Here is a 144,179-nt window from a genome sequence, read left to right on the forward strand (position 1 = left end):
ATGTCACAGATGTACTGATATTGAATCTTAAGATGCCCTGACTCTTGATTATGCTGTTACCTACACCTGATTAATCAATCATGCAAGCTACAATCATCCTACTTTCCTTTCATGCTGCAACATACTTGGCCTCCGAGTGCAACAAATGTCTGATTCATTCTCATCCATAAGATTGGATCCTAGCCAGAAATATACAAACTCTCTTTGTTTTTTAGCACTCATTTCCAATTTGAATTTTTGTAGTTGTATTTCTCTAACTATGTCATTATGAATTGTACCATGTTGGTACTTCAACACATGTTGAGCTATATTCCTTGGCTCAACTGATCTGCTTCCTTTTCTTGATCCATCATCTTGACTGGGTATTATTTCTTAAATAGATCCTACCATAACAATCCTAATTTTATCCCTTTCAGCATAGGTATTATCAGCTACCTAGTCAAGATCCTTCATTTGAGGTCAACTCCCTCTGAAGCTGAGCAAGGGTTCCTGGAGAGACCTCTTCCTCTAGAGAAAATATTCCAGTCAATGTAACTCCCTCTGACATATGAGTTTTTTTACTTTGTCAACAAATCATGTAGGATCAATCACCAATCTAAGTGCATCAACTCAGAGGAGCCTGTATGAAGCCTTATTTCTACTTACAAGTGTAGGACTTCTTCATGTACCTCACTATCTTGAGGTAGTTCACTTCTTTTAATGGGAAATACGATCCTTGTAGAAGTGTACCTGACAAGATGTCCTTTCATAGGCTTCTTTCCTTTTGTTGAGATAATCCTTAGCCTTGTACTTCTTTCCATCCAATCATATTTTGTCTTGACAGAAATCAAAGGCATCATTAGGGGAATTTTGAGGTCTGAAATGGGCCTCCTAAGAAAAATGTACAACCAAAATAAACTTTATAAGAACTAATAGGATTCAAGATGATGATGTCAACCATAGGGGATGATTCACCATTTTTGGAGTAAAAAGGTAAAAAGATTAAAAAATAATAAAATAATAGAACTAATTTTTCAACTTATATCCCTAAGTTTTTACTCAAAGTTTGAGTGGGAGTACTCGTTGGATGAAAAATTTAATTCCTCATCCAAGGAGTACCCATGTTGCATACTTTGTATGGACCTTGCTACATGAAAACTGAGAAATACATGAAAAAAACGTGATTGTGATTAAAATTTGATGATTTAATCTAATCTTATTTTATTATTTCCACTATTATTTTATAATTTCCTTAGGAGCCCCATTTTAGACCTCAAATTCCCCTAATGTCTGCTCCCCCTGAGTCCAGATCTCATTTACTACAATATCTCTCATCATAGAGAGTCTCTTCATCGCAACTTTGTTTTTTTCTTCCATTTTCTACCAAAAACCTTGGTAGCCTTCAATATGTACCTACATTCCTCATTAGGAGAGCATGGAATAATAATCACAATTAAGCAAAGAATTTAAGGACAAGAGACCTACTACTAGTAAAATCAACAACAATAGTAATAATCAAATGAGAGAGATGTAAAATACTTGTCTTTTATGAGGATATCATCTCCCTCTTGTTCTTTAGTCCCCTTCATTCATCAACAATTTTTTTTTATCGACTTCATCCACATCATTGTCATGATGTCATTCCCTTTTAGGGTTTCTTCTTTTAGCAGAAATGTTTGATCCTAGGATTTTTCCCATAAATGCTAGGCTTACCTCTCCAAGTATTTAGGATTTACAAATGTTTAGCGAGGGTATTTAATTTCAAACCCTAGACTATTAAGATTACATAAATCCAAACCCTTTCTTCTTACTAGGGTTTACTAACCCTAGTCATAAAAAACCTTGGAGTGCCTAATATTTCATACCCTAGATTTTCATAATCACTAGGGTTTACAAACTCATCCTTGCATTCATTTGCAAGTCAATAAGAAAGATGTTCAAGGTTATGGGATCGATCATTTTTCATGATTGAAATGTATCTATCATACAAATTCTTTGAAAGAATTATCTTCTTTCTTCAATCTTGAAGGACTCAGCGCCATTTACCTCCAAAGCTCATAATACTCACAGACTCTCTAGTAGTCATTTAGACAATGAGAGATTATTAAACTTCTGGAGTCATAACAGGTCATCAAAAGTATTTAAAATCATAGGATCAAGTAGCTCATAGTTTTAAGAGCTTGATCAAATATCCATAATGAAAATCACCTTTTTCCAACTTGACAGAGTACTTCCGCAATATGACATGTTCCAGTTCAACGAATTTGACTTACAATATTTTATCTATTCTCTTTGTTGTCCTCTTCAAGGTTTATCTGAAAGACATTGGTGACTAACTTCACACAATCTGACACTATCCTTTACTATAAAAAATTATAAACGGATCCACTAAATTTGGCCTTTGGAGACATCGAACTTTGGGCAGATAAATCACGTCGACTTCTGTAATGCATCTAGGTCTCATAATAGAATAGAGTACCTATAAGAATTTGGCTTATCCTTTGAAGTTGCCCAACATTTTTAATTTAGAAAAAAAATCTTAGTTACAGTAGATATGATCCTTGAGGTCATACTTAGTCATCAGTTTAAACGTTCTTCAAAGGAATTTATTTCATGCCTTGAGACGAGTATCACGGATAAATTTCTTCCTTTCAAGCACTTCAGCTTTGACGAATTATTACAAAGATAAGACTATGATCTTGATGCAAGACTTAATTTTTCTGCCTTAATGTCATTTGAGAAATTGTAACATGTTTTTCAAACCTTGTGAGAACAGTGACCTTGTCGGCTGCCTTCTTGTAGATGAGATTAGTATTTACCATATAGACGATTCAAAGGGGTAGTAATTGTTGCTCTTTATCTGAAGTAGACAAATTTTATGAGGTATGAGACTTCTTTGGTCTTCATAGATTCAGCCTAGAGTCCCTAGATATTCTTACTGTAGAAAAGTCTAAGGATTTCATATCAACTTGTCTTCTGGTGCATATTTTATAAGTTGATCCTTTGATAAGAACCAGAACTATATTTGAGATCTAGAATAGTGCATTCTCTTGAAATGTTAATTGCATCAACATGAAATGTATATAATTGGCTTAACTAATGTGTTTTGGATCCTTACCTGAGCCAAAAACTTTGAACTTGAATTGAGTGTTTCAGTCCCTTTTGAATAGACATATATAAAGGAGCCTTCTCCTTACAAGAAATCATACACATAAGTCTTGGTTTACAAATCAAGTTATAGCATCATGCCATTTGAATTAGTACCATAGGAGAATGCTTAGAGGTTAGTTGCCATTTCACAAAGTAAAGCCACATAGGTTCAATCGTGAGCCATAGAGATTTTTTTCTTATTTCTAAGGCTTGCGATGGAACACAAAAGACATTCTCCTGTAGGACTACATATCTTACCTTAGCTCTGATCCTATGTTGACTTTTACGTGGTCTTTCACACTGATAATTATTTTTTATATTTTCAACTCATTAACATTCATCATTCAATAATTACACGAAAAGACATCAACAATATACATATTAGTACAATATGATCATAAAGAGACAACTACACAAGAACACAAGAAATTTTACCCTGGGACAACCCAGAGAGGGAAAAACCCAACAACATTTTTCAATATAGAATTATTCAACTCAGTGGAGACACATCTAAGTCTAACGAGGTCAAACTTGGTCTAAATCGCATCCTCCTAGTCAATTCAATCAGGCCCATGCTCTTCTTATGCAATATACCATGCCTAAGATAAGCCTTCCTGTCTCGGATAAGATATATTCTCATTTTATATAACAAAGATAGATTGCTTCCTACCACATAGATTATGTATTTGTTGCCTTAGAGAATACACATCTTCATTGCCTCAGAGGAAGACACATCTTTGTTTCCTCAGAGGATCATACAACCTTCCTCAGAGAACCATATGAGTTGGATTTGAAAACCATACAATTGCCTCAAAAAACCATGCAAGATACCTCAGAATTTTCACATGAGCTACCTCATAACTACCTCAGACCATGCAAAAAATCTTACCTCAGACCATCTGAAATTTCCATAAAGAAAGTGAGCTTTGTCTTGGCTAGAAGGAGGAGCGAATAGTTCCTTTATATAGTTTTTGTGGAGGCTAAATAGATGTGTCTTATGGATGAAGCCAACATGAACATTTTTTGAGGGCCAACTTGACTAGGAGGAGGTCGACCTTAATTTTGGAGCCAAAAATCTTAATTTCAAAAATTCAAATTTCTTTCTTTTAAAAATCGAAATAGGACTTTGACTCAAAATTATTTTTTTTTACTCTAAATATTTAAATATGCTTTACAAATACATAACGACTCAATCATACATTATGAATACCGACCAGAGTTACAACAATAAACAAGTGGTAATTGACACTTGATTCGCATGTAGCATTGGCTTGCCAACTTCCCATTTATCTTGTTTACTCCCCATTTATTTGCCATTTGTTTTCACGATTTAGAATTTGCTCCCATTCAATAAAAAATAGATATAAATATATGAATACCTATCATATATACACACATAAAATGTATATGAATCCATTTGATAAATATACAATAAAGTACGTTTAATAATACTTGTTGTAGTTCAATTGCTCGAAGATCACTATCTCCCACTTCATATTGAACAAGGTGGGCTGCAAAGCAGCAAGTCCCTGCTAATGCAAAAAGTTTCAAACACGCTGAGAGACTTGTACAGATAGGTTTGTACATGATATAGACAACCAGTTCCAAGACCAGTAAAACAGGCATTCAGATACAATAACTTCAAGCTGGCAGGGAGATAAGGCCGATAAACAACCCTTTGTCTTCAGCCATAGTGATTGTGCATAGGTATTTTCGAGATTGTCATGGCTATAAAAATCTTCTCCCCCAGCACACAAACAACCTTTGAAGATTTCATTTGCAAAGTGCTTCATGGGTACTTTTCAGTGCATGTCTGACTTCTAGAAGAGACAAGTCAACAACTAATTTCACTTACCATGTAAAATCACTAGAAATCAGATACATGTGAAAGATCTGCCAAGCAACCTATACGAATTGATAACTCCAACTCTGCTGAATATTCTATTTGTCAAGAAGAAGGTGCAATATTCTACCCTATCAACAGTTTTTTGGGAATCATATTTTTGCCATGATGTTGCTGGCTTGGTTTGGACCACCACTGCACAACAAGTTTCGAGCAGTGTTGTGAGACCTGGTTAAGACCCCTGAGACTTTCTATGTGTCTCCAGCTCAATCCTGAAATGGGTAATCAGTATAAGCTTGGCTTGAAACTTGACTGAAAGTGGAAATTGCCAAAACCCATTGAATGCCTAAGCAAATTGAAGTTTCGATACTGTCACTTGTACGAATACTCTGTTAACCTGAATTGTAAGGAGTTAGTGACAACAGAAATCCAACTTACATTCAACAGGAGCAGCTGTGAGCAAAATCAGAAATAGAGAGCGATTTTCAAATGAATATATGGTAAACTGTAAAAAGAACAATAGGTAAAAACCATTCAACTTTGAAAAACAATGTAAGATGATCATATTACAATCTAAATGGATCTCAAATTACAAGAAGTAGATTAAAATAGGAAATTCAAAATAACTGATTGCTCAATATTTTTGAAGTAGCTAAATGCCCCTTGTCTGTAGCCTATGGGGCAAGAACTGATCGCATAGAGAGAGATAACTAAATATTAGCCCTTAAAAATTTCTTACTGCAATGAATCCAATATTGTAGCTGAATCCAATAAGACCGTAAATGAATAGATAAGTTGAAACAAGTTTACAAGATAAATTCTTTACTAAAATTAAGTACTACAAATATGAAGTTGCTGCAGATATCTGTCAGTTCTCTCAAATTCATCTTCCAGTGAGATTTCTTGTTCCTAGTGAAAATAACTTAAGGCTTAGTAGTTAGAACAAACATTAATTATTTTTATTTCTTGGCTTGCAGAGGGATTTAGGCCATTAAGACTGGAGCGTGATTAAATCTGCTCTGAATACTGCATATAGATTTGAGCAATATCAAGCAGCAAATTCTCAAAATGAGGCACTCCATGTTGGATTCGGGAATATTGTTATCCATTTGCAATTTTGCACAATTCATAATTGTTAAGAATATAACCGTCAATTTCAAGCCCATTGATACAAAGGACTGGAAAGGACTGGAAAGTGACAGAATAATAACAATTACACCTTTTTTTATTGCTAGTGCTTCATTGAACAGACTTTCAAGTGTCTCCCATTGACCTAAAATTGACACAGTTTTTGTTCTCTTTTCACTGCTTAGTCAAGCTACTTAGAATAGATAGACTCTAATTCGTCGGTATATAAACCAAGAGTGTTGTGATAGCAGACATCATTGTTTTAGTCTGATTGTACTGTGGATAAATTTTGTTAATGCCCATTTTTGTATGGATTTGACTAGTATTTGCTTCTTACAAGGTCATTCCCATTAAGATCTGGTATGCATGGCAGTAGTTGAAACTTGAAAAGCCTATGTTGATAAGCAATAAGGTTGGTAATTATTGGTTGCTGACTACATATCAAGATTCACGTGCGAAGGGACGAGCGGAAGGCTTCCTAGTAAGCCTTGGTTCCTGGTATAAGAAAGCAAGTATTCGCTTACCTGGGGAAATTAACTATTGAATGCAAGCACTACTTACTTGAAATTTTCTCGTCCGATGAATCAGAAATGCAATCCCTATGGTCTCGACCACCACCCATATTTGTAATTGGGTTTCTCTTCACCTAATGGACTACAAAGAATCAGAATTTTGATATAAAAGAGGACTAAACATAACAAGTAATCCTGCATGGAACAATCTGACCAAATTCTCAACCAGCGCAGTAATCATTTTTCTGAAATTGCATCATAACCCAACAAATTCCTTCAGAGATTCAACCCTCTATATTCAAAATTCTGAATTGGGTTCTTCCAAATTCACTACAGAATGCTTTAATTGACATAAAAGCAGTACTCACAAGTGGAGAAATGAGATGAAATTTCATGAAAATGGGCTAAAATTCAATGAAACGGGCAAACACAAATCGATTAGTTTCACAAAAATACCTGATTAGATGCAAAAAAACGTCAAGGTTTCGAATCCCACAAGCTGCACATAATTAAAATATTAAAGAGTACCTTGCTTTTACCTGAAACGGGCAAACACAAATCGATTAGTTTCACAAAAATACCTGATTAGATGCAAAAAAACGTCAAGGTTTCGAATCCCACAAGCTGCACATAATTAAAATATTAAAGAGTACCTTGCTTTTACCTCAAACGAAGAAAATTTGAGTTGCTCGAGCAACAAGTAGCACATGTTGCAGTTCATCCCTAACCTTCATAGGCAGATGGTTGGACTGCGTCAGAGGATACGGGTGAATGATTGAAAAGGCGTATCCTCGTCACTTTGGATACCAAAACCCTACTTCCTTTTAGTTCAAGACCCGGGGTGCTATACGCAGAATTCTCAGGGCAAGACACACCTCCCACAAGCTGCACATAATTAAAATATTAAAGAGTACCTTGCTTTTACCTCAAACGAAGAAAATTTGAGTTGCTCGAGCAACAAGTAGCGCATGTTGCAGTTCATCCCTAACCTTCATAGGCAGATGGTTGGACTGCGTCAGAGGATACGGGTGAATGATCGAAAAGGCGTATCCTCGTCACTTTGGATACCAAAGCCCTACTTCCTTTCAGTTCAAGACCCGGGGTGCTATACGCAGAATTCTCACGGCAAAACACACCAGACAGGAAACTGTGGCATATGAAATGACAGTGCACCCTGAAATTTCAAATTTAAAATAAAGATAAGAAATCAATCGATTTCAATAAGAATAAAAATGAAAATTGTAACATTTATCCACCTTGTGGGCCCTACATGAGGGCCTTGTGCCTAACACATATCTCTCCATAACATTACATGCAAGCTTACACCTATCTCCTTAACATAGGATGCAAGCTCTAAAGCAGGCCACCTAAAGTTGCAAAAGCTAACATCTATGAGTAGGCAGATTGAAACCCGAGAAGGGTTAAAATGGCGATATAGCGTGATTCAAGATATGCTTGTATACAGTTACAGAGCCCCCACTATCGTCAGAAAACATGAAAATCGGAGAAGGATGCTCTCGGGGAAGGCGGACTATCGCTCTTCAACGCTTAGAAATTTATCTGTCGTTGGGTGGATTTGATCTGCTTGCAGTCTGCCTTTGATAATGCGTCAGTGCGTTCAATGCTGAAAATGAAAGTGCTGCGGATCCAACAAGTCTGAATTCTGTTGCTACAGATCCTGTAGATTTGACTTCTGTTGCTACAGATTCCTCCTCTACCACTTCAGATGATGCTACAGATGATGATTAAGAGGAAGACGCTACAGATGTCGCTACAAATCTGATAGTGAGACCACTTTGGGCATGTCAGACGCTACAGGCAGCAGGCAATCTGGTTGGCGATCCAGCAGACACCGGGTGGACATGTTCTCAGTTTCAGGGTGCTCCACGGGCATGGTCCTGGGCAAGCAATTTCCAGGCCTCCGGCATAAGGCTAGTTCCCAGTAGATGAACCTGGTCCTCGGTGGGATCTTCACCGGTGGTGCTGCAAAGCGTCGTTCTAGGCCGAGGCGGAAAGGGCTCTGCAACCTGCCCTGACCTTGTTCGGGTAAGTATAAGTGTATGTGCCTGCCCTTTGTTTCAATATCAATATGAGTATAATGGTAGCAGTTGTTTGGTCTGCAAGTATTGGGGTGGTTAAGCAGCCGCTGAAGAAGCATCCCGCTCCTGCTCAGTCGGCTGATGCCGCTTGCATTCTCCCCTTCTTTTGCATATCCAGCCTTTCTGTGTATCCAGCCTATTGATTCTTTGGCTTTATGCTTATCGACGCAGATGACACCACAACGGCATGCACAACAGACATTGTTGCTGGCAACTTCAAAGAAAGCCATCAGTCCCGCATAAACAACATAAACAATATCCCGGCGCATAAACAATATCCGGGAGCTAGCGTTTTACACTGCTAGATTAATGTTAGTATTAATCAACAGGTCCGAAGCAGCTCTAAAAAATGAACGAGACAAATGCAAGATAATATATACTTTTAACGCCTCTGCCTCGGGAAGAGGCCAAATAAGACCATAAATCATTATGTACTAAAAAACTTTGGTTATACTCGTGAAATAGGCACGAGCAAACAGCTGAACTAATGTTAACTACCTCTTTTTCGATTACTATAGTCCCTGGCCATTGCCAGATGGCAGGGACTAATAAATACAACGAAATAATAATTATTGGCTCTTGCGTCAACGCGGAAGGAAACATTCATCCCTGAATATTGGCAAGGTACCCTACATAACGTAACATAACAATAAGGAAGACATTTGAAAGTCGAGTGAAAATAAATGGACCAAATCAATGGCTCAAACTTTATGATGAGTGATTTGACCAAATCAATGCCTGCAAATTGATGAGTGGTTTCAGTAGATGAACATTGTTGGAATTATATAGCTATGGTTCCAATCTTCTAGAAGTTTGCATCTTTACAAGGAGTTGCAATGTTGTCAAAGGGAACATTGTTGAGATAAAAGTGTGTTTAGCCACTTCCATAAACTTTATCTTCCAAACATATATATTTAATTACATTACCACAATTACAGGTTTTCAATTATTAAGCTTTAAATCAGCCATATTTGAGAAGAATACTAAAAGAAAAACTATGGGTTGGAGTTTAAAAATGTTAATTTAATTTAATTTAATTTGGTTTTGTTTTGATTCAATGAAATTGTTAAACATTACAACATCTCCCCCATACGAGGTTGTAGAGCACATATATAATTTAGAATTTAAATACTGCACATTGATTGTTTGTTCAATTTTAATTTATTTACTTCATTTTTGCATTAATTTTTAATTTTTATTTTTTTTATGTGAAGAATAATAAGTGGAAAACAACAAAATTTAATGAATACCAAATTCAAAATATTTGAAAAACTATTTGCACACCAAAACTACATTATATTAAACATCACATATAAATACAACAAGTATTGGTTCAAGATAGAAATTATATCTTAACCATACAATTAACTAGTTGAGAAAATATCTTAACCAAACATCAAAGTAGGAGATATTTTAGTTGGACTAAATCTCTCAAATCCAACTAATTAAAAATTAACCAACTCACATAAAAATTACATTTATGATGATGAATCTCATTCAATGTGCACGGGACAAGTAGGAGTTAAATCTCCAAGTCTCTCCCTTAACAAGTACTTGTCCTTGAGTTAAATCTCCAAGTCTTCCCCTTAACAAGTACTTGTCCTTGATCTCCTTATATGCAAATTCTTCTTTAGCTTCTTTAAATATATTTGAAATCCCATAGAACAAACTTCATCAAGTTGTCTCATAACCCTTGTAATGGTGTAGTCGACAAGTTGGATACCTGAGTTCCACTCTCGAATTCCTAAATCACGGATCTTCCAAAGTCAATTACTGAACAATGTCCCAAGCTGTCACATAACTTCATAAGAAAAACACCCCCACATCTTCAATAAATGAGGGATCTTTCCCTAGATCCACAAGTGCCCAACTAACTTGACAACCATCCATATTGAGCATTACTTCTACTTGATCTCTTAAATAGTAGCATCAAACACAACCAATTACCTTTTTGCAATAAAAACTGAACAACTAATCATTCTATAAAGGAACTCCCATCTACTGACATACATAGGTGCCAACCATTGTATATATAGAATACTCATGTAAATACATAATGTATCTCGAATCTGTTATAATTACATCATGACCTTTTTATCTGATTTTTAAAGTTAATCATCACTTAATTTACAAATACATTATAATACTAATAATTTATCTACTACCCAGCCAGATGCACATTATCTATGCTGCCATTTTAAATAGTCCTTGCATTGGACGTCGCAAAAATATCATGGGACTGTAATATTTTCCAACATTCACTTTTGGTGCATCAACGTACAAGTTCTGGTCATAAGCTCGAATAAGGATTTTTCATTGTCATTGAAATGCATTACCACCAATCTGTTTTGAAAGCAATATCAAATGAATGACAACCTACCAACAAGAAGACTCAGCCGAAATTCAATGCTGTAGAGAATAAGCTTAAGTCAGGTCCTGAAATTTCGATGAAGTCACACAAACTTGAAGCCTGTACTAAAGAAGAAACCAAGGCCACTGAAAAATTTGAATAACTGATTTTGGATTCGAATCCCCAAGTTGTTTCAATTCCCAAAGGTGAGGCTTCCATTTTTACATATATCAACAATTATTAGTATAAGAGATATTTAATTGCAAGGAATGTGTGACTTATAGTCTTCGCTTCAATTTTGTCTGTTGAGTAGCCCAAAGAGAGAGATCCAACTTGAATCGAAACAGCTTCGTAAGCTCCTCGAGCTTCAACGTCGATTGAGGTAAGATTGAACCTCGGCTCCAGAATTACAAGTCTAACTTCTGGGCGTTTGTCCACGTAGATGTCAATAAAATACTGTACACAATTTCGCACGCCCAGTCCCATAGAGTCCTAAACTATGGAGGAGAGAAATATCCTAAGGAATGCAGTCTCTGTGAGGAGTTTCCATGATATACATGAAATCGCGATGGCGAGCGAGCTCCCAGGGTGGCCTTGTATCTGGGGGCAGGTCTGTCTGAACCATCTAACTAACTGATCATGGTCCCGAGAATTGACTATATTAATCGCAGTAGATCTAACTTGACGCGACTCTCGTCCACTAGTTGATGCGGATCATGGTCCCGAGAATTGACTATATCAATCACAACAGATCTCACTTGGCGTGACTCTCGTCTGTTGGTTGAGGCGGATCTATAGATCTTCATCAAAAACAACCTTCAATCCACAGGATGCTTGAATCTCGGCTCAAAACTAACACCGCATATAAAATCCCCACATCAATGGCATTCCCCTGGTGTAATCGCAATATCGATAGCATTCACGATCCTGCAATAAACCCTCTAGTTTCTCTACAGATCTTAATAACAAACAATTAAAAATGGAAGAGAACAAAATGTGGAGCAAGGACTGGTTCGGTTTAGTATTACAAATCACTTAAATAAGATTATATTGGGAACATCACTAATAAATGACTCGAGTTAAACTCAAACTTGACAAACTCACACTGAATTGGAACACTTGGAGGGATGGTTTTGACACCTAACATGTGGTTGGGATTTGATTTTCTAACACTCCCCCTTAATACAACCACATAAAAAATCAATTAAGATCCCTGTTGGTCTGTCTCAGCTATGTTTACAATTTAAAATTTGACTTCAACTTTTCTTCTTCTCTTTTTCCAAATCCTATAGCCTCCAAATTGTTTTAACTTTTTCTCTTGGTTGTATCCTTCAAACCTCAGTTTTTTCATTTGCTGGTGCAGGTCTTCCATTTTTCCAGGCTGTCTAAGCATATCATGGACTTGTATGTGGGTTGCTGCCACATATTATCTTCTGTAATGTTATTTTCATCATCACTTTGCTGCAACATAAAATTATAATAAAATAATATTTCTTCAGGACTCTAATACCTGAAAATTTCATTAATTTGTTCTTCATCGATGTTGTCTTCAACATTCATTTCTGCAACTTCTATGCAGACTTCATCAAGGCATGGTGTTGCAAGCCATGCTTCAAGAAAATTTAACTCTTCTTCATAGTCATTCTATGTACCTGCACACTGGAAATCAACATTAGAATTAAAAATATTTGGAGAACCACATTGGTTCTGTTCCTTCTGCTCTGCAATGAGAGCTTTTTTTTGTTGCGCTTCTTTCTCAGCTGTTGCTTCTACATCTGTCTTTGTTTTCTCTTTCTGAGCTTCCTTCTTTGCCTCTTCCTCTGTTTTGTACTAACTTGTGCTACTACAAATCGGTTAACTTCAACTATCTCACCAAATAACATCATGTCAATATGATGTTTTTGTTGCATTACCTACAACCATTCATCATTACCCAACAATTCTTCATCAAAAGTTACATCATAAATATTATTTGCTTGATTCACCTTAGCATAGACTGCTCCAATGGCAGTTTTATTGGATTCACCAAACTTTCATCAGCAAGCTCTGTTGCTGGATTCATCAAATTTTTGTCCACTTGTAGCTGTGCACAGTGGGGTTTGTGAGCATTTACGTGCTCCTTCTCTCTTGCTTTTGTGACTTCTTCATAGACATCATCCACGTGTGATTGAGCACAATGGGTTTCAACAATTCATTCATCTGGATGTAGATATGCTGCTATAGATCCACCTTCATCTTCAACTTCAATACTCCCCCTTGGACCAAAACACCTTTCAAGGGTATCTCAAGCCTCATTAGTTGTCTTGGCTTATGAAATCAGGGGTAGAATGCTGTCATCGACAAATTCTTTTATGCATTTCAATGCAAAAGTGCCCTTTTGTCTTTTCACTTTCAGATATAAAAAGATCTCAAACATCTCCTGGTGTCGTTTTTAACTTTCTCAATGTTTTCACTTTTCCTATTTTTTATTAATTTTTAACCTCATATATATATAATTTTTAACCCCATATATATATATATATATAACCTCTTCTACTATCCCCTTTTAAAAACATTAAACTATTTCCCTTGTCCAAATCGCGTGCAGTCTATATAAAAGATTACATGGAAAAAAACCTATTTTAAATAATTTCGTAAGCCTTTTTAAAATATCACATGAGCACTTCTTTTTTTAAATCACAAGGCTTTTCAAATCATACGAAAGACAAATTACGTGATCTCTCCTAAAACCTTTTAAAAAAAAATATTGACTTTTCACCTTATGCCTTCGATTTCTTATCAGGATAAATGAAACATGGACGAGAATGATTGTCCTTGGTGTTCGGGACGAACTTTCGGCGACTAAGTCGCTTGTTGGTTGGAATGCCGTTAGTGCTCTTCTGAATAGAGGTCGATTTTTCTTTCGATCCAATGGAAGGAACTGAACATTGCCGCTGCGGTATTTTACAAAAATTTTCAAACTTACATCTTGACTTTTCGATGAAATCGTTCCCTCTTAAAGTCACATAGAATGTAAACAGTGAAGGAAGATTATAAACATGGAATATATTATTATTGACATGATATGCATTTATAGTAAATTTGTGTGACCCTTGGGTTCCACATTCCAAGGTCTCTTGGACTTTCATGGCTATTCAAATTTTACACCAATCCATAGAGGATTAGGTGTCCAACATTCCCCCCTTAATCCGAAGGGGTATGTATGAGTCCAAGAAAAGTGCTTGTAATACAAAATGTACAAAAATGCATAGAAGCATTAGGCTTAATGTGCTCTCTGAAATGTTGGTGTAAGGGCAGTGGTTTAAGGATGATGGCCAACACTGGAACGCTTAGTGCAGTTCCTAGAACTCTTCCAAGTCTGGCATGAAGCTCAGGTCTTCTGCTAGAGGAAGTGCTCCTGATGTTTTGAAGAGGGAAACCTTCAACCATAAAAGAGAGATCTCACCTCGCATAAAAAGGAGAACCTCAACTTGAAAAGGGAGGTCTCAACCTGTGATGGTTTAAGGATGACCAACAATTTTCGAATGCTTAATGCAATTCCTGGAACTCTTCTAAAATTTGCAAGACGCTAAAGTCTTCTGCTAGAGGAAGTGTCCCCAATTCTTTGAGGAGGTATCACTGACTGAAGGCATGCTCAATGGCATCTTTTTCTCTGGATATAACTCTGAATCTGGTATGATAGGTTGTGGATCAGGCTCGCTTGATGTGGCTTTGAAGCTTGTAGATGACCATCATTTCCCCCCTGTCAAATACAAGGTGAGATGATGGAGAAAAATCAACTGCAAAACTGTTCAATACTCTAGAACAAGTTCAGACATATGACTAAAATATCTTCTTGGTTGTTGATGCCCATTGCCAAGAAGCAATCCATCCAAGATGAATCTTTGTTCTTGCAGGAGGCTTGTTTTTGAAGTATCTGTTTGAAGAATCACTGGTTTTATGACAGTGCTTACATGGATAAACATCAAAACAGTGATCTTTCACATGGCCAACTTGGTCACAATGTTGGCATTTAACATTTTGTTGTTGTTGTTGTGGAAAATGAAGAATCAGAATCTGTGAACAATTGCTGAAAGTCTCTGGTGGTAATGGTGTGGCTTGGGCTGTGCAGAACGCTCTGCTAAGGGCACTTAATACACTGGATAAGAATCAAGTCTATTTTATTTTCTTGTTTTTTCTCAATCTTATGAACAATCTTCTGAACAGAAACAAGACAGAATGAATGAGACTCTCTGCTCTTGTTGTAGCTTTGAATCGAGTTGAAGAAACTCAATTTTCTCCTGTGCATCTTCTAAACAGATTTGAATATTAAGGAGAGAGGCTTTATCAATTTTCACTATATCATGGTCAATGGAATGTATCAAAGTTTTTAGGAAATATAAAACTTCACCAATTCGAGCCATTTTTCAATGCAGTGTGTTGATGATACTTTGAGTCCCTCAAAAATCTAACTAGATCAGTTTACTTGTATAAAACAAGCTTCTTGGAAAAATCTGTCAAATTTCTTGAAGAAATCTGTTAACCACTCCTTAGAAAACTAATCCAAATCCCTTTTGTGAAATGGTTTTCTTGTCCAACAAATATCTTTGCCCAAATCTGCTCCTTGTAGAGAAAGAGATTAATCCTGGGATAACTACTTGGATATTTTTTGTGGTGGTGTATGCTGCTACCAGAGGTACCCTGCTTCAGCTAGCTCGTGGCTCAATACAGGAAGAACCTACGACCCTTTATCAACAGTTCCCTTGACTGATTTTACACCAGATGTAAGTCGCACTTCCCACAACTCACAAATGGATTTAGAAACTCGACCCAATAAAAGGAGTATACAACCATACACTTAGCAACTGTAGTGGCATATAGACTGAGAAAAACTCATCCTAGTATGGTAGAAGTAGACTCAGATTACCAACAAACCAAACAACAACCATGTATCAGATAACTCGTACTATTTCCCTTCCGAATAACTAGTCCATATAGTGAAAAAACTCGTGCAACAAGGATCGAGTGCTTCTTCTCTTTTGTTTTTCAGAGAAAGAGTAGTGAGAGAAATAAACACCATGCCCAACAAGTACACTGTGCTGGTGGGTTGCGATTATCCCAATACCGCATATGAACTTCACGGATGCGTTCAAGACGCACTGAGGATGCGAGACATGTTGATTGATCATTATGGATTTCCCCAAGATAACATTCATCTCCTCATCGATTCGGGCGAGTTGCGTAATATGAGGCCCACTGGCGAAAACATTCGCAAGGCTCTCATCGTGATTCTGTTCAACTTCTGAAGGACCTGAATCAAATGGGAGAGTGAGGTTGCTAAGCTTATTTCCCTGGCCACGTCTGCTGTGGGACTAGGACTAATTGAGCTCAGGCGTATCGAGGTTGCCAAGGAGATTGCTTCCACCCTTTCTTGGGGCCTTAATGTGGTCTACTTTCCCTCTGGCAACAACATGCTCTTGGGCTTGAACCTTTCGCATTGAACACGAGGCTGCCAGGGAAAATTTTAAGAACCCCCCCTAAATTTATAAATATAATAAATGGGCGAATCTCCATGGTATATAGGAAAAATGGAAAGCGATTTTATCAATAATATAATATGTATATATAATTTTTTGGCGAATCTCTCACCGGACATGGCGAATATTTTACTCAATTATAAAATCTTGTAAGATCTTGGCGAGTCTTTCACTAAATAATAAAACTTTGTAAAGTCCTAGTGAATCTTAACATAGGCTACATGCTGGTTTAATTCCCCCATTTAAATAGGCTACATTCCAGGTGAATACCATGGGTGAATACCATGTGCCATTTTGGTGAATACCATGGGTCAATACCATGTGCCATTTTTATTTTTATTAATTCTAATATTAGGGTTAATAATTATTTTTTGCATGGTATTAATAACAATCTAGTCCATGGTATTTGTCCCATAGTATTTTGGCCATAGGTTTCACCTAAATATAACCCATTTTTTGAGTGTTCGTAAATATAAGGTGACTTATGGAGTAAATATAAAAAAATGTTTTATTTGTTTACCATACCTCTCGTTTATTTATATTTTTATTAATTTACCATACCTCTTTTACAAATATGGTATTTGGCCCATAGGATTCACTTAAATAAAACCTCTTTCTTGAGCCTTCATAAATAGAACGAGGGTTATGAACTAAATATAAAAGGAGGTTTTATTTATTTACGATACTTTTGAGTAAGTATAAAAAGACGTTTTATTTATTTACCATACCTCCACTTTACTTATATTTTTAATTGTTTACACCCTTACATGTATATAAGGTGACTTATGGAGTAAATATAAAAAATGTTTTATTTATTTACCATACCTCTCATTTATTTATATTTTTATTAATTTACCATACCTCTTTTATAAATATGGTATTTGGCCCATAGGATTCACTTAAATAAAACCTATTCTTGAAAATGGGCGAATGGATTTACTTAAATAAAACCTATTCTTGAAAATTGGCGAATGGAAGGTTGTAAGTCCTAATTTCAAGGGCTAAATTTACCTTTTTTACCTTCTCCCTTAAAATAAGGTGGGCTATTTGAAGTGATTTGTAAAAATGTACTATGATACAAAATATTCGCCCACTAAAAATTTAAAACCCCTTAATTTCGCCAAAGGGCAAACATTCGCCCCTAAAATTATCCTTGACCCACATCTGGGAGTGGAAGAGACGCTCCTCCTCCTCTGGATCTTCGGGTTCATTTTTCTGGATCTTGGCGGTAGCAACTGTGGCCTTGGGATCCACATCAATGATCTGCTTCCCTTTGTCATTCCCCTTATCGGATTCTGACTCAGAGTCGAAACATGCATATGATTCTGAAACCTTTAGCTCATCCACCAGTCACTGCTTGGCCCAACACTCACTTGTGTTGTGAGTGGAGCTCTTATGGAACTCACACCATTTTCCCGTGTCCTTTTTCGGCTTCGCGGCGTTGTTCTTTGCTTACAACTTCGGCGGGTTGTCTTGGGCTGTCCCGCCTTGGCTTTGTCCTTTGTTCTGTGGTTTAGGGGCACCTTTCCTCTGCTTTGGATTCGCAGATCCAAAGTCTCGCTTCTTTTGTTTAAACTTCTGCTCGACCTTGACGACATATCGGTATGCTGCGCCAAGCGAGGAGATGTTCAGGAATTGTATTTCTTCCTGGATGTACTTGTGCAGGCAGCCACGGTATTTGAGTATCAAATGTTGCTCTGAATCCTTGATACTCAACTTTGTGCGAAGGGTATGGAAAAGATTGGTGAACTCCGGCACGTCTTGGTCCCTTCCCTGCCGTAGTGTGGTCCACTTTATGTATTCATCCTCATAGCTTCCGACAGGGTAGTACTGCTCCTTGATGGCATCCCGAAATGAATTCCAGGTGGGTGCGGCTGAGTCAGAACTTTCATCCTTCTGCTCGCAATAGGTTTCCCACCAGTCCTTGACGTGGGGGGCTGCTTTGACGAAAATTCATGAACATAAAAATAACCCTCTAGCAGATTTAACCATTTATCTACGGCATTTGCGTCTATCTGACCCTCGAATATGGGGATTTCAAAATTAACTTGTACCTTAAAGGGCATGGTGTTTCCAGAGTAGCTGCTGGAAGCCGATGCGTCGCTTCTGGGTAGCCGCTGAAGGATCTGGGCAAAGTTGTCCATCATCGCTTTCCGTTGTCGCTCGAGGGCTTCTTCGAGCAAGATTTTGATGGGATCTCCTGCCCCCTCGTCTTTCTTCTCATCCACCATGGGAGGCCGTCGGGATTGTGCGGCTGGTCTTGCAAAGGTTCAACCAGTTCAAGCCCTAACTCCTTATATCCCGACCTTGTTGGGGACATGCAAAGAAAAACAGAGAAAAAGCAGACCGCTCTGATACCAATGATCCGGATTTAAACAGGAATGCAACAAATTACAGAGATAACCATATACACAAAGATGCAGCGGAAATAATACTTCATTTCATTAATGGAAAATACTGAAATATGCTTACAACCAGAAATGGAAATAAACCAGCTAGGGCGATGGTAGCTTATCTATGAGAAGAGATGTGGTGGCTACATGCCTCTGAACTGTGTTACAATGAGGCTCGAAGGCCTATTTATTGTTGAGAAACAATGGAAAACCCTTAACATTCCAAAACCTAACCCTAGAAGATGAAACGCCAAATTGTGGGCCCTGTTTGGGTAAATTGGTACACCAACTTCCCAGGGTCGTAACTTCGGCATACGATCTCCGTTTGACGCGTACAATAGCTCATTAGAAAGATCTATCCGAGCACTGCCACTTTGGGAGGCAACATCGGTCCATGGACATCGGTCCATGGACCTATGTTGCACCAGATTTCCCAAAAAACGTCGTTTAAGGCCTCAAAATGGCTCCGGAAGTTCAGGACCCGAAAAACTGCTAAAAATAGTAAGTTGTGCTACAATTAAGGAAACTGAAAATGCTGAGAGACACAATGGTGGGGGTCCAGGTGGACTTGGCAGGTGGCCACCAATATCCACCTGGATCAAACGAACCAATAGATTATGATCACAACACATATTTATCGTTATTGATTGAATTACAATTCAATAGATGCTTAACCTTAAGGAAGACTCATTTGACACTAGGACACTGTGGTGAAGGATTATGTACACCTTTTAGGAAAAAGAGACCAATTGAATTACAGAGTGGAGGCAACAACAAATCAAGGGAGTGTTTGGTGAAAAGGCAAGTAGATGGTCAAATAAGGAGAGGTTTTGTTCATGAAAATACTTTTTGGAGGTGACTCAAGCCTAGATTTGCAATCCCTTCTACACACAACCGAGAGAGGACAAAGTGAATTTGGGGTTTTCTATTTGCTTGGGTTCTCTAGCATGGACAAAACATGCCATTATATTTTCACTCCCAACATGTGGACTTCCTAAGAAGTTTGATCGGTAAACTAACATGTATTGCACTAGACAGTTTGTCACAACAAACCTAATATAATATATTGAAATCCAAAATCTATACTATGAGGGTTAACTTTCCTTATATTTATGGATTTATTAATGCATACGATATATAAATGATAAAAATAGAAAAAAAGATAAAAACAATGACTCAGAAACCGCAATAACACCAAGATATGACCTGGTAAACCCTTTCACGAGAAAACCAAGCTGGAAGGTAGGGCTACTATGCTCTTTCTTTCTCTAAATAATAATGCAAATAAAAAGTAGCTATGCCTATGTCCAATGAACAACTACAGAAAACAATCCATCTCCCTATCCACTCTCAACTACTCTTCTTTACTATGGAACAAAATGCACTAGAATAGAATCAAACCCCTTTTCCTCCTAGCACCCAATTTATAACACAACTCGATGACCAACTAGGCGTTAAATTTGGCACATTCAATCTTTGAAATACGTTAAAACTCAACTCTCCTAGAGTCTTATTAATAGGTCCCACATGGCTAACCCCTTTTCCATAAGTAAAGGGGGATGATGTGGGATCCTCTCAAATTATGTTGGTCAAACATGCTAAGTCAAATTCTGTGAGGCATAACTTTTGCATCTAAAATCTAATTGACATTATTCTTGCACACTTGGAAAGATATTTGAGTGTATAATAGTGCCAAGGGGTGTGGTATATATATATATATATATATGGCGCCACTAAGGCTTGACTTTCAAGACTACTTTGCCTTGGGAAGTGTGAACTACCATGGAAAGTGTGAAAATGTGGTTGATTGTGAGAATGCTATATATGAGAGATACATCACCATCTTTTTGTCAACTTTCCTTTGAGGACTAAGAGTAATGAGAAGTTGGAATTGAAACTATCCTATTCAAACCAATCTAGAATAATAGGTGATAAATCCAATTCCACTAGGAGGATCTACTCTTTCGAGATGGCCCAATTGCTACAGCAATAGTGCCACCAATATCCCACAAATCTTGTTAAAGATTTCCCCTAGACGGCTTGTCCAACACTTAGATTTATGTCCTCTTAATGGTAGTTAAGGTTGAGATGAGAATCTCCCCTTTCACATGATCGTTTGTAGTTTAAGCGATAATTGTAAGAACTATGTAATAACCAAACTGTAGCTACAAGTTAGTCTATTAAGCATAAACTATAAGCTAAAGCTATAAAAAAAGCATAGAAGAATCAATCCAATACACATGTATTTTGCTTAAGGGTTTCCCCTCCTATCGTGTTAGGGGTTGATTATGTCTCTTCACTCCCAGATATTAGAGTGAAACACGCCTATATATATATATATATATATATATATATATATATATATATAGCCACTAAGGCTTGACCCCTAGCGGAGAGCACCTATTGCATATTATAAAATAATCTCATAGTCAACAACCGCTAATGGGAGGAGGAGCTAGCAATTTTATAAGTTTCATTGCTAATGGCTAGTTCTCTCCCCCATTAAAATACTAATATTTGACTTTTAATCCACAAAAAATTTGGAGACTAAGTCAACTTATGAGACTAATAATATTTTATTACATTAAAGAGCTTTAAGTTTGCCCACCAAGTGGGTTGAATTACCTTCCACAATCCCAAGGAGTCCAACATTCCACACGAAAATGTCTGGAAGTCAACATGAAAAAGAATAGTCATAGTTGCTCCAACATTCACCTTCAAATTCAACTTGTCTTCGGAATGAAGTTAATCACTCTGGAGATTCCTACCACTTATAGAAGACCAATTATTTGACTTATAATAACTATTTTTTATCCTTATCCTCATCATCTTCGGAATAGTAACTTCCACCACTACCTATATTGACCTTTCCAACAACAACTTTTTAATTGACTACTTTTTTATACATTTCTAAGAAACATTTGCACCTCATTGTGATCTATAATGCCCTATCCCACTTGGCCAAGCGTTCCACACTATTTTGTTGCTCATTTCTCCCCTAGTGCCACATCATATGTTGAATCACCCCAAAGGTCCAAGGCATTGGCATATAGGCTTGGTCAAACCTTTGAAAACTTCGTCAAATCTCGGATCCCCAACACCCTTGATTATGGCCCAAATAAAACATGTGAAAGAAGGTGCAAGCATCATCGTAAGCTGGACCATCTAGAAGAGATATTCAATGTGAAGAGTGCCAATACATGGGCCATCCACTAGTGACATATCATAGCACAACTATCCATAAGTGTAACCATAAAGAACAAAACAGGAGCCAAGACATATAATCCACTAAATCAATATGCATCAACATCATGGTGAAGTAAGAGGATCTACAATCATCACTATGGCCGACCAAAATGTACTATCTCCAAGCAGAAATAGAAGGTCCATCAGCATCCCAACATGTCACCTATGTCATTTGACGAAAATCACAAGTTTACCACTCACGTAATATGAGGGGTAACAAGGGTTACTCCAAATCCAATTGTTTAAGCTAACGGTGTATTTGTCCGACTCACCTTTAAAGGTGTATTATAGCATGCATTCGAAGCAACACCCTTAATTTTTGTCTTGTCTTAAGATTACTTCTAGTTTGGGTAGCACAATAACTATTTCATATTCTCCACTACGAACTTTTGAAGGGTTATTCTTTCTGAGTTTGCTATTTTGGATCAAATTCCACAGAAACGAATTGTAAACAAGCAAATTCTCAGACATTATCCACTTCTTGGCTATGAGATGTCAACATTATGAACTTCTGCCAAAATCTCTAAATAGCATAGCTTTATTTTACCGGAGAATTTGAGTTTGTAAAAGATTTTAAATTTTATGAAAAAAGAGTATTTCTGGGTCAAGAGTTTCTCTTGAGTCTCTATATTCAGCCTTGCTTGAGCACTATCCATTAAAGCTATCCATGTGACTTGCATTTCAATCTCAAAGTGGGAGGAATATCTATCAACTATTACATGGGAGTACCCTCACACTAGCAGTTTAGAATCCCTCTTACATCCATGTCTTTTGAATCGCATATCGTCATGTATCCTTAGCCTCATTCTTTCTTGACCTTCTCTCTCTTCTTAATAATTACCTTTTCCTCTCCTTACAGTGTTCTAAGTTTTAGTTTCTGATTGTGAAAACAGCTAACGATTAAAACCTGGAATTTTCCCATCAACTCTCAAATTTTAATCCTCTTACAACCATCTAACACTACAATTTAAAAGGAATCGCTTATACTCATCATGACCTTGGCCTCTTCAATAGTAGCAACCTTGAATATTGTGTGCTAGAATAAACCTTTTATTTCAACTTTTGTTACATATGGCTTCTGACCTGTTTTATGTTTTTCTCTTGGTGCCTGATCCCACAGACTTGTCTAGACCTCTGCAGAATTAGTTCAAGATGGGAAAATAAACTTCTCCCTCTCTGATGCAAAGACTAAAGTTGAATCTCCTTGCCTTCATGACACAGATGAACTGGCCGCTACTGTATGCTCTTTGCTGAGACTGATGGAAGATTTTTCACAAGAATTGATCATCCTCCTTCCAACTTGAGCATTGGATGAAGAGCAGCCCATTGTACATGGACTAAAATTTTACATTGCTCTTTTAAATGAAAATAAATACATCATAAGCATCCATTTGATGATAAATTCTCAACGATGAACAAGGTGTCTTGTGAATATAATAATGCTCCTTATATCTAGATGACTTGCATACAATTATCAGTAACAAGAATGAATCCCCACATTGATTTGTTCCATTAAGGCCAAATAAGTACAGCAGATCTCCATGCACTTCAAACATTACACTGCGTTAGAAAGTCAAAACAAACCAAGTCCTTTGCTCCGATGGAATGATAACAACATGCCACAAATTGCTATAAGCCAAACCTGGAGCAATAATCCCTTGCTTCATCTTGCATCACCTATAATCCCCACAAGAGCGCTGTCCTCTGAAATCGCAGAAATGGTTGACATCATTCACAACGATCTCTCATGCAACAATCTTGGAAATGAACTTGGTTGCCTAGCGGTAAACAATCAAAGGTTCTTGATAAATTGAATCACTGTTCCCAAGGGGATGTGTTTGCTAGACTAAATGTAATTGCTATTTTTTCACTATGGTAACAAAGAATTTTGTTTTTCTTGTTCTCCCTGGTATCATTCAATACAAACCTTTTATCTGGAACATACACCGCTTCTTTCATCTCCCAAGTTAGTCTCCCCAACTCTATAGATTTTCTGCATTTGTTGGTGTGATGTGTCTCCTTCAAGGAAAGCATGCACTTGTTTATTGACCTCAATCCAACTGCAACCAGGTGTCTTGTTTATGCCTCTGTTTCTCATCAATTTTTGTACCTTTTCAATGTCACCCCACCTGCCAAGTGTAGCATACATATTTGACAGAAGGACATAAGGTGCTGTGTTTTCAGGGTCCAATTCAAAAATATGTTCTGCCACTCTTTTAGCTAGATGTAAGTTGTTATGTATTCTACAAGCACTCAGCAAACAAATCCACACAACAGCATCTGGTTTTATTGGCATCCCAATGATTAAGTCTTCTGCTTCATCAAGACGCCCAGCACGGCCGAGAAGGTCAACCATGCATACATAGTGTTCAATTGTAGGTGCGATGTGATAATGTTCTGTCATGCAATTGAAGTGAAAATAGCCCTCATCCACCAGACCTGCATGGCTGCACGCAGACAAAACACTAACTAAGGTGATGTGATCTGGGATCATCTCAGATTGTTTCATTTGCTCAAAGAGTTCAAGGGCCTCCTTCCCACGGCCATTCATGGCATATCCTCCAATCATTGCATTCCATGAGACGACAGCTCGAGGATGCAATTTGTCAAATAGTTCCCTTGCCTTTTCTATGCTCCCACATTGTGCATACACGTCTACAAGGGCAGTCATCACAAAGACATCAGACTGACATTCACTTCTAATTGTTTTTTCATGGATCTTCGTTCCTTGCTCCAAAGCAGCCAATTTGGCACAAGCCGGAAGAATACTTGCATACGTTTTTGAGTTTGGCGTTGCACCTGCTAATTCCATTTGTCGAAAAAGCTTCAGGGCCTTCTCACTATCACCATTCTGTGTGAATCCCGCAATTATCGCATTCCATGAAACCAAATTTGGTTGAGGCATTTCCTGAAAGAGTTCCAGAGCCTCATTGACAAACCCATTTTGTGCATAACCTGCAATCATTGCATTCCATGAAATCACATCCTTTTGAGGCATTTCATTAAAAAGTCTCGGGGCCTCATCAACAAACCCCTTCTGTGCAAATCCAGTAATCATGGCATTCCATGAAGCCACATTCGGTTCAGGCATTTCCTTGAAGAGCTCGAAGGCCTCGCCAACAAAACCATTCCGCGCAAGTCCTGCAATCATTGCATTCCACGAGATGGCATCTCGTTGAGGCATTTCCCTGAAAAGATCCAAAGCCTCATCAACGAGCCCGGCCTGTGTGCATCCCGCAATTATCGCAGTCCAAGAGACAATATCTCGTTGATGCATTTTGTCAAACAATTCGCGTGCCTTCTCTATTTGTCCACATTTTCCATACATGTCTACAAGGGCATTAGCAACGGAAAGATCGGACTCAAATCCACTTCTTATAATTTCTTGATGGATTTTTATGCCCTGTTCCAGTGATACCAAGTTCGAACACGCTGAAAGAACGCCTGAAAAAACAAAGGGATCGGGTTGGCAGCCTGTTCGTCGCATTCTGCGAAACAATGCCAATGCCTCTTCAGCAGGACCATGCCTTGCATAAGCTGCAATCATGATTGTCCATGAACACACATCTCTTTCAGTCATTTGGTCAAAAACTCTGCGAGCGTCCACAAGACTTGCACACTTGACATACACGTTCAATAATGTATTGTGAGAAAGTATGTCTCCCGTGAATCCAATCTCTTCCATGTGACAGTGGACTCGTTTGGCATCTGATAAGGATTTCCTTCGAATGCAGCCCTTCAAGAGACATACATATGCAGAAGACTGTAGGGTTATACCCTTATTGTGCAAAATATCGAGCGTCTCCTTCAAACGGCCATGTTTAGAGAGTGTTTTGACATCGATAGCAGAGGTGTGGATTACATTGTGATTACTTTGTATAGTATGCGTAAATCGCTTAAGGATCGTGTTAATACTCTTCGTTTTTTGGGGATTCGCGTATTCAATTTCCTTTATTCGGAGTAGGGTTCTGCTGATTCTACTCATTTAATTGCAAAAACCACGAAGTTGCTCCTTGCTGCCTGCTGCTAATCATGGAATGCAGTCTGCTAATCATGGAATGCAGTCTAGGAGTCGTAGTGCACCCGTCCAAAAAAAAGAAAAAAATTGGTACAGAATTCTTGTATGGTTCGAGGATTTGAAGACAAAGTTCTGCTCAAATATGTTTGAGAGAAGAGCGCCTGTAGAAGGGTTATTGTTTCGGAAGGGAACAGCCTGAACTGGTTAGTAGTTTCGAATCAGAATGTTTGATTCGATCGGATTGTTTGTGATTAATGGAATCAACGATTGGTGTTAAACAAGGTTGTATAATGTTCCCTACCTTGTTTGGGATTTATAGTGATGAGTGGGAGGCATTCCTATACGAGCGTATTTATGATATCAATGATTGCCTTTTTCATGAGGGGTTGATATCTATTTTACTTTTCGCTGACGACGTGATTTTCCTCTCTTCATCCTCGGAAGGATTACAGAAGCAGTTGGATGCTTTAGTTCTATTTTGTGATCTTCGACAGTTGACTGTCAACCTAGGTAAAACCAAGGTAATGATCTTCAATGGGGTGAAGAAAACTTCAGACCTTTACTTCATATTTAGAGGGAGGAGGTTGAGATCACCAACCAGTATACTTATTTGGGGGTGCAATTCTCAGGTCCTCGCTTCAGTTTGCGACTAGCACTTCAGCCTCATATCAACAAAAGATATGGATCCTTAGCCCTTCTTAGGAGAGGTTGAGATCACCAACCAGTATACTTATTTGGGGGTGCAATTCAGGTCCTCGCTTCAGTTTGCGACTAGTGCTTCAGCCTCATATCAACAAAAGATATGGATCCTTAGCCCTTCTTAGGAGACGGTGCTTTCAACATCACTTCCAGGACATCTCATCTAGGTTGAGCCTCATGGACACCTTGATCTGTCCCACTGTTCTGTATGGCTCAGAGATTTGGGGACCGTCTTTACATTAGTCAAATTGGGCTTCAGCTGAGAGAGTCTAGATTCTTCTTCTCCGCCGCATCATTAAATGAAAATAGACATTACCTCAACACATCATCCTTGCAAAGTTTGGAGCTCATCCTTTTCGGCTTGAGACGGTCTTCAAATTGGTTTCATTTTTGCATCGTGTCCGAAGCTTTGCAGACTCGATAAAGAGTAAGGACCAATATCCTTACTTGGCATATTGCTCTTTTGAGACTATTGTTCATTCTACTCCCTCGGGCCGAACCAGATGTTGGTTTACAGGAGTTTCAGATCTCTTAGAGTCAGTGGGCATTCAATTGGATCGTCTCCCTCCTTTCTGATATTCCTTAGATGCACCTAGTCACCTTTTACCTACTACACAGGAGTTGAACAAGATCATCAGGGAGGACATCTATAGGCAGTTTGTCCAGGTCACCTCGGTCAATCCTCTGGGAGGGTTGCACCCAAAGATGACCTTCTACACTAAGCACTTCTTGGAGTTGAGAGATGGGCTCATTGTTCAACCCCAATGTACACTTCGTCGCTCGATGCATGCTCTTCGCATTCCTCTAGGCCAGTTCAGAGTAGGTTCTCATAGACTTCGGGTAGAGATGGACCACCAGATTGATAGACCAAACAAAATCTGTCAGGCATGTCATTTTCAAGAAGTGGAGATCGAGGTGCACTTCATTTTTGGATGCCCTGTCTACTACAAGATCAAAGGAAGGCTCCATTGCTTGTTCAGAGATTCTTAGACCCTCACCGAATTTTTCAGGTATGTCGATCAGAGATGTTTGGCCCTATATATGAAAGAGGCTTTCAGGGTCCGAGTGCATATTCTTCAGCCTCCCATTAGACCGGACCCCACACAGAGGATCGAGACATTTTTCAGGGTACTACCTTTAGACAAGGGCACCAAGAGATCGATGGATACTAGTACACATCCAGATTCTAGATGAGTGAATATTTGTTGGACCTCACCCAACCACACGAGATCTCAGCAGCATATACGTCTTAGATCCATTCCTGGGAGATGGACTAGTTCCTCCAGACCTTGACAACGAGTGAACTCCCCAAGACAACGATTTAGTGGACAGGCCGCACTTTCCACCAGTGCTTCATCGGGCCAACAAACTTTGTCAAGTTTCTTTAGTGTTCTTCATTCAGCCTTGGATGTTAGGAAAGATGGGTTTGATCCTTAGACTTATTAGCCCTTAGATCTTCTTTGCGAGAGCCAGATATTAGTTACTTCATGCATTGTATCTATAGTTTTGGTTCTCTAGTTTTGTATAGACATCATTGTACTCAACAATCCTTTTGACCTAATTTATGGTCAATAATTAGACATAAATATAATTATTTTATTTTATCTTTATGACAATCCCTTCAATCTTGAATCGGAGAGGGATTGAACATTTTATATTGACAATCCTTTCAATCTCAAATCGAAGAGGGATTGAACATTTTGTATTTCATTGAACGCAATGAACTCCCCATGGACCATACCAGAAGGAAAGAAGAGTACGTGTATCCAAAGAAACCGTTCAGCGCATCAAAACTTGGACAAATACACTCTCACCCAATTGTGGATCACTGTATGTTTGAATTTAATTTTATACCCAATTCTTTGTGAAATTCCATAGGGAATAAATAATAATGTAAATTACTCCTTCTGTGTGCATTTACGAACTAGCTAAGCAACCCTCGCCTTGTTAGGAACGCTATAAAGATTACCCAATCGCAATTTCTTTACAATTTGATTACGAATAGTTATATTCCTTTAAAAGTCAATGTTTATAGGTGGAGATTGATAAAGATTATTGAATACTATCCAACAATAAGTAAATTAGTGGTGTGGTGATATGTCTAGGCGAAGGTCAACGATGGAGGTGTTGGTGGCTTACTCGAAGAGGGAGGAGGTATTTCTCAAATATACCTTATGTTCTAGGGACAAACTTATCAACAAATGGAATATGGTTTGAGTCCTCGATTCAAATTAAGAAGTCAAGATTAGCGAGAGGAAACGTAAAGAATCAAGTCATCTTACTATATCTAAACCATAGGAGACAAGGTGATTCCAAGAGAGGAAAAGCTTATAAACCAAACATTAGAAGATCTAGATAAACACTCAACAGAGGTTCCAACAGAGGAGGATGCGACAAATAATTAATTTGATCAAGCTAACAAGGTATGGTATGAAGGCATCAATGATTTCAAGGTGGTACCTAATATTAAAATTTTAAAGGAAGTCAGACGTTGTCAGGGAGAAAGTTATTATCACATGTTCGATCACAAATTATCCATGTAGAGGTGGAGGGCAGAAATTTCTAGAGATAGATGTATAAAATGAGGTTTTGAGCTCAGGTTTTGAGGAAGGTTGTGGTACAGGATTGTGTTGGGGATTAAGAGCTTTGTCATAAGAAGCACAACCTAGAGGTGTACATGAAATGTGGGGGTGGGTCAGGAGGTGAGGGGGGGAACCTTGAAAAATAAGTGGTTCTAAGAAGTAAACATAAAATAAAGTGCATTAGAGCAAAAAAAGAGAAGGTAAGGTAGGTCATCGGTGAGCATGTGGGTATGAAGAAGCTCTAGAAAGACATGTATAGAATGAGGTTTTGAGCTCAGGTTTTGAGGAAGGTTGTGGTACATGATTATGTTGGGGATTAAGAGCTTTTTCATAAGAAGCACAACCTAGAGGTGTACATGAAATGTGGGGGTGGGAGCGGGTGGGGCGGGAGCAGGGTGAGGAGGGGAACCTTGAAAAATAAGGGGTTCTAAGAAGCAAACATAAAAGGAAGTGCATTAGAGCAAAAAAAGAGAAGGTAAGGTAGGTCATGGGTGAGCATGTGGGTATGGAGAAGACTACCTCTATAATGGAGAAAGTCCTAACAGGGAACTTTATTAAGAAATCGTTGTTGTTAGATTCTCCACATTCATGGATGAAGAAGGTATGGTTAGGATTTTATGGTGTACCTTGAATTTTCATATCCTAATTTATGGTTGGTTTGCCTTGGAGTTTCAATCTGAGGGTAATGTCAAAAAAGTATTAGCAATAAAATGGTGTTGGTGTACACCATTACTACATTTGGAGAAGTGAATGCCAGGTTTTAATTCCAGAAGGAAAAAAGGTTTGCTCAACTAATATGGGTGAAACTTCCAGGTGTTTCCATGGAACTTTGGAACAAAGAAGCTTTAAAGGCAATGAGAGATGGTCTAAGGCAAGTTCATAGATACAACAGTGAATTTATAGTCCAAAGTTGATAAGAAAGTTGTTAATATTGGTGGAATTGGACCTTCGAGAGGGTCTTCTAGAGGAAATCAAGATAGGATGAGGTAAATGGAAGTTTATGCAATCATTGGACTATTGGAAATTTTCATTTATATGCCTGAATTGTCATGTCACTGGACATGTTTGGAAATATTATCCAAGATCAATTAGAATGTGGGTTTAGAGGAAAGTAGAAAGAGCTCCAATAGATATTTTGAAAGGTGAAGGGCCCATTCTTAGATAAGTTGAAGCCAAAGGTGGTATGCAATTCATCTAAGAGGTAGGTAGCATAGAAAATGATAAAGCAAAGGGAGAAGTTGTAGCTAAAGAATGATTTTTGGAGGATGAAAGAAAGGTTCCATTGTCAAAGAACAGTGAGGTGACACTGATGTCTAATAAAGTAGGTCCAATGTTTGATTCTACCAAAGAGGCAAAGGAAAATAATAAGTATAATATTCTTCCTTCCATCCTTGAGAAACTTGGGTTACATGAGAAAAAAATCAATGCTTCACCCAGAAGATTTCTTATTGCGGTAGCTATCTCATCATCTAAAATTAAGGTTTAATTTGTCTTTTTCTTAAACATTATTAGTGACAAATAATCTTTAAAAACCCTTCTCATATGGCACACACTTCCATAATTTCACATATGTAACCAATGAACCAATAGATTATGATCACAACACATATTTATCGTTATTGATTGAATTACAATTCAGTAGATGCTTAACCTCAAGGAAGAGTCATCTGACACTAGGAAACTGTGGTGAAGGATTGTGTACACATTTTAGGAAAAAGAGACCAAGTGAACTACAGAGTGGAGGCAACAACAAATCAAGGGAGTGTTTGGTGAAAAGGCAAGTAGATGGTCAAATAAGGAGAGGTTTTGTTCATGAAAATACTTTTTGGAGGTGACTCAAGCCTAGATTTGCAATCCGTTCTACACACAACCGAGAGAGGACAAAGTGAATTTGGGGTTTTCTATTTGCTTGGGTTCTCTAGCATGGACTGAACATGCCATTATACTTTCACTCCCAACATGTGGACTTCCTAAGAAGTTTGATCAGTAAACTACCATGTATTCCACTAGATAGTTTGTCACAACAAACCTAATATAATATATTGAAATCCAAAATCTATACTATGAGGGTTAACTTTCCTTATATTTATGGATTTATTAATGCATATGATATATAAATGATAAAAATAGAAAAAAGATAAAACAATCACTCACAAACCGCAATAACACCAAGATATGACCTGGTAAACCCTTTCACGAGAAAACCAAGTTGGAAGGTGAGGCTACTATGTTCTCTCTTTCTCTAAATAATAATGCAAATAAAAATTAGCCATACCTATGTCCAATGAACTACTACAAAAAACAATCCATCTCCCTATCCACTCTCAACTACTCTTCTTTACTATGGAACAAAATGCACTAGAATAGAATCGAACCCCCTTTCCTCCTAGTACCCAATTTATAACACAACTCAATGACCAACTAGGGGTTAAATTTGGCACATTCAATCCTTGAAATACGTTAAAACTCAACTCTCATAGAGTCTTATTAATAGGTCCCACGTGGCTAACCTCTTTTCCATAAGTAAATGGGGATGATGTGGGATCCTCTCAAGTCATGTTGGTCAAACATGATAAGTCAACTTCTGTGAGATAACTTTTGCATCTAAAATCTAATTGACATTATTCTTGCACACATGGAAAGATATTTGAGTGTATAATAGTGCCACTAAGGCTTGACTTTCGAGACTACTTTGCCTTGGGACGTGTGAACTACCATGGAAAGTGTGAAAATGTGGTCGATTGTGAGAAAGATATATATGATAAATATATGAGAGATACATCACCATCTTTTTGTCAACTTTCCTTTGAGGACTAAGAGTGATGAGAAGTTGGAGTTGAAACTATCCTATTCAAACCAATCTAGAATAATAGGTGATAAATCCAATTCCACTAGGAAGATCTACTCTTTCGAGATGGCCCAATTGCTACAGCAATAGTGCCACCAATATCCCACAAATCTTTTTGAAGATTTCCCCTAGAGGGCTTGTCCAACACTTAGATTTATGTCCTCTTAATGGTAGTTAAGGTTGAGATGAGAATCTCCCCTTTCACATGATCGTTTGTAGTTCAAGCGATAATTGTAAGAACTATGTAATAACCAAACTGTAGCTACAAGTTAGTCTATTAAGCATAAACCATAAGCTAAAGCTATAAAAAGAGAATAGAAGAATCAATCCAATACACAGGTATTTTGCTTAAGGGTTTCCCCTCCTATCGTGTTAGGGATTGATTATGTCTCTTCACTCCCATATATTAGAGTGAAACATGCCCTATATATATATATATATATATATATATATATATATATATATATATATATATATATGGTGCCACTAAGGCTTGACCCCTAGCGGAGAGCACCTATTGCATATTATTAAATAATCTCACAGTCAACAACCACTAATGGGAGGAGGAGCTAGCAATTTTATAAGTTTCATTGCTAATGGCTAGTCCTCTCCTCCATTAAAATACTAATATTTGACTTTTCATCCACAAAAAATTTGGAGACTAAGTCGACTTATGAGACTAATAATATTTTATTACATTAAAGAGCTTTAAGTTTGCCCACCAAGTAGGTTGAATTGCCTTCCACAATCCCAAGGAGTCCAACATTCCACACGAAAATGTCTGGAAGTCAACATGAAAAAGAATAGTCATAGTTGCTCCAACGTTCACCTTCAAATTCAACTTGTCTTCGAAATGAATTTAATCACTTTGGAGATTCCTACCACTTATAGAAGACCAATTACTTGACTTATAATAACTATTTTTTATCCTTATCTTCATCATCTTGGGAATAATAACTTCCACCACTAGCTATATTGACCTTTCCAACAACGACTTTTTAATTGACTACTTTTTTATACATTTCTAAGAAACATTTGCACCTCATCGCGATATATAATGCCCTATCCCACTTGGCCAAGCATTCCACACTATTTTGTTGCTCTTTGCTCCCCTAGTGCCACATCATATGTTGAATCACCCCAAAGGTCCAAGGCATTGGCATATAGGCTTGGTCAAACCCTTGAAAACTTCGTCAAATATTGGATCCCCAACGCCCTTGATTATGGACCAAATAAAACATGTGAAAGAAGGTGCAAGCATCATCGTAAGCTGGACCATCTAGAAGAGATATTCAATGTGAAGAGTGCCAATACATGGGCCATCCACTAGTGACATATCATAGCACAACTATCCATAAGTGTAACCATAAAGAACAAAACAGGAGCCAAGACATATAATCCACTAAATCAATATGCATCAACATCATGGTGAAGTAAGAGGATCTACAATCATCACTATGGCCGACCAAAATGTACTATCTCCAAGCAGAAATAGAAGGTCCATCAGCATCCCAACATGTCACCTATGTCATTTGACGAAAATCACAAGTTTACCACTCACGTAATATGAGGGGTAACAAGGGTTACTCCAAATCCAATTGTTTAAGCTAACGGTGTATTTGTCCGGCTCACCTTTAAAGGTGTATTATAGCATGCATCCGAAGCAACACCCTTAATTTTTGTCTTGTCTTAAGATTACTTCTAGTTTGGGTAGCACAATAACTATTTCATATTCTCCACTACGAACTTTTGAAGGGTTATTCTTTCTGAGTTTGCTATTTTGGATCAAATTCCACAGAAACGAATTGTAAACAAGCAAATTCTCAGACATTATCCACTTCTTGGCTATGAAATGTCAACATTATGAACTTCTGCCAAAATCTCTAAATAGCATAGCTTTATTTTACCGGAGAATTTGAGTTTGTAAAAGATTTTAAATTTTATGAAAAAAGAGTATTTCTGGGTCAAGAGTTTCTCTTGAGTCTCTATATTCAGCCTTGCTTGAGCACTATCCATTAAAGCTATCCATGTGACTTGCATTTCAATCTCAAAGTGGGAGGAATATCTATCAACTATTACATGGGAGTACCCTCACACTAGCAGTTTAGAATCCCTCTTGCATCCATGTCTTTTGAATCGCATATCGTCATGTATCCTTAGCCTCATTCTTTCTTGACCTTATCTCTCTTCTTAATAATTACCTTTTCCTCTCCTTACAGTGTTCTAAGTTTTAGTTTCTGATTGTGAAAACAGCTAACCATTAAAACCTGGAATTTTCCCATCAACTCTCAAATTTTAATCCTCTTACAACCATCTAACACTACAATTTAAAAGGAATCGCTTATACTCATCATGACCTTGGCCTCTTCAATAGTAGCAACCTTGAATATTGTGTGCTAGAATAAACCTTTTATTTCAACTTTTGTTACATATGGCTTCTGACCTGTTTTATGTTTTTCTCTTGGTGGCTGATCCCACAGACTTGTCTAGACCTCTGCAGAATTAGTTCAAGATGGGAAAATAAACTTCTCCCTCTCTGATGCAAAGACTAAAGTTGAATCTCCTTGCCTTCATGACACGGATGAACTGGCCGCTATTGTATGCTCTTTGCTGAGACTGATGGAAGATTTTTCACAAGAATTGATCATCCTCCTTCCAACTTGAGCATTGGATGAAGAGCAGCCCATTGTACATGGACTAAAATTTTACATTGCTCTTTTAAATGAAAATAAATACATCATAAGCATCCATTTGATGATAAATTCTCAACGATGAACAAGGTGTCTTGTGAATATAATAATGCTCCTTATATCTAGATGACTTGCATACAATTATCAGTAACAAGAATGAATCCCCACATTGATTTGTTCCATTAAGGCCAAATAAGTACAGCAGATCTCCATGCACTTCAAACATTACACTGCGTTAGAAAGTCAAAACAAACCGAGTCCTTTGCTCCGATGGAATGATAACAACATGCCACAAATTGCTATAAGCCAAACCTGGAGCAATAATCCCTTGCTTCATCTTGCATCACCTATAATCCCCACAAGAGCGTTGTCCTCTGAAATCGCACAAATGGTTGACATCATTCACAACGATCTCTCATGCAACAATCTTGGAAATGAACTTGGTTGCCTAGCGGTAAACAATCAAAGGTTCTTGATAACTTGAATCACTGTTCCCAAGGGGATGTGTTTGCTAGACTAAATCTAATTGCTAGTTTTTCACTATGGTAACAAAGAATTTTGTTTTTCTTGTTCTCCCTGGTATCATTCAATACAAACCTTTTATCTGGAACATACACCACTTCTTTCATCTCCCAAGTTAGTCTCCCCAACTCTATAGATTTTCTGCATTTGTTGGTGTGATGTGTCTCCTTCAAGGAAAGCATGCACTTGTTTATTGACCTCAATCCAACTGCAACCAGGTGTCTTGTTTATGCCTCTGTTTCTCATCAATTTTCGTACCTTTTCAATGTCACCCCACCTGCCAAGTGTAGCATACATATTTGACAGAAGGACATAAGGTGCTGTGTTTTCAGGGTCCAATTCAAAAATATGTTCTGCCACTCTTTTAGCTAGATGTAAGTTGTTATGTATTCTACAAGCACTCAGCAAACAAATCCACACAACAGCATCTGGTTTTATTGGCATCCCAATGATTAAGTCTTCTGCTTCATCAAGACGCCCAGCACGGCCGAGAAGGTCAACCATGCATACATAGTGTTCAATTGTAGGTGCGATGTGATAATGTTCTGTCATGCAATTGAAGTGAAAATAGCCCTCATCCACCAGACCTGCATGGCTGCACGCAGACAAAACACTAACTAAGGTGATGTGATCTGGGATCATCTCAGATTGTTTCATTTGCTCAAAGAGTTCAAGGGCCTCCTTCCCACGGCCATTCATGGCATATCCTCCAATCATTGCATTCCATGAGACGACAGCTCGAGGATGCAATTTGTCAAATAGTTCCCTTGCCTTTTCTATGCTCCCACATTGTGCATACATGTCTACAAGGGCAGTCATCACAAAGACATCAGACTGACATCCACTTCTAATTGTTTTTTCATGGATCTCCGTTCCCTGCTCCAAAGCAGCCAATTTGGCACAAGCCGGAAGAATACTTGCATACGTTTTTGAGTTTGGCGTTGCACCTGCTAATTCCATTTGTCGAAAAAGCTTCAGGGCCTTCTCACTATGACCATTCTGTGTGAATCCCGCAATTATCGCATTCCATGAAACCAAATTTGGTTGAGGCATTTCCTGAAAGAGTTCCAGAGCCTCATTGACAAACCCATTTTGTGCATAACCTGCAATCATTGCATTCCATGAAATCACATCCCTTTGAGGCATTTCATTAAAAAGTCTCAGGGCCTCATCAACAAACCCCTTCTGTGCAAATCCAGTAATCATGGCATTCCATGAAGCCACATTCGGTTCAGGCATTTTCTTGAAGAGCTCGAAGGCCTCGCCAACAAAACCATTCCGTGCAAGTCCTGCAATCATTGCATTCCACGAGATGGCATCTCGTTGAGGCATTTCCTTGAAAAGATCCAAAGCCTCATCAACAAGCCCGGCCTGTGTGCATCCCGCAATTATCGCAGTCCAAGAGACAATATCTCGTTGATGCATTTTGTCAAACAATTCGCGTGCCTTCTCCATTTGTCCACATTTTCCATACATGTCTACAAGGGCATTAGCAACGGAAAGATCGGACTCAAATCCACTTCTTATAATTTCTTGATGGATTTTTATGCCCTGTTCCAGTGATACCAAGTTCGAACACGCTGAAAGAACGCCTGAAAAAACAAAGGGATCGGGTTGGCAGCCTGTTCGTCGCATTCTGCGAAACAATGCCAATGCCTCTTCAGCAGGACCATGCCTTGCATAAGCTGCAATCATGATTGTCCATGAGCACACATCTCTTTCAGTCATTTGGTCAAAAACTCTGCGAGCGTCCACAAGACTTGCACACTTGACATACACGTTCAATAATGTATTGTGAGAAAGTATGTCTCCCGTGAATCCACTCTCTTCCATGTGACAGTGGACTCGTTTGGCATCTGATAAGGATTTCTTTCGAATGCAGCCCTTCAAGAGACAGACATATGCAGAAGACTGTAGGGTTATACCCTTATTGTGCAAAATATCGAGCGTCTCCTTCAAACGGCCATGTTTAGAGAGTGTTTTGACATCGATAGCAGAGGTGTGGATTACATTGTGATTACTTTGTATAGTATGTGCAAATCGCTTAAGGATCGTGTTAATACTCTTCGTTTTTCGGGGATTCGCGTATTCAATTTCCTTTATTCGGAGTTGGGTTCTGCTGATTCTACTCATTTAATTGCAGAAACCACGAAGTTGCTCCTTGCTGCCTGCTGCTAATCATGGAATGCAGTCTGCTAATCATGGAATTACCACTCACGTAATATGAGGGGTAACAAGGGTTATTCAAATCCAATTGTTTAAGCTAACGGTGTATTTGTCCGGCTCACCTTTAAAGGTGTATTATAGCATGCATCCGAAGCAACACCCTTAATTTTTGTCTTGTCTTAAGATTACTTCTAGTTTGGGTAGCACAATAACTATTTCATATTCTCCACTACGAACTTTTGAAGGGTTATTCTTTCTGAGTTTGCTATTTTGGATCAAATTCCACAGAAACGAATTGTAAACAAGCAAATTCTCAGACATTATCCACTTCTTGGCTATGAAATGTCAACATTATGAACTTCTGCCAAAATCTCTAAATAGCATAGCTTTATTTTACCGGAGAATTTGAGTTTGTAAAAGATTTTAAATTTTATAAAAAAAGAGTATTTCTGGGTCAAGAGTTTCTCTTGAGTCTCTATATTCAGCCTTGCTTGAGCACTATCCATTAAAGCTATCCATGTGACTTGCATTTCAATCTCAAAGTGGGAGGAATATCTATCAACTATTACATGGGAGTACCCTCACACTAGCAGTTTAGAATCCCTCTTGCATCCATGTCTTTTGAATCGCATATCGTCATGTATCCTTAGCCTCATTCTTTCTTGACCTTCTCTCTCTTCTTAATAATTACCTTTTACTCTCCTTACAGTGTTCTAAGTTTTAGTTTCTGATTGTGAAAACAGCTAACGATTAAAACCTGGAATTTTCCCATCAACTCTCAAATTTTAATCCTCTTACAACCATCTAACACTACAATTTAAAAGGAATCGCTTATACTCATCATGACCTTGGCCTCTTCAATAGTAGCAACCTTGAATATTGTGTGCTAGAATAAACCTTTTATTTCAACTTTTGTTACATATGGCTTCTGACCTGTTTTATGTTTTTCTCTTGGTGGCTGATCCCACAGACTTGTCTAGACCTCTGCAGAATTAGTTCAAGATGGGAAAATAAACTTCTCCCTCTCTGATGCAAAGACTAAAGTTGAATCTCCTTGCCTTCATGACACAGATGAACTGGCCGCTACTGTATGCTCTTTGCTGAGACTGATGGAATATTTTTCACAAGAATTGATCATCCTCCTTCCAACTTGAGCATTGGATGAAGAGCAGCCCATTGTACATGGACTAAAATTTTACATTGCTCTTTTAAATGAAAATAAATACATCATAAGCATCCATTTGATGATAAATTCTCAACGATGAACAAGGTGTCTTGTGAATATAATAATGCTCCTTATATCTAGATGACTTGCATACAATTATCAGTAACAAGAATGAATCCCCACATTGATTTGTTCCATTAAGGCCAAATAAGTACAGCAGATCTCCATGCAATTCAAACATTACACTGCGTTAGAAAGTCAAAACAAACCGAGTCCTTTGCTCCGATGGAATGATAACAACATGCCACAAATTGCTATAGGCCAAACCTGGAGCAATAATCCCTTGCTTCATCTTGCATCACCTATAATCCCCACAAGAGCGCTGCCCTCTGAAATCACAGAAATGGTTGACATCATTCACAACGATCTCTCATGCAACAATCTTGGAAATGAACTTGGTTGCCTAGCGGTAAACAATCAAAGGTTCTTGATAACTTGAATCACTGTTCCCAAGGGGATGTGTTTGCTAGACTAAATGTAATTGCTAGTTTTTCACTATGGTAACAAAGAATTTTGTTTTTCTTGTTCTCCCTGGTATCATTCAATACAAACCTTTTATCTGGAACATACACCGCTTCTTTCATCCCCCAAGTTAGTCTCCCCAACTCTATAGATTTTCTGCATTTGTTGGTGTGATGTGTCTCCTTCAAGGAAAGCATGCACTTGTTTATTGACCTCAATCCAACTGCAACCAGGTGTCTTGTTTATGCCTCTGTTTCTCATCAATTTTCGTACCTTTTCAATGTCACCCCACCTGCCAAGTGTAGCATACATATTTGACAGAATGACATAAGGTGCTGTGTTTTCAGGGTCCAATTCAAAAATATGTTCTGCCACTCTTTTAGCTAGATGTAAGTTGTTATGTATTCTACAAGCACTCAGCAAACAAATCCACACAACAGCATCTGGTTTTATTGGCATCCCAATGATTAAGTCTTCTGCTTCATCAAGACGCCCAGCACGGCCGAGAAGGTCAACCATGCATACATAGTGTTCAATTGTAGGTGCGATGTGATAATGTTCTGTCATGCAATTGAAATGAAAATAGCCCTCATCCACCAGACCTGCATGGCCGCACGCAGACAAAACACTAACTAAGGTGATGTGATCTGGGATCATCTCAGATTGTTTCATTTGCTCAAAGAGTTCAAGGGCCTCCTTCCCACGGCCATTCATGGCATATCCTCCAATCATTGCATTCCATGAGACGACAGCTCGAGGATGCAATTTGTCAAATAGTTCCCTTGCCTTTTCTATGCTCCCACATTGTGCATACATGTCTACAAGGGCAGTCATCACAAAGACATCAGACTGACATCCACTTCTAATTGTTTTTTCATGGATCTCCGTTCCCTGCTCCAAAGCAGCCAATTTGGCACAAGCCGGAAGAATACTTGCATACGTTTTTGAGTTTGGCGTTGCACCTGCTAATTCCATTTGTCGAAAAAGCTTCAGGGCCTTCTCACTATGACCATTCTGTGTGAATCCCGCAATTATCGCATTCCATGAAACCAAATTTGGTTGAGGCATTTCCTGAAAGAGTTCCAGAGCCTCATTGACAAACCCATTTTGTGCATAACCTGCAATCATTGCATTCCATGAAATCACATCCCTCTGAGGCATTTCATTAAAAAGTCTCAGGGCCTCATCAACAAACCCCTTCTGTGCAAATCCAGTAATCATGGCATTCCATGAAGCCACATTCGGTTCAGGCATTTCCTTGAAGAGCTCGAAGGCCTCGCCAACAAAACCATTCCGTGCAAGTCCTGCAATCATTGCATTCCACGAGATGGCATCTCGTTGAGGCATTTCCCTGAAAAGATCCAAAGCCTCATCAACAAGCCCGGCCTGTGTGCATCCCGCAATTATCGCAGTCCAAGAGACAATATCTCGTTGATGCATTTTGTCAAACAATTCGCGTGCCTTCTCCATTTGTCCACATTTTCCATACATGTCTACAAGGGCATTAGCAACGGAAAGATCGGACTCAAATCCACTTCTTATAATTTCTTGATGGATTTTTATGCCCTGTTCCAGTGATACCAAGTTCGAACACGCTGAAAGAACGCCTGAAAAAACAAAGGGATCGGGTTGGCAGCCTGTTCGTCGCATTCTGCGAAACAATGCCAATGCCTCTTCAGCAGGACCATGCCTTGCATAAGCTGCAATCATGATTGTCCATGAGCACACATCTCTTTCAGTCATTTGGTCAAAAACTCTGCGAGCGTCCACAAGACTTGCACACTTGACATACACGTTCAATAATGTGTTGTGAGAAAGTATGTCTCCCGTGAATCCACTCTCTTCCATGTGACAGTGGACTCGTTTGGCATCTGATAAGGATTTCTTTCGAATGCAGCCCTGCAAGAGACAGACATATGCAGAAGACTGTAGGGTTATACCCTTATTGTGCAAAATATCGAGCGTCTCCTTCAAACGGCCATGTTTAGAGAGTGTTTTGACATCGATAGCAGAGGTGTGGATTACATTGTGATTACTTTGTATAGTATGTGCAAATCGCTTAAGGATCGTGTTAATACTCTTCGTTTTTCGGGGATTCGCGTATTCAATTTCCTTTATTCGGAGTTGGGTTCTGCTGATTCTACTCATTTAATTGCAGAAACCACGAAGTTGCTCCTTGCTGCCTGCTGCTAATCATGGAATGCAGTCTAGGAGTCGTAGTGCACCCGTCCAAAAAAAAAAGAAAAAAATTGGTAGAGAATTCTTGTAGGGTTCGAGGATTTGAAGACAAAGTTCTGCTCAAATATGTTTGAGAGAAGAGCGCCTGTAAAAGGGTTATTGTTTCGGAAGGGAACAGCCTGAACTTGTTAGTAGTTTCGAATCAGAATGTTTGATTCGATCGGATTGTTTGTGATTAATGGAATCAACGATTGGTGTTAAACAAGGTTGTATAATGTTCCCTACCTTGTTTGGGATTTATAGTGATGAGTGGGAGGCATTCCTATACGAGCGTATTTACGATATCGATGCTGACGACATGATTTTCCTCTCTTCATCCTCGGAAGGATTACAGAAGCAGTTGGATGCTTTAGTTCTATTTTGTGATCTTCGACAGTTGACTGTCAACCTAGGTAAAACCAAGGTAATGATCTCCAATGGGGTGAAGAAAACTTCAGACCTTTACTTCATATTCAGAGGGAGGAGGTTGAGATCACCAACCAGTATACTTATTTGGGGGTGCAATTCTCAGGTCCTCGCTTCAGTTTGCGACTAGCGCTTCAGCCTCATATCAACAAAAGATATGGATCCTTAGCCCTTCTTAGGAGAGGTTGAGATCACCAACCAGTATACTTATTTGGGGGTGCAATTCTCAGTTCCTCGCTTCAGTTTGCGACTAGCGCTTCAGCCTCATATCAACAAAAGATATGGATCCTTAGCCCTTCTTAGGAGACGGTGCTTTCAACATCGCTTCCAGGACATCTCATCTAGGTTGAGCCTCATGGACACCTTGATCTGTCCCACTGTTCTGTATGGCTCAGAGATTTGGGGACCGTCTTTACATTAGTCAAATTGGGCTTCAGCTGAGAGAGTCTAGATTCTTCTTCTCCGCCGCATCATTAAATGAAAATAGACATTACCTCAACACATCATCCTTGCAAAGTTTGGAGCTCATCCTTTTCGACTTGAGACGGTCTTCAAATTGGTTTCATTTTTGCATCGTGTCCGAAGCTTTGCAGACTCGATAAAGAGTAAGGACCAATATCCTTACTTGGCATATTGCTCTTCTGAGACTATTGTTCATTCTACTCCCTCGGGCCGAACCAGATGTTGGTTTACAGGAGTTTCAGATCTCTTAGAGTCAGTGGGCATTCAATTGGATCGTCTCCCTCCTTTCTGATATTCCTTAGATGCACCTAGTCACCTTTTACCTACTACACAGGAGTTGAACAAGATCATCAGGGAGGACATCTATAGGCAGTTTGTCCAGGTCACCTCGGTCAATCCTCTGGGAGGGTTGCACCCAAAGATGACCTTCTACACTATGCACTTCTTGGAGTTGAGAGATGGGCTCATTGTTCAACCCCAATGTACACTTCGCCGCTCGATGCATGCTCTTCGCATTCCTCTAGGCCAGTTCAGAGTAGGTTCTCATAGACTTCGGGTAGAGATGGACCACCAGATTGATAGACCAAACAAAATCTGTCAGGCATGTCATTTTCAAGAAGTGGAGATCGAGGTGCACTTCATTTTTGGATGCCCTGTCTACTACAAGATCAAAGGAAGGCTCCATTGCTTGTTCAGAGATTCTTAGACCCTCACCGAATTTTTCAGGTATGTCGATCAGAGATGTTTGGCCCTATATATGAAAGAGGCTTTCAGGGTCCGAGTGCATATTCTTCAGCCTCCCATTAGACCGGACCCCACACAGAGGATCGAGACATTTTTCAGGGTACTACCTTTAGACAAGGGCACCAAGAGATCGATGGATACTAGTACACATCCAGATTCTAGATGAGTGAATATTTGTTGGACCTCACCCAACCACACGAGATCTCAGCAGCATATACGTCTTAGATCCATTCCTGGGAGATGGACTAGTTCCTCCAGACCTCGACAACGAGTGAACTCCCCAAGACAACGATTTAGTGGACAGGCCGCACTTTCCACCAGTGCTTCATCGGGCCAACAAACTTTGTCAAGTTTCTTTAGTGTTCTTCATTCAGCCTTGGATGTTAGGAAAGATGGGTTTGATCCTTAGACTTATTAGCCCTTAGATCTTCTTTGCGAGAGCCAGATATTAGTTACTTCATGCATTGTATCTATAGTTTTGGTTCTCTAGTTTTGTATAGACATCATTGTACTCAACAATCCTTTTGACCTAATTTATGGTCAATAATTAGACATAAATATAATTATTTTATTTTATCTTTATGACAATCCCTTCAATCTTGAATCGGAGAGGGATTGAACATTTTATATTGACAATCCTTTCAATCTCAAATCGAAGAGGGATTGAACATTTTGTATTTCATTGAACGCAATGAACTCCCCATGGACCATACCAGAAGGAAAGAAGAGTACGTGTATCCAAAGAAATCGTTCAGCGCATCAAAACTTGGACAAATACACTCTCACCCAATTGTGGATCACTGTATGTTTGAATTTAATTTTATACCCAATTCTTTGTGAAATTCCATAGGGAATAAATAATAATGTAAATTACTCCTTCTGTGTGCATTTACGAACTAGCTAAGCAACCCTCGCCTTGTTAGGAACGCTATAAAGATTACCCAATCGCAATTTCTTTACAATTTGATTACGAATGGTTATATTCCTTTAAAAGTCAATGTTTATAGGTGGAGATTGATAAAGATTATTGAATACTATCCAACAATAAGTAAATTAGTGGTGTGGTGATATGTCTAGGCGAAGGTCAACGATGGAGGTGTTGGTGGCTTACTCGAAGAGGGAGGAGGTATTTCTCAAATATACCTTATGTTCTAGGGACAAACTTATCAACAAATGGAATATGATTTGAGTCCTCGATTCAAATTAAGAAGTCAAGATTAGCGAGAGGAAACGTAAAGAATCAAGTCATCTTACTATATCTAAACCATAGGAGACAAGGTGATTCCAAGAGAGGAAAAGCTTATAAACCAAACATTAGAAGATCTAGATAAACACTCAACAGAGGTTCCAATAGAGGAGGATGCGACAAATAATTAATTTGATCAAGCTAACAAGGTATGGTATGATGGCATCAATGATTTCAAGGTGGTACCTAATATTAAAATTTTAAAGGAAGTCAGACGTTGTCAGGGAGAAAGTTATTATCACATGTTCGATCACAAATTATCCATGTAGAGGTGGAGGGTAGAAATTTCTAGAGATAGATGTATAAAATGAGGTTTTGAGCTCAGGTTTTGAGGAAGGTTGTGGTACAGGATTGTGTTGGGGATTAAGAGCTTTGTCATAAGAAGCACAACCTAGAGGTGTACATGAAATGTGGGGGTGGGTCAGGAGGTGAGGGGGGGAACCTTGAAAAATAAGTGGTTCTAAGAAGTAAACATAAAATAAAGTGCATTAGAGCAAAAAAAGAGAAGGTAAGGTAGGTCATCGGTGAGCATGTGGGTATGAAGAAGCTCTAGAAAGACATGTATAGAATGAGGTTTTGAGCTCAGGTTTTGAGGAAGGTTGTGGTACATGATTATGTTGGGGATTAAGAGCTTTTTCATAAGAAGCACAACCTAGAGGTGTACATGAAATGTGGGGGTGGGAGCGGGTGGGGCGGGAGCAGGGTGAGGAGGGGAACCTTGAAAAATAAGGGGTTCTAAGAAGCAAACATAAAAGGAAGTGCATTAGAGCAAAAAAGAGAAGGTCAGGTAGGTCATGGGTGAGCATGTGGGTATGGAGAAGACTACCTCTATAATGGAGAAAGTCCTAACAGGGAACTTTATTAAGAAATCGTTGTTGTTAGATTCTCCACATTCATGGATGAAGAAGGTATGGTTAGGATTTTATGGTGTACCTTGAATTTTCATATCCTAATTTATGGTTGGTTTGCCTTGGAGTTTCAATCTGAGGGTAATGTCAAAAAAGTATTAGCAATAAAATGGTGTTGGTGTACACCATTACTACATTTGGAGAAGTGAATGCCAGGTTTTAATTCTAGAAGGAAAAAAGGTTTGCTCAACTAATATGGGTGAAACTTCCAGGTGTTTCCATGGAACTTTGGAACAAAGAAGCTTTAAAGGCAATGAGAGATGGCCTAAGGCAAGTTCATAGATACAACAGTGAATTTATAGTCCAAAGTTGATAAGAAAGTTGTTAATATTGGTGGAACTTGGACCTTTGAGAAGGGTCTTCTAGAGGAAATCAAGATAGCTGAGGTAAATGAAAATAAATGCAATCATAAGCATCCATTTGATGATAAATTCTCAACGATGAACAAGGTGTCTTGTGAATATAATAATGCTCCTTATATCTAGATGACTTGCATACAATTATCAGTAACAAGAATGAATCCCCACATTGATTTGTTCCATTAAGGCCAAATAAGTACAGCAGATCTCCATGCACTTCAAACATTACACTGCGTTAGAAAGTCAAAACAAACCGAGTCCTTTGCTCCGATGGAATGATAACAACATGCCACAAATTGCTATAAGCCAAACCTGGAGCAATAATCCCTTGCTTCATCTTGCATCACCTATAATCCCCACAAGAGAGTTGTCCTCTGAAATCGCACAAATGGTTGACATCATTCACAACGATCTCTCATGCAACAATCTTGGAAATGAACTTGGTTGCCTAGCGGTAAACAATCAAAGGTTCTTGATAACTTGAATCACTGTTCCCAAGGGGATGTGTTTGCTAGACTAAATTTAATTGCTAGTTTTTCACTATGGTAACAAAGAATTTTGTTTTTCTTGTTCTCCCTGGTATCATTCAATACAAACCTTTTATCTGGAACATACACCGCTTCTTTCATCTCCCAAGTTAGTCTCCCCAACTCTATAGATTTTCTGCATTTGTTGGTGTGATGTGTCTCCTTCAAGGAAAGCATGCACTTGTTTATTGACCTCAATCCAACTGCAACCAGGTGTCTTGTTTATGCCTCTGTTTCTCATCAATTTTCGTACCTTTTCAATGTCACCCCACCTGCCAAGTGTAGCATACATATTTGACAGAAGGACATAAGGTGCTGTGTTTTCAGGGTCCAATTCAAAAATATGTTCTGCCACTCTTTTAGCTAGATGTAAGTTGTTATGTATTCTACAAGCACTCAGCAAACAAATCCACACAACAGCATCTGGTTTTATTGGCATCCCAATGATTAAGTCTTCTGCTTCATCAAGACGCCCAGCACGGCCGAGAAGGTCAACCATGCATACATAGTGTTCAATTGTAGGTGCGATGTGATAATGTTCTGTCATGCAATTGAAGTGAAAATAGCCGTCATCCACCAGACCTGCATGGCTGCACGCAGACAAAACACTAACTAAGGTGATGTGATCTGGGATCATCTCAGATTGTTTCATTTGCTCAAAGAGTTCAAGGGCCTCCTTCCCACGGCCATTCATGGCATATCCTCCAATCATTGCATTCCATGAGACGACAGCTCGAGGATGCAATTTGTCAAATAGTTCCCTTGCCTTTTCTATGCTCCCACATTGTGCATACATGTCTACAAGGGCAGTCATCACAAAGACATCAGACTGACATCCACTTTTAATTGTTTTTTCATGGATCTCCGTTCCCTGCTCCAAAGCAGCCAGTTTGGCACAAGCCGGAAGAATACTTGCATACGTTTTTGAGTTTGGCGTTGCACCTGCTAATTCCATTTGTCGAAAAAGCTTCAGGGCCTTCTCACTATGACCATTCTGTGTGAATCCCGCAATTATCGCATTCCATGAAACCAAATTTGGTTGAGGCATTTCCTGAAAGAGTTCCAGAGCCTCATTGACAAACCCATTTTGTGCATAACCTGCAATCATTGCATTCCATGAAATCACATCCCTCTGAGGCATTTCATTAAAAAGTCTCAGGGCCTCATCAACAAACCCCTTCTGTGCAAATCCAGTAATCATGGCATTCCATGAAGCCACATTCGGTTCAGGCATTTTCTTGAAGAGCTCGAAGGCCTCGCCAACAAAACCATTCCGTGCAAGTCCTGCAATCATTGCATTCCACGAGATGGCATCTCGTTGAGGCATTTCCCTGAAAAGATCCAAAGCCTCATCAACAAGCCCGGCCTGTGTGCATCCCGCAATTACCGCAGTCCAAGAGACAATATCTCGTTGATGCATTTTGTCAAACAATTCGCGTGCCTTCTCCATTTGTCCACATTTTCCATACATGTCTACAAGGGCATTAGCAACGGAAAGATCGGACTCAAATCCACTTCTTATAATTTCTTGATGGATTTTTATGCCCTGTTCCAGTGATACCAAGTTCGAACACGCTGAAAGAACGCCTGAAAAAACAAAGGGATCGGGTTGGCAGCCTGTTCGTCGCATTCTGCGAAACAATGCCAATGCCTCTTCAGCAGGACCATGCCTTGCATAAGCTGCAATCATGATTGTCCATGAACACACATCTCTTTCAGTCATTTGGTCAAAAACTCTGCGAGCGTCCACAAGACTTGCACACTTGACATACACGTTCAATAATGTATTGTGAGAAAGTATGTCTCCCGTGAATCCACTCTCTTCCATGTGACAGTGGACTCGTTTGGCATCTGATAAGGATTTCTTTCGAATGCAGCCCTTCAAGAGACAGACATATGCAGAAGACTGTAGGGTTATACCCTTATTGTGCAAAATATCGAGCGTCTCCTTCAAACGGCCATGTTTAGAGAGTGTTTTGACATCGATAGCAGAGGTGTGGATTACATTGTGATTACTTTGTATAGTATGTGCAAATCGCTTAAGGATCGTGTTAATACTCTTCGTTTTTCGGGGATTCGCGTATTCAATTTCCTTTATTCGGAGTTGGGTTCTGCTGATTCTACTCATTTAATTGCAGAAACCACGAAGTTGCTCCTTGCTGCCTGCTGCTAATCATGGAATGCAGTCTGCTAATCATGGAATTACCACTCACGTAATATGAGGGGTAACAAGGGTTATTCCAAATCCAATTGTTTAAGCTAACGGTGTATTTGTCCGGCTCACCTTTAAAGGTGTATTATAGCATGCATCCGAAGCAACACCCTTAATTTTTGTCTTGTCTTAAGATTACTTCTAGTTTGGGTAGCACAATAACTATTTCATATTCTCCACTACGAACTTTTGAAGGGTTATTCTTTCTGAGTTTGCTATTTTGGATCAAATTCCACAGAAACGAATTGTAAACAAGCAAATTCTCAGACATTATCCACTTCTTGGCTATGAAATGTCAACATTATGAACTTCTGCCAAAATCTCTAAATAGCATAGCTTTATTTTACCGGAGAATTTGAGTTTGTAAAAGATTTTAAATTTTATAAAAAAAGAGTATTTCTGGGTCAAGAGTTTCTCTTGAGTCTCTATATTCAGCCTTGCTTGAGCACTATCCATTAAAGCTATCCATGTGACTTGCATTTCAATCTCAAAGTGGGAGGAATATCTATCAACTATTACATGGGAGTACCCTCACACTAGCAGTTTAGAATCCCTCTTGCATCCATGTCTTTTGAATCGCATATCGTCATGTATCCTTAGCCTCATTCTTTCTTGACCTTCTCTCTCTTCTTAATAATTACCTTTTACTCTCCTTACAGTGTTCTAAGTTTTAGTTTCTGATTGTGAAAACAGCTAACGATTAAAACCTGGAATTTTCCCATCAACTCTCAAATTTTAATCCTCTTACAACCATCTAACACTACAATTTAAAAGGAATCGCTTATACTCATCATGACCTTGGCCTCTTCAATAGTAGCAACCTTGAATATTGTGTGCTAGAATAAACCTTTTATTTCAACTTTTGTTACATATGGCTTCTGACCTGTTTTATGTTTTTCTCTTGGTGGCTGATCCCACAGACTTGTCTAGACCTCTGCAGAATTAGTTCAAGATGGGAAAATAAACTTCTCCCTCTCTGATGCAAAGACTAAAGTTGAATCTCCTTGCCTTCATGACACAGATGAACTGGCCGCTACTGTATGCTCTTTGCTGAGACTGATGGAATATTTTTCACAAGAATTGATCATCCTCCTTCCAACTTGAGCATTGGATGAAGAGCAGCCCATTGTACATGGACTAAAATTTTACATTGCTCTTTTAAATGAAAATAAATACATCATAAGCATCCATTTGATGATAAATTCTCAACGATGAACAAGGTGTCTTGTGAATATAATAATGCTCCTTATATCTAGATGACTTGCATACAATTATCAGTAACAAGAATGAATCCCCACATTGATTTGTTCCATTAAGGCCAAATAAGTACAGCAGATCTCCATGCAATTCAAACATTACACTGCGTTAGAAAGTCAAAACAAACCGAGTCCTTTGCTCCGATGGAATGATAACAACATGCCACAAATTGCTATAGGCCAAACCTGGAGCAATAATCCCTTGCTTCATCTTGCATCACCTATAATCCCCACAAGAGCGCTGCCCTCTGAAATCACAGAAATGGTTGACATCATTCACAACGATCTCTCATGCAACAATCTTGGAAATGAACTTGGTTGCCTAGCGGTAAACAATCAAAGGTTCTTGATAACTTGAATCACTGTTCCCAAGGGGATGTGTTTGCTAGACTAAATGTAATTGCTAGTTTTTCACTATGGTAACAAAGAATTTTGTTTTTCTTGTTCTCCCTGGTATCATTCAATACAAACCTTTTATCTGGAACATACACCGCTTCTTTCATCCCCAAGTTAGTCTCCCCAACTCTATAGATTTTCTGCATTTGTTGGTGTGATGTGTCTCCTTCAAGGAAAGCATGCACTTGTTTATTGACCTCAATCCAACTGCAACCAGGTGTCTTGTTTATGCCTCTGTTTCTCATCAATTTTCGTACCTTTTCAATGTCACCCCACCTGCCAAGTGTAGCATACATATTTGACAGAATGACATAAGGTGCTGTGTTTTCAGGGTCCAATTCAAAAATATGTTCTGCCACTCTTTTAGCTAGATGTAAGTTGTTATGTATTCTACAAGCACTCAGCAAACAAATCCACACAACAGCATCTGGTTTTATTGGCATCCCAATGATTAAGTCTTCTGCTTCATCAAGACGCCCAGCACGGCCGAGAAGGTCAACCATGCATACATAGTGTTCAATTGTAGGTGCGATGTGATAATGTTCTGTCATGCAATTGAAATGAAAATAGCCCTCATCCACCAGACCTGCATGGCCGCACGCAGACAAAACACTAACTAAGGTGATGTGATCTGGGATCATCTCAGATTGTTTCATTTGCTCAAAGAGTTCAAGGGCCTCCTTCCCACGGCCATTCATGGCATATCCTCCAATCATTGCATTCCATGAGACGACAGCTCGAGGATGCAATTTGTCAAATAGTTCCCTTGCCTTTTCTATGCTCCCACATTGTGCATACATGTCTACAAGGGCAGTCATCACAAAGACATCAGACTGACATCCACTTCTAATTGTTTTTTCATGGATCTCCGTTCCCTGCTCCAAAGCAGCCAATTTGGCACAAGCCGGAAGAATACTTGCATACGTTTTTGAGTTTGGCGTTGCACCTGCTAATTCCATTTGTCGAAAAAGCTTCAGGGCCTTCTCACTATGACCATTCTGTGTGAATCCCGCAATTATCGCATTCCATGAAACCAAATTTGGTTGAGGCATTTCCTGAAAGAGTTCCAGAGCCTCATTGACAAACCCATTTTGTGCATAACCTGCAATCATTGCATTCCATGAAATCACATCCCTCTGAGGCATTTCATTAAAAAGTCTCAGGGCCTCATCAACAAACCCCTTCTGTGCAAATCCAGTAATCATGGCATTCCATGAAGCCACATTCGGTTCAGGCATTTCCTTGAAGAGCTCGAAGGCCTCGCCAACAAAACCATTCCGTGCAAGTCCTGCAATCATTGCATTCCACGAGATGGCATCTCGTTGAGGCATTTCCCTGAAAAGATCCAAAGCCTCATCAACAAGCCCGGCCTGTGTGCATCCCGCAATTATCGCAGTCCAAGAGACAATATCTCGTTGATGCATTTTGTCAAACAATTCGCGTGCCTTCTCCATTTGTCCACATTTTCCATACATGTCTACAAGGGCATTAGCAACGGAAAGATCGGACTCAAATCCACTTCTTATAATTTCTTGATGGATTTTTATGCCCTGTTCCAGTGATACCAAGTTCGAACACGCTGAAAGAACGCCTGAAAAAACAAAGGGATCGGGTTGGCAGCCTGTTCGTCGCATTCTGCGAAACAATGCCAATGCCTCTTCAGCAGGACCATGCCTTGCATAAGCTGCAATCATGATTGTCCATGAACACACATCTCTTTCAGTCATTTGGTCAAAAACTCTGCGAGCGTCCACAAGACTTGCACACTTGACATACACGTTCAATAATGTATTGTGAGAAAGTATGTCTCCCGTGAATCCACTCTCTTCCATGTGACAGTGGACTCGTTTGGCATCTGATAAGGATTTCTTTCGAATGCAGCCCTTCAAGAGACAGACATATGCAGAAGACTGTAGGGTTATACCCTTATTGTGCAAAATATCGAGCGTCTCCTTCAAACGGCCATGTTTAGAGAGTGTTTTGACATCGATAGCAGAGGTGTGGATTACATTGTGATTACTTTGTATAGTATGTGCAAATCGCTTAAGGATCGTGTTAATACTCTTCGTTTTTCGGGGATTCGCGTATTCAATTTCCTTTATTCGGAGTTGGGTTCTGCTGATTCTACTCATTTAATTGCAGAAACCACGAAGTTGCTCCTTGCTGCCTGCTGCTAATCATGGAATGCAGTCTGCTAATCATGGAATGCAGTCTAGGAGTCGTAGTGCACCCGTCCAAAAAGAAGAAAAAAATTGGTACAGAATTCTTGTATGGTTCGAGGATTTGAAGACAAAGTTCTGCTCAAATATGTTTGAGAGAAGAGCGCCTGTAGAAGGGTTATTGTTTCGGAAGGGAACAGCCTGAACTAGTTAGTAGTTTCGAATCAGAATGTTTGATTCGATCGGATTGTTTGTGATTAATGGAATCAACGATTGGTGTTAAACAAGGTTGTATAATGTTCCCTAACTTGTTTGGGATTTATAGTGATGAGTGGGAGGCATTCCTATACGAGCGTATTTACGATATCGATGATTGCCTTTTTCATGAGGGGTTGATATCTATTTTACTTTTCGCTGACGACATGATTTTCCTCTCTTCATCCTCGGAAGGATTACAGAAGCAGTTGGATGCTTTAGTTCTATTTTGTGATCTTCGACAGTTGACTGTCAACCTAGGTAAAACCAAGGTAATGATCTTCAATGGGGTGAAGAAAACTTCAGACCTTTACTTCATATTTAGAGGGAGGAGGTTGAGATCATCAACCAGTATACTTATTTGGGGGTGCAATTCTCAGGTCCTCGCTTCAGTTTGCGACTAGCGCTTCAGCCTCATATCAACAAAAGATATGGATCCTTAGCCCTTCTTAGGAGAGGTTGAGATCACCAACCAGTATACTTATTTGGGGGTGCAATTCTCAGGTCCTCGCTTCAGTTTGCGACTAGCGCTTCAGCCTCATATCAACAAAAGATATGGATCCTTAGCCCTTCTTAGGAGACGGTGCTTTCAACATCACTTCCAGGACATCTCATCTAGGTTGAGCCTCATGGACACCTTGATCCGTCCCACTGTTCTGTATGGCTCAGAGATTTGGGGACCGTCTTTACATTAGTCAAATTGGGCTTCAGCTGAGAGAGTCTAGATTCTTCTTCTCCGCCGCATCATTAAATGAAAATAGACATTACCTCAACACATCATCCTTGCAAAGTTTGGAGCTCATCCTTTTCGGCTTGAGACGGTCTTCAAATTGGTTTCATTTTTGCATCGTGTCCGAAGCTTTGCAGACTCGATAAAGAGTAAGGACCAATATCCTTACTTGGCATATTGCTCTTCTGAGACTATTGTTCATTCTACTCCCTCGGGCCGAGCCAGATGTTGGTTTACAGGAGTTTCAGATCTCTTAGAGTCAGTGGGCATTCAATTGGATCGTCTCCCTCCTTTCTGATATTCCTTAGATGCACCTAGTCACCTTTTACCTACTACACAGGAGTTGAACAAGATCATCAGGGAGGACATCTATAGGCAGTTTGTCCAGGTCACCTCGGTCAATCCTCTGGGAGGGTTGCACCCAAAGATGACCTTCTACACTAAGCACTTCTTGGAGTTGAGAGATGGGCTCATTGTTCAACCCCAATGTACACTTCGCCGCTCGATGCATGCTCTTCGCATTCCTCTAGGCCAGTTCAGAGTAGGTTCTCATAGACTTCGGGTAGAGATGGACCACCAGATTGATAGACCAAACAAAATCTGTCAGGCATGTCATTTTCAAGAAGTGGAGATCGAGGTGCACTTCATTTTTGGATGCCCTGTCTACTACAAGATCAAAGGAAGGCTCCATTGCTTGTTCAGAGATTCTTAGACCCTCACCGACTTTTTCAGGTATCTCGATCAGAGATGTTTGGCCCTATATATGCAAGAGGCTTTCAGGGTCCGAGTGCATATTCTTCAGCCTCCCATTAGACCGGACCCCACACAGAGGATCGAGACATTTTTCAGGGTACTACCTTTAGACAAGGGCACCAAGAGATCGATGGATACTAGTACACATCCAGATTCTAGATGAGTGAATATTTGTTGGACCTCACCCAACCACACGAGATCTCAGCAGCATATACGTCTTAGATCCATTCCTGGGAGATGGACTAGTTCCTCCAGACCTCGACAACGAGTGAACTCCCCAAGACAACGATTTAGTGGACAGGCCGCACTTTCCACCAGTGCTTCATCGGGCCAACAAACTTTGTCAAGTTTCTTTAGTGTTCTTCATTCAGCCTTGGATGTTAGGAAAGATGGGTTTGATCCTTAGACTTATTAGCCCTTAGATCTTCTTTGCGAGAGCCAGATATTAGTTACTTCATGCATTGTATCTATAGTTTTGGTTCTCTAGTTTTGTATAGACATCATTGTACTCAACAATCCTTTTGACCTAATTTATGGTCAATAATTAGACATAAATATAATTATTTTATTTTATCTTTATGACAATCCCTTCAATCTTGAATCGGAGAGGGATTGAACATTTTATATTGACAATCCTTTCAATCTCAAATCGAAGAGGGATTGAACATTTTGTATTTCATTGAACGCAATGAACTCCCCATGGACCATACCAGAAGGAAAGAAGAGTACGTGTATCCAAAGAAATCGTTCAGCGCATCAAAACTTGGACAAATACACTCTCACCCAATTGTGGATCACTGTATGTTTGAATTTAATTTTATACCCAATTCTTTGTGAAATTCCATAGGGAATAAATAATAATGTAAATTACTCCTTCTGTGTGCATTTACGAACTAGCTAAGCAACCCTCGCCTTGTTAGGAACGCTATAAAGATTACCCAATCGCAATTTCTTTACAATTTGATTACGAATGGTTATATTCCTTTAAAAGTCAATGTTTATAGGTGGAGATTGATAAAGATTATTGAATACTATCCAACAATAAGTAAATTAGTGGTGTGGTGATATGTCTAGGCGAAGGTCAACGATGGAGGTGTTGGTGGCTTACTCGAAGAGGGAGGAGGTATTTCTCAAATATACCTTATGTTCTAGGGACAAACTTATCAACAAATGGAATATGATTTGAGTCCTCGATTCAAATTAAGAAGTCAAGATTAGCGAGAGGAAACGTAAAGAATCAAGTCATCTTACTATATCTAAACCATAGGAGACAAGGTGATTCCAAGAGAGGAAAAGCTTATAAACCAAACATTAGAAGATCTAGATAAACACTCAACAGAGGTTCCAATAGAGGAGGATGCGACAAATAATTAATTTGATCAAGCTAACAAGGTATGGTATGATGGCATCAATGATTTCAAGGTGGTACCTAATATTAAAATTTTAAAGGAAGTCAGACGTTGTCAGGGAGAAAGTTATTATCACATGTTCGATCACAAATTATCCATGTAGAGGTGGAGGGTAGAAATTTCTAGAGATAGATGTATAAAATGAGGTTTTGAGCTCAGGTTTTGAGGAAGGTTGTGGTACAGGATTGTGTTGGGGATTAAGAGCTTTGTCATAAGAAGCACAACCTAGAGGTGTACATGAAATGTGGGGGTGGGTCAGGAGGTGAGGGGGGGAACCTTGAAAAATAAGTGGTTCTAAGAAGTAAACATAAAATAAAGTGCATTAGAGCAAAAAAAGAGAAGGTAAGGTAGGTCATCGGTGAGCATGTGGGTATGAAGAAGCTCTAGAAAGACATGTATAGAATGAGGTTTTGAGCTCAGGTTTTGAGGAAGGTTGTGGTACATGATTATGTTGGGGATTAAGAGCTTTTTCATAAGAAGCACAACCTAGAGGTGTACATGAAATGTGGGGGTGGGAGCGGGGTGGGGCGGGAGCAGGGTGAGGAGGGGAACCTTGAAAAATAAGGGGTTCTAAGAAGCAAACATAAAAGGAAGTGCATTAGAGCAAAAAAAGAGAAGGTCAGGTAGGTCATGGGTGAGCATGTGGGTATGGAGAAGACTACCTCTATAATGGAGAAAGTCCTAACAGGGAACTTTATTAAGAAATCGTTGTTGTTAGATTCTCCACATTCATGGATGAAGAAGGTATGGTTAGGATTTTATGGTGTACCTTGAATTTTCATATCCTAATTTATGGTTGGTTTGCCTTGGAGTTTCAATCTGAGGGTAATGTCAAAAAAGTATTAGCAATAAAATGGTGTTGGTGTACACCATTACTACATTTGGAGAAGTGAATGCCAGGTTTTAATTCTAGAAGGAAAAAAGGTTTGCTCAACTAATATGGGTGAAACTTCCAGGTGTTTCCATGGAACTTTGGAACAAAGAAGCTTTAAAGGCAATGAGAGATGGCCTAAGGCAAGTTCATAGATACAACAGTGAATTTATAGTCCAAAGTTGATAAGAAAGTTGTTAATATTGGTGGAATTGGACCTTTGAGAGGGTCTTCTAGAGGAAATCAAGATAGGATGAGGTAAATGGAAGTTTATGCAATCATTGGACTATTGGAAATTTTCATTTATATGCCTGAATTGTCATGTCACTGGACATGTTTGGAAATATTATCCAAGATCAATTAGAATGTGGGTTTAGAGGAAAGTCGAAAGAGCTCCAATAGATATTTTGAAAAGTGAAGGGCCCATTCTTAGATAAGTTGAAGCCAAAGGTGGTATGCAATTCATCTAAGAGGTAGGTAGCATAGAAAATGATAAAGCAAAGGGAGAAGTTGTAGCTAAAGAATGATTTTTGGAGGATGAAAGAAAGGTTCCATTGTCAAAGAACAGTGAGGTGACATTGATGTCTAATAAAGTAGGTCCAATGTTTGATTCTACCAAAGAGGCAAAGGAAAATAATAAGTATAATATTCTTCCTTCCATCCTTGAGAAACTTGGGTTACATGAGAAAAAAATCAATGCTTCACCCAGAAGATTTCTTATTGCGGTAGCTATCTCATCATCTAAAATTAAGGTTTAATTTGTCTTTTTCTTAAACATTATTAGTGACAAATAATCTTTAAAAACCCTTCTCATATGGCACACACTTCCATAATTTCACATATGTAACCAATGAACCAATAGATTATGATCACAACACATATTTATCGTTATTGATTGAATTACAATTCAGTAGATGCTTAACCTCAAGGAAGAGTCATCTGACACTAGGAAACTGTGGTGAAGGATTGTGTACACATTTTAGGAAAAAGAGACCAAGTGAACTACAGAGTGGAGGCAACAACAAATCAAGGGAGTGTTTGGTGAAAAGGCAAGTAGATGGTCAAATAAGGAGAGGTTTTGTTCATGAAAATACTTTTTGGAGGTGACTCAAGCCTAGATTTGCAATCCGTTCTACACACAACCGAGAGAGGACAAAGTGAATTTGGGGTTTTCTATTTGCTTGGGTTCTCTAGCATGGACTGAACATGCCATTATACTTTCACTCCCAACATGTGGACTTCCTAAGAAGTTTGATCGGTAAACTACCATGTATTCCACTAGATAGTTTGTCACAACAAACCTAATATAATATATTGAAATCCAAAATCTATACTATGAGGGTTAACTTTCCTTATATTTATGGATTTATTAATGCATATGATATATAAATGATAAAAATAGAAAAAAGATAAAACAATCACTCACAAACCGCAATAACACCAAGATATGACCTGGTAAACCCTTTCACGAGAAAACCAAGTTGGAAGGTGAGGCTACTATGTTCTCTCTTTCTCTAAATAATAATGCAAATAAAAATTAGCCATACCTATGTCCAATGAACTACTACAGAAAACAATCCATCTCCCTATCCACTCTCAACTACTCTTCTTTACTATGGAACAAAATGCACTAGAATAGAATCGAACCCCTTTTCCTCCTAGTACCCAATTTATAACACAACTCAATGACCAACTAGGGGTTAAATTTGGCACATTCAATCCTTGAAATACGTTAAAACTCAACTCTCCTAGAGTCTTATTAATAGGTCCCACGTGGCTAACCTCTTTTCCATAAGTAAAGGGGGATGATGTGGGATCCTCTCAAGTCATGTTGGTCAAACATGATAAGTCAACTTCTGTGAGATAACTTTTGCATCTAAAATCTAATTGACATTATTCTTGCACACATGGAAAGATATTTGAGTGTATAATAGTGCCACTAAGGCTTGACTTTCGAGACTACTTTGCCTTGGGACGTGTGAACTACCATGGAAAGTGTGAAAATGTGGTCGATTGTGAGAAAGATATATATGATAAATATATGAGAGATACATCACCATCTTTTTGTCAACTTTCCTTTGAGGACTAAGAGTGATGAGAAGTTGGAGTTGAAACTATCCTATTCAAACCAATCTAGAATAATAGGTGATAAATCCAATTCCACTAGGAAGATCTACTCTTTCGAGATGGCCCAATTGCTACAACAATAGTGCCACCAATATCCCACAAATCTTTTTGAAGATTTCCCCTAGAGGGCTTGTCCAACACTTAGATTTATGTCCTCTTAATGGTAGTTAAGGTTGAGATGAGAATCTCCCCTTTCACATGATCGTTTGTAGTTCAAGCGATAATTGTAAGAACTATGTAATAACCAAACTGTAGCTACAAGTTAGTCTATTAAGCATAAACCATAAGCTAAAGCTATAAAAAGAGAATAGAAGAATCAATCCAATACACAGGTATTTTGCTTAAGGGTTTCCCCTCCTATCGTGTTAGGGATTGATTATGTCTCTTCACTCCCATATATTAGAGTGAAACATGCCATATATATATATATATATATATATGGTGCCACTAAGGCTTGACCCCTAGCGGAGAGCACCTATTGCATATTATTAAATAATCTCACAGTCAACAACCACTAATGGGAGGAGGAGCTAGCAATTTTATAAGTTTCATTGCTAATGGCTAGTCCTCTCCTCCATTAAAATACTAATATTTGACTTTTCATCCACAAAAAATTTGGAGACTAAGTCGACTTATGAGACTAATAATATTTTATTACATTAAAGAGCTTTAAGTTTGCCCACCAAGTAGGTTGAATTGCCTTCCACAATCCCAAGGAGTCCAACATTCCACACGAAAATGTCTGGAAGTCAACATGAAAAAGAATAGTCATAGTTGCTCCAACGTTCACCTTCAAATTCAACTTGTCTTCGAAATGAATTTAATCACTTTGGAGATTCCTACCACTTATAGAAGACCAATTACTTGACTTACAATAACTATTTTTTATCCTTATCTTCATCATCTTGGGAATAATAACTTCCACCACTAGCTATATTGACCTTTCCAACAACGACTTTTTAATTGACTACTTTTTTATACATTTCTAAGAAACATTTGCACCTCATCGCGATATATAATGCCCTATCCCACTTGGCCAAGCATTCCACACTATTTTGTTGCTCTTTGCTCCCCTAGTGCCACATCATATGTTGAATCACCCCAAAGGTCCAAGGCATTGGCATATAGGCTTGGTCAAACCCTTGAAAACTTCGTCAAATATTGGATCCCCAACGCCCTTGATTATGGACCAAATAAAACATGTGAAAGAAGGTGTGTAAAGTTTTGTAGATGTTCTATGCTAAGAGCAATTTCACTTTTCTCACAGCAATCATACAAGTAGATAAGCAAAATGCAGATAGAACATATAAGCAGATCTTACAGAAGACAAATCAGAAACAAGAAAAATGTATGTGTTTGTTTCGGCGGTCAACAGGATGCTTCAACCAGCAAAGTCTCCTTTGGTCAGCCAGCCCAGCATGTGTCACAACAACCCTCCAACCAGTAGATGAGTCAACCCAAGTCAGTTCTACAAAAGTCAACGCTGTCCTGAAAAGTCAACGCAGGGGCAGCAAGCTAAAAGTCAACGCAGCAGCAAAACGGTCAACCCTTTGACCTCGATTTTTGTGCCAGGTAGTATGGCCTTCAAAAATCGAACCTCCCACAAGTTTTCAGCTTGTTTGGACCAAGCGTTGACCAAATTCAACGTTGGTCAAACTTCTGCGAAACCCTAGCAGCAGAAACCCTAGCAGCAGAAAAATCCTCTTCGTCCTTCCCACGTGTGGCTGAAATTCGTCCTCCAGGTAGCTCGTACTTTTTAGGATGAGAGAGGAAGATGTGAGTTGTGTTGTGATCAAATTCTCTCCAACTTTTCCTGTATATATATATCCATCAATGAGGGTGTGTGACACATCTGTTGGGCATGTGAGCCTACATTACAAAACTGGCTGACCTTTGCACATATAATTTATTAAGAATAATAAATTCAAAATATAAGTTCTACTCATCGGATTAAGACTATTTTTATATGGATTTTACACCTCTCAGAAAGAGGAATCCAACAAAAATATTAGCCTCTTAATCTGAGCATCAGAACATGGAGTTTGGACCTAGTTGTCCAAATTTAACACTCCCTCTCAACTAGGGAGAACTCCATCTATTAGTGCAATTAACATCGTGAGTCATCCCGCCGAAACTTGCTTTGCTGGCTTCTTTATTTCAGAACAGAAGTGGGTCAGTCACAAAGACATCATTCCCCGACTGACATAATCAGTCCAGAGGTCCCAGACCTCACAAATCTTGATCCCAGATCAAGTGGTTGGACCATGCCATCCTAGATAGAGAGTACGGCAATGTCTGATGCGTCCATCAGTCTTTGCTAATAGTCTCTAGCTTTTCCACACCTCATTGGCCAAATGAGAGGTACTTCCCATGAGCCCTGAACTCAATGGGTAGGATGCATACGGGGCACAGATTAAATGAGTGGCGAACCAGCTCAATAATCACAAGGGTGGGGCAGAAGCATTTTGAGTGCTTATAGCTCCGAGAAGCTATCCCCAAAGCCCCCCAGAGCTCCCAGAGCTCATCGTCCAACAGGACCCACATCATAGGGTCTTTCCACGACACCAAGACTCTCACGGAAGGTTAGGAACTCTACCTTCCCCAGGGGCTTAGTGAGAATATCCGCGACCTGCTCATCAGTTCCTATATGATCGAGCCTTACGGCGCCTCGCTATACCATATCCCGGATAAAGTGGTACCTGATATCAATATGCTTGGATCGGTCGTGGAACACAGGATTCTCAGTCATACGAATCCCACTCTGATTATCACAAAGTATTACAGTGGTATCTAGCACATGTTGGAACAGCTCACTAAAGAGCTTCCTCAACCAAACTGCTTCACAACAGGCCATACTAGCAGCAATGTATTCGGCCTCCGCGGTGCTCAAAGCCACCGACTTCTGCTTCCTGCTCATCCATGAGATCGAAGCAGAACCAAGATTGAAACAACATCCAGATGTGCTCTTACGATCCACCACACTGCCAGCCCAATCGGCATCAGTATATCCCCGGAGTATTACACTCCTGGCAATGTATCTCAGCCCATGGTTTATCGTGCCCCGAAGATATCTCAAAAGATTCTTGGCACCAACCCAGTGAAAATGATGAGGCTCAACCATCTGTTGACTCAAAGTATTCACTGCAAAACATATGTCCGGACGGGTGTTCACTAAGAACATCAAAGCTCCTATGAGTTGACGATACTCAGTAGGATTGGCCAAGATAGGCCCTGCAGCGCTGCCACTCAACTTCTTAAAGTTGAGTTCCATTGGTGTCGACACGGACTTACAGTCCACCATCCCAAATCTTTCCAGAAGCTTCACAATATACTTTCCTTGAGAAAGGAAAATCTCTCCAGGTCTCTGCCAGACCTCTAGGCCTAGGAAATAGTGCATCATTCCTAGGTCTTTCATCTCGAACTCAGCAGCAAGCTCCCTCTTACATTGATGAATGAGAGGGTCATCACCTGTCAGGAAGAGGTCGTCCACATACAGCACTAGAATGAGAGGCTTTCCTTCCTCAACCTTAAAGTAAAGGTTTGGATCAGCATTGCTTCGAGTGAAGCCCAACTTCATCAAGTAACTATCCATCCTCTCATACCAAGCTCTGGGTGCTTGGTTTAACCCATAGAGGGCTTTCTTCAACCTGCAGACATAAGTGTCTCGATCTTGAACTTCAAATCCCAGAGGTTGTTCTACATACACCTCTTCCTTTATTGCACCATGCAGAAAAGCGGTCTTGACATCCATCTGATGAAGACTCCATCCTTGCGTAGCAGCAAGGGCTATGATGGATCGGATGGTGGTATATCGAGCCACAGGTGCAAATATATCGTCATAGTCAATTCCTTCCTTTTGAGAGAAGCCACGGGCAACAAATCTTGCCTTAAACTTTTCAGCACTCCCATCAGATCCATGTTTAATCTTGTAGAGCCATTTAGCGGTGACAACAGATTTGTCCTTCGGTCTCGGGACCACATCCCAGACATCATTCTTCATAATAGCCTCATATTCTTCATGCATAGCATCCTTCCAGACTTGATGCTTGATGGCTTCTTCAAAAGATCCAGGTTCAGATTGTATAATAGTACTCATGGCAGCTAGATACCCTTGGTATCTACACGGCTTCTTGCTTTCTCGGAATGTTCCCCTTGGGGCAGCATGACCCTCAGCATCTTCGAGGGTATCCCTAAGCCATGATGGCCTCTTTCCTAGAGAAGGGGAAGGATCAATAGGGTCCATTGGCCCTTCAACATCAGGCATAGTCTCATCCTGGGGTTCTTCCAGATTTCCAGGTCTTTCTTCATGGTTTTTTTCAGATCTAGGAAGATCTACTACTTTCTTCAGGGAAGCATCTTCGTCAAAAGTGACATCATGGCTTATCTCTACTTCCCTTTGACCAGGTACATAGACTCTATATGCCTTAGAAGTCTCACTGTAGCCCACAAACATTCCTTTCTTCCCAGTAGCATCCAGCTTACTTCTCTTTTCTTTCGGCACATGAAAATAGACAGGATATCCAAAAATTCTAAAATGTGAGACATCAGGTTTCTTACCAGAGAAAACCTCTTCGGGAGTTTTGGAGTCCAAAGCGGAATGAGGGCATCGGTTTTGAATGTACACAGCAGTATTTGCAGCTTCTCCCCACAGAAACTTTGGAAGACCCTGGTCACATAGCATGGCACGGGCAGCTTCCACAATAGTCCTATTCTTGCGTTCAGCAACACCATTCTGCTCAGGAGTATATGCAGTGGTAGTCTCCCTCTTAATGCCAGCTTCTCTACAAAAGTCTTTGAACTCATTTGACTCATATTCAGTGCCATTGTCAGTCCTCAAAATCTTGATCTTCTTTCCGGTCATATTTTCCACCAAGGCTTTGAAGGTACGGAACCACATGAAAGCCTCATCCTTCTTCTTCAAGAAGTATATCCAGGTTTTGCGAGAGAAGTCATCAGTAAATGTCATATAGTAAGAACATCCCCCCAGGGATGTTACAGGCAACATACTGGAAAGATCAGAATGGACCAGTTGCAATATCTCAGATGTCTTTGTGACACTTGAGGGGAAAGGCCCCCTTGTATGTTTTCCTTCAGCACAGCCCTTACATACACCTTTATGATTATTTCCAAAATCAGGCATCCTTGTCACCACCTTCCTTGCTTCGGGAAGAGCCTTGTAATGAAGGTGTCCAAATCTTCGGTGCCATAGTTCGGTTTGACGGATAGTATCACAAGTCATAGCTCCCAACGGACTCCCTCCAACCTGGTAGAGTGTACCAACTCTAAAACCAATTGAGATAGCTTCCTTGAAGCTCTTCTTCCACATGAGTACCTTTCCATCAGAGAAAGTTACATTGAATCCTTTGTCTTCCATGGCAGATACAGACACAAGGTTCTTCTTCAATTTGGGTACATAGAGTACATCTTGTAGATGGAGGACTTGTCCTTGAGACAAGTGGAGGGTCACAGTCCCGGTCCCTTTCACAGGATAAGTGGCATTATCCCCAAGGATAATTTCTAGATTAGTATCCCTTTCAACCATGTCAGAAAGTGCTTCCTTGAATCCGGTGATGTGTCTTGAGGCACCACTATCGATTAGCCAGACATCCATAGTGTCGGGCGGAGATGCAGCTGAGAGAGCAGATATTAGAATATACTAATTTCTTTTATCAACAACATTAGACTCCTCATACCTGGTATTTCTGGTCCTTTTAGAAGGTGGATGGTTTCCTTCAAAGTGAGCCTTCCTCTTTCCTTTGGATTTGTCATTTCTTTGATTCCCATTCCTTCGGTTGTTGTTGTTGTCGTCACTATCGGGAGAATTCTTTTGGAAGGGGCATTCTCTAGCATAGTGTCCAGTCCTATGGCAGGTGAAACATTTACCCTTCTTCTTTTGAGTCTTAGTCCTTCCTTTGTCCTTGGAACCACCAGAGTTCTTCTTTCGGGATTGAGCAACATAGGCAGCATTTCTTTCATTATCAAATTCCTTCATCCTTGTTTCTTCTTGCATACATCTAGACAGAAGCTCATCAAAGTTAGGGATGGTATTATTGTTGAGAATGGTAGTTGTGAATACTTTCCATTCATATGGAAGTCCTCCAAGTGCGGTGAGAACCATCTCACGATCAACTATTGTCTCCCCAATAGCTAGCAGATTGTTCCTGGTTTCGGTCAACTTCATAAAGAAAGTTTGAATAGACTCGTCTCGGCCCTTCTTCATATTCTTCAACTTGTTCTTGAGGAATAGCACTTGGTTCACATTGTTTACTCGGAACATAAGTATCAGTTTGTCATACATCTCCTTGGATGTGCCTAGTTCAGATATGTAGGCAACCAGACTCTTATTTATGGATTCCCTGATCAGCAGTTTTGCTCTGATTTCTCCCTTCTTATACTTGTGTTTAACAGCAGCAGAGGCATTTGATGGAGGTTCTTGAATCTTCCCTGTCACATGATCTAGGAGATCATGATCTTCTAATTTGAGATCTAATAACATCTTCCAGGCATGGAAGTCATCACTTCCAGTCAGCTTGTCATTCTCCCTGAATTCAAGCTTAGAGGAATCCATTTCCTTCGATGATGATTGCTATAGATAGAGTTTGTCTTCACCTCAGCTCTGATACCATGTAAAGTTTTGTAGATGTTCTATGCTAAGAGCAATTTCACTTTTCTCACAGCAATCATACAAGTAGATAAGCAAAATGCAGATAGAACATATAAGCAGATCTTACAGAAGACAAATCAGAAACAAGAAAAATGTATGTGTTTGTTTCGGCGGTCAACAGGATGCTTCAACCAGCAAAGTCTCCTTTGGTCAGCCAGCCCAGCATGTGTCACAACAACCCTCCAACCAGTAGATGAGTCAACCCAAGTCAGTTCTACAAAAGTCAACGCTGTCCTGAAAAGTCAACGCAGGGGCAGCAAGCTAAAAGTCAACGCAGCAGCAAAACGGTCAACCCTTTGACCTCGATTTTTGTGCCAGGTAGTATGGCCTTCAAAAATCGAACCTCCCACAAGTTTTCAGCTTGTTTGGACCAAGCGTTGACCAAAGTCAACGCTGGTCAAACTTCTGCGAAACCCTAGCAGCAGAAACCCTAGCAGCAGAAAAATCCTCTTCGTCCTTCCCACGTGTGGCTGAAATTCGTCCTCCAGGTAGCTCGTACTTTTTAGGATGAGAGAGGAAGATGTGAGTTGTGTTGTGATCAAATTCTCTCCAACTTTTCCTGTATATATATATCCATCAATGAGGGTGTGTGACACATATGTTGGGCATGTGAGCCTACATTACAAAACTGGCTGACCTTTGCACATATAATTTATTAAGAATAATAAATTCAAAATATAAGTTCTGCTCATCGGATTAAGACTATTTTTATATGGATTTTACACCTCTCAGAAAGAGGAATCCAACAAAAATATTAGCCTCTTAATCTGAGCATCAGAACATGGAGTTTGGACCTAGTTGTCCAAATTTAACAAGGTGCAAGCATCATCGTAAGCTGGACCATCTAGAAGAGATATTCAATGTGAAGAGTGCCAATACATGGGCCATCCACTAGTGACATATCATAGCACAACTATCCATAAATGTAACCATAAAGAACAAAACAGGAGCCAAGACATATAATCCACTAAATCAATATGCATCAACATCATGGTGAAGTAAGAGGATCTACAATCATCACTATGGCCGACCAAAATGTACTATCTCCAAGCAGAAATAGAAGGTCCATCAGCATCCCAACATGTCACCTATGTCATTTGACGAAAATCACAAGTTTACCACTCACGTAATATGAGGGGTAACAAGGGTTACTCCAAATCCAATTGTTTAAGCTAACGGTGTATTTGTCCGGCTCACCTTTAAAGGTGTATTATAGCATGCATCCGAAGCAACACCCTTAATTTTTGTCTTGTCTTAAGATTACTTCTAGTTTGGGTAGCACAATAACTATTTCATATTCTCCACTACGAACTTTTGAAGGGTTATTCTTTCTGAGTTTGCTATTTTGGATCAAATTCCACAGAAACGAATTGTAAACAAGCAAATTCTCAGACATTATCCACTTCTTGGCTATGAAATGTCAACATTATGAACTTCTGCCAAAATCTCTAAATAGCATAGCTTTATTTTACCGGAGAATTTGAGTTTGTAAAAGATTTTAAATTTTATGAAAAAAGACTATTTCTGGGTCAAGAGTTTCTCTTGAGTCTCTATATTCAGCCTTGCTTGAGCACTATCCATTAAAGCTATCCATGTGACTTGCATTTCAATCTCAAAGTGGGAGGAATATCTATCAACTATTACATGGGAGTACCCTCACACTAGCAGTTTAGAATCCCTCTTGCATCCATGTCTTTTGAATCGCATATCGTCATGTATCCTTAGCCTCATTCTTTCTTGACCTTCTCTCTCTTCTTAATAATTACCTTTTCCTCTCCTTACAGTGTTCTAAGTTTTAGTTTCTGATTGTGAAAACAGCTAACGATTAAAACCTGGAATTTTCCCATCAACTCTCAAATTTTAATCCTCTTACAACCATCTAACACTACAATTTAAAAGGAATCGCTTATACTCATCATGACCTTGGCCTCTTCAATAGTAGCAACCTTGAATATTGTGTGCTAGAATAAACCTTTTATTTCAACTTTTGTTACATATGGCTTCTGACCTGTTTTATGTTTTTCTCTTGGTGCCTGATCCCACAGACTTGTCTAGACCTCTGCAGAATTAGTTCAAGATGGGAAAATAAACTTCTCCCTCTCTGATGCAAAGACTAAAGTTAAATCTCCTTGCCTTCATGACACAGATGAACTGGCCGCTACTGTATGCTCTTTGCTGAGACTGATGGAAGATTTTTCACAAGAATTGATCATCCTCCTTCCAACTTGAGCATTGGATGAAGAGCAGCCCATTGTACATGGACTAAAATTTTACATTGCTCTTTTAAATGAAAATAAATACATCATAAGCATCCATTTGATGATAAATTCTCAACGATGAACAAGGTGTCTTGTGAATATAATAATGCTCCTTATATCTAGATGACTTGCATACAATTATCAGTAACAAGAATGAATCCCCACATTGATTTGTTCCATTAAGGCCAAATAAGTACAGCAGATCTCCATGCACTTCAAACATTACACTGCGTTAGAAAGTCAAAACAAACCGAGTCCTTTGCTCCGATGGAATGATAACAACATGCCACAAATTGCTATAGGCCAAACCTGGAGCAATAATCCCTTGCTTCATCTTGCATCACCTATAATCCATCCCCACAAGAGCGCTGTCCTCTGAAATCACAGAAATGGTTGACATCATTCACAACGATCTCTCATGCAACAATCTTGGAAATGAACTTGGTTGCCTAGCGGTAAACAATCAAAGGTTCTTGATAACTTGAATCACTGTTCCCAAGGGGATGTGTTTGCTAGACTAAATGTAATTGCTAGTTTTTCACTATGGTAACAAAGAATTTTGTTTTTCTTGTTCTCCCTGGTATCATTCAATACAAACCTTTTATCTGGAACATACACCGCTTCTTTCATCTCCCAAGTTAGTCTCCCCAACTCTATAGATTTTCTGCATTTGTTGGTGTGATGTGTCTCCTTCAAGGAAAGCATGCACTTGTTTATTGACCTCAATCCAACTGCAACCAGGTGTCTTGTTTATGCCTCTGTTTCTCATCAATTTTCGTACCTTTTCAATGTCACCCCACCTGCCAAGTGTAGCATACATATTTGACAGAAGGACATAAGGTGCTGTGTTTTCAGGGTCCAATTCAAAAATATGTTCTGCCACTCTTTTAGCTAGATGTAAGTTGTTATGTATTCTACAAGCACTCAGCAAACAAATCCACACAACAGCATCTGGTTTTATTGGCATCCCAATGATTAAGTCTTCTGCTTCATCAAGACGCCCAGCACGGCCGAGAAGGTCAACCATGCATACATAGTGTTCAATTGTAGGTGCGATGTGATAATGTTCTGTCATGCAATTGAAGTGAAAATAGCCCTCATCCACCAGACCTGCATGGCTGCACGCAGACAAAACACTAACTAAGGTGATGTGATCTGGGATCATGTCAGATTGTTTCATTTGCTCAAAGAGTTCAAGGGCCTCCTTCCCACGGCCATTCATGGCATATCCTCCAATCATTGCATTCCATGAGACGACAGCTCGAGGATGCAATTTGTCAAATAGTTCCCTTGCCTTTTCTATGCTCCCACATTGTGCATACATGTCTACAAGGGCAGTCATCACAAAGACATCAGACTGACATCCACTTCTAATTGTTTTTTCATGGATCTCCGTTCCCTGCTCCAAAGCAGCCAATTTGGCACAAGCCGGAAGAATACTTGCATACGTTTTTGAGTTTGGCGTTGCACCTGCTAATTCCATTTGTCGAAAAAGCTTCAGGGCCTTCTCACCATGACCATTCTGTGTGAATCCCGCAATTATCGCATTCCATGAAACCAAGTTTGGTTGAGGCATTTCCTGAAAGAGTTCCAGAGCCTCATTGACAAACCCATTTTGTGCATATCCCGCAATCATTGCATTCCATGAAACCACATCCCTTTGAGGCATTTCATTAAAAAGTCTCAGGGCCTCATCAACAAACCCCTTCTGTGCAAATCCAGTAATCATCGCATTCCATGAAGCCACATTCGGTTCAGGCATTTCCTTGAAGAGCTCGAAGGCCTTGCCAACAAAACCGTTCCGTGCAAGTCCTGCAATCATTGCATTCCACGAGATGGCATCTCGTTGAGGCATTTCCCTGAAAAGATCCAAAGCCTCATCAACAAGCCCGGCCTGTGTGCATCCCGCAATTATCGCAGTCCAAGAGACAATATCTCGTTGATGCATTTTGTCAAACAATTCGCGTGCCTTCTCCATTTGTCCACATTTTCCATACATGTCTACAAGGGCATTAGCAACGGAAAGATCGGACTCAAATCCACTTCTTATAATTTCTTGATGGATTTTTATGCCCTGTTCCAGTGATACCAAGTTCGAACACGCTGAAAGAACGCCTGAAAAAACAAAGGGATCGGGTTGGCAGCCTGTTCGTCGCATTCTGCGAAACAATGCCAATGCCTCTTCAGCAGGACCATGCCTTGCATAAGCTGCAATCATGATTGTCCATGAACACACATCTCTTTCAGTCATTTGGTCAAAAACTCTGCGAGCGTCCACAAGACTTGCACACTTGACATACACGTTCAATAATGTATTGTGAGAAAGTATGTCTCCCGTGAATCCACTCTCTTCCATGTGACAGTGGACTCGTTTGGCATCTGATAAGGATTTCTTTCGAATGCAGCCCTTCAAGAGACAGACATATGCAGAAGACTGTAGGGTTATACCCTTATTGTGCAAAATATCGAGCGTCTCCTTCAAACGGCCATGTTTAGAGAGTGTTTTGACATCGATAGCAGAGGTGTGGATTACATTGTGATTACTTTGTATAGTATGTGCAAATCGCTTAAGGATCGTGTTAATACTCTTCGTTTTTCGGGGATTCGCGTATTCACTTTCCTTTATTCGGAGTTGGGTTCTGCTGATTCTACTCATTTAATTGCAGAAACCACGAAGTTGCTCCTTGCTGCCTGCTGCTAATCATGGAATGCAGTCTGCTAATCATGGAATGCAGTCTAGGAGTCGTAGTGCACCCGTCCAAAAAAAAGAAAAAAATTGGTACAGAATTCTTGTATGGTTCGAGGTGAAGACATCATGGTGAAGTAAGAGGATCTACAATCATCACTATGGCCGACCAAAATGTACTATCTCCATCAAACCCTTGAAAACTTCGTCAAATATTGGATCCCCAACGCCCTTGATTATGGACCAAATAAAACATGTGAAAGAACGTGCAAGCATCATCGTAAGCTGGACCATCTAGAAGAGATATTCAATGTGAAGAGTGCCAATACATGGGCCATCCACTAGTGACATATCATAGCACAACTATCCATAAGTGTAACCATAAAGAACAAAACAGGAGCCAAGACATATAATCCACTAAATCAATATGCATCAACATCATGGTGAAGTAAGAGGATCTACAATCATCACTATGGCCGACCAAAATGTACTATCTCCAAGCAGAAATAGAAGTTCCATCAGCATCCCAACTTGTCACCTATGTCATTTGACAAAAATCACAAGTTTACCACTCACGTAATATGAGGGGTAACAAGGGTTACTCCAAATCCAATTATTTAAGCTAATAGTGTATTTGTCCGGCTCACCTTTAAAGGTGTATTATAGCAAGAAACACCCTTAATTTTGTCTTGTCTTAAGATTACATCTAGTTTGGGTAGCACATTAACTATTTCATATTCTCCACTACGAACTTTTGAAGGGTTATTCTTTTTGAGTTTGCTATTTTGGATCAAATTCCACAGAAAAAAATTGTAAACAAGCAAATTCTCAAACATTATCCACTTCTTGGCTATAGAATGTCAACATTATGAACTTCTGCCAAAATCTCTAAATAGTATAGCTTTTTTTTACCAGAGAATTTGAGTTTGTAAAAGATTTTAAATTTTATGAAGAAAGAGTATTTCTGGGTCAAGAGTCTCTCTTGAGTCTTTATATTAAGCCTTTCTTGAGCACTCACCTATTAAAGCTATCCATGTGACTTGCATTTCAATCTCAAAGTGGGAGGAATATCTAATAACTATTACATGGGAGTACCCTCAGACTAGCAGTTTAGAATCCCTCTTGCATCCATGTCTTTTGAATCGCATATCGTCATGTATCCTTAGCCTCATTCATTCTTGACCTTATCTCTCTTCTTAATAATTACCTTTTCCTCTCCTTACAGTGTTCTAAGTTTTAGTTTCTGATTGTGAAAACAACTAACCATTAAAACCTGGAATTTTCCCATCAACTCTCAAATTTTAATCCTCTTACAACCATCTAACACTACAATTTAAAAGGAATCGCTTATACTCGTCATGACCTTGGCCTCTTTAATAGTAGCAACCTTGAATATCGTGTACTAGAATAAAACTTTTATTTCAACTTATGTTACATATGGCTTCTGACCTATTTTATGTTTTTCTCTTGGTGGTTGATCCCACAGACTTGTCTAGACCTCTGCAGAATTAGTTCAAGATGGGAAAATAAACTTCTCCCTCTCTGATGCAAATACTAAAGTTGAATCTCCTTGCCTTCATGACACAGATGAACTGGCCGCTATTGTATGCTCTTTGTTGAGATTGATGGAAGATTTTTCACAAGAATTGATCATCCTCCCTCCAACTCAAGCACTGGATGAAGAGAAGCCTATTATACATGGACTAAATTTTTACAATGCTCTTTTAAATGAAAATAAATACATCATAAGCATCCATTTGATGATAAATTCTCAACGATGAACAAGGTGTCTTGTGAATATAATAATGCTCCTTATATCTAGATGACTTGCATACAATTATCAGTAACAAGAATGAATCCCCACATTGATTTGTTCCATTAAGGCCAAATAAGTACAACAGATCTCCATGCACTTCAAACATTACAGTGCTTTAAAAAGTCAAAATAAACCGAGTCCTTTGCTCCGATGGAATGATAACAACATGCCACAAATTGCTATAAGCCATACCTGGAGAAATAATCCCTTGCTTCATTTTGCATCACCTATAATCGCCATAAGAGCACTATCCTCTGAAATCGCAGAAATGGTTGACATCGTTCACAACAATCTCTCATGCAACAATCTTGGAAATGAACTTGGTTGCCTAGCGGTGAACAATCAAAGATTCTTGATAACTTGAATCACTGTTCCCAAGGGGATGTATTTGCTAGACTAAATGTAATTTCTAGTTATTCAATATGGTTACAAAGAATTTTGTTTTTCTTGTCCTCCCTGATATCATTCAATACAAACCTTTTATCTGGAACATACACCGCTTCTTTCATCTCCCAAGTTAGTCTCCCCAACTCTATATATTTTCTGCATTTGTTGGTGTGACGTGTCTCCTTCAAGGAAAGCATGCACTTGTTTATTGACCTCAATCCAACTACAACCAGGTGTCTTGTATATGCCTCTATTTCTCATCATTTTTCATACCTTTTCAATGTCACCCCACCTGCCAAGTATAGCATACATATTTGACAGAAGGACATAAGGTGTTGTGTTTTCAAGGTCCAATTCAAAAATATGTTCTGCCACTCTTTTAGCTAGATGTAAGTTGTTATGTATTCTACAAGCACTCAGCAAACAAATCCACACAACAACATCTGGTTTTATTGGAATCCCAATGATTAAGTCTTATGCTTCATCAAGACGCCCATCATGGCCAAGAAGGTCAACCATGCATACATAGTGTTCAATTGCAGGTGCGATGTGATAATGTTCTGTCATGCAATTGAAGTGAAAATAGCCCTCATCCACCAGACCTGCATGGCTACACGGAGAAAAAACACTAACTAAGGTGATGTGATTTGGGGTCATGTCAGATTGTTTCATTTGCTCGAAGAGTTTTAAGGCCTCCTTCCCACAGCCATTGATGGCATATCCTCCAATCATTGCATTCCATGAGACGACAACTCGAGGATGCAATTTTTCAGATAGTTCCCTTGCCTTTTCTATGCTCCCACATTGTGCATACATGTATACAAGGGCAGTCATCACAAAGACATTAGACTGGCATCCACTTCTAATTGTTTTTTCATGGATCTCCATTCCTTCCTCCAAAGCAGCCAATTTGGCACAAGCTGGAAGAATACTTGCATATGTTTTTGAGTTTGGTGTTGCACCTGCTAATTCCATTTGTCGAAAAAGTTTCAAGGCTTTCTCACCATGACCATTCTGTGTGAATCCCGCAATTATCGCATTCCATGAAACAAAGTTTGGTTGAGGCATTTCCCGAAAGAGTTCCAGAGCCTTATTGACAAACCCAATTTGTGCATATCCCTCAATCATTGCATTCCATGAAACCACATCCCTTTGAGGCATTTCATTAAAAAGTCTCAGGGCCTCATCAACAAAACCCTTCTGTGCAAATCCAATAATCATGGCATTCCATGAAGCCACAATCGGTTCAGGCATTTCCTTGAAGAGCTCAAAGGCCTTGCCAACAAAACCGTTCCGTGCAAGTCCTGTAATCATTGCATTCCATGAGATGGCATCTCGTTGAGGAATTTCCCTTAAAAGATCCAAAGCCTCATCAACAGTCTTGCACTGTGTGCATCCCGCAATTATCGCAGTCCAAGAGACAATATCTCATTGACGCATTTTGTCAAACAATTCGCGTGCCTTCTCCATTTGTCCACATTTTCCATACATGTCTACAAGGGCATTAGCAACTTAAAGATCGAACTCAAATCCGCTTCTTATTATTTCTTGATGGATTTTTACGCCTTGTTCCAGTGATACCAAGTTCGAACAGGCTGAAAGAATGGCTGAAAAAACAAAGGGATCGGGTTGGTAGCCTGTTCGTCGCATTCTGCAAAACAATGCCAATGCCTCTTCAGCAGGACCGTGCCTTGCATAAGCTGCAATCATGATTGTCCATGTGTTTAAAATGGAAACAAGAAATGCTAAAAATAAAAGTGCTAAAAATAGCATTGCTATAAATAGTAGTTTGGGTACCAGTGCTGGATTGAGCAACAGGGAATGAAAAATGGAAGTGCTAAAAATAGCATTCTATTTTTAGTAGTTCAAGATGGATTCCTATTTTTAGTCAGTCCTTGGACTAAAATAGGAAGTAAAATTCGAATTTTAACTTAACAGCTTTTTGAAAATAAATTAATTAATTCACCATGAGTTAATTAGTTGTGAAAAATCAAACATGAAGTCTATGCGAGGACATGCAACAATTTCTCTATTAATTGAGGAATTTATCCATGAGTTAAAGAGATAAGGATGAGTTCTAATTTGAGTTATAATTAGTTGGCTCAGTTAACTGAGTCAAGTCCAGTTAGATTGATTTAAAGAGTTTGTTTAAATTAATGTGAGTTTAGTTAGTTAATGCATGCTTGCATATAACTGTTGCACTTCAGGTAGCTCAATATTCTCTCATGAATAACTCATGCATGTCAGTTCAGATAGGGACCCAGTTGAGATTAGAGGAGGGACAATGTACTATCAGTTGGATGGATTTTTACTATAAAGGAAACTCATCCATGGAGAAGGATTTATCTCCTTTAGGATTGCGCAGTTAGATTAGAGGTTAGTGAGTGTGTGAAGAGGCCAATTCACACAAATGGCTGCACTGGACCCCAAGGAAAATTGTGCAAAGAAATAGGAGGCTTGGAGGGCAGAGGAGAAGGTTTGAGAGAGGCCTTTAACTGTCTATGAGCAGTAGAGGGATTGCAGAGAGAACATGATAGCTTGTGAGCTGATTCTTTTTGTAATCTGGACTATATTTCCACTTGTATGATAATACAGAGTTCGGGTTTTAGGCTAAGGCTTTCCCTGGGTTATTTCTTCTGAGTTATGTGTGATTGCTTCTCATTCTCAGTTGTATGTGATCTCATTGATCGTGCTAAAATTGATTAAGCTTCCGCAAAGTGTTGTAGAAGTAGATCTTGTCTTGTGTTTTAGTATATTGCATAATCTGTTGATCTATAGTGGGAATTTCTACATGGTATTAGAGCTAGCTGATTTGTAGAAAAAATCTACATGGTATCAGAGCAAAGGTGATCAAGGAAGAACAATATACGAGAAGGGAGAAGTTCGAAGTTTGTTATTCCTGAATATAGAAATCGAGTTCTTATCACATCTCAATTTCACCAATGGCATTCAACGGTTTGAGGCTTGAGTATGCACTTGATGGCAGCTCAAACTATATAGCCTGGAAGGATCACATGGAAGCAGTATTAGAGGATAACGGGTTAAAGGACTTCATTGATCAAGAAGTCCCCAAGCCTGCAGCATCTAGTGCCCAAGAATTGGCGGAATGGAAGAAATGTGTGGCTAGAGCAAGGAGAATCCTTCTAGAGGGAGTTCGAGACCACATAGTCTCGAGTCTCCATGGGAAGGAGACACCGTTTTCAATGTGGAAAACATTGAAAGATCTATATCAGAATAGCAATGATCAGAGGAAGCTGGCACTGAAAGACAAGCTTCGTAAGATCAAGTGTGAAAAGGGCGACACGATCTCTACGTATCTGAACAAGCTCACCACCTGCAGGGATGAGCTTGGAAGTGTAGGGATCGCAACAGCTGATGATGACATGGTGAGTCTTGCACTTCTCGGTCTTCCTAAGAGCTGGCATAGCTACCTGGACTCGGTTAATGGAAGAGAGAAATTGCCAGATTGGGAACGTCTTTGGTTGGATCTGATGCAGGAGGAGATAAGAAGAAGCACCAAAGATGGTTCTTCATCCATGGAGGATGAAGAAAACTACGCCTTAGCGAGTAAGGCAAAGAAGGGGAAGGAGAAGGATTCTCTTTCCCAATCCATTTCTTCCCAAGGTGGGAAGAAGTTTGACAAATCGAAAGTGCGATGCTTTCGTTGTCATGAGGTGGGCCATTTTGCTACAAATTGTCCACTGAGGAAATCCAAGAAGGAATCTGTGGAAGGATCAGAAGGTGAGGCACTAGCCTCACAGTTCGAGTTGGATTTCACACTGTTTACATGCATGGTTTCATCCATGGTGGGAAGTGGTTGGTTTCTTGACAGTGGAGCTTCTTTCCACATGACTGGCAACAAGAGTTTGTTCAGTACTTTGGAGGAGAAAGATCTCCAGATACTCATAGTGATGGGTAACGATGAAAAGTATAGTGTCTCGGGTGTAGGCACAGTTGTTTTTCAGAGGGAGCATGGAGCTTGCATTACCTTGACCGATGTCAAGTATGTACCAGGACTAAAGAGAAATTTGGTGTCGATCGCGATGCTGGAAGACAGAGGCTATGATGTAGTCTTCAGTAAGGGAAAGGCTTTCCTTAGACACATCATCACTAGACAGGTGAAGCAGATCGGTTCACGGGTCAAGAACCTGTATGCTCTTGAGGTTCAAGATGCATGCAAAGCCTTGAGGAGCAAGGCAACTAATGGAGACTCGGTGGTTGAGAGGGAGAGTACATTACCTCTCAACATGCAGTGCCAGTAGAAGTCTCAGATGATTATGGAGGAGCCACGATTGGTAAAGCAACTTCAGGAGGTTGTGGAGCAGCCACAACTAGAGAAATTGAGAGGAGATCGAGTAAAGACATTTACTCATGCAGAGACCTCCAATAGGGGGAAATTTCGAGCCAGGTGGGCAGAGGGATCACATGCATCCATACCTCCAGGTAGGAGGTGGGGCGATGTGGAGTGACAGTCCCAAGAAGGCTGGAATAGGGGCAGGATCCTTGAGGTACCCAACCTCTTTGATTCGAATTTGCTACAGGAGCCCCAACGAGGAGTAGCAGGATTGGCTGAGTGGGTAGAGACAGATGTGGATGGAGCGGCAGAGAGAGCTACAGTGCAGGAGTCCTAGGACTGTGTAGAGCTAGCAGGCTGCAACAATGCGAGAGGCACAGGAGTGTTGCACCACTGTAGGATGGCATAGAGAGGTGTGCAACGGTGCGAGATGCATGGAGTGTTGCAGCAGCTCAGAGGTCAGAGAGGGAGCACTTGTCAGCAACAAGTAGAGCTTCAGCATCAGAGTATGTTTCTAGCCCAATAGAGAGGTTAGTGGGGAGTTTTTTTTGTTTCTAGAGTTGTTGGAGCAACCACACTTGGTAGAAGTGTTGCATGCAAAAAATTCCAAAGGTACAGGATTAGGTTCGAGTTGAAGCCTTTCTTGTTGAGAGGGAGTGTTGAAAATGGCAACAAGAAATGCTAAAAATAGCACTGCTATAAATAATAGTTTGGGTACCAGTGCTGGATTGAGCAACAGGGAATGAAAAATGGAAGTGCTAAAAATAACATTCTATTTTTAGCAGTTCGGGATGGATTCCTATTTTTAGTCAGTCCCTAGACTAAAATAGGAAGTAAAATTCGAATTTGAACTTAACAGTTATTTGAAAATAAATTAACTAGTTCACCATGAGTTAATTAGTTGTGAAAAAACAAACATGAACTCTATGTGAGGACATGCAAGAGTTTCTCTATTAATTGAGGAATTTATCCATCAGTTAAAGAGATAAGGATGAGTTCTAATTTGAGTTGTAATTAGTTGGCTTAGTTAACTGAGTCAAGTCCAGTTAGATTGATTTAAATAGTTTGTTTAAATTAACGTGAGTTCAGTTAGTTAATACATGCTTGCATATAACTGTTGCACTTCAGATAACTGAATATTCTCTCATGAATAACTCATGCATGCTAGTTCAAACAGAGACCCAGTTGAGATTAGAGGAGGGACAGTGTACTATCAGTTGGATGGATTTTTCCTATAAAGGAAACTCATCCATGGAGAAGGATTTATCTCCTTCAGGATTGTGCAGTTAGATCATAGGTTAGTGAGTGTGTGAAGAGGCCAATTCACACAAGTGGCTGCACTGGACCCCAAGGAAAATTGTGCAAAGAAATAGGAGGCTTGGAGGGCAGAGGAGAAGGTTTGAGAGAGGCCTTTGACTGTCTATGAGCAGCAGAGGGATTGCAGAGAGAACAAGATAGCTTGTGAGCTGATTCTTTTTGTAATCCAGACTATATTTCCACTTGTATGATAATATAGAGTTGGGGTTTTAGGCTGAGGCTTTCCCCGGGTTATTTCTTTTGTGTTATGTGTGATTGCTTCTCATTCTCAGTTATATGTGTTCTCATTGCTCGTGCTCAAATTGATTAAGCTTCCACAAAGTGTTGTAGAAGTAGATCTTGTATTTTGTTTTAGTATATTGCATAATCTATTGATCTAAAGTGGGAATTTCTACACCATGAGCACACATCTCTTTCAGTCATTTGGTCAAAAAGTCTGCGAGCGTCCACAAGACTTCCACACTTGACATACACATTCAATAATGTCTTGTGAGAAAGTATGTCTCCCGTGAATCCACTCTCTTCCATGTGACAATGGACTCATTTGGCATCTGATAAGGATTTCTTTCGAATGCAACCCTGCAAGAGACAAACATATGCAGAAGACTGTAGGGTTATACCCTTATTGTGAAAAATATCGAGTGTCTCCTTCAAACGGCCATGTTTAGAGGGTGTTTTGACATCGACAACAGAGGTGTGGATTACATTGTGATTACATTGTATAGTATGTGAAAATTGCTTAAGGATCGTGTTAATACTCTTTGTTTTTCAGGGGATTCGCATATTCAATTTCCTTTATTCGGAGTTGGGTTCTATTGATTCTACTCATTTAATTGTAGAAACCATGAAGTTACTCCCTGCTGCCTGCTGCTAACCATGGAATGCAGTCAGGGAGTCGTAGTGCACCAATCCAAAAAAAAAAAGAAAAAATTGGTACAGAATTCTAGTAGGGTTCGCAGATTTGAAGACAAAGTTCTGCTCAAATATGTTTGAGAGAAGAGTGTCTGTAAAAGGGTAATTGTTTCGGAATGGAACAGGCTGAACTAGTTAGTAATTTCGAATCTGAATGTTTGATTCAATCAGATTGTTTGTGATTGATGGAATCAACCATTGGTGTTAAACAAGGTTGTACAATGTTCCCTACCTTGTTTGGGATTTATATTAATGAGTGGGAGGCATTCCTATACGAGTATATTTACGATATCGATGACTCCGTTTTTCATCAGGGGTTGATATCTATTCTACTTTTCGCTAACGACATGATCCTCCTCTCCTCATCCTCGGAAGGATTACAGAAGCAGTTGGATGCCTTAGTTCTATCTTGTGATCTTCGATAGTTGACGGTCAACCTAGGTAAAACCAAGGCAATGATATTCAATGGGGTGAAGAAAAATTCATACATTTACTTCATATTTAGAGGGAGGAGGTTGAGATCACCAACCATTATACTTACTTGGGGGTGTAATTCTCAGGTCCTCGCTTCAGTTTGCGACCAACGCTTCAGCCTCAGATCAATAAAGGATATGGATCCTTAGCCCTTCTTAGGAGACGATCCTTTCAACATCACTTCCAGGACATCTCATCTAGGTTGAGCCTCATGGACACCTTGATCCGTCCCACTGTTCAATATGGCTCAGAGATCTGGGGACCGTCTTTACATTAGTCAAATTGGGTTTCAGCTGAGAGAGTCTTGATTCTTCTTCTTCTCCGCATCATTAGATGCAAACAGACAGTACCTCAACACATCATCCTTGCAAAGTTTGGAGCTCATCCTTTTCGGCTTGAGACGGTCTTCAAATTGGTTTCATTTTTGCATCGTGTCCAAAGCTTTGCAGACTCGATAAAGAGTAAGGACCAATATCCTTACTTGGCATATTTCTCTTCTGAGACTATTATTCATTCTACTCCCTCGGGCCGAGCCAGATGTTGGTTTACAGGAGTTCCAGATCTCTTAGAGTTAGTGGGAATTCAATTGGATCGTCTCCCTCCTTTCTGATAATCCTTAGATGCACCTAGTCACCTTTTACCTACTACACAGGCATTGAACAAGATCATCAAGGAGGAAATCTATAGGCAGTTTGTTCAGGTCACCTCGGTCAATCCTCTGGGAGGGTTGCACCCAAAGATGACCTTCTATGCTAAGCACTTCTTGGAGTTGAGATACGGGCTCATTGTTCAACCCCAATGTACGCTTTGCCGCTCGATGCATGCTCTTCGCATTCCTCTAGGCTAGTTCAGAGTAAGTTCTCATAGACTTCGGGTAGAGATGGACCACCAGATTGATAGACCAAACAAAATCTGCCAGGTATGTCATTTGCATGAAGTGGAGATCGAGGTGCACTTCATTTTTGGTTGCTCTATCTACTACGAGATCAAAGGAAGGCTCCATTGCTTATTCAAAGATTCTTAGACCCACACCGACATTTTCAAGTATCTCGACCAGAGATGTTTGGCCCTATATATGCAAGAGGCATTTAGGGTCATAGTGCATATTATTTAGCCTCCCATTAGACCGGACCCCACATAGAGGATCACCACATTTTTTAGGGTACTACCTTCAGACAAGGGAACAAAGAGATCGATGCATATTAGTACACATCTAGATTCTAGATCAATGAATATTCATTGGACCTCACCCCACGACATGAGATCTCAACAGCATATACATCCTAGATCTGTTCCTGGGAGATAGACTAGGTCCTCGAGACCTCGACAATGAGCGAACTCCCCAAGACAATGATTTAGTGGACTGGCCGCACTTTCCACCAGTGCTTCATCGGGCCAACAAACATTGTCGAGTTTCTTTAGTGTTCTTCATTCAACCTTGGATGTTAGGAAAGATGGGTTTGATCCTCAGACTTATTAGCCCTTGGATCTTCATTGCGAGAGCTACATATTAGTTACTTCATGCATTGTATCTATAGTTTTGTTTCTCTAGTTTTGTATAGACATAATTGTACTCAACAATCCTTTTGGCCTACTTTATGGTCAATAATTAGACATAAATATAATTATTTTATTTTATCTTTATGACAATCCCTTCAATCTTGAATCGAAGAGGGATTGAACATTTTATATTGACAATCCTTTCAATCTCAGATCAAAGAGGGATTGAACATTTTGTATTTCATTGAACGCAATGAACTCCCCATGGACCATACCAGAAGGAAAGAAGAGTACGTGTATCCAAAGAAACCATTCAGCCCATCAAAACTTGGACAAATACACTCTCACCCAATTGTGGATGACTGTATTTTCGAATTTAATTTTATACCCAACTGGTTGTGAAAGTCCATAGGGAATAAACAATAATGTACATTACTCCTTCTATGTGCATTTACGAACTAGCTAAGCTACCCTTGCCTTGTTAGGAACACTATAAATATTACCCAATCACAATTTCTTTACAATTTGACTACGAATAGTTATATTTTTTTAAAAGTCAATGTTTATAGGTGGAGATTGATAAATATTATTGAATACTATCCAACAATAAGTAAATTAGTGGTGTGGTGATATGTCTAGGCGAAGGTCAATGATGGAGGCATTGGTGGCTTACTCGAAGAGGGAGGAGGTATTTCTCAAATATATCTTATGTTCTGGGGACAAACTTATCAACAAATGGAATATGGTTCAAGTCCTCAATTAAAATTAAGAAGTCAAGATTAGCTAGAGGAAATGTAAAGAATCAGGTCATCTTACTATATCTAAACCATTGGAGACGAGGTGATTCCAAGAGAGGAAATGCTTATAAACCAAACATTAAAAGATCTAGATAAACACTCAACTGAGGTTCCAACAGAGGAGGATGCGACAAATAATTAATTTGATCAAGTTGACAAGGTATGGTATAAAGGCATCAATGATTTCAAGGTGGTACCTAATATTAAAATTTTAAAGGAAGTCAGACGTTGTCAGGGAGAAAGTTATTATCACATGTTCGATCACAAATTATCCATGTAGAGGTGGAGGGTAGAAGTTTCTAGAGATAGATGTATAAAATGAGGTTTCGAGCTTAGGTTTTGAGGAAGGTTGTGGTACATGATTGTGTTGGGGATTAAGAGCTTTGTCATAAGAAGCACAACCTAAAGGTGTACATGAAATGTGGGGGTGGGAGTGGGTTGGGTGGGCAGGTGAGGGGGGGAACCTTGAAAAATAAGTGGTTCTAAGAAGTAAATATAAAAGAAAGTGAATTAGAGCATAAAAAGAGAAGGTAAGGTAGGTCATGGGTGAGCATGTGGGTATGAATAAGTTCTAGAAAGACATGTATAGAATGAGGTTTTGAGCTCAAGTTTTGAGGAAGGTTGTGGTACAGGATTGTGTTGGGGATTAAGAGCTTTGTCATAAGAAGCACAACCTAGAGGTGTACATGAAATGTGGGGGTGGGAGCAGGGTGAGGGCAGGAGCGGGGTGAGGAGGGGAACCTTGAAGAATAAGGGGTTCTAAGAAGTAAACATAAAAGGAAGTGCGTTAGATCAAAAAAGAGAAGGTAAGGTAGGTCATGGGTGAGCATGTGGGTCTGGAGAAGACTACCTCTATAATGGAGAAAGTCCTAACATGGAACTTTATTAAGAAATCACTGTTTTTAGATTCTCTACATTCATGGATGGAGAAGGTATGGTTAGGGTTTATGGTGTACCTTGAAGTTTCATATCCTAATTTATGGTCGGTTTGCCTTGGAGTTTCAATCTGAGGCTAATGTCAAAAAAGTATTAGCAAGAAAATGGTTTTGGTGTACACCATTACTACATTTGGAGAAGTGAATGCCAGGTTTTAATTCCAGAAGGAAAAAAGGTTTGCTCAACTAATATGGGTGAAACTTCCAAGTGTTTCCATGGAACTTTGGAACAAAGAAGCTTTAAAGGCAATGACAGATGGTCTAAGGCAAGTTCACAGATACAATAGTGAATTTATAGTCCAAAGTTGATAAGAAATTTGTTAATATTGGTGGAATTTGACCTTCGAGAGGGTCTTCTAGAGGAAATCAAGATAGGATGAGGTAAATGGAAGTTTATGCAATCATTGGACTATTGGAAATTTTCATTTATATGCGTGAATTGTCATGTCACTGGACATGTTTGGAAATATTATCCAAGATCAATTAGAATGTGGGTTTAAAGGAAAGTAGAAAGAGCTCCAATAGATATTTTGAAAGGTGAAGGGCCCATTGTTAGATAAGTTGAAGCCAAAGGGGGTATGCAATCCATCTAAGAGGTAGGTAGCATAGAAAAGGATAAAGCAAAGGGAGAAGTTGTAGCTAAAGAATGATTTTTGGAGGATGAAAGAAAGGTCCCATTGTCAAAGAATAGTGAGGTGACACTGATGTCTAATAAAGTAGGTCCAATGTTTGATTCTACCAAAGAGGCAAAGGAAAATAATAAGTATAATATTCTTCCTTCCATCCTTGAGAAACTTGGGTTACATAAGAAAAAAACCAATGCTTCACCCAGAAGATTTCTTATTACGGTAGCTATCTCGTCATCTAAAATTAAGGTTTAATTTGTGTTTTTCTTAAACATTATTAGTGACAAATAATCTTTAAAAACGCTCCTCATATGGCAGACGCTTCCATAATTTCACATAGGCAACCAACGAACCAATAGATTATGATCACAACACATATTTATCGTTATTGATTGAATTACAATTTAGTTGATGCTTAACCTTAAGGAAGACTCATTTGACACTAGGACACTGTGGTGAAGGATTGTGTACACATTTTAGGAAAAAGAGACCAAGTGAACTACAGAGTGGAGGCAACAACAAATCAAGGGAGTGTTTGGTGAAAAGGCAAGTAGATGGTCAAATAAGGAGAGGTTTTGTTCATGAAAATAATTTTTGGAGGTGACTCAAGCCTAGATTTGCAATCCCTTCTACACACAACCGAGAGAGGACAAAGTGAATTTGAGGTTTTATATTTGCTTGGGTTCTCTAGCATGGAAAAACATGCCATATACTTTCACTCCCAACATGTGGACTTCCTAAGAAATTTGATTGGTAAACTACCATGTATTCCACTAGACAGTTTGTCACAACAAACCTAATATAATATATTGAAATCCAAAATCTATACTATAAGGGTTAACTTTCATTATATTTATGGGTTTATTAATGCATACGATATATAAATGATAAAAATAGAGAAAATATAAAACAATCACTCACAAACCACAATAACACCAATATATGACCTGGTAAACCCTTTCGCGAGAAAACCAAGCTAGAAGGTGAGGCTACTATGCTCTCTCTTTCTCTAAATAATAATGCAAATAAAAAGTAGCTATACCTATGTCGAATGAACTACTACAGAAAATAATCCATCTCCCTATCCACTCTCAACTACTCTTCTTTACTATGGAATAAAATGCACTAGAATAGAATCGAACCCCTTTTCCTCCTAGTACCCAATTTATAACACAATTCGAGGACAAACTAGGGGTTAAAGTTGGCACATTCAATCCTTGAAATACGTTAAAACTTGACTCTCCTATAGTCTTATTAATAGGTCCCACGTGGCTAACCCCTTTTCCATAAGTAAAGGGGGATGATGTGGGATCCTCTCAAATTATGTTGGTCAAACATGATAGATCAACTTCTGTGAGGCATAACTTTTGCATCTAAAATCTAATTGACATTATTCTTGAACACTTGGAAAGATATTTGAGTGTATAAATAGTGCCAAGGGGTGTGGTAGATATATATATAGATGGCGCCACTGAGGCTTGACTTTCGAGACTACTTTGCCTTGGGAAGTGTGAACTACCTTGGAAAGTGTGAAAATGTGGTTGATTGTGAGAATGATATATATGAGAGATACATCATCGCATTTTTTTCAACTTTCCTTTGAGGACTAAGAGTGATGAGAAGTTGGAGTTGAAACTATCCTATTCAAACCAATCTATAATAATAGGTGATAAATCCAATTTTACTAGGAAGATCTACTCTTTCGAGATGGCCCAATTGCTACAGCAATAGTGCCACCAATATCCCACAAATCTTGTTGAAGATTTCCCCTAGAGGGCTTGTCCAACACTTAGATTTATTTCCTCTTAATGGTAGTTAAGGTTGAGATGAGAATCTCCCCTTTCACATGATCGTTTGTAGTTCAAGCGATAATTGTAAGAACTATGTAATAACAAAACTGTAGCTATAAGTTAGTCTATTAAGAATAAACTATAAGCTAAAGCTATAAAAAAAAGCATAGAAGAATCAATCCAATAGACAGGTATTTTCCTTAAGGGTATGTATGCTTCGTCGCTCGATGCATGCTCTTCGCATTCCTCTAGGCCAGTTCAGGGTAGGTTCTCATAGACTTCGAGTAGAGATGGACCACCAGATTGATAGACCAAACAAAATCTGCCAGGCATGTCATTTTGAGGAAGTGGAGATCGAGGTGCACTTCATTTTTGGATGCCCTGTATACTACGAGATCAAAGGAAGGCTCCATTTCTTGTTCAGAGATTGTTAGACCATCACTGACTTTTTCAGGTATCTCGATAAGAGATGTTTGGCCCTATATATGCAAGAGGCTTTCAGGATCCAAGTGCATATTCTTCAGCCTCGTATTAGACCAAACCCCACACAGAGGATCACAACATTTTTTAGGGTACTACCTTCAGACAAGGGCACCAAGAGATCGATGGATACTAGTACACATCCAGACTCTAGATCAATGAATATTCATTGGACCTCACCCCGCCACACGAGATCTTAGCAACATATACGTCTTAGATCTGTTCCTGGGAGATGGACTAGGTCCTCCAGACCTCGACAACGAGTGAACTTCCCAAGACAATGATTTAGTGGACAAGCCACACTTTCCACCAATGCTTCATCGGGCCAACAAACATTGTCGAGTTTCTTCAGTGTTCTTCATTTAGCCTTGGATGTTAGGAAAGATGGGTTTGATCCTCAGACTTGTTAGCCCTTGGATCTTCTTTGCAAGAGCTAGATATTAGTTACTTCATGCATTGTATTATAGTTTTGGTTCTCTAGTTTTGCATAGACATCATTGTACTCAACAATCCTTTTGACCTACTTTATGGTCAATAATTAGACATAAATATAATTATTTTATTTTATCTTTATGACAATCCCTTCAATCTTGAATCGAAGAGGGATTGAACATTTTATATTGACAATCCTTTCAATCTCAGATCGAAGAGGGATTGAACATCTTGTATTTCATTGAACGCAATGAACTCCCCATGGACCATACTAGAAGGAAAGAAGAATACGTGTATCCAAAGAAACCATTCAGCCCATCAAAACTTGGACAAATACACTCTCACCCAATTGTGGATGACTGTATGTTTGAATTTAATTTTATACCCAATTGGTTGTGAAAGTCCATAGGGAATAAAAAATAATGTAAATTACTCCTTCTATGTGCATTTACGAAATAACTAGGCTACCCTCACCTTGTTAGGAATGCTATAAATATTACCCAATCACAATTTATTTACAATTTGACTACGGATAGTTATATTTTTTTAAAAGTCAATGTTTATAGGTGGAGATTGATAAAGATTATTGAATACTATCCAACAATAAGTAAATTAGTGGTGTGGTGATATGTCTAGGCGTAGGTCAAGGATGGAGGCATTGGTGGCTTACTCGAAGAGGGAGGAGGTATTTCTCAAATATATCTTATGTTCTAGGGACAAACTTATCGACAAATGGAATATGGTTCAAGTCCTTGATTTGGTATATACAATTACTCAAAAATATACAAATATACTTATATAACCTGGGTATTCTATAAATAATGCGATTTTTGATTATTCCTAACAGATAAATAATCATATAGATGGCTTACTTGTCAATAGAAATATGCACTCATATATAATGATTACTTTGTTTAAGAAATTAAACAAAGTAATTATAAAAACATATCGCATTCATAACAATGTATATCGCTGACATATATCTTTGAAATATAACAATTCTAAATCTTCATAAATGATATAATGAAGAACTGTTGGAAAAGCATACGTATATCAACAATAGCAGCTTTTTAAAAGGAATGCTTCATCACATAAGAAAATAAGACAAAAGAACAATGATAGAAATACCGCATGCATTTGAGCCTTGCCATGTAAATAACACTTTGATTCCACTTTATTATTTGAGAAAACCTCTAGGAGATGCAAAAGTGCAGGTCTTGAAAAAGTTTCTTCACAAAAATGTGAAACCTTGATCCACTACTGATAAAATATATTCAGAAGTACAAAAGTGCAACTTTTCAAGTCAAATTTTATACAAATTGAGGACCCTTTCTTAAAAGACATGAAAGGGTTTAAATAATAAAATAAAAACTAATTGTCAATAAAAATCGCTTTGAGTTGTGGAAACTGAAAAAATGAAAATCTGGGATTTGATTTATGAAAATAAAAGTGCGATAGCCTTTGAACTGATTCATTATATCTACTTCTTCTCTTGCTCTTGTAGCTGGCAAATTGAGAGCGTTTCTGAATTTCCGGAGGATGACTCAGCCTGGAATGTAGTTGACCTGTGTATGTGGCATCTGAAAGCTCAGGAACCATGCGATTGAAAATGTCGGCAAGGCGTTTTGTGGCAATCTGCTAGCTGTGCGACTTGACTAGGAAAAACCAAAATGAATCCGAGGTCAAGTTTTGCACTTTGCTGATTTCTTCCTCTCTGCTGGCCAGATCCTATCTCCATTGATTTTCTAGCGCTTTCACCTTCAGGAGCTTTCCTGGGGAGAAATTAGAGATCAAGTTAGCTCCATATAAGTTGTCATTTACCAACTCGATCACACTGTTCATTGTAGCCCTAGCTCTGGAAGTAGCTCTTTCGGCCTTTATTAATTGTGATTCCCACTCCAACAACAAGATTTCTTTGTGCGATTTTTGGATTTTTAGTAGATCAGCAGCCATGGCTTCTTCTGTACTTTGCCAAGAGAGAAATCTTGCGACCTTATCATTTGCCTCTTCAAATTCTAATCTAGTGTTAACTACCTGTTCAATGAGTGATACAATGAAGATGCACAATGGGTCAACCAATGATATTTTGTGGCAAAGGATATTTATTTGCCGAGAATCAATCTTCGGATAACCTTTGCATTTCTCTACCTATAATTGCAGTTGTGCGATTTGTTCTTCTTTGGCCTTCTTTTCCTACTGAAGTGCCACTTGAATCTTGCTGAGTTCTTGAGACAACTTTTGTTGTTTCTGGAGAGCCTGCTGATCAATCTTTTATTTTTCCAGATTTAACTGTTCTTTTAGTTGCTCATTCAGTTGTTTTCGCTCCACTAGCTGTTGCTCAAGCTGACCGATCTTATGCTGTTCCACTACCATTTGCTCTTCAAGTTGGGTGATCCTTAGATCCTTTTCTTTGATCAATTGGCTAACTACGGAGGACTTGTCCATTGTAGTGGCTGTATAGGCACCTGCATATTGAGATAACTTAGTTAAATCCTCAGAAGGATTGACTTTTGAGTCTTTCCATACCACATTCATCAGTTCAACTTGAGGAGTTGAGAATGGTCCCTGGTCAATTTTCCTCTTTTTTCTTTGTCTTTTGACCACAACCCTATGCTTTGGACTGTAAAATACATCCAGGGGTGGTATCTCCTCAACCTTCAATACAATCTCCTCGGAAGGATTCTCTGGAATTATTTCAATATCGTGCTAAGTGTTAACTGTGTTGACTGCCCCTTCAATTGTAATACTAGTAACAATAGGCTATTGTGTTGCAGGCGATTATGGTATAATGATGTTTTGGGAGTCATTTTGGTTCTTAATCTGCTGATCAAATTGCTCCCATTCCTTGATTAAGTTGGAATCAATATGCACATCAGTATCTAGGAGCTCGCTGGTCTTTTCATTTGTCTGCTCCTTCTCGGGAATCTTTTCAATAGTGTGTTCTTCACTGTAGCGTTCTTGTTGCACCATAGGGGTAGTGTTCAATAAATCCAGAGGTAGTGTTTGTAACCTCTGTGTCCTGAACTACATAAACTTATCTATCTCCCCTGCTCCCAATTTGATTCTTGCTAGACGTTTTACCCATGAAAACAACTCAGCGGAAGTGAACAAGTCATCATAGTCATCTTCCTCATGTTCAAATTTGGCAACTTTTAGCTAAGTGGTAAAGTTGTAAGCCACTTTGTTTGGATCATATTGTCTCTTAGGAATGACTACTAACTTCAGAATTTTTATCTTCTTTGCTTCTTTCTCGGCATGTTTGAAATCATGCAGTGAGTAAGTACCATGGCAGAGAGGAAATGTAGGCCACATTTGTTTCTTGGACTCTTTGAGGTTCCTGGACATTCCTTTTTCCATTATCTAGTAAGCTATTTCTCGGGCCAATAGCTTATCAGGAATGTACAATGGGAGAACATGTGGATCTGAGATGTTGCCAAAAAGTCTGACATAGGTGAACTTTTCTTCACCGAACCAACCACCGATTAATGTTAGGTCAATGTTGGCCTCGTCAGATAACTGAGGAGCAGGTCTGTTGAATATGGCCTGATGGACGGGTAAAATAAAACCATGGAAAATTCTATATATATGATCTTTATAATAGGCCTTCCACAAATACTTATGATAAATGTGAATGGGATTTGGGTATTGAGGAGTCCATTTCCAACCTAGAATGGGGAAATCAGAATTGAAACAGATGGTATCCATGATGTAGGCGCTCATATAGAATGCGGGTATTATCCGGGTAGTTACATACCTATTTCTTCTATAATCAAGGATTTGGTTGGCCATTTTATTTGATAAAATGGTTGCCCAATCCATGATATAAGAGTTAATTATTGCTTCCATTAAAGGCACCAGCTCTATGGAAAATCTAGCTGAATCAGAGGCTCCAAAGAGTCTACATATCATAACACCACCATAGCAATAGGGAGATGCTAAAGAGTCAATAGAGTACATACCAGAGGATTCATGCTTATGCTTGTTTGGGAAATGTCTCCATTACTTGATAGGGTCCAACTCTACCTCATTCTCCTTGGTGAAAGATTCTAAAAATGCCTTGTTGTAATGTTTCTGGGGGTTCGACAAATGATACATCTTCTGGAAATCTTCTATCTTGAATGTCCCAAACATCCTTCCATCGGCTGTAAAGAATGCTTTGTCGGTTATGTTGATACTCTCTATTACCCATCTCACCAGGTCATTGTCTGGTAACACTTTCGCACGGGCTGCTATTCTGTGGAGGAAGGAGCTGGCCAATCCTTAAGAGTACTTTCTGATTTAGCAATTGAACCAGCAGTTCCTCCTTCTTCTTCAATTTGGGTTGGATCCTCGGCTTCGAGTAGATTATATATGCCCTCCCATGAAGTCTTGCCAAGGCCTAGACACTATCAGCACAAACTTTGCTGGTTCATCTTTCGCTATGACTGGGACCTTTGCTTTCCGAGATTTCTTAGACATTTTTGCTGGACTGGTGATTTCAGATTAGCTCTGCAAAATGAAACAGAAGGATGTAACAATGGAAAAACTTGTTAAGAGCTAATACACAATGCACATGACTAATAGCAATTAAGCATAATAGATGCTACAGATCTATTATATATTAAGTCACCATGGATGAAATCCTTTAAGGTTTCAACCATAACTGCATCTTAATGATTTCCCCGTAACTTCCAATGTGAAACTTTAATGCCGTGATGGTATGTCACATCGAAAATTTATAACGGTCCTTTTTATAATGGGTATCATGACTTCTTGATCAACGATTAGTGATAATCGCATATCGCAGATCAGGAGTTACAAGTGCCATGCTTAAATGGTTCCTCTGCATGGTTGTGATTGCGATCAGTGGTGAATTGGCATGGGGAGTGGCGGGTTTTAAACTTTGACGAATCGTTTAAATTTCCTTTTATAATTAACTTATCATTTATACACATGCCTTTGTAATACTTCGTAATTTACTTTTATTGAAAGTGCTATATACGACAATAAAATTGCATTGGAAGATTTCAATGGAACTCTTTTGGGGATATGTTTTATGATTTTAGCGATGCGTGATAGCGATCGTCTTATCACATCGGAGGTTTTCCATGGAACACTTGGGATGACTTCTTAACAAGTAGCGATATGTGATTTCCGATAAAGTTATCACATCGGCGGATCTTAATGGAACACTTGAAGTCCACCATTGAAATAAAGGATGTGCGCGATGCGACATATTCCCTTTATAATTTTTCCTTTGATAAAACTTTATGATAGGGTTTTATTATGATTCTGATTGGATCAGAATTCCTTAAAAGGACTTTCATGGGTTCAAAGGATTTGCGAATTGCGATGAGTGATCTTTAAATACCCTAAAATAAAATTTTTATATGAACTTTTATAAGGATTTATTTTCTTAAAATCTTTATTGATTCTATTTATATCCTAAAGGGGACCCATTTCTTATTAAAGATTTATATGAAATTTTTTGAAATGGGGAGGGTTTTTGTAATAGCACAACAGGTGGGTGGGGAGGTGAGGGGGGGAACCTTGAAAAATAAGTGGTTCTAAGAAGTAAACATAAAAGAAAGTGCATTAGAGAAAAAAAAGAGAAGGTGAGGTAGGTCATGGGTGAGCATGTGGGTATGAAGAAGTTCTAGAAAGACATGAATAGAATGAGGTTTTGAGCTCAGGTTTTGAGGAAGGTTGTGGTACAGGATTGTGTTGGGGATTAAGAGATTTGTCATAAGAAGCACAACCTAGAGGTGTACATGAAATGTGGGGGTGGGAGCGGGGTGAGGAGGGGAACCTTGAAAAATAAGGGGTTCTAAGAAGTAAACATAAAAGGAAAATAGACTTGTCAAGACCTCTACAGAATTAGTTCAAGATGGGAAAATAAAGTTCTCCCTCTTTGATGCAAAGACTAAAGTTGAATCTCCTTGCCTTCATGACACGGATGAACTGGCCGCTATTGTATGCTCTTTGCTGAGACTGATGGAAGATTTTTCACAAGAATTGATCATCCTCCTTCCAACTTGAGCACTAGATGAAGAGCAACCCATTGTACATGGACTAAATTTTTACATCACTCTTTGATGATAAATTCTCAATGATGAACAAGGTTTCTTGTGAATATAATAATGCTCCTTATATATAGATGACTTGCATACAATTATCAGTAACAAGAATGAATCACCACATTGATTTGTTCCATTAAGGCCAAATAAGTACAATAGATCTCCATGCACTTCAAACATTACACTGCTTTAAAAAGTCAAAATAAACCGAGTCCTTTGCTCCGATGGAATGATAAAGACATGCCACAAATTGCTATAAGCCAAACCTAGAGCAATAATCCCTTGCTTCATCTTGCGTCACCTATAATCCCCACAAGAGCACTGTCCTTTGAAATCGCAGAAGTGGTTGACATCATTCATAATGATCTCTCATGCAACAATATTGGAAGAACTTGGTTGGCTAGCAGTAAACAATCAAAGATTCTTGATAACTTGAATCACTGTTCCCAAGGGGATGTGTTTGCTAGACTAAATGTAATTGCAAGTTTTTCACTATGGTAACAAAGAATTTTGTTTTTCTTTTCCTCTTGTTGATGCCTCTAAAATCCTAGCACCAACATTGGGGATAACCACCTGGTCTGGATCTTATTACAACTCTTTTTCCGTTTGGTGTGGTGGCTCCGACTGGATATTATGGGACCAGTTTCCCTTAATGAATGGTTTATTGGATGGTTGTTTTGTAATGTATAATGTAGAGGGTAAATATTTTATCGTATAACTCAAAATATACAAATATATTTATATAACCCTGGTATTCTATCAACAATGCGATTTCTGATTATTTCTAATAGATCAATAATCATATAGATGAATTACTAATCAATAGAAAGTTTCATTCATAGATAATGATTACTTTGTTTAAGAAATTAGACAAAGTAATTATTAATAAAACATATCGCATTCATAACAATATGTATATTGCTAACATATATCTTAAAAGGATAACAATTCTAAATCTTCAGAAATGGTATGATAAAGAATTATTTGAAAAACCATACATATATATATCAACAATAACAACTTTTTAAAAGAAATGCTTCATCACATAAGGAATTAAGACAAAAAAAGTGATAGGAATACCACATGCATTTGAATCATTCCGATGTAAATAACACTCTGATTCCACTTTCTTATTTGAGAAAACTTCCAAGGAAATAGAGAAGTGCAGGTCTTGAAAAAGATTCTTTCACAAAAATGTAGAACCTTGATCCACTATTGATAAAAAAATACTTAGAACTACAAAAGTGCAACTTCTCCAGTCAAATCTTATACAAATTGAGGACCCCTTCTTAAAAGACATGAAGGGGTTTAAATAATCAAAATAAAACTAACTGTCAATAAAAATCGCTATGAGCTGTTAAAGATTTAGACATGAAAATCTGGATTTGATTCATGAAAATAACAATGCGATAGCCTTTGAACTGATCCGTCGTATCTACTTGTTCTCTTGCGCTTGCAACTGACAAATTGAGAGCATTGGTTGAATTTCCAGAGGGTGACTCATCCTAATGTAGTTTGGGAACCATGAGATTGACTGCGTCGGAAAGGCATTTCATGGCCATCTGCTGGCTATGCGGCTTGACTAGGAAAAACCAGAATTCATCCCATGTCAAGTTTTGCATCTTGCGGATTTGTTCTTCTCTGCTTGCTATCTCCTGTTTGCATTGATCTTCTAGTGCTTTTGCTTTCGGGAGTTTTCTTGGAGAGCAGTCGGAGATCAAGTTAGCCATATACAAGTTGTCATTTACTAACCTGATTACACCATTCATTGTAGCCTTGGCTCTAGAAGTCGCTCTTTCAGCTTTTATTAACTGTGATTCCCACTCCAAAAACAAGATTTCCTTGTGCGATTCTTGTATTTTTGGTAAATTGGCAGCCATGCCTTCTTCTGAACTTTGCCAAGAGAGAAAATTTGTTATCTTATCATTTGCTTTTTCAAACTCCAGTATGGTGTCAACTACTTGTTCAATAAGTGATGCAGAGATAGTGCACAATGGGTCAACCAATGATATTTTAGGGCAGAGAATGTTTAGCTGCCGAGATAAGGCTTTGGTTACTTCCAGAGCTTCCTTCTTGAATTCACTAACCTTCGGATAACCCTTGAATTTCTCTATCTGTGATTGCAACTGTGCAATTTGATCTTCTTTAGCCTTCTTTTCCTACTAAATTGCTGTTTAAAGTTTGCTGAGTTCTTGAGACAACTTCTGTTGTTTTTGGAGAGCCTGTTGATCAATCTTTTGCTTCTCCAGATTCAACTATTCTTTTAGTTGCTCACTCTACTGTCTTTGCTTTGATAACTGTTGCTCAAGCTGACTAATCCTTTGCTGTTCTTCTGCCGATTGCCCTTCAAGTTGGGCGATCCTTAGATCCTTTTCCCTGATTAGTTGGTTGACTTCAGAGGCTTTGTCCATTGTTGCGGCTGTATAAGCACCTGCATACTGAGATAACTTAGTTAAATCCTCAGAAGGATTGACTTCTGAGTCTTTCCATACCACATTTATTAGTTCGGCATGAGGATTTGAAAGAGGTCCTTGGTCAATTTTCCTCCTTTTTCTTTGCCTTTTGACCAGAGCCCTATTCTTTGGACTGTAGAATTCATCTAGGGGTGGTATTTCTTCTACCTTTAATACAATATCTTCTGTAGGATTCTCAGGAATTATTTCAATATCCTTCTGAATGTTGGGTATGCTGTCTGCCCCTTTAATTGGAATATTAGTAACAACAGGCTCTTGTGTTGTGGGTGATTTTGGTGTAGTGGGGTTTTGGGAGTCATTCTAGTTCTTGATCATTTGATCGAACTGCTCCCATTCCTTGATTAAGGTGGCATCAATGTTTACATCAGTATCTAGGAGCTCAGTGGTCCCTTCATTTGTCTGCTCCTTCTCGGGACTCTTCTCCCTTTCAGGTCTCTTCTCCTTTTCAGGAGTCTTTTCCTTTTCAGGAGTATTCTCCTTTTCAGTGGTTTGCTCCTCATTGTGGCCTTCTTGCTGCACCATAGGGGTAGTGGCCAATAAATCTAGAGGCAGTGTCTGTAACCTCTGTGCCCTGAACTGCATAAATTTATCTCTTCCTCCTGCTCCTAATTTGATCTTTGCTAGATGTTTCACCCGTGATAATACTTCAACCGAAGTGAACAAGTCATCATATTCATCTGTCTCATGTTCAAATTTGGAAATCTTCACATGACTAGTGAAGTTGTAAGCCACTGCTATTGGATCATACTGTCTCTTTGGAATGACTGCTAACTTGAGAATTTTTATCTTCTCTGTTTCTTTCTCTGCATGTTTGAAATCATGCAGTGTGTAAGTACCACAGCGGAGGGGAAATTGAGGCCACATTTGTTTCTTGGACTCTTTGAGATTCCTTGACATTCCTGTTTCTGTTATTTGGTAAGCTATTTCTCTGGCCAATAGGTTATCAACAATGTACAAGGGGAGAACATGTGGATCTATGGTGCTGCCAAAAAGTCTGACATAGGTGAACATTTCTTCATCGAACCAACTGCCGATTAATGTTAGGTCAATGCTGGCCTCATCGGATAACTGTGGAGCAGTTTTGTTGAATATGGCCTCATGGATGGGTAAAATAAAACCATGACAAATTCTATATATATGATTTTTATAATGGGCCTTCCAAAAATAATTATGATAAATGTGAATCGGAGTTGGGTCTTGAGGAGTCCATTTCCAACCTAGGATGGGGTAGTCAGAATTGAAACAGATGGTATCCATGATGTAGGTGCTCATATAGAATGGAGGTATTGTACGTGTAGTTACAAACCTATTTCTTCTATAATCAAGTATTTGGTTGGCCATTTTATATGATAAAATGGTTGCCCAATCCATGATATAAGAGTGGATTGCTGCTTCCATTAAAGGCACTATTTCTATAGTAAACCTAGCTGAATCAGAGACTCCAAAGCGTCTACATAACATAGCACCTATATAGCAATAAGGAGATTCCAAGGAGTCTACAGAGTACATACCAGAAGATTCATGCTTATGTTTTTTCGAGAAATGTCTCCATTACTTGATAGGGCCTGACTCTATATCGTTCTCTTTGGTGAAGGGTTCTAAAAATGCTTTATTGTAGTGTTTCTGGGGGTCCAGTAATTGATACATCTTCTTGATATCTTCTACCCTAAATTTCCCGAACATCCTTCCATCGGCTGTATAGAAGGCCCTGTCAGTTATGTTGATACTTTCTATAACCCATCTCACCATGTCATTGTATGGTAATACTTTCACTCGGGCTGCTATTCTGTGGAGGAAGGAGTTGGCTAAATCATAAAGAGTATTTTCTGATTTATCAGTTGAACCAACCATTGCTCTTTCTTCTTCAACTTCACTTGGATCCTCGACCTCGAGTAAACTATATATACCCTCCCATGAAGTCTTGCCAAGGCTTACACAGGTAGTATCAGCTATCAGTACCAGCTTTGCTGGTTCATCTTTCGCCACGACGGGGACCTTTTCTTTCTGAGCTCTCTTAGACATTTTTGTTGGACAGATGTTTTCGGATTCACTTTGAAAATGAAACAGAAGGACGTAATAGTGGAAAAAACTTGTTCAAAGCTAATACACAACACATAAGACTAACAATTGTTAAGCGCAAATGGGTGATACAGATTTTTAATATATTAAGTTACCACGGATAAAATCCTTGAAGGACTCAACCATAACTGCTTTCTTAGTGATTTCCCATAACTTCCAACGTGACACTTCAATGCTGTAATGACATGTCACATCGCAAATTTATAACAGTCCTTTTTAAAATGAGTATCGTGACTTCCCGATCAGCGATTAGCGATAATTGCATATCGCAGATCGGGAGGTACGAGTGTTATGCTTATTTGTTTCCTTTGTATATTTGCGATTGCGACTAATAGTGAGCTGTCATGAGGAGGCGGGATGACTTTTAAAATTAATAAATCATTTGTCTTCTTTGTAATTGATTTATAGCTTTAACCCTTAAATGTTCGTAATAGCTCATATTTCACCTTTATCGAAAAGTGTGCTTTCAATAATGAAATCGCATCGGGAGATTTCAAAGGGGCTATTGGTATGTGTTTTATGATTTCAGCGATACGTGATTGCGATCGGTTTATTGCATCGGAGGATTAATATGAAAACTTTGAATGACTTCTTGATAGGTAGCGATATGCATTTTCTGATAGAGTTATCGCATCGGAGGATCTCAATGGAACACATTAAGTCCATTATTGAAACAAAGTATGTGTGCGATGTGATATTTTCCCTTTATAATTGCTTTCGTTCAATAAAGCTTTATGATAAGGTTTATTTTATTTGAAATCGGATCGGACCTTATCAAGAGGACTGTCATGGATTTGATAGATTGCCAATAGCGATTGCGATTTAACCTATCCTAAAAAGAAAATTTTATTTAACCTATTATAAAATTTATTTTCAAACTTTTTATTGATTTTATTTATATTCTAAAGGGGACCCATTTCTTATTAAAGTTTTTTTATGAAAAATTTGAAATGGGGAGGGTTGTTGTATAGCACAACAATTGGCGATTCACTGGGAGAAACAATTATCTCTGAAATATAATGCAATATCTAAACTTTCTTAGTTTTGAAACAATTGAGGATAAAGAAAACCATCTAAGAATAGATAAACAAAAATTAACTCTGAATAAAATGACAATATTTTGCAATTTTTTTTACAATCTCTTAAAAATAAAAACATTTCAAGTTTTTGTTTTTTGATTGGTTGATAAAAATAAAGCAGGGGGCTCTTTCAACTTAGCTTTTAAATTTACTCTTTTGTCACAGGTAGTGCCTCTGCTGCCAGTAAACATCTATAGTCTCAACAGGGTTACCTTTTAACTATAAATCATTCATTGTCCCATCCATCTAAGAGCATAACTTTTGAAAGATAAATTCAAAAAGATATGTTTACATATTCTTTTTGATTTTTTGTTCTTTCAAATTTTTAAAGATAAAAAAGCCATTGTCCTGGTTTGGGAGCCAGCTGATGACAATGCCATTCACTAGTTGTAATTGAATTGAACAAGCAAACTCGTAATGAGACCCCTTGTCTTATGATTATAAGCCATTACCCTGTTTTGATATGCAGTGTTGGTAATGTCAGTTTAATTAGTTCCCTATGATCATGGTAAGCAGGCTCATGATGAGACCTCTTATCATTTATATTAGACATATTTTAGAATTACACTCTGAAAAATCATAAACTTAGAGGATGGCGTAAATGACTTTCTCCTTAAGAGTTTATGGATGCTAAGCTTGGAAATTTTTTTACTTTTTATGAATAACCTCTCTTAACTTTAATAAAACTTAGAATGATTTACAATATTTTCAAGTTTTTTGGAAGATTTTGCAAATTTTAAAGAGGTCTTCAGAGTTTAATGTTTTATTCAACTTCCCAAAACTGTAATCATTTCCTTAAAAGTTTCTAGCATTTGAAAGCAAGTATTCACAATATTCACTCAAAGAGCTTTTCAATAGTAAAAGGCTAATGGAAGACTATTTACAACATTATTTTCTAAAAAATAAACAAACTTGCATAAAGAATATTTACAGGTAAGAAGGGGTTACCTCCTTAAGAAAATAATTTCTTTAAGATAAGCCCATTCACAGGAAGAGAATCTCTCTTTCCTGATAAATATTGCAGTATGAACGTTGATGAGCCTATCTTCTCAATGATTTGAAATGGTCTAAGCCACATCTTTCTAAATTTGGTATGTTTACCTTTGTCTTCATTTGCTTTATCCCATTTCAACACGAGATCACCAATTTGTAATGTTTTTGTGCCAGTAGAACTTGCATCAAAAGAAGATTTAATGACTTGTTGATGTTAAGCATGAGTGATTTTGGCCTTCTCTCTTTCTTCCTCCAATTGGAGGATTTGATCAAATCTTAATTGAATAGAGGAAGAAGAATTTTCTTCAATAAATTGTACTAAGGCTAGCGTTGGGAGTGCTAAGTTTGAAGGTATTACAACTTCTTTCCCATACACTAAGTTAAAAGGAGAAGTACCTATTGAGGCCTACTGAGTTATGCGATCTGTCCATAATGCAAATATTAAAGATTTATGCCAATTCTTTTGATTTTGATTAACAATTCTTTTAATAATCTTAATGAGATTCTTATTAGTTGATTCTGCCAAACCATTACCTTGAAGATAATAATTTGCAAAATATTTTAATTTAAAACATCTCTTAAGAGCAAATTCAACTATACTACTCCTAGAAGAATAAGATGCATTATAAAAAATAAGGGCATTAGTTACACCAAACCTGGTAATGATGAATTGATCAATGAACTCTATGATTGCATTAGAATTGGCTACCTTTAATGGAATTTCTTCTACCCACTTTGTGAAGTAATCCGTGGCTGTAAGGATATATCTGTGTTGCTTGGAAGAATGTGGAACAATCTCTCCTATGATATCAAGCCCCCACTGTTCAAATGGTTGCTCAATGTTTACTGGTTGTAAACGAAAGGTTGGTTTCCTTTGTCTCCCACTAGCAGTTTGGCATATCTTGCATTTCCTAACATAAAATGGGAATCTTTAAACAAAGTGGGCCAATAATATCCAACATGTATGATTTTGTGAACTGTAGTATCTCCTCTAAAATTTCCACCTGCTGGACCATCATGTAATTCCTGCAAAACCTTTTGTGCTTCAGTTTTTTCTAGGCATTTTAATAAAATTGAAACACAATTTCTTCTGAATAACACATCATCAATGATTTCGAAGTGTTTTTCTTTTAATCTTAAGGTACGTTTGTTTTTGTAATTGAAATTAGGGGGACCATATCCATTTTTCAAGTAAAAGATCAGATCGACATACTGAGATGCAGAATTTATGATACTTATCTCATTCACTTGAAAAGTCTGATATGAATCTTCATGTTCTGGAATATTAGAAGCTCCTGCTAATAACATGCAAAAACCTTGCCCTCTCACAATTTTCGCTGGTTTAATATCAATATCATACTCCTGTAAAGCTGTTACCCAATTAGCTCTCTTTTCCCCTACTTCCCTTTGCACCAACAATTGTCTCACTGCAGAGAATGGGACTATTACTTTTGTGTGTGTTTTTAGGAGAAATGGTCTAAAGTGTTTGATAGATTTAAACACAACAAAAGCTTGTTTTTATACTTCCGAATAGTTGAGTTCAACACCCTGGAAATTGGAACTAAATAAAGATATAGGTGCTTCTATTTGTTGATCATTGATTTGTGTTAAAACAACAGCATAAGATGTTTGAGTGGCCAAAGTATACAAAATAAAATGATTAGAAAAATTGGGAGTATTCAGTGTAGGAGCATTAATAATTGTCTGTTTGATTGAGTCAAAAGCTTGCTTTTCATTATGTCCCCATTTGAAAACTGAATTTTTCTTAATCAAATTTTGTAAAAGTAAGAACTATATGAGAAAAATCAGGAACAAATATTTTTACAAAATTTGTTTGTCCTAAAAATGTTTGCATGGATTTCTTGTTATGTGGCAAAGGAATATCATAAATCTCTTTTAATCTATCAGGATCAATATAGATGCCATCTTTGGATACAATAAACCCTAAGAGTTTGCCTTCATTTAGAGCAAATAATGATTTCTTGGTATTTAGAGAAATCCCATACCTTTTACATCGCTCAAAGATCTGTTTTAAATCATGGAGATGATTGGTCCTTTTCTTGGAAAAAATAGTTATGTCGTCTAAGTAGACAACAACTGACCTATTGATCAAACCTTTGAAGGCTATATCCATGGCTCGTTGGAAAGTATCTCTAGCATTTATCATACCAAAAGGAATTTTCTGATAAGCATATGATCCTCATTTAGTCTTGAATGTAGTTTTTAGTCTATCATCTGGATGCACCAGTATTTGATTGTATCCTGAAAAACCATCAAGAAAGGACATTAACTTTGAACCAGCTACTGATTGAAGTATCTGCTCCATTGTTGGTAATGGGAAATTATCTTTTTGACATGCCTTATTGAGATTTCTAAAATCAATGCAAATCCTAATATGACCATTCTTTTTCCTTACAGGTACCAAGTTTGAAACCCATTTATAATGTCTGACCGGGAAAAGTATCTTAGCTTTCAAAATTTTATTCAACTTTGCTTTGATTTGGCTTTCTAGATTTGGATGAATTTTCCTTAACTTTTGTTGTACATGTTTCTCATAAGAAATCATTGGAATCATGTGTTGAATGATAGAAGTATCATAAGTTCTCAAATCTCCGTAATTCCAAGAAAAAACATTTTTGTATTTGTTCAATAATCTGATGAAAGCAAATCTTTCTTCTGATGTGAGTTCAAGTCCCAGATTGACATTTTGTGGTTTAACCTCAGTGCGAAGGTTTACTAATTCAAACTTTAAAGTAGAACTTTGGAGTTTTGCATTAATGACCTTTTTGAATCTATCTTTGATGTCATAGAGATCTTCTAGCTTGACCACAGATTTAGGAATATAATTCTCATTTGGTCTTTGTTTTAACTGAAGATCATGATCGCTTTCATCAATAATCTGATCATCATAAGATTTTTTAGAGGTTAAGAAATTTAAAATGTCTTCATCATGATTAAATACTCGCCAATTGGTGACATTGTTTGGGATAGATGGCTGAAAAATTAATTCAATTGAAAACCTATCTGGACTATAATCCTCGGATGGGAGTAGTTTAGAAGCAACATTAGCCAATAAATCAGCTGCTGCATTCTGAGATCTAGGAATTGGAGAAATATTAAATGCTAGAAAATGAGTTATGAGATCTTGAATAAGGGATTGATAATGTTTGAGATGACCTGAGAGACAATGAATAGTGTTCCTTACTTGTTTAATGACAATCTCAGAATCACCAAACACTTTCAGATATTGAATATTGAGGCCTATTGCTTTATAGAGCCCTAGGATCAATGCCTCATATTCTGCAGTGTTATTGGTACACTCAAACTCTAGCCTGCATGATAGCATAGTTTTATCCCCTTCTGGACTAACTAAAATACACCTTGCTCCTGCACCATCATTGGATTTTGATCCATCAAAATATAAAGACCAAAATAAAGGTTTATCCATAGATTTATTTACAAGTTCATCAGTAATACTAACACATCTTGAGGTATAAGTATGAGAGAAGTTTTCAATTTGTGATGTGATATTGTTAATAAGAAAAGGCGATGGTTGAGCATTAAAATTTCCAAAGAAATACTCAGCTGAGTAATTTCCAAGAATGTTGTTATTGAAAGCTACAGGTTGGTTTTCTTGTTCAAACTTTGTTACTGTATGAGTCATGTGTTTTTCCTGATCTATTTTGATTTGATTTGGTTTCCCTTTATAAGGAAGCCACATGTGAGACCAATCTGTGGAAATGTAACCATGGAGTTTCTCAGACCAATCCCTGCTTAGAATTAAACCATAGAACTCAGGGATGTCAGCAATCAATATATCAATTCTTTGAACTACTTTGGGATCAACCGATAGCCTAATGGTAACTGAATTAATCTCTCCTAAAACTTGCACTTTGGTCCGATCTAATTGAAAAATATGAAATGTTGATTTCTGGGGTTCAATGCTTAATTTAGAGAAAATCGAGGCTGGCATTATATTCGATGAAGCCCCTGAATCTATCAGGCAGTTATGCAGATTTCTATTATAGATCTCATAAGTCAAGAGAAAAGGAGGAGTATGAGAATTAGACCCATCTCCGATCAAAATAGCATCAGTAGCATCTACTTTATCCGATGGTGGTTTACCTGATCCTTTGGCTGCTTTGGACAATACACTGGTTGGAAGAGGAGAAGAAGGTACATCATTTAACTCTTTAAGTAACAATTTCTATTGGTTTTTTAGCTTGCTAAGTTCGTGTAAGGATATTTGCTTGAGTCTTCTTCATGTCCTCCACAATGTTGTAATCCATAGAGTTAGAGACTACTAATGTTTTAGATGATGAGGGTGGATTGGAAGATGATGGTTGATTTTGGGTAAGCACAATTGGAGTTTTCTTCATGGGAGCTTTGTCTTTAGTGACAGGGCTTGACTTTTTCTTCTTTGAATTTATTTGAACAGGCTTCACTGCATTTTTACTTCTGGTAGAGCTTCCTGTTCACTTTCGTTGTCAGAGTTGGGCAAGATAAAGTCCCACATCCCATGACATTCCACTATTTCCTCTTCTTCAGCTTCCTCTGATGATAAAACTGTGTCTCCATCCTCATCATTATCTTGGTCTAATTCAGCATTAGATTTAGCATTAGGTGGTTTTGGTTCATTTGACTGATTTCTTCTAAAGTTTCTAAATGGTTTTTTTGTAGAAGTTTCAGCCACTTGTTTTTTTATTTCCACCATTTCATTAGACATAGTTTTCAGAACCTTTTGTAAACCTTCCATGTCATATGGGTCTTTAATTTCTTTCTTCTTTGAAACATCTTTGAAAGTAACCTTTTCTGTTTTTCTTTCTTCAAGGGCATTTTTCTTTTCGAAAGCAATGATACATTTTTCAACAACGATCGCTTCCTTCATATTTTCTGCTAATGTAGGCTTGGTAGCCCTATCAACGAAAATGGCTACGTTTGAAGGTAAATCACAGATATACCATTCACTTCGGAATTCTTCACTAGGCATGGATGTTGCAGGAATTTTATTCAGCAGTTTATTAAATCGAGAGTTGAAGTCTTTGGTGTGTTCCTTTGATTTAGATTTCAAATTGGAGAGGTCATTAATCAAAGTCGCCGTAGACCTATCATCTCCAAACTTGGTTAAAAATTGTTCCTAAAAAGCATCCCAGCTATTGATGGATCCTGGTGGTAATGAAAAATACCACGATCCAGCTGCCCCTTGTAGAGTATATGGGAAAAGCCTAACAACAACATCTTCTTCTGTTACCCCATTCAGGTTTATGGACAACATAAAATTGTTTATATGTTCTTCTGCTAATATGCCAATGTCTGGATTAAATTTTGGTAACCATTTTTCAGGATGAGCTGGTAATTGACTCAAAGGTGCAGGCATAACGACAACTCCTGGATTTTTCCATGGCCTTGGTTGAGGTTGATTATGTGCCATTGTCGAACTGATAGTAGAGGAGGGTGAAGAGACAGTTGAAAGTGATTGGGTAGAGGATGATGGAGTACCTGTACCCTTATGGATTATGATATTGAGTTGGGGAGTGGATGGATGAACTTGCACTGGTTTAGATGGAATGGATGATGATGAAGAAAGAGTCTCACTCTCAGACTCTAAAGGTGTCTTCCTAGCTCTTTTTCTACTTGGCAGAGGAAATTCGGTTGGTGGAATACCAAGCTTTTCACTCTGGGATCTTGTAAGAGGCTGGGATGGAATATATTGCAAAGTCACACTGCCTTGGGATAACTCAGATTGTTCTTGGGATATTGAAAACCCTTGGAATTTATGAATCAATGTCTAAATTTCAGGGGGTTCAAGAGAAGAATTGTCAGGTGTGTTTAAGTTTTCAGCAGTGGGTGTTGTGTTTTCCTTTTCAACTTCTCGCTTAAAGATAGGAGATTTAGAATGCGAAGGAGAAGTTGGAGGAGATGGTGAGGGGGTTTTACTCTTAGAATGGCCTATGGATTTGGATTTACTCGCCATTCACAGCTCTTTCTCTCCTTCTAGCATAAAAAATGTTGATGCCCCTAAAATCCTAGCACCAACATTGGGGATAACCACCTGGTCCGGACCTTAGTACAACTCCTTTTCCGTTTGGTGTGGTGGCTCTGACTGGATATTATGGGACCAGTTTCCCTTAATGAATTGTTTATTGGATGGTTGTTTGGTAATGTATAATGTAGAGGGTAAATGTTTTATCCTATAACTCAAAATATACAAATATATTTATATAACATGGGTATTCTGTCAACAATGCAATTTCTGATTATTTCTAATAGATAAATAATCATATGGATGAATTACTAATCAATAGAAAGATGCATTCATAGATAATGATTAATTTGTTTAAGAAATTAAACAAAGTAATTGTTAATAAAACATATCACATTCATAATAATATATATATTGCTGACATATATCTTCAAAGGATAACAATTCTAAATCTTCAGAAATGATATGATAAAGAATTATTTGAAAAAGCATACATATATATATCAACAATAACAACTTTTAAAAAGAAATGCTTCATCACATAAGGAAATAAGACAAAAATAGTGATAGGAATACCGCATGCATTTGAATCCTTCCGATGTAAATAACACTCCGATTCCAATTTCTTATTTGAGAAAACTTCCAAGGAAATATAGAAGTGTAGGTCTTGAAAAAACTTCTTTCACAAAAATGTAGAACCTTGATCCACTATTGATAAAAAAATACTTAGAACTACAAAAGTGCAACTTCTCTAGTCAAATATTATACAAATTGAAGACCCCTTATTAAAAGACATGAAAGGGTTTAAATAATCAAAATAAAAACTAATTGTCAATAAAAATCGTTATGAGCTGTTAAAATTGTAAACATGAAAATCTGGGATTTGATTCATGAAAATAACAATGCGATAGCCTTTGAACTGATTTGTTGCATCTACTTGTTCTCTTGTGCTTGCAACTGACAAATTGAGAGCATTAGTTGAATTTCCGGAGGGTGACTCATCCTGGAATGTAGTTGGGCTGTGTATATAGTGTTGGAGAGTTTGGGAACCATGAGATTGACTGCGTCGGAAAGGAATTTCATGGCCATCTGCTGGCTATGCGGCTTGACTAGGAAAAACCAGAATTCATCCCATGTCAAGTTTTGCATCTTGCCGATTTGTTCTTCTCTGCTTGCCAGCTCTTGTCTCCATTGATCTTCTAGTGCTTTTGCTTTCAGGAGTTTTCCTAGAGAGCAATCGGAGATCAAGTTAGCCATATACAAGTTGTCATTTACTAACCTGATTACACCATTCATTGTAGCCTTGGCTCTAGAACTCACTCTTTCATCTTTTATTAATTGTGATTCCCACTCCGAAAACAAGATTTCCTTGTGCGAGTCTTGTATTTTTGGTAAATTGGCAGCCATGCCTTCTTCTGAACTTTGCCAAGAAAAAAAATTTGTTATCTTATCATCTTTTTTTTCAAACTCCAGTCTAGTGTCGACTGCCTGTTCAATAAGTGATGTAGAGATAGCGCAAAATGGGTCAACCAATGATATTTTATGGCAAAGGATGTTTAGCTGCCGAGATAAGGCTTTGGTTACTTCCAGGGCTTCTTTCTTGAATTCACTAACCTTCGGATAACCCTTGAATTTCTCTATCTGTGATTGCAACTGTGCAATTTGATCTTCTTTAGCCTTCTTTTCTTGCTGAATTGCTGTTTGAAGCTTGCTGAGTTCTTGAGACAACTTCTGTTGTTTCTGGAGAGCCTGCTGATCAATCTTTTGCTTCTCCAAATTCAACTGTTCTTTTAGTTGCTCATTCTGTTGTCTTTGCTCTGATAGCTATTGTTCAAGCTGACTAATCATTTGTTGTTCTTCTGCCTATTGCCCTTCAAGTTGGGCGATCCTTAGATCCTTTTCCCTGATTAGTTGGCTAACTTCAAAGGCTTTGTCCATTGTTGCGGTTGTATAAGCACCTGCATACTGAGATAACTTGGTTAAATCCTCATAAGGATTGACTTCTGAGTCTTTCCATACCATATTCATCAATTCGGCATGAGGAGTTGAAAGAGGTCCTTGGTCAATTTTCCTCATTTTTCTTTGCCTTTTGACCACAACCCTATGATTTGGATTGTAGAATACATCTAGGGGTGGTATTTCTTCTACCTTTAATACAATCTCTTTTGTAGGATTCTCAGGAATTATTTCAATATCTTGCTGAATGTTGGGTATGCCGACTGCCCTTTTAATTGGAATATTAGTAACAACAAGCTCTGGTTCTTGATAATTTGATCGAACTACTCCCATTCCTTGATTAAGCTGGCATCAATGTTTACATCAATATCTAGGAGCTCAGTGGTCCCTTAATTTGTCTACTCCTTCTCGGGACTCTTCTCCCTTTTGGGGCTCTTCTCCTTTTCAATAGTTTTCTCTTCATTGTGGCCTTCTTGCTGCACCATAGGGGTAGTGGCCAATAAATCTAAAGGCAGTGTTTGTAACCTCTGTGCCCTGAACTCCATAAATTTATCTCTTCCTCCTACTCCTAATTTGATCTTTGCTAGATGTTTCACCCATGAGAATACTTCAACTGAAGTGAACGAGTCATCATATTCATCTGTCTCATGTTCAAATTTGGAAATATTCACCTGACTGGTGAAGTTGTAAGCCACTGCTCTTGGATCATACTGTCTCTTCGGAATGATTGCTAACTTGAGAATTTTTATCTTCTCTGTTTCTTTCTCTGCATGTTTGGAATCATGAAGTGTGTAAGTACCACAACGGAGGGGAAATGGAGGCCACATTTGTTTCTTGGACTCTTTGAGATTCCTTGAGATTCCTGTTTCTATTATCTAGTAAGCTATTTCTCTGGCTAACATCTTATCAGGAATGTACAAGGGGAGAACATGTGGATTTGTGGTGCTGCCAAAAAGTCTAACATAGGTGAACATTTCTTCACCAAACCAATTTCCGATTGATGTTAGGTCAATGCTACCCTCATCGGATAACTGAGGAGTAGGTTTGTTGAATATGGCCTCATGGATGGGTAAAATAAAACCATGACAAATTCTATATATATGATTTTTATAATGGGCCTTCCACAAATACTTATGATAAATGCGAATCGGAGTTGGGTCTTGAGGAGTCCATTTCCAACCTAGGATGGGGTAGTCAGAATTGAAATAGATGGTATCCATCATGTAGGTGCTCATATAAAATTGAGGTATTGTATGTGTAGTTACAAACCTATTTCTTCTATAATCAAGGATTTGGTTGGCCATTTTATCTAATAAAATGGTTGCCCAATCCATGATATAAGAGTGGATTGCTGCTTCCATTAAAGGCGCCATTTCTATAGTAAAGCTAGCTGAATCAGAGACTCCAAAGAGGCTACATAACATAGCGCCAGCATAGCAATTAGGAGATGCTAAGGAGTCTACAGAGTACATATCAGAAGATTCATGCTTATGTTTGTTCGGGAAATGTCTCCTTTTCCTAAAAGGGTCTGACTCTATCGTTCTCTTTGGCGAAAGCTTCTAAAAATGATTTATTGTAGTGTTTCTGGGGGTCCGACAATTGATACATTTTCTTGATATCTTCTGCCCTAAATTTCCTGAACATCCTTCCATCGGCTGTATAGAAAGCCCTGTCAGTTATGTTGATACTTTCTATAACCCATCTCACCATGTCATTGTATGGTAATACTTTCACTCGGGTTGCTATTCTATGGAGGAAGGAGCTGGCTAAATCATAAAGAGTATTTTCTGATTTATCAGTTGAACCAACCATTGCTCCTTCTTCATCAACTTCACTTGGATCCTCGGCCTTGAGTAAATTATATATACCTTGCCATGAAGTCTTGCCGAGGCCTGCACAGGTACTATCAGCTATTAGTACCACCTTTGCTGGTTCATCTTTCGCCATGACGAGGGCCTTTGCTTTCTAAGCTCTCTTAGACATTTTTGCTGGACTGATGTTTTCATATTTTCTCTGAAAATGAAACAGAAGGACGTAACAATGGAAAAAACTTGTTCAAAGCTAATACACAACACATAAGACTAACTTCAGTTAAGTGCAAATGGGTGATATAGATTTTTAATATATTAAGCTACCACGGATGAAATCCTTGAAGGATTCAACCATAACTGCTTTCTTAATGATTTCCCATAACTTCCAATGTGACACTTTAATGCCGTAATGACATGTCGTATCACAAATTTATAAAAGTCCTTTTTAAAATGAGTATCGTGACTTCCCGATCGGCAATTAGTGATAATTTCATATCGCAGATCGGGAGGTACGATTGTTATGCTTATTTCTTTCCTTTGTATATTTGCGTTTGCGACTAATAGTGAGCTGTCATGAGGAGGTGGGATGACTTTTAAAATTAATAAATCATTTGTTTTCTTTGTAATTGATTTATAACTTTAACCCATAAATGTTCGTAATAGCTCATATTTCACCTTTATCGAAAAGCGTGCGTTTCAATAATGAAATCACATCGGGAGATTTCAAAGGGGCTATTGGTATGTGTTTTATGATTTCAGCGATACGTGATTGTGATCGGTTTATTGCATCGGAGGATTAATATGAACACTTGGAACGACTTCTTGATAGGTAGTGATATGCATTTTCCGATAGAGTTATCGCATCGGAGGATCTCAATGGAACACATTAAGTCCATTATTGAAACAAAGGATGTGTGCGATGCGATATTTTCCCTTTATAATTGCTTTCGTTTGATAAAGATTTATGATAAGGTTTTATTGTATTTGAAATCGGATCGGACCTTATCAAGAGGACTGTCATGGATTTGATAGATTGCCAATAGCGATTGCGATTTAACCTATCCTAAAAAGAAAATTTTATATAACCTATTATAAAATTTATTTTCAAACTTTTTATTGATTTTATTTATATTCTAAAGGGGACCCATTTCTTATTAAAGTTTTTTTATGAAAAATTTGAAATGGGGAGGGTTGTTGTATAGCACAACAATTGGAGATTCACTGGGAGAAACAATTATCTCTGAAAAATAATGCAATATCTAAACTTTCTTAGTTTTGAAACAATTGAGGATAAAAAAAACCATCTAAGAATAGCTAAACAAAAATTAACTCTGAATAAAATAACAATATTTTGCAATTTTTTTTACAATCTCATAAATAAAAACATTTTAAGTTTTTTTTTGTTCTTTTTTTTGATTGGTTGATAAAAATAAAGTAGGGGGCTCTTTAACTTAGCTTTTAAATTTACTCTTTTGTCACAGGTAGTGCCTCTGCTGCCAGTGAACATCTATAGTCTCAGCAGGGTTACCTTTTAACTATAAATCATTCATTGTCCCATCCATCTAAGAGCATAACTTTTGAAAGATAAATTCAAAAAGATATGTTTACATATTCTTTTTGATTTTTTATTCTTTCAAATTTTTAAAGATAAAAAAGCCATTGTCCTGGTTTGGGAGCCAACTGATGACAATGCCATTCACTGGTTGTAATTGAATTGAACAAGCTAGCTCGTAATGAGACCCCTTGTCTTATGATTATAAGCCATTACCCTGTTTTGATATGCAGTGTTGGTAATGTCAGTTTAATTAGTTCCCTATGATCATGGTAAGCAGGCTCATGATGAGACCTCTTATCTTTTATATCGCATCAGAGGATTAATATGAACACTTGGAACGACTTCTTGATAGGTAGCGATATGCATTTTCTGATAGATTTATCGCATCGGAGGATCTCAATGGAACACATTAAGTCCATTATTGAAACAAAGGATGTGTGCGATGTGATATTTTCGCATTATAATTGCTTTCATTTGATAAAGATTTATGATAAAGTTTTATTGTATTTGAAATTGGATCGGACCTTATCAAGAGGATTGTCATGGATTTGATAGATTTCCAATAGCGATTGCGATTTAACCTATCTTATAAAGAAAATTTTATATAACCTATTATAAAATTTATTTTCAAACTTTTTATTGATTTTATTTATATTCTAAAGGGGACCCATATCTTATTAAAGTTTTTTAATGACAAATTTGAAATGGGGAGTGTTTTTGTATAGCACAACACCTCCCTGGTATCATTCAATACAAACCTTTTATTTGGAACATACACTGCTTCTTTCATCTCCCAAGTTAGTCTCCCCAACTCTATAGATTTTCGGCATTTGTTGGTGTGATGTGTCTCCTTCAAGGAAAGAATGCACTTGTTTATTGACCTCAACCTAACTGCAACTAGGTGTCTTGTTTATGCCTCTGTTTCTCATTATTTTTTGTACCTTTTCAATGTCACCCCACCTGCCAAGTGTAGCATACATATTTGACAGAAGGACATAAGTTGTTTTGTTTTCAGGGTCCAATTCAAAAATATGTTTTTCCACTCTTTTAGCTAGATGTAAGTTTTTATGTATTCTACAAGCACTCAACAAACAAATCCACACAACAACATCTGGTTTTATTGGCATCCCAATGATTAAGTCTTCTGCTTCATCAAGACGCCCAGCACGGCCAAGAAGGTCAACCATGCATATATAGTGTTCAATTGTAGATGTGATGTGATAATGTTCTCTCATGCAATTGAAGTGAAAATAGCTCTCATCCACCAGACCCGCATGGCTGCATGCAGACAAAACACTAACTAAGGTGATGTGATCTGGGGTCATGTCAATTGTTTCATTTGCTCAAAGAGTTCAAGGGCCTCCTTCCCACGGTTATTCATGGCGTATCCTCCAATCATTGCATTCCATGAGACAAAAACTCGAGGATGCAATTTGTCAAATAGTTACCTTGCCTTTTCTATGCTCCCACATTGTGCATACATGTCTAAAAGGGCAGTCATCACAAAGACATCAGACTGACATCCACTTATAAATGTTTTTTCATGGATCTCTGTTCCCTGCTCCAAAGCAGTCAATTTGGCACAAGCCTGAAGAATACTTGCGTACATTTTTGAGTTTTGCGTTGCACCTTCTAATTCCATTTGTTGAAAAAGATTTAGGGCCTTCTCACCATGACCATTCTGTGCGAATCCCGCAATTATCACCTTCCATGAAACCAAGTTTGGTTGAGGCATTTCCTAAAAGAGTTCTAGAGCCACTTTGACAAACCCATTTTGTGCATATCTCGCAATCATTGCATTCCATGAAACCACATCCCTTTGAGGCATTTCATTAAAAAGTCTCAGGGTCTCATCAACAAACCCCTCCTGTGAAAATCCAGTAATCATCGCATTCCATGAAGCCACATTCGGTTCAGACATTTCCTTGAAGAGCTTGAAGGCCTTGCCAACAAAATCGTTCCGTGCAAGTCCTGCAATCATTGCATTCCATGAGATGGAATCTCGTTGAGGCATTTCCCTGAAAATTTCCAAAGCCTCATCAACAATCCTGACCTGTGTGCATCTCGCAATTATCGTAGTCCAAGAGACAATATATTGTTGATGCATTTTGTCAAACAATTCGCATGCTTTCTCCATTTGTCCACATTTTCTATACATGTCTACAAGGGCATTAGCAACGGAAAGATCAGACTCAGATCCACTTCTTATAATTTCTTGATGGATTTTTATGCCCTATTCCAGTGATACCAAGTTCGAACACACTGAAAGAACGCCTGAAAAAACAAAGGGATCAGGTTGGTAGCCTGTTCGTCGCATTCTGCGAAATAAGGCCAATGCCTCCTTAGCAGGACCATGCCTTGCATAAGCTGCAATCATGATTATCCATGAGCACACATCTCTTTCAGTCATTTGGTTAAAAACTCTGCGAGCATCCAAAAGACTTCCACACTTGACATACACGTTCAATAATGTGTTGTGAGAAAGTATGTGTCCCGTGAATCTAGTCTCTTCTATGTGACAATGGACTTGTCTGGCATATGATAAGGATTTACTTCGAATGCAGCCCTGCAAGAGACAAACATATGCAGAAGATTGTAGGGTTATACCCTTATTGTGAAAAATATCGAGCGTCTCCTTCAAACGGCCATGTTTAGAGAGTGTTTTGACATCGACAGCAGAGGTGTGGATTACATTGTATAGTATGTGCAAATTGCTTAAGGATCGTGTTAATACTCTTCTTTTTTCAGGGATTCGCGTATTCAATTTCCTTTATTCAGAGTTGGGTTCTGCTGATTTTACTCATTTAATTGCAGAAACCATGAAGTTTCTCCCTGCTGCCTGCTGCTAACCATGGAATGCAGTCTAGGAGTCGTAGTGCACTAGTCCAAAAAAAAAGGAAAAAATTGGTACAAAATTCTAGTAGGGTTCACGGATTTGAAGACAAAGTTTTGCTCAAATATGTTTGAGAGAAGAGCACTTATAAAAGTGTTATTGTTTCTGAAGGGAACATGCTGAACTGGTTAGTAGTTTTGAATCCAAATGTTTGATTTGATCGGATTGTTTGTGATTAATGGAATCAACCATTGGTGTTAAACAAGGTTGTACAATGTTCCCTACCTTGTTTGGGATTTATATTAATGAGTGGGAGGCATTCCTATACGAACATATTTACGATATCGATGACTGCCTTTTTCATTAGGGGTTGATATCTATTCTAGTTTTCCTTGACGACATGATCCTCCTCTCCTCATCCTCGGAAGGATTACAGAAGTAGTTGGATGCCTTAGTTCTATTCTGTGATCTTCGACAGTTGACGGTAAACCTAGGTAAAACCAAGGTAATGATCTTCAATGGGGTGAAGAAAACTTCAAACCTTTACTTCATATTTAGAGGGAGGAGGTTGAGATCACCAACTAGTATACTTACTTGGGGGTGCAATTCTCAGGTCCTCGCTTCAGTTTGCGACCAACGCTTTAGCCTCAGATCAATAAAGGATATGGATCCTTAGCCCTTCTTAGGAGACGGTGCTTTCGACATCACTTCCAGGACATCTCATCTAGGTTGAGCCTCATTTACACCTTGATCCGTCCCACTGTTCTATATGGCTCAAAGATTTTGGGACCGTCGTTACATTAGTCAAATTGGGCTTTAGTTGAGAGAGTCTAGATTCTTCTTCTCCGCCGCATCATTAGATGCAAACAGACAGTACCTCAACACATCATCCTTGCAAAGTTTGGAGCTCATCCTTTTCGGCTTGAGACGATCTTCAAATTGGTTTCATTTTTGCATCGTGTCCGAAGCTTTGCAGACTCGATAAAGAGTAAGGACCAATATCCTTACTTGGAATATTGCTTTTCTGAGACTATTGTTCATTCTACTCCCTCGGGCTGAGCTAGATGTTGTTTTATAGGAGTTTCAGATCTCTTAGAGTCAGTGGGCATTCAATTGGATCGTCTCCCTCCTTTTTGATATTCCTTAGATGCACCTAGTCACCTTTTACCTACTACACAGGAGCTGAAAAAGATCATCAGGGAGGACATCTATAGGTAGTTTGTCCAAGTCACCTCGGTCAATCCTCTGGGAGGGTTGCACCCAAAGATGACCTTCTATGCTAAGCACTTCTTGGAGTTGAGAGACGGGCTCATTATACAATCCCAATGTATGCTTTGCCGCTCGATGCATGCTCTTCACATTCCTCTAGGCCAGTTCAGAGTAGGTTCTCATTGACTTCGGGTAGAGATGGACCACTAGATTGATAAACCAAACAAAATCTGCTAGGCATGTCATTTTCAGGAAGTGGAGATCGAGGTGCACTTTATTTTTGGATGCCCTGTCTACTACAAGATCAAAGGAAGGCTCCATTACTTGTTCAGAGATTCTTAGACCCTCACCGACTTTTTTAGGTATCTCGATCAGTGATGTTTCACCCTATATATGCAAGAGGCTTTCAGGGTCCGAGTGCATATTCTTCAGCCTCCCATTAGATTGGACCCCACATAGAGGATCATGATATTTTTCAGGGTACTACCTTCAGACAAGGGCACCAAGAGACCGATGGATACTAGTACACATCCAGATTCTAGATTAGTGAATATTCATTGGACCTCACCTCGCCACATGAGATCTCAACAACATATACGTCTTAGATCGATTCCTGGGAAATGGACTAGGTCCTCCAGACCTCGACAATGAGCAAACTCCCCAAGACAACGATTTAGTGGATAAGCCGCACTTTCCACTAGTGCTTCATCGGGCCAACAAACTTTGTCGAGTTTCTTCATTGTTCTTCATTCAGCCTTGGATGTTAGGAAAGATGGGTTTGATCCTCAGACTTATTAGCCCTTGGATCTTCTTTGTGAGAGCTAGATATTAGTTACTTCATGCGTAGTATCTATAGTTTTGGTTCTCTAGTTTTGTATAGACATCATTGTACTCAAAAATCCTTTTGACCTACTTTATGGTCAATAATTAGACATAAATATAATCATTTTATTTTATCTTTATGACAATCCCTTCAATCTTGAATCGAAGTGGGATTGAACATTTTATATTGACAATCCTTTCAATCTCAGATTGAAGAGGGATTGAACATTTTATATTTCATTGAACGCGATGAAGTCCCCATGGACCATACTAGAAGGAAAGAAGAGTACGGGTATCTAAAGAAACCATTCAACCCATCAAAACTTGGACAAATACACTCTCACCCAATTGTGGATGACTATATGTTCGAATTTAATTTTATACCCAATTGGTTGTGAAAGTCCATAAGGAATAAACAATAATGTAAATTACTCCTTCTGTGTGCATTTATGAACTAGCTAAGCTACCCTCGCCTTGTTAGGAACGGTATAAAGATTACCGAATCACAATTTCTTTACAATTTGACTACGAATAGTTATATTTTTTTAAAAGTCAATATTTATAGGTGGAGATTGATAAATATTATTGAATACTATCCAACAATAAGTAAATTAATGGTGTGGTGATATGTCTAGGCGAAGGTCAATGATGGAGGTGTTGGTGGTGTTGTATCTTATATTGTGATTTAAGTCTTATTTATCAGTTTTATGACAATGTGTGGCCTAAAATCACTGCGGGGGTTCAACCTCAATGAAGCTCCTTTATATTATTTACCCCCACAAAGTCTAAAAGTAATGAAGCATTTTGTTTGTTGTAATATATTGAAATCACAAAAAATCAATTGTTAAAGAATCAGCCCCCGGTTCAGCCAAGGTTGCAATGCGATCAAATCACAATCGTAAATCGCAGTGGGGTAGTAGTACGAAGAATCACCCGGGCTCCGCCGATTGCATTTGCGATAAGCTCCGGAACCAAAAATATATGTATTGTGTTTAATAACTGCGGCGGGTCCATAGAATTCCTTATGTTTATGTGTTGGTTGATTCCTTCGATTACGATTTGCGATGGGGATTCCAGACCCGATATTATATATGCCATGTTTTATACTTCCAGCGGGTCTGCCATATCGCAGATTGTTAAGGTTTGGGTTAATACACCAATTCAAAGTGCCGATTGCGATTTGCGATGGGTTTCAGACCCGATGAATTATTAAATATAGATTTATGTCTAATCGAGTCTATAAGGGAGTCAAAAGACTGTTGAAAAGGCAGAACCAATGGGTTTTAAACAGAGTTAATTCTTTTTTGAGTTCCCTGGTAATCGAAGATTTGCATCGATTTCGCTGTGTAAAGGGAAAAATCATGTTAGAGACGAATCCAAAGAAAAGGTGATTGGTCAGGTTTCTTTGTGTTTCCACCAATCAGAACACTCTCGACATATATGTGGACCCCTTCCAAAGCTTTTGGTGTCGTTTTACATATGTTCTGAGTTTCAATTTTTTATATGTAATAAAGTAGAATAATTTCAAATAGGAAATAGTTTTATAACTGTCATAAAGCGGTTTATTAGCTATTTCTAGAAATTGGTTTCCAAAATCGATTTGATAGTTAATCAGAGAGGGAAGAGATAAAAGCCCGAAAAGGGAATTGTAATGGGTTCAGAATTTTCGGAGAACCTGGAGACTAGGCCACTGTATTCCTGATATAATTGTTGATTAATGAAAGAATCAGAAGTTTCCATGTATTTTTGGGTATGATTTTGTGACTTCTCTGTTATGTGTCATCTTATGTTTTCTTCCTTCAAGTATGGTAATGAAGCTGCAGGTCTTTATTTGCTTATGTAGATAAAGTTAAAGTTCCTTAAAAGAGCACTCCTATACTTGAAGTTTTCACCTTCCTTTCTAAGTTATAGATAATAGTTTCTGTGTAAGGAAACATATTATCTTTAACTTCTCCAAGTGTCACAGATAGTAGATCCTGTGTTAAACAACATATTGTCTATGACTCAGTTCTCACCTTCATAATTCTTCTAAGTTACAGATAGTAGTTTCTGTGTAAGGCAACATATTATCTTTAACTTTTCCAAGTGTCACAGATAGTAGATCCTGTGTTAAACAACATATTGTCTCTGAATTCTTCAAGCTTTCTTCATTTATCATTCATATTCAGCTATCAAATGGCATTCTGATATTTCCTTGTCACCTAAGTATTGAGAGTTAAAAACCAAGTCTCCTAGGTCCTTCATTTGATAACACAACATATAATTAAGTGACAGTAATTACAAACATTAATGTCTTAAGCACAATTTCTCTACAGCTAGGAAATTGGTTTCTTAAGGTACAACATTAATTGGCGCCGTTACCGGGGAGAGAAGAAAAGAACAATTTTCCCTGGGTTTTTAAGATTTTCCTCTGGTTGTTCAGTGAGGAGGAAATACTTGGCTGTTTTGAATAAAAGCAATAAAAGGCAACTCCATAATAGCAAGAACCACAACCTGCAAAACAATTGAATAAGAACACTTTTCCCTAGGTTTATTAAGTTTGAAGCTGATTCTTGAGAGTGACAAGTTTCAGCAGTTGGTTGTACATTCACACCTGTGATTTTCACTTACAACATTAATTGGTGACTCCACTGCACTTTGAAATTTTCTTTTCTGGGTTTTAATGGCTCTCCCTGCATTCTTAGTCCATAAATTTGATCCATTTGATTTTATTGGGATCACCGGCTATCCTCATGATATACCTACATTTTATGCGTGGAATGAGTATCTTCCAAAATTCAGTAGAAAGTAATATGAAGATCCAGTTCAACACCTCCAAGAGTTTCATGAATGCATGGAGCAGCAGGGCATCATTCATGAAGATGTTAAGATGAAGTTGTTTATGTTTTCTTTGGACCAAGAAGCTAGGGTTTGGTTCAGGTCTTTGCCTCGTTCAAGCATTTCATCTTTGAAATATTTCCATTCAGTATTCAAATTTTTTTGTAGAACTTATTATGCACACAAGTTTCTTTTTGAAGGTTGTTGTGAATATTATGATTCTAAAGAAACTTTAAAAGCTCAAGATAATCCTGTTGAGGAAACTAATGATCTTGTTGATAGTATATCAAGCATTTAGAGAGGTTATAGTTAGATTAATTATGAGCAAGTCTCTGAAAGAAAAGAACTATCATTTTCTCAAAATGACGCGGAGAAGTTTATAAAACATTTTTCTTCAATTATCTCCCAAGCAGAGAATTGGTTGACTCTGTTCCAAGCAAATCAAGAGAGTATTCAGATGGAGGAAAGTTAAAACATGCATCAAGAATTTCTGCTCAGCAGCCGAGAAGAGGGAGAAATAATTAAGTTGCAAATAAATCCCCAGAGATCTTATTTTGTTAAATTGATGGTCCTCCTATCTATAATGAAAATGGTTTAAATGGGGAACTAGACGAAGCTCTTCAAGTTCATCAGTTGGGTGTTGAACATAGAGGAAGAAACTAGCAAGTGGGATATGTTGGACAACAATATATTGAGCCATTTATAATAGCAAAAGAGGCTATCTTATGTAAAAAGAAAGCTGATAAAGAGATTGTATATCATTGCATTGAAGAACAAAATGATGCCCATGGATAAGAGGTAAACAATCTATTTGAAGTTGACCATATGTCATATAGTGATGTGAAAAAATTTCTTTTTCTTCCTAAGGTTATAATTACAAATTATTTTCAATCAAAGCTTAGAGATGAATAGTGGAGACATAAAAGTGACATAGATCATTTTCTTAAAGATGTTGCTGATTGTTCTGTTGAGCATATCATCCCAACAGAAGGTTTGTTGGAGCAAAAACCTTCACACATAGAGAATTTCTTTTTTGGAGCTGATCAGGACCATATTTTTTCTTATACTTTTGAAGATCCTGTGGCAGATTACATGGAGGAATTTATCAGCAGTCTACACATACTACTTTGTGGATATATTCCTAACTTTTGTTGTGAGTTTCCCTTATGCATAGTTTATTTTCGGTTCAAGATGAATTGTATTTTCAAGATTCACAGGTAGAATGGTTCTAGATCAGGCATTCAAATGCTAACCTGGTACCATTGGAAGATTGACTTCACCTGATGGAGATCAGTCATGTACATAGGTAGGAACCTGTACATAAATAAGCTCAGTTGTTGAGCATTTGGTTTTCAGTTGCAGTTATTTAGTTTAATTTTAGTAGATAAATAAGGATGGCTGTCCTAGTTGGAAACTGGTTTGTAGAGGTTTCAGAATTCAGGAATGTCAAGTTTCAGTTTGTCAAATTTCAGGGTTTTCACAGTTTTTGACTCCATACCAAATTAAGGCTACTTATCTATGATTCTCAATATTTTGCTATCAAAGCACAAGCATCCTATCATTGCAGATATCGACGTGGGTTCACTATACAAAATTTTCACAGAGTTAAGTTTGGCGAAGCAATGTATGACTCCATGCCCGAGGAAAAGGCACTAATCTGCGGTTCTTAGTGCTTCTGTGGCAAAAGCACTATCCCCAGGTGGAGCCAGATGTTGTAGCTTATATTGTGATTTAAGCCTTATTTATCAGTTTTATCACAATGTGTGGCCTAAAATCACTGCGGGGGTTCAACCTCAATGAAGCTCCTTTATATTCTTTACCCCCGCAAAGTCTAAAAGTAATGAAGTATTTTGTTTGTTGTAATATATTGAAATCACAAAAAAGAAATTGTTAAAGAATCGGCCCCCAGTTCAGCCAAGGTTGCGATGCGATCAAATCGCAATCACAAATCGTAGTGGGGTAGTAGTATGAAGTATCACCCGGGTTCCGCCGATTGCGATTTGCGATAAGGTTCGAAACTGAAAATATATGTATTGCGTTTAATAACTCCGGTGGGTCCGTAGAACGACTTATGTATATGCGTTGGTTGATTCCATCGATTACGATTTGTGATGGGGATTCCGGACCTGATATTATATATGCCATGTTTTATACTTTTGGCGGGTTTACCATATCGTAGATTGTTAAGTTACCTTCAGAACTGCTTCATGGATTTGGTTGCTATAAACAAGAGATGAACATATCTCTAATTAGGGATGGAACAACCTTCAAATCAACCTCCAACAAGCTCAATTTATAAGAATTATCTTCCAACAATCATACATAAATTGTTCCATATTTCCAATAGGATGATTGTTCATATAGTCATAGTCTTATCAATGCTTTCAAGGTGCTCATAAATTCATCATTAGATCATTTCTAGGAGATATATCAAGTTATAGGATCATGAATCTTAATAGTCCTTCAAACATAGTCATTAATACTAGTGAACATACTTGATTTGCTCATTGATATTGCAAGATGAATATTCTATAGGTAGCCTCAAGGATGGACAAAGATAGGTGCTGGAATTTGGAGATTAACCAATAAGAAATAAGAGGATGAAAAATTTAGCTTGCACAAATATTCTTCATGGCTTCAAAAATATGCTTCAAAACTTCCTCCAGATAGTGAAAGAGCCACAAACGATTACCATCAATACTTCCACAAATGTTTAATGAAAAATGCACAAATATATGATTGTTTTTGCCAATGAATACCCTGTGGATAGAGTTAATAAGGTTTGCAACAAATCTAAGTCAATAGAATAGAGCTTCTTCCTAAAAAATTAGGGTTTCCATAGTGAGTAGAAGATATTTCTTGAAATCTGTGCAAATTGGATCATATCATATTCTAACATTTCCCTAGTTGGAGAAACATCTGGATGAATGAATGTAACTCTCACTTGTTCCTTCGCTAGTCATGAGAATACAAAAGAGCTGCATATATTTAAGGAATATAAATATATCCCAACAAAACCCTTAATGATCCATAGTAAAAGAAAAAACACTAGCTAAAAAACCCTTTCAATATGGACTTCACATCTGGTCTGACAATACTCCACAGGGTCGAGCTAATGCAGAGATAAAATACTTCAATTTCTCAAAGGATCTACGTTTGATTCATACATAAGTAGGTGAAACAAGGTCACTTTATATAGTTTTTGGAGGAACGATTATGAGGTTAGCTGACCTGAGGATTTGGAGGGAATTTGAATTTTAAAATTCAAATTATTGGAGCCAAAATTCTCCCTCCAATTTTTGGACCATGAATACTTTGAAACTTTATTATTAAATTTCCTCGTATATAGAATTGTCCTCCTTTTTAAATTGACTTGATTTTCGAGCCAACAATTAATCTTGGATCCAAAATACTTGTTTTGACCTTTTTATCTTTAACCATCACAAGTAAATCAATTAAAAAGGATTTTCTCACATCATCTAAATGTTGGGGATTTTCAAAACATGAAGGGGTTCACCCACCTAAATTAGACATATCTCTCAAACTGTTAAGGATCTCATGACGTGCCACATATCTTTAGAATTAGCATGCCGAGGAAATATATTGATGGTGATGTCAAAAGAAAATTCATGTATCTACACATTCAAAATATTCAACAAGTGTGGGGTATGATCATCTTCCAAGGAATCCAAATCCTAGAGCTAGGGTTTCATTAATGCATTATCTCATCGATGCATGCCATCATACTAAGGACATCAATGACAATATCCTACACCCGCTTTTAAATCAATGACAACATACTCAACAACTGAGTTAGCCCAAGTCGCATGTGTGGATTAGTTTAGGGTTCTAGAGGAGGGATGAATTGAATTAGAGGGGCCACATTGCTTCTAGGAGGCTAGATCAACTAGTAGAAGTGAAGAAAATATTTTTTCGGAGGTTTGCTAATTTATGACAAACAATTGTAATAATTTTAATTACAAAATTGCTAAAGCACATTAAAACTACTCATCTACAAAACTTTTTTTTCCCGCACTAGGGTTTTTCCAAGGATATTTGTCCAAAAATACAAGTGTCTATTATTTTGTGTGTTTTTAATATTTTCTCAGTTCCTCTGATTTAATTTTTGTGAAGTTGTTGTAGTGTTTTATTCAGTATTTTCTATGTATTCATTACAGAAGGAAAATTATCTATTTCATATAGGAGAAAAATAATATGTTAACTACAATAATATTAAAAATTCACATGGTATTAGAGAAAATATGGGGGTAGAAGAGGGTCCGTACAAGCATGGTAAGAGAAAATATAGGGTTTATAAAACCCAATTCGTATTCTTCAAATTTATTTGTGTTTCGCTATTTTTTCGAGGATTTATAAAGTGGCCTCAACAGGATTGAGAGATCAGGACATATTGGATGTAGCCTCAAATTTTGGTATTTTGAAAACCAGAATCACCTTATTTTTGGAAGAAAATGGTCTCAAGGAGTATGCAACCAGTGTGATTTTTGTACTAGTATATCCAACACAACTCACAACATACAAGAAGGAATATAAAAAAGTGAGGAGGAAAATCCTTGATGGAGTCAAGGACCATAAATTTTGCATATTGATGAGTTAGATAAAGCGAAGAAAATGTGGGACACTATTTTGAAGTTGTTCCAGGATGCTACTACTAACATGAAGTTGATTGTCAGAGAAAAGTTGAGAAATACCATAACGAACAAGGTTGAAGATGTCGTTTACTACCTCACTAGAGTTAGATTGGTAAAGGAGGAGTTAGCTGCAGTTGGAGATAAATTGAATGATAATGAGATGGTGTGAATAACCCTTAATGGGTTTACTAAGCAGCGAGATGTCTTAGTTCAAGTCATAAATGGGCGTGACACCTTATCGACTATGTAGTGATTTCACTCAGGAGGAGATTAGATTGAGTCTTGTCAGTGGAAATAGCATTAGGAATTAGAAAAATGAGGAGCAAGAGGAAAACATGGCCCTAGCAGGAAAAGGGAAAGTGAAGAATGGGTCCAGTAGAGGACCGAACCCAAAAGGTGATAAGAAGAAAAAGGACATTTCTGAGGTCAAATGCTATGACTATCATGACTTTTACCACTATTTCAATAATTGTCCAAAGATAAAGAAGAGAAAAAATAAGGGAAAGAAGAAAACCATAGTTTCATCAAGTACATATGAGCTCTTTGGTAGGATGGAACAAGAATTCACACTTATTGCTTGCCTATCTAGCTCGACCTTACAGGGTGTTTGGTATATAGACAATGGGGCATCATTTCACATGACAAGAGTTAGGGAGTACTTCTATAGTTATAAGGAGGAGGACATTAGATTCTAGATTCATATGTTGAACAAGTCCAAATGCAATCTAGTTGCAAGAGGGATTGTTCTATTTCCTAGGGATAATTGAAAGTCAATTCCTATTCATGATATATTGCATGTGCCAAGATTGGGCATGAACTTGATTTCCATAACTATCCTTCAAGATAAAGTGTATGATGTAAGGGGTATAAGTGTTGATTAGGCACAAAGATTGGAAATCACCCATAGTGTTTGGAGGTAGAAGTGGCCATTTGTATAGTGATATGTTTATGAAACTTGAAGGTGATGAACAAATTGCAAGTGAAAATTTTATGTATTTTGGGTAATGGATCAAGTTACAAAAAACATAAAGTAATGATTTTTAAACTTAGTTAACAACCAAAACATAGACAAAATACCATATCAGAAACACATAACAACAAACATGCTAAAGGAGTTCACCCCTCTTTTGGGCTAGATCTCCTGGTCTAGCTTCCAATGCAGAGCCTCTTTCATCAAGTATTGAAAATTTATGTTTTCATGGCTTTACAATGCTCATAATTCAAAATAAATTTCTCCAATGGTTCTAGAACTGTAAAAAACCCTCGTATGGGTTCTTTCTGCACCTCATTTGGCCAAAAACTGAGAAAGTTATGATTCTTCCAAGTTTTTCCCAATTTCCATGGCTAACCATCCTACAATTCAGCCCAAACCTAGCTTGAGTTCCCCAAACCTGGAACTGACATGAAAATCTGGCCTATAATCCTACCCAACGGGAAAAATTGTTAGACAGTTAAAATGTCCATTAACCCCCACTTTATGAAAATTGCGGTTGTATGTGGGCCACATGCCCAGGGGCTGGGGGTAACCATTGACCCTCACTGGTCGAGCCCCCAAAAAATCAACACCTGATTGTATTGCACCCATAAAACCTAGGCCTGATGCCAATGCACGCGTGCCCCCAAAATCTGGAGGATGCGGTCATTTGAGGCCCATGTGGCCTGGGGCTAGCCCTGTGCTCTTCACCCTACGGGCTGACCTCCTTCCAACCCTACCAAGGTTCTATTGTGCGGAATATGGATTTTTCACAATGCTAAGTGCTAGCCCCCTCCTCAAAGGCTCTTGTCGATGGTTATATGGAGGGTGATGTGACCCGGGGCTGGCCCCCATCCAACTCTTTGCCGATGGTCCACTCTGGTGAATATACATGGGCTGTGATCGTGGCTTAGGGATGGGGTTAAGACCTAGCCCACAGTCTCGCCCCTTGGTTCTCATAGGAATGGTGACCAGGGTTGGGGCTTAGCCTCGACTTTACCCCGAAATGTGTTGGCACTAAAACTTAAATATAACCCAAGGGAATATATGGTTAAGTGACATGTGATGGCACGGTGGTAGATGGTCTTGTTTCTCAGTGGAAGGTATGGTGTTCGAATATCATGGGGTGCTTCGGTCCTGATACAAAATTTTAACTGCCACCTAGAGGCCACATGGAAGCTTCCCCTTGGCCCACGTGGTCTCCCACCATTGGTCCTTCCAAAACATAGTCAATCCCAAATATTATAAAACAATTGAACTCACATATATTAAAAAAATTTATGAGCCAATCAAAATTAACCATTTTTGGACCAATCTAGAGAGGCCAAGTGGCAGCCTGCCACTGGCCCAAAATGTATAGTCACCCTGCCAATTTTGAAAATGTTTACTTGTTTGGGAATTCAATCATAACTTGATATCGAGAGCATACAATTATGATTTTGAACGATTCAAGTTTCATTGGATTCAAATCACTGAGATCTTCGCACTAGTATAGGTTTTGAGCACTTTTGAACACTTGAATTTTAAGTGCTAAACTGATCCCCTGGATTATATAGGTTGCAGATGGATACTCCTAAGGCACTATTTTGTAGCAGTAATCCTAGAGATTAGGGGGAGCTATGGAATAAGAGGATGTACCATATACATCATGGAGCATTCATATTGATTCGTGATATGGTGATAGGTGTTCTGGAGGTGAGCACCAAGAATGATGATGTATACAAGGGATGTGTGTTGGACAAGTTTGCGAAAGTGAATTTTACAAGGAGTGACACCAGATCCAAGGGTGTTCTTGATCTAGTGCATTCAAATATATGTGGACTGATGTCAATGAAGTCTTTAAGGGGACATGAGTAATTCATTACTTTTATCGATGATTTCTCTAGGAAGAACTGGATATACTTCTTAAAGATCAAGGATGAAAACTTCAATCAATTTCAAGAGTTTAAATCTCTAGTGGAGAATGCAACATGAAGGAAGGTGAAGGTTCTTCAGTTAGACAATGGAGGCGAGTACATGGGAAAGGAGTTCCAAGAGTTTTGTACTAGGGAAAGAATCAAGAGAAAATGAATGGTTCCTTACAACCCACAACAACATGAGGTTGCTGAGAGGAAGAATCATTCTATATCAGAGGAAATGAGGGCTATTCCATATGGCTAGGATATGCCACATTATTTATGGGTCGAGGCATGCAATATGAAAGTATAAATTTAGAACATGGATCCACAGAGAGAATTAGGAAAGATGACACCATAGGAGACATTCGCTGGGAAGAGGCCAGATGTTAGTAATTCAGGATATTTGGCAGATTAGCATATTGTCACATTCCAAGAGATACACGTTCCAAGTTAGATCAGAATGTAGAGAGGGGGTGCTTTGTGGGGTATAATGATACCTCAAAGGCATATCGAATATTCATTCCAGGGGTCAGGAGGATTATCATCAGATGTGATGTTAAGTTCATGGAAGACAAAGCATAGAGGATTTATAGAGATTTACCAATAACAAATGATATAAGTGAGAAACAAACAAAAGCTCCAAGGATTGAGCAGTAGGATCAGGGGACACCAAGAAAAAGTATAATTACAATTACAAGTATAGGTGCAGGAGTTTTTGATGGTTCACGGAGTATGGAGCAACATATGTAGTAGATCTAAGAGATGCATCAGGAGGACATGGAGGTTGAAATTCCATCCTCTACATTTTGCAGGAGGAACCTCGAGGTTCAACAAAAAATTAGAGACGATCAAGAGTTTGTGGGAGCTCCTAGGATAGGAAGTAAGCAACGAAGACAACCAAATAGGTACACTAGCTACATGGATTTGGTTAGTTACTTAGTAGATAATGTGCCTTCCAACTATGAGGAGATTGCGTAGTGATAGGTGTGGTGAGATGTGATGGTTGAGGAGTACACCTCAATCATGAAAAACAATGTGTGGGAGGTGTTGAGAGATTAATTTGTCAGATTAGATCCCTTAAGATTAATTGTCAACTCGAGGTTCATAAGCACGAATTGCCTTGCAATTCCTTTGTTCAGGGTATGTTCGAGTGTAATGTTTTCCTTATTAATGATTTACGAAAGAAATACTTGCAAATCTTATCGTCTAATGAGCAAACCCAACAATAAAATCTTACCTAAAATCTTCATAAATCTCAAAATCTACACTTAATAAATATTCCTAATAAAAATGAACTTCTATTCACACCAAACCCTAATCAAAATTTGCATGCTGGTACCAGACTCTATATGAAAAATACCTCAATTGAACATTCTGTAATGACAATTCTTTGAAAGCAATCAAACAACCCTATGATAATCACCACCCTGCTTATTAAACTATTGATGCCATAAGCATTCGTTACCAGAGCAAATCATGATAACTAATCTATGACAATTCAACTACTAATTCAACAAGTGATCTATCCTGTTAATGATTCAATCAACCAATTATCCTGTACTCAAGGGTTCATGTTCAAATCAAGGATTAGGGTCCAAGCAGCAATTGGGAGAATTACTCTGTTTTTCTTTGTCTTGCTGTTTCGGATTCAATGGATCACTTACAAAATTCTCCTAAATGAAAAAAACTAGGATACTATCTCATTAATGCCAGCTATTAATGCTGAAAGATGTATCTAATTCAGAACGTTGAGCTATTCATGGAGTAAACATCCTAATGTATGAACTGAAAAAGAAATCATTCATTCACAAGAGACTATCTTTTGCACAGAAGTAAGGATGATCTTTCGATTTATCGCCGGTATTAATAGTTAAATGAGCAGAAGGGGATAAATGGTAACTATAGGGTGGTTCTTTTTGGAACCTCTCTGGAATGTTTATACTAGTTCACAATGCATCGATCCACAGTAAAACAGTGAACTAATCATTTGTGCAATTCAGACATACATGTATTTAAACTACCAATTTGATCATTTAACTAAGTTCATTGAATTTCTCGAACGATCTAGCTAGTGCCAGCCTATCTTCAATGCCTCTGTAACGCTACGGTGGAATGGATTTAAGTTGATGCTAATGAAACAGAGGTGGAATTAGGGAAAATAGACAGAGCCTACTTGATGCAATTGAATCGTTTGTCATCTAGTTATTTGAAAGCGTTAGGGGCTCTGATATCCACTATGGGTGACAATTCCAATTGATATATCAATGATCATATGATGAGTTCTAGGTGAGGGCAACAAAGTGATGGGGTGGATCTGGTTTGAAAGGCACGAAATCAAACCAAACCAATTGCAATTCATAAAAATGAAAAGACTACTGCAAGCGTAACCAAAAATCTGTTAAACAAATGATAATTCACACGACTGAACTGTAAAATTGAATTAAGCAAATCGAGGGTTGTAGTGTCATTACTGTTCCAAACTAAAAACAATCCTAGATGGGTGGGCCCGGCCACACCTGGGGTTGGAGAACTTATAGTAGTTTAAAAATTCAATACACAATTAAAACATGAACTTCATTCCATCAATGCATTTGGAAACTGCTTCAGAACAATAGCATTACGATTGTATTCAGTTGGTTTGAACATACATCAAAATTACTTCATAAGTTCAGTGCCACAGTGCTACGGTCTCCCCTTAACATATTACATTCAATTGCCTTTATAGGCATTTCACTAACATTTAAACATAAACTAAAAATAACAAGTAAATCCGCATTACTCCTTTCAGATGAGTTGGTTCAAACAGGCATCACAAATTTGGTCTATCCATAACCAATTCCCAATTTTGTATATGCTGCAATCGAGGGAAATCGGACAAGGATCTCAGGATCATGATGTGTGCTGCTTGTGGTGATGTCCTCTTGTCTTCTATAACATGTTGCAATCTTATCCATTTCGATATTTGAGCACCCATCTGCATATAACCCTTGAGTACCAAAGTAGAAGATCTTCATGCATCAACTGCTTCTTTTGGGGATTGACTTGCATATTCAACCGAGAGTCTACACTAGATAATAATAATAAGTTAGTTTGGGAATATGCCACTTCTATTTTACTTAACTCTACCAATAATTAGCTAAATGCAACCATGAGAAGGTTTACTTCAAGTGGAGAGTAAAGATAGGATTAGGATAGTGATTTAGCAGAGAAATGGGTTCCATGGTGACAAAAAATGGAAAAATGGGAATTAAATCTGACAGTGATAAGAACAAAACTGAGGATCAACATCCTCCCACGCTTAGCCTGATGCATTTCCTCATGCATCCAACCAAAAAGGAACTGTTCCACTGAAGGGAACTACTGTCACAGACTAGCAGTCTTAATTAGGACTTCTATCCCTTTTCCAATCTGTGGAAAACACTTATGGAATTGCAATGCCAGTCCCTTAAGGTTCAATCGTTTCACAGGTTTGTTCTGAGCTGCCTCCCAACGTAGGAGGTGCTTATTTCTGTGTACCAAGGCATCATTCTGTGCATATAGCTTCATATTGGAATCTCAGACTTGTTGGTTTATGTCCTGCACGAATTGAAACAAAACCTTATATTTGTGTGCATACTCTCTTAGTTTAGCAATTGTCTTCCGCTGCTTCACGAGCTTGATTTTCAAGTTTTCCTCTGCATCCAGTGTAGGACTCTTAGCTGGCATTGTGGATTCCTGCGACGCACTCCCTCTTAGTGATTTTCCTTTATGCTTCTTAGATGGTAACTAATGCGAGGTAGGCTCTGCAAAGTTCTCGCCCGTTGTCGGTTCAGTAGGAGAGAAAGCTTCCATATCTCATGCGATATCCTTCGGAATTTGGAGCTTGATCGGGGCCATGACCTCCTCTTTTGTGGGCAATTGGGACTGTGGGGGACTGTCATTATGGGAGGACGAAACATGGACATGGACCGAGCTAGTTCCTTTAACCATGGTCTGTGGGGTGCGGCCCATACTATGGGTTCGTCAGCATCCTTGAGCCGAAGTTTCGGCCACAACAATCAGGGGAGTGTTACAGGGAAATGAGGGTCTTCAGTGCTTAGGCTTTGGAGTGATGCTTTTAGGATTGAAGGGGGTTTCTCTGAGGAGTCTAGAGCATCGTTGTTCATCATGGGGTTTTGGACTAGTTGGATGGGCTCTACCTGATCACCTTTCCTCTTTCGTGATGGGCTTGTGGGGGTTTCCTTCAGAACGTTTCGTGTGCCATCCTTCACACGATTTACAACCATAGGAGGGGGTGCAAAAACAGGGGTAGGAGAATGGGTAGGGGTAGATACAGACCTTGATGGGGGAGTGGCTTCTTTAATTTTGAGGGATTTGCCCACTGTACGTTGCCGGCCTTTCATTTGTGTCTCCTATCCAGGGAACGCTTCTATGAGGAAGTCCTCCCACGATTGCCTTCGTTGCCCCAACTCAGCCACAATAAAAAACTTAATTAAACTGTGGTGATATAATGCGTGTCGGGCCTTTTGCCCCGTGACCGTATTCCTTTAGCCATTTTGCACAAACTCAACCTTAGGAAATGAGGGATATTGAGATGCTTACCCTTTGTGAAGTGAACGAGGAGTCAGATATGATAGAGGAAGACCACATCGAACCTCCCTTCATAGGTTATGAAACACTGTAGCATGGTTAGGAGTGGATACCATCGTTCTTCTATGCAATTACGCAGCACCCCCTTTGTCTAGTTGATTGTCTTGTAAGCTGGCTTTAAGAATCCTGTGCAACTTGGTATTTCCAACTGGCCACCTTTGAAGAATTTCTCACCATCAGTTGATAGACCCATGGCCTTACTAATTGTTTCCTCTGTGATTTTAAAGCTTAAATTTCCGACTTTGGCCTTTTCACCATTGAAGCTCTTAGCAAATGCGAGCGCTACTTGGTCGTTATAGCCTTGGAACTTCTGGAGAAAAGGCATCCAGCCTTTTTCTTCCAGACTTCCTTTACACTGCTCGTACTCTGGGTTGCACAAGAACTGAATGAAGGTTGGCTCGTGTCTGTCGGCTCCCATGGCACCTATGGTTCAACTACAATTTGCACTGCTAGACTCCGATTAATTCTTGACCCTTGTATTCAAATTCCTCTATTTAAATACCACTGAACGATCGTTGTGATAATGGAGCTGGCACAGGGGATTGGTTCCATAATGGCAATCAGATACCAGGGATTGGTTCCCTGGTGGCAATCGATTTTCCTTCTCTGTTGGGAAGCGTGGGTAATTGAGTGCATAATGCAGTTGGTGGGGAGAGTGTGTGAGTTCCTCTATGATGAGGTGACGGGTTACCACCATGATGACAGGGGATATGGTGGAATGATCGTTAAGTGGGGAGTGGTTATTATGACACGATAAGGATGAATCACCTGCGATGATTGTGGAATACATGGAATATTTGTTTATGAAATTGGGACTTAGGCAGGCAAGATGTGAAATGGATGATTATGCTGATCAGATGATAGATCTTGAGGCGTGCTTAAAAATGATTAACGCTTAACTACTCATTAGTAAAATTCAAGAAAAAACAAGCACATACCTCAACCACTTAAGCAATTTGTCATAGAGTGTGAGCTCCATGTGTTTGAACAATGCTCCCTGCGATTGCGTGCGCGGTGCCCAGATTCTGTAAGGTTGACATGCTATTCTTTGGTGGATAAAATACTGATTATGTGAACTTGTTCTTTAATTCTGAGTGAATTGATAGTCCCGAGCATTCCTCGACTGCATATCAGATAGGCCTGAATTTATATGCACGAATGCTATAAGGTGGTCTTGTGTGTGTGTTGGCGATAGCTGAGGGATTGTAGGACCCTCCTTTAAGCAAGCTCTTGGATCCGTATGTGCAATAAGAGACACGTTCTTAGACAGAGTAAAGCGCAGAGGCCTTTATGACATAGAATTATTCTGATAAGAAAAAAAATAAAATAAATAAAATAAAATTGGAAGCACCAGAATTAGGTAGCACCAGATTCTGAGATTCACACGAAAACATTTGGAATGAACATAGTGTAGTGTATAGTTCAACTACCACCCTCCTGAAATCTCCAGCTTGGGTATCATAGACCAGATTGCTTGTTATCTTGATAAAGAACTGCTTACCATCCATGGATTTTAACCAGGCCTAGAATGGTGACTGCCTGGGGAATTTCTTTTTAGGGAGCTGGAAATGGCCAGAAAGAGAGCTCCAGGGGGGGTTCTTTTCCGTAGTTATTCCTTTGGGCCTGGAAAAGAATAATTCTTAGCCCAGAGGATCCTTATACTACTACTACCTTATTATTTTAACAAGCCTAAAGTAGTTAGTGCTCGAGGAATTCTTATTTAGAGAGTCTGAATTGCCCAAAGTAAACTCCCTAGGTTTCCTTTCCGTAATCATTTCCTTGAGCCCAGAAAAGAACAATTCTATACTCAAGGAATCCATAGACTACTGCTGGTCCATTTCATTTACGAGCTTGGATCAGCGATTGCTCGGGAGCTTCATATTTAGAGAATTTGAAGGCTTCCAAAGGAGACTCCATGAGTTCCTTTTCCATATGTAATCCACCAGGAGGGATAAAATTTCTCCTGGTGAATTCCTCCTTTATTCTACATGGGCTATGGGGAGGACCACCTGTGGATAACAAAAAGGACAACCCACTATTATCTATATATATCTATATATATATATCTATATATATATATATATATATATATATATATATATATATATATATATATATATATATATACATATAAGATAGATAAAAATTAATTAATTGAACCAGCAAGGGGCTGGTCCTTTGCATGGATCAGCTCCAATCCTGGGTCTTTTTGAATTTCCTGCAAAAACTGTTCATGTGAGAGTGGCTTATGATAAACTTTAAGCTGATGACCATTTACCACAAAAGAAGTCCTGTCATTATCAATAGTACAGATGCGAACTGAGCCATTATCAAAAACTTCAATTACCTCATATGGTTCCAACCATCTGGTAGAAAATTTTCTTAAACTTACTATCGTATAATAAAGCCCAATCGCCTAGACGAAAGACTTTATTCTTAATGAATTTATCGTGCCATCAGGCTCTTTGGTTTTGTACTAATGTAGTTTGGTGATAGGCATCTTGTCGGATTTCATCTAGCTCATTTAATTACATCAATCTTTGCTCTTGAGCCTCGTTTAAATTCATCCCTAATTGAATAGCTGTTCTAAATGTTTTTACCTAAAATTCGATGGGAAAAACTACCTGCTTACCATAAACTAGCTCACAGGAAGTATGCCCAGTTACATTCCTCCATGTGACTCGGTAAGCCCAAAGTGTCTCTGGTAATTTTTCCGCCCAATCTCTATGATGCAGTTGGATTATCTTTATGAGGATGGATTCCAACACCTTATTCATGGACTCCAATTGCCCATTAGCTTGGGGGTGGTAGGGAGTCGATTTGCGGTGTTTCACTTGGTATTGTTCTGTAAGTGCTTTTACCAACTTTGATGTAAATTGGGTTCCTTGGTCAGTGACAATTTCCCGTGGAACCCCAAATCTTGTAAAGTTGTCCTCGAACAAGAATTCTACCACTGCCTTTTCTGTGGCAGCGTACAGTGCCTTAGCCTCCACCCACTTGGTGATGTAATTAGTACACACCAGAATATATTTTTTTCTTGTTTGACATTAGGGAGATGGGCCCTACGAAGTCCAATGCCCACTTCTCAAAGGGTTCAATAGCAATTTGTGGGTGAAGGGGAATTTCATCGGAGGCCACTGGCCTCCCCATTCTTTGGCAAGCATCACAACTTAAAAAAAACTTCTTGGCGTCCTTGAAGAGCGTAGGCCAATAGTATCTGGTGCGGAGAACTTTGTATGACGTCCTTTTATTGGAAAAATGGCCACCATAAGGCTCGTTATGACTGGCGCTTAGTATGTCATGCATTTCGTCTTCCCGCACACATCGCCTTATAATCAAGTCTGGCCCTGTATAGAATAGATCTCCCTCAATCCATGAGTAACTCGCACTGCGTTGGACTATGTTATGCCTTTCCCGAGTCGACATGTTCTGAGGCAGTTTTCCTGATACCAAATAATTGGCAACATCAGCGAACCAAGGAGTAATGGTAGAAATGGCAAATAGATCTTCATCTGGGAATTCATCGGGCACTGGCATTGGCATGTTCCCCTGCACAAGGTTTAAATGAGATAAAAAGTCAGCTTCCAGATTATCCCTTCCAGGCCTATCAATGATATTTATGTTAAATTCTTGTGAAAGCAACAACCATCTAGTTATCCTACCGTTAGTAATTGGTTTATTCATTAAAAATCTAACAACAAAATGATCTGTATGGACAAATGTCTCATAACCAGTAATATAATGTCTAAACTTCCCTATGGCATGTACAACTGCTAATAGCTCTTTTTCAGTGACTGTATAATTTAATTTAGCGGGAGAGAGATTTTTGCTAACAAAGTAAATGGCATAGGGAAAGTTATCCTCCCTTTGTCCCAAAACTGCTCCTAGTGCGGTATCCGAAGCATCTGTACAAATGTGAAAGGGTAAGGACCAGTTTGGTCCTCTTAGCACCGGAGCTATAGACAATTTTTCCTTCAGTACCTGAAAAGCCTGTTGACAATCGACATTCCATACAAAGTCAGCATCTTTAGTTAACAATTTAAATAATGGTGTTTCTATTCTAGTGAAATTTTCAATGAATCTTCGATAATATCCTGCATGCCATAGAAAAATTCTTACCTCCTTTTGCGAACTCGAAATAGGGATACATGAAATTACCTCAATTTTTGCCGGATCAACTTGAATCCCATCAAATGATACATGGTGGCCTAGAAAAATTCCCTTAGTTTGCATCATCCTACATTTATCACTACTAAGGGCTAGGTCAACTTCTTGACAGCGGACCAATACCTTTTCTAGATTCTCCAAGGCTTGCAAGAAATCATTCCCATAGACTATGAAGTTTCCCATATAGACTTCCACACAATCATGGATTAGGTCAAAAAAGATAGCAAGCACAGCTCTCTGGAAGGTGGCAGGGGCATTGCAGAGGCTGAAGGGAAGGACTTTATACGCATAAGTACCCCATGGGCATGTAAAGGTGGTCTTTTCCTGGTCCTCTTAAGCTATTTGTATTTGATTGTATCCACTATAACCATCTAGAAAAGAAAAATATTTCTTACCTGAGAGTGTGTCGAGAACTTGATCGATAAAAGGAAATGGAAAATAATCGCGCAGTGTGGCCTTGTTTAATTCTCTATAGTCAACACAGATTCACCATTTGCCATTCTTCTTTGGGACTACTACCAAAGGTGACACCCACTTGCTATTGGAAATGGGGTAAATGAAATCTACCGCTAGAAGTTTCTGAAGCTCTTCTTTAACAATAGCTTTTAATGCGGGGTTCATTTGCCTCTGGGGTAGCCGAACAGGTCTCATTTCTTCATTTGTGTAGATATGATGGATGCAAGTGTTTGGATGTATACCTCTCATATCCAAGTAACCCCATGCAAATGCTCCAGTTTTTTCACAAACCATGCTCATCAACTGTTGCCTCTGTTCTGGAGTCAATCCTATGCCAATATGTAGAATCTTCCCTTCAAACATTTCCATAGGTTCTGTGGTGAGCTCGCGGCTTTCCTCCATGGTGGAAAATGAGGCAAAGATGGCTGGATGGCAGGTTTCCTGAAACTCATCACTAAACACATGTTGATAACCATTAAACGAGATGGGATAATTGATGCAAGAACTATCAGCTAGAAACTGTTGCAAAACATGCTCGTCAGAGTGTTCCTAGAAACCTCTAGACTGTTCTAATGTTAATAATGGAAACATGCAGTCTTCGTTTCCATAAGGATTTTCGAGCCATACTGGTACTTCGGCAGCTGTTTGAGCAGGTGGAAAGATGGACAATGTTTGATTGTGAGATCCATTTGAAATGGTCATTTCCCCATTTCTGCATCCAATGACGACATCTGCAGTTGCCAGCCATGGCCTTCCCAGGACCACAGGGTGTCCAGGTCTAGAAGTTTTTGGAGAAATGACTACAAAGTCTATAGGATATTGCCAGGAGGAAATAGTGACTACTATATCTTCCAAGGATCCTATTGGTTTGACAACAGATTTATCTACCATCTCTAAAAGGATAGGGGTGGTTTTCAATCTAGGCAGTTGTAGCGATATCATTGTTTCATAAGTCATTGCATTTATCGCAGCCCCTAAATCTACAAGAGTATTTGGAAGAATCACTCCAATTATTTCAATAGCGACGATGGGATTTCCAGGGTCACTGTATTTTGCAGGCAGATCTGAAATCATCGTGGACATTTGACTCATAATCTTGACATTCTGGTTTTTATGCCCTTTTCTCCTCGGTCTCTTGATACAAAGATCCTTGACAATTTTAGTGTATATAGGAATGTCTCAGATTGCTTGTAAGAGTGGAATTTTAATACAAACGTTCCTAAGCTCATTTTCCAGGTCATATTGTTATAAACATTTTTGTGCCTTACAGCATTGAGCATGAAATGTCCATAATCTAAGGGATCCAAAGTCCCTAAACATGTTGTTCCTACCCCTAGAGGAACAAGGCTAACAAACCACAACAATTCACAGAAGTTCTCCACCAAAAACTGCTCAAAACAAGTCAAATCAGGATCATTTCAGTGGCTACACTAGCTGTTTGCGCTGAATGTCAAAGCCAACACTAGCTACCTGCGTTGAATGTCAACTGGAACATTGGCTACCTGCGCTGAACGAGAATGGACAAGTGGCAGGCTCATTTCTCAAGGTGTCAAAACCCAGGAAGCTTCCAAAATGACACTTGCCTCAGGGAATTCGACTGGTGATGAGTAAGGGGTTCCAAATCTCCAAGTGGAAGCAAGAACCTCCAAGTGGACTCAAGAACTGACAGAGGGAGAGGACACTAGTCAGATCTCAAGCTGACTCATCCTCTCTCCAAACATCTATATATGGATCTCTCCTCCATGAGATCTAGAGGCTGGAATTTTGTTATTGCAAAGAATTGCTGTTGGTTTGAGATTGGAATCATTGGGTGCTTAATGCTTTGAAGGGGGAGAAGATAGGAATTCCATTTGCTGGGAAGGAGATGCTGGATTGGAGCCCTCTGGGTTGTATCTCTTCCTGAACCTTGTTATTCATCAATAAAGCTATCTTGGTTTCTCCTATATGCTGATGTATTTTGATGTATGAATGTATTAGTGTATTTGGTTTATTTCTAATCCTAAACTAGTTATGAATGTGAATATCTGTCTTTGTGTAGTGTTCTTCTCTTGTCGCAAGTAGCTGTTCTCTTGTCGCAAGTAGCTGTTCTCTTGTGGTCTTGTAGGAAGTTGAAGCTGGATAAGCAAGAAGGCAAGTAGCTGTGAACACCAAAAGAGAAGAGAGACCAGATCGAGGGACAAACGGAAGACACCGGTAAGTCTATTGATCTCTCTTCTTTCACATTTCATAAAGGAAGAAACCAGAATAGCTGTATTCTTTTGTTGCTAAGGCACTGTCACACCTTAGGTGGATAGGATCGTCCTGCATAGGCATTTTTCCCCACAACAAATTGGCGACTCCGGTGGGGAGATTTGTTTAGTCATTTTATTTGTGTTTCTATCATTGATTGTTTCATAGACTTGACAGCAACAATCGAACTGCATCTTTCCCGGATGCAAAGTAGAAAGTTGCTGCTTTGATCCAATTGCCGGACTTGTCTATGATCTGAACAATGGATTCACAAATGATTTGATGATCCTTGTGATAGATCTTAGTAGCCCTTCAAAGCATCCCTTTGATTACACCTTGCTTGTTGCTTTTATTCGGCCTAAAACAGTGAATTAAATAGCAATCTGTGACCCAGAACCTGAGGGAAACGAGAGTTTCTCCTTCAGCACAGACCCAGTGAAGGGATTCTGCATTTCAACGCAGGTCCCGTGAAGGCTACCTGCGCTGAATGTCAAAACCCCTGTGTTGAGGTTGCGCTGAACCAATTTGTCCTAGTGCAGCTGGGGTTCTCTGCTATGTTTTGCCCTGTTTTGATCTCTGATTTTTGTAGCCTGTAACCAGCATAGGTACCAGTCTGATAACTCCTTTTCTCTGCTTAGATTCCGCCTCCTTTTGTACAAAAATACTGTGAGTGTTTTTATGTGTTTGTGGCGTCATTTACAGTTTTCCTTTGCATGAGTGAAATAGTCATCCTGTAGCCCTTGATTCAGATCTGTTGATTGTGATCTTAGAAGAGAGTTCATTGGCTGTTTGCAGATTGATTATATATTTACTTTTGCTTATTGGTTTGAATTTGTCTCTTTTAAGTGTCAAAACAAGTATTCATTTCGAAAATCGTTAAGTGTTGTAATCTCTTCTATCTTCTCTGATTTCGAAAAAGTAAACTTGTTTGTATTGATCATTTAAAAGCAAATTCAAAGTTGTACAAAAAGCTTTCTTTGTAGGCATCAATACTAAGAAAGCGGAAAACAAACACCTGCATTGTGAATTGTTCATTTGCATTTGATAGTTTGCATGTTGGATTTAGGAAAAGTGCATTAGAGTGTGCTGATTGCTCTTTGAGAAAAGATGGTGTCTTTCTTTTCCCTTAGTATCTAGGATTTTCAAAGTTGAAAAGATATAAAGCTTGCTTATCATCTTTAGACTGCATTTAGGAATTTGTATCATACATCTCATGGTGAACCTTGAAAGGCAACCTTTAAAAATATCAACCTAAAATAAATTGAATGAACTTAACAACGCTTTGTAACATAACGCACAACATAGAGGTCTAGGCTAGAGACGTGTTCCGGCGTCGTTAAGCCTGGTGACTGTCGATCTCGTAGAAGGTGGGTGATTCCTCCTGAGGGACGATAGCGCCAGTACGGATTGTGCTCCCACGTACCGTCGCGTATATATTGGGAGACCCCTATAGGCATAAAACCTTTATCCTTAGGAAGCCGTGTCGGCCGCCCTACTGATCGCAATGCACTGAACACAGCATTCAGGAAGATCGACCGCCCGTACCCTAAAAAGTATTCTGCGGTTTTGCGAAAAGTTTGGCACACCCTCTGCCTAGAACTCCAGAGCAGTTCCTTTTGGCCTTTTTCAGACTCTATAACGGAAAAAGTCCATCCGAGCATTTGTCACTTCGGGCTCGTTAAAACATCGAAGGAGACTAGAGTCATCTTTAGCTTTTTCTCGACTCTTTAAAATTGAAAAAGCAAGTTGTGTCTAAAGCGTCGTTAAAATTTATTTTAAACGGAACAATCACCCCTATTCCTGCGTTGATCTTTAGGTTGAAAAAATGGAGCACACCAACCAAGGAATTCCCCTTGGTGCAAATCCTAGTCCCTTCTCCTCTTGGGGAGATGTTGGTGCGCCCCACATGGCCACATTGTCGCTTCCAGGACTGACAATTGGCCTGCCAGTCTGGCTCTTTTCAACCAATGTCGTTCAGAACACCACCATTCCTGAACAGTCGAGTCAACAGTTAGATCAGACCAGAGTTGCCAACCAACCTTCTACTTCATCTAACTCTTCCTCTCCTCCTTCCTCTTCGCTTGACGGAACTGGTAAAACAAAAAACCAAGTTCCTAAGGAGAAGAAGGAAAAGAAGAAGAAAGACAAGAAGAAGAAGGAGCCAAAAGCGACTGGGGGCAAACAAGTGTCGTCTGACAAAAATCCACACATAGCACTGACAAGGCCTAAATCGCCATGTGTCATATGTAAGGGAGACCACTTCCACAGAGATTGTCCCTGCATCCCTCAGATACTAAGGGACTGGTCTCCCCGTTTGCACAATTCGGTAGCATCAACCTCTGATAGCCATGTTGATTGCTCATCGTCGACTAGTGAAAGTGAAGTCCCTGGACAGAGAGGGAAATCTAGATTTCCCTGCAAACTGTGTGAAGGCGATCATGCCATCCACCGTTGTCCCTTCTTAGACGAGGCTAAAAGAGTTCTGGAAGATCGCCCGATTTTACGAGCGCAACTTCCTCCTGGATATCAAAAACTCCTGCCAAGTCCTTCACTAGTTGAGAATCCGGCTAACCCGCCCAGGTGGTCAGCCGAAGCACCTATCATTGAAGATGAACCATCTGGATCCATGCCTGACGAAAGTCAACAGGTTGATATGGCAGTTGACCCGGTTTTGCCTTCAGAGGCTCTATCTTCAAATGATACCATCACAGAGGAGAATAAAGACGACACCGTCCAAATTCTCTTCATCAAAACTGACTCTGATGAACAAGGGGGCAATGCCCCCATTCCTTTATCGCAAGAAGGAAGTTCGTAAGAGCGATATCTGGCCGTTTATTCGGTCCCACCACCAAGCAACCTGGTCGTGTCCTTTGATTGGAACCAACTAGGCAGACCCCGGTTGCCAGCAAGCATACCATTCAGAATTATCGTTCAAATATACAGAATGGTAATGGCTGGCACTATCATTGATGAGGGGGCATCTGTGAGTATCCTTTCCTCTATTGCTTGGAAAGCGCTTGGTTCGCCAGCGCTTTTGCCTGAAATGAGAAATCTATCAGGCTTTGATAAAGGAACCAGTCGACCTTTAGGGATCCTCCCCAATGTGCCTATTACATTGAAAGGGAAGACCGTTCAAATGAACGTGATGGTCGTTCAAGGACCCTTGGATTATAACCTACTCCTTGGACGAGACTATATATATTGCATGGGAGCTATTGTCTCCTCACTCTTTAGAGTAATGTGTTTTCCGCATGAAGGAAGAGTGGTCAAGCTCGTGGACCAACTTTCGTTTCCCGGATCACGCATCGCAAATAGTCATGTACCATCCCTAAATGGTCTATACACGCAAGAAGTGTCTCAACCCACGGTCCGTCCTCCTGATGAGCGCGAGTAATCCGGGAGGATATGACTGGAACCCAGGGGGCATGCGTCCTGGTCTGCTTCGGCAGGAAAACTTTGGGTATAGAGTAGGTTTCCGCGGGAGAATATGACTAGTCCGTACCCCGTCCGTGGTTGGAAGAGGGGTTGTTCTAGAATAAGATTCTTTTGTCAAAGTTATGTGAGAGGGCGGGTCTCGTCACTCACCTTTGTTTATTTCGGTAGACATTGCCGAGGAAGTGTTTTGTTTGAAAGATTAACGAGACAATCTTTGGGTAACCTGAAAGAGGTAGGCCTCTCTTGGTAAAACAAATGTTTTATCTGCAAATTAAGGGGTAACCTTGAAATCGTACTTTATACCTGGGGGCATGCAAACCTTTTTGAGTGCAAGCAAGGGGCGGCTATTTATTTTTTAAATTTTTAGGACCTCTAACCCTCTAAACTCGTAGGATTGGTTGTTTCCGAACTTGCACAACGAAAGGATGTGGGGCATAGCTTTGGTAAGGCGCAAGCTCCATAAAAAATGGAATCTTACATGAGACACTCTTATCATATGACTGGGTATTCGAGCAGTTTTAGCACAAAGTTCATGCTCGTTAAAAAATAAACGCAAGATCCGAGCAGTTTTAGCACGTAATTCATGCTTGTTAAAAAATAAACGTAAAATCGAGCAAATGTTTCCACCCGCGTTTAAGCTCGTTAAAAAATGAACTATCCTGGTAAATAACCACTGTGAATGTAATATCATCAGCCATTAAAGCCTTGGTCGTGTTTGCACCGTCACCTCCACTTTTCCATTGGCCGATCATTCACCTCCATATGTTTGTTTACCCATTTTGAGGAACATCTGCGAAGAGTGATTTCACCTAGCCATCCTTGTGACACTGCCGTGAATGGAAAATTCCAACCTGTACCTGGAATTAGCTGCTAACCCTGTTTATCACTCGTTCCTCAAAAGACGAGTCTTCTTTAAGCTCTTTTCAACTGACTCGTAAAATATGAAAAGATTGCCGAGTTTTGGCCTTCCAGCTCGTTAAAGCGACCGGAAGAGCTATCCCTCCTCTAGATTTTAATCTTTTTGGACCTAAGGGATTATTGCACAAAAAGATCAAGCGCTTGTTTTGTTCGGCTCGTTAAAACTATCGAAAACTCATCCCTTCTGTATTGTTTTATACTTTTTCGGACTTAAGGGATTAGATGACGAAAAAGGACTTTTGGAGTTAACTTTATGTACCTTTTCAGACTCTCTAAAAATGAAAAGGACCGAGTTATCCTTGTCGTTAGACTCGTTAAAATCGTTAAATAGCGACAAACTTGTCTTTAGACGAGAACGAGTTTCACTATCGCTAGGCTCGTTAAAACATAGCGATGGGCTTGCCCGAAGGGCAGGTTATAGAACAAGCATATGTTATCCTCCTCAAGCTTGACAAAAATAAAGAGGTACTGGTCAGCAATGACTGGGGAAAAATTGGGAGAAACTAAAGAAAACTTTGATGGTAGCAAGTCGCTCTTGAACATGACACTTTTCCTCCGTACCACAATCGGGTTGGGTTGTTTCATTCACCGGTCACGTCACCATGGTCTCGCCATACCATCCATATTTGGGGTAATGCTACCGATCCATCGTATCAGTGTCGCCATATGTTCAAGAGAAGTCGTTCAGAAAAAGTCAACCGTGTCCCATCCACTGCCATACATTATCCTTCATCCTTTCAAGACCGCCACCCTGAATCATATGTCAGAGATCGTTTTCACCTCCATTAAAATCATTAGCTCCGTTCCGTGTCACTGATGTGGGATTCATTAAGGCCCTCCTTTAACGGATCGCTTCTTGTCGACATCAGCTCATTATCCAAGAAGTTGATCTAGGAACAACCCCTTCAGTACTTTGAAGCTTGCATGCCTCAATGGCAAGTTTCTCACTTCCGGCGACAGGTATACATCAATGACCTTCGACCGAAAGATTTTGCGTGGTGTTCGACACCAAGTCCTTTATTCACACCACGTGAATTGTACTGCAGTACCTTGAGGGTCATTATCATTATCGGTGATTCCTCTCGCGCTTGTTAACGGTTTACATCATTGACCGGTAATCAAGCGATGTCTTTCCATGTTCGACTTCAGAACATTTCTCACATGGATCGACTTGTACTTAGAGTGAAGATCGAACGAGTTTGAAGACCCCGGATCTAGTTTCATCCATCCGAGCTGCGATATATATTCAGGAAAGACAAAGGCATTGACATGTACATCATTGCAGCAGATAATCATCCTACTCAAAGGATGATAATTTCATCAAAATTATCAGTCTACCATCAGACGATTGTCTGTTCTATGTACAGAAAAATGAATTTATAAAGCTGAGCATGGGAATGCCCGCCTAAGCTAGATCATGGAAGCAGTATGAAAAATAATGTATTGTATTGTATTGTATTACAGGTTTCCTCCCAGCATTGGATGAACTTCGGATCCCCCTGATAAAGCATTTCGCCCGATAAACAGCCTCATACTTTAGGGGAAACTGTTATAGACATTTTTGTGCCTTACAGCATTGAGCATTAAATGTCCATAATCTAAGGGATCCAAAGTCCCTAAACATGTTGTTCCTACCCCTAGAGGAACAAGGCTAACAAACCACAACAATTCACAGAAGTTCTCCACCAAAAACTGCTCAAAACAAGTCAAATCAGGATCATTTCAGTGGCTACACTAGCTGTTTACGCTGAATGTCAAAGCCAACACTGGCTACCTGCGTTGAATGTCAATTGGAACATTGGCTACCTGCACTAAACAAGAATGGACAAGTGGCAGGCTCATTTCTCAAGGTGTCAAAACCCAAGAAGCTTCCAAAATGACACTTGCCTCAGGGAATTCGATTGGTGATGAGTAAGAGGTTCCAAATCTCCAAGTGGAAGCAAGAACCTCAGGGTGGACTCAAGAACTGACAGAGGGAGAGGACACTAGTTAGATCTCAAGCTGACTCATCCTCTCTCCAAACATCTATATATGGATCTCTCCTCCATGAGATCTAGAGGCTGGAATTTTGTTATTGCAAAGAATTGCTGTTGGTTTGAGATTGGAATCATTGGGTGCTTAATGCTTTGAAGGGGGAGAAGATAGGAATTCCATTTGCTGGGAAGGAGATGCTGGATTGGAGCCCTCTGGGTTTTATCTCTTCCTGAACCTTGTTATTCATCAATAAAGCTATCTTGGTTTCTCCTATATGCTGATGTATTTTGATGTATGAATGTATTAGTGTATTTGGTTTATTTCTAATCCTAAACTAGTTATGAATGTGAATATCTGTCTTTGTGTAGTGTTCTTCTCTTGTCACAAGTAGCTGTTCTCTTGTCGCAAGTAGCTGTTCTCTTGTGGTCTTGCAGGAAGTTGAAGCTGGATAAGCAAGAAGGCAAGTAGCTGTGAACACCCAAAGAGAAGAGAGACCGGATCGAGGGACAAACGGAAGACACCGGTAAGTCTATTGATCTCTCTTCTTTCACATTTCATAAAGCAAGAAACCAGAATAGCTGTATTCGTTTGTTGCTAAGGCACTGTCACACCTTAGGTGGATAGGATCGTCCTGCATAGGCATTTTTCCCCACAACACATATTCAAGCGGGACCTCTTCTTTTCTTACTATTAGCCTCTCAGGGTATGGTTGTTCTGTTAATTCTTCTTTCGTTGTTTGTTGTTTTCCATTTTGTAATTGTTTTTCGGATGACACGGAGGGCACCTCTTCTTCAATAACCACAGCCGATTTTCCTTTATTTACTGTTTTCCCTGATCGTAACTGAATTTCTTTCATAGGGATGGTCATAATCATGTATGTCGGAAAAGGTTGGATATCTATGTTTTGCATCGGTTGAGGTGTCCTATTGTGATTTGGGTTAAGTACGGGTTGTGTAGGAAGCAATGTAGGTTGTGGGGGGTTTATGTTAGCTAGTGCTTGCAATGGTGATGTGTTAGTAGGTGCAGGTAGCAATTGATGCATAGGAGGTGTTGTGTTGGAAAGTGCTGGCAACAATTGATGTAAAGGTGGTGGAAACTGCATAAGTTGTTGGTACATATTAGGATTATATGGCTGCTGATGGGTTTACATGGTTGGATTGTATGAAGTACTTGGCATATTTGGATAAGGCGTGTAGAATTAGGATTGAGGTTGATAGCTGGTGCTATAAGGGCTCGTTCTCCTATTCTGGCTCTAGGCAGTACTTTGAGCACCCCAAGGGGAGTAGGATGCAGGAAAGGTCCAAGGTTGGTTTTGGCCGTACCCTTGA

General features: G+C 38.8%; 3 protein-coding genes and 3 pseudogenes across 3 annotated transcripts; all 6 read right to left on the reverse strand.

The window, feature by feature from the left end:
- Positions 1-23,818: 23,818 nt before the first annotated feature.
- On the reverse strand, positions 23,819-25,901 carry LOC149228506 (pentatricopeptide repeat-containing protein At2g13600 pseudogene; annotated as a pseudogene).
- Positions 25,902-35,653: 9,752 nt separating this feature from the next.
- LOC149228507 (pentatricopeptide repeat-containing protein At2g13600-like) lies at positions 35,654-37,709 on the reverse strand. Its single transcript, XM_089380795.1, has one exon. It carries the CDS (start codon positions 37,706-37,708, stop codon positions 35,654-35,656), a length of 2,055 nt encoding a protein of 684 aa, XP_089236921.1. The 5' UTR covers position 37,709.
- Positions 37,710-39,264: 1,555 nt separating this feature from the next.
- Positions 39,265-48,465, reverse strand: LOC149228508 (putative pentatricopeptide repeat-containing protein At3g23330; annotated as a pseudogene).
- Positions 48,466-50,144: 1,679 nt separating this feature from the next.
- On the reverse strand, positions 50,145-52,328 carry LOC149228509 (pentatricopeptide repeat-containing protein At2g13600-like). Its single transcript, XM_089380797.1, has one exon. It carries the CDS (start codon positions 52,311-52,313, stop codon positions 50,145-50,147), a length of 2,169 nt encoding a protein of 722 aa, XP_089236923.1. The 5' UTR covers positions 52,314-52,328.
- Positions 52,329-67,497: 15,169 nt separating this feature from the next.
- Positions 67,498-70,453, reverse strand: LOC149228510 (pentatricopeptide repeat-containing protein At2g13600-like). Its single transcript, XM_089378245.1, has 2 exons — positions 68,006-70,453; positions 67,498-67,782 (listed from the first exon to the last, which is right to left on the reverse strand). Exon 1 carries the CDS (start codon positions 70,061-70,063, stop codon positions 68,009-68,011), a length of 2,055 nt encoding a protein of 684 aa, XP_089234371.1. The 5' UTR covers positions 70,064-70,453; the 3' UTR covers positions 67,498-67,782; positions 68,006-68,008.
- A 1,936-nt stretch (positions 70,454-72,389) lies between these two features.
- On the reverse strand, positions 72,390-78,435 carry LOC149228511 (pentatricopeptide repeat-containing protein At4g33990-like; annotated as a pseudogene).
- Positions 78,436-144,179: the final 65,744 nt, after the last annotated feature.

The sequence above is a fragment of the Pinus tabuliformis genome, chromosome J (assembly GCF_031772625.1).
Source record: "Pinus tabuliformis cultivar Carrire ecotype Pingquan chromosome J, CPIR1, whole genome shotgun sequence".
NCBI classification, from domain to species: domain Eukaryota; kingdom Viridiplantae; phylum Streptophyta; class Pinopsida; order Pinales; family Pinaceae; genus Pinus; species Pinus tabuliformis.

Coding starts and splice junctions, on each gene's coding strand:
- LOC149228507 (XM_089380795.1), bottom strand. CDS start 37,708: ATGAGTAGAATCAGCAGAACCCAACTCCGAATAAAGGAAATTGAATAC.
- LOC149228509 (XM_089380797.1), bottom strand. CDS start 52,313: ATGAGTAGAATCAGCAGAACCCAACTCCGAATAAAGGAAATTGAATAC.
- LOC149228510 (XM_089378245.1), bottom strand. CDS start 70,063: ATGAGTAGAATCAGCAGAACCCAACTCCGAATAAAGGAAAGTGAATAC.